Source organism: Mixophyes fleayi, chromosome 6 (genome assembly GCF_038048845.1).
Source record: "Mixophyes fleayi isolate aMixFle1 chromosome 6, aMixFle1.hap1, whole genome shotgun sequence".
Lineage (NCBI taxonomy): Eukaryota > Metazoa > Chordata > Amphibia > Anura > Limnodynastidae > Mixophyes > Mixophyes fleayi.
This window is the reverse complement of record NC_134407.1, coordinates 182,492,912-182,614,807: the sequence shown is the minus strand read 5'-3', so window position 1 is coordinate 182,614,807 and position 121,896 is coordinate 182,492,912. Positions and strand designations below refer to the sequence as shown.

Genomic DNA, 121,896 nt, shown 5'->3' with positions numbered 1-121,896 from the left:
CGTACATTGACTACAGCCAAACGCCTTCCTCTGCCCTGTTCCTTCCCTGAAATTGAAGGCTGTATTATGTGTCCTTTAAGTCTGAAGAGGAATTGAACGTGGCTGCGTTCTGTGGCGTAAGATCAGATTCTGGGCAGGCGCAGAGTAATTTGCACTGAACCACAAAGTTGTCTGTGTATTTTTAAATACTGGGGCCATTTGCTAAGAGCAAATAGAGCTCAACACAAAAGCCATATTGTATGTTTGTGATGTTGCTGTGCCTCTTTTTCACTTTGCATCTGGTTGGTGAAGGAAATCTCAGTAAGATGCTCAGAAGTAACTGTAAGGATTGGTAATGTGCAAAGCAGTAGTTATTCCCAGGAATATAGCCGGCAGTGGTAATATCCAGTAAATTGTCCAGCAGTAGTAGAAATGCTCATGACCATATCCTTTATTATAATGACCATCAGTGTGCCCCGCACATACTATGACTGTACCCAAATTATCTCATCCCTGTGCCCATTACTCCTCACGTGCCATCACTGTGATCCCAAGACAATCAGCGGCACTGGTGTCTGCTTGTTTGAATAAACCCGTTTTTGGGGGTCTGGGTGATTGCACTGTGCTTCGCTATTCACAGCTCCTGTTCTTCTTTGGTGTTGGCTTCCTGGCTTCTACCCGAAAGTAGAGGATGCTAACAAGTTAATAGGTCCCCAAGTATGTGCAGGGTTGCTGCTTGGGAAAATGAAATTAGAGGCAATATTAAAGTTGAGACACTGAGCCCCTGACACCTTGACCTGGGTGGGTCTACTACCATAGTGTATTATATTCTCATGCAGGGATACTAATTTACTCAGCGACTGTCAAAATAGAATTAAAATTCAAAAACTGTTTATCTTTACTATAAATAATATATTGTACCTGAAGCAAAATAATTTGATTTATGCTTTACTAAATCTATCCAGCCTGCTATCTGTTTCCATGCCTTTAATGAAAGACCACATGTCTAAAGCAATTGTAACCTCACAAATACAGTATGTTTGCTTAATTATGCATAGCATAGGGGCTATAAGTATGTGGTAGAAATAGTGTCATTCCTCTGTGTTGGCTATAAACTTAGAGAATTGATTCATCTCTGTTCCTGCTGTCTGTCATATTTTTTCTTTCCATTCCAGAGTCACAATGATGTCACCCCATCCCCCATGATGTCACACCTATCTCTTACTTTCAGGGGCGGATCTAGAAATCTATTGTACCCGGGGCGATTTAGGCCCCGTCCCCTTTCTAACATCCAAGGCTGCCGGCGGCTGCACACTATGTGCAGGTCTGCTTGCCAGTGACAGGCAGGGACAGTGTGCTGCCCGGCCGCTCTGATTGTGTTTAAAACACAATCAGAGCAGCCGGGCAGCACACTGTCCCTGCCTGTCACCGCCGATCGGACCTGCACATAGTGTGCAGCCGCCGGCGGCAAGTCTCTGCTAGGGGGGGCCCCGATCGCCCCCCCCCCCACCTGGATCCGCCACGGCTTACTTTTACATATTCCCTAAGCTATTGTACTGTGAGAGGTTTGTTACATCTCAAAATGATTGGCAGGAGAGCTCTTGAAGTAGATACAGGGGTTAAGACTTCCAGCACCATTCTAGAAACTAGGCATATGGTATAGCAAGAAAAAATGTAAATATTCACCCAGTCATATTTACATTGCACAAATAAAAAGGGAAAATACAAAGTATAGAATTAGAGGGCCTGATTCATTAAGGAAAGTAAAGCAAAAAACTGAGTTACTTTGCACCTTGGCAAAACCATGTTACACTGGAGGGGGAGATAAATGTAAAATGTGGGGACAGATTGGTAGTTGGGATAGAGCATGTCCTAGATTAACTTTAGATTTCAGTGTAAACATAAAGTTATCAAGTATTTGTGTGCTACATGAAAAAACAACCAGTATTTAACATATGTGCAAAATAATAAACTAATTTTCACCCCTTGCAGTGTAACATGATTTTGCCCAGGAAAAAACGTACTCATTTTTTTTACTTACTTTTTTAATGAATCAGGCCTAGAGTCTCATTAAATATGTGCTTAGAAACAGAATGGCAGTGCAGAGGCTGAAGTCTGAATAAAAGGCTTGCAGTTTTCTACATAACAGAACAATTGATTCACACACACCCTTTGATATGTGTCACAACGAGGTAACAAATAGCTTTCTGTCATATAATTACCCTTTTAGCCACGCTCACTGGTTAGTTGTGGCTATTGCTATTCGTGATAGATGGAGGGAATTCTCCATTAAGGTTTAATATTTAAGAAAGTCCTGTTAAGGCTGGGCAGTGTATTTTTCATCCATGTTTCATAACTCAAAATCTTAGTGTACTGGGTGATAATGAAATTTCACATGAATGCCTTGCTGATTTCATATCCACTCAACCCATTCAGTATCACGTAACCATCGCCACCTAACAATTAAGATACATTCACTCCGTGTAGAGAAACAAATAAAAACACGTCTACAAAATGTCTAGTCCTCTCGTTTAATCACTGTCATAAAAAGATGCAATTGTGGCCACTGTGTTTAAAAAATTCTGTATCCGTCATAAAATCCAATATATCTTTTAAGATAAAGACAGTTCACAGACATTGATTTCCCAGGAGGTATAAAAGATAGATGCCTTTGTTATTGGACCTACAAAAGCTTGCCTTTATTCCTGGTCAAGATTCTAAAGCATACACAGACAGGAACATTATAAAAAAAAGGAATAATGCTGTGATAAATAATGAAAGTTTAAGAGAAAAAACATGTATGTTTAATAATGTAATTAATGTAAATTCTTCCTTACACCTGGTAGTTAAATTACCATGAAAACAATGTATAATGCTTGGCAACCTACCCTGCCGGTCTTGCGCATGCGCAGAACCTCTGGATCCAATCTTATGGATTATACTGATATCATCAAGCTGCACCTGACAAGCACTATTAAAGGAACCCCTTTTTATTGCAAAGATTGTGGGCAGCACGGTGGTCTGCCTCACAGCACTGGGGTCATGAGTTCGATTCCCGACCATGGTCTTATCTGTTTGGTTTGTATGTTCTTCCCGTGTTCGCGTGGGTTTCCTCCGGTTTCATCCCACACTCCAAAAGCATACTAGTAGGCTGCTATCAAATTGACCTTAGTCTCTCTCAGTTTGTGTGTGTGTATGTTAAGGAATTTAGACTGTAAACTCTATTGGGGCAGGGACTCTGTACGGCGCTGCGGAATTAGTGGCGCTATGTAAATAACTGGTGATGATGAAGATTACCAGGTAATTATGTTTAACACTTCCTTGCTCCTTGAACCCGTTATATTTCTGGCTAAACTACTGTGTACTGACCTGGCTCTGACTTCTGGAATTCATGATTGCATTTTTCCCTTGGTAGTGTTACCCTGCTTGTACCACTAGTGTGCTGACCCGGCTTCACCATTGGATTCTGCTTCTGAAATACCCATTGGAACCCTGCTTTATATATGGCTTTCCTGTGTACTGACCCAGCTTGAACTTTTGGACTTAAGTGACTCTCTAAGATATGGAACTTTGTTATATTCCGACCCAGCTTGATTAAGTACTACGCCTCTGGATACCTAATCTACGCTCGATCCAGTGTTGAATCATTTTGAGACCTTTCCGACTGCCTGTTCCAGGTCCACTCAACTCCCAGGAGTGGGGATCCAACTACCAGAGACCCGGGTAAGTAAGCTCACTTTCTTGTTTCCTGTGCCAGTAATACCAAAAATGCCAAATTGGCCATACCATGTCTATCCCTTTATGCCTCCCAAGTCTACCAAAATTCCCATTTCTACAGGTCCTCCCTATTCTCCTTACCAACCTCAATTGCTAATTTGTGTTAGCTCTATGTTAGAGGTGTATAATGAAAATATTCCTTCTTTCACTTATGGTCCTACAAATAGTATCACACAATGTTAATTAGCTTAATAGTCCTCAGAAATAGTTTTAAAGTGGTGAAAAGTTTATTCTATCTAAAAGGGACCTAGGGGTAAATGTATCAAGCTCCGATTTTTTCAGCGTTTTAAAATTGCGGGTGATAACCCGCGATTTTAGTCCCCAAGTCGCCAGATGTATTAAACTGCGATTTTTACTTAGATCTTAAAAATCGCTGGTCATCTCTGGAGATTTGGGATGTCAAACACTCCCGTCCTTAGCTAACTCTCCTGTGTTGTTCTCATCTAGCTGCGTGATTAGTAAATACATCACTGTTACACTGACCCTGTCTATACAGCCAGAGGTCCGGCAGCTGTTAAAAGTGTAAAAATAGATAAAATGTAAGAGAAAAAAAAAAAAAGTGTGGAGCTGCTGGTTACATGAAAATCGGTTGGTATGAAAACATGGGATTCATAGTCAACCAAATGCAGCCTCTCATTCACTAACCTCACCATTACCAACCTCTGGAGCATCCCGGACTTTCTCCCTGGCCTTACAACTAACCATTTTTGCCCCTTGATCTGGGCGGTCTTTGCTGAAAATTGTATTGAAAAGAAGAGTTGGGTAGACCTCTCCACCATTCAACAAGATAACAATATATTCCCTGCAACCAAGGGTTTTTATATATCTTCAGGTCAAACACTTTCTTCTCTCACTACCTCCAGATACTCACTGTGACCTGTCTCCCTTCAAAATTACATGTCTGTGATCCCCCACATGTAAAGGTATGACTTCCTTATTATATAACATGTTACTCAATTTTTCCCACTTAGCTCTCAGGGACAACATGAAAGGGAATGGGAGAGAGATTTGGGACCCCCACAATAGGAGGATTACTGGAAGTAGGTGAGGGAAAGAAAAGTAAGTAGCTCCATTACCACCCTCATCAGAGGAGCAGCTTATAAACTCTACTACAGATTTTGTAGGAACTGTGGCCACAGGGAACCCCTATATCATACATAGACCTGCCCACAGATTTATCTGCTCTGGGAGAAAGTGCACAATCTCGTAAATTCAATGCTGGAGTCACCTATCCCCAGGTACTCTTGGATTTTTCTTCTGTGCTAGCATTAGGTGTGTGTGTTTATACTTTATATAGCATTTTTCTTTCTAATTTGGCTTTAATAAAAAGCTGCATACTGGGCTTTGAAGCTGGAATAAGTGTAAAATGGGTTCCTACTCTAATCATTATCTTGGTTTTATTCTGTTGGTCCAGTAGTTTTATATATGGAATACATCCCAAGTTTTACTTTCTGGTAGATCCCTTCACTTGGACCCAAATCTCACTGATAATCTTTCGATTTCAAATTGTCATTCTATTTGTAAATAAAATATGTGTAGATGAGGTCTTATGTTTATATATTTTGGAACGGACTATTTATGTCCTTGCATGTGGTGGTGGCCCAACATATTTCAGCTTCCTCTCTGCACATTATTTTTAGGTTACTGCACTTACTGAAAACCAAATCATCGTCATCATCATCATCATTTATTTATATAGCGCCACTAATTCTGCAGCGCTGTACAAAGAACTCACTCACATCAGTCCCTGCCCCATTGGGGCTTACAGTCTAAATTCCCTAACATACACACACACAGACAGACAGATAGAGACAGACTAGGGTCAATTTGTTAGCAGCCAATTTACCTACCAGTATGTTTTTGGAGTGTGGGAGGAAACCGGAGCACCCGGAGGAAACCCACGCAAACACAGGGAGAATATACAAACTCCACACAGATAAGGCCATGGTCGGGAATTGAACTCATGACCCCAGTGCTGTAAGGCAGATGTGCTAATCACTACGCCACCGTGATTTCAATCTTGACTTTCATGAGGCTAGGAAGAGAAATATTGGGGACTAGCACCATCATTGACGTTTTGATGTTACCATTATTATCTGTAACACATTAACGCACTTGTTTATGTTTGTTTTTAGCACTTCTGCCTTACAGCACTGGGGTCATGAGTTCAATTCCCGACCATGGCCTTATCTGTGAGGAGTTTGTATGTTCTCCCCGATTTGTGTGGTATTCCTCCCACACTCCAAAAACATACTGGTAGGTTGATTGGCTGCTAACAAACTGACCCTAGTCTGTGTGTCTGTCTCTGTGTATGTATGTGTGTTAGACTGTAAGTCCCAATGGAGCAGGGACTGATGTGAGTAAGTTCTCTGTACAGCGCTGCGGAATTAGTGGCGCTATATAAATAAATGGTGATGATGATGATAATTCCTCTTGTTGCTCCTTTTGGAGCAAGTGTTCATTGCTCAATGTGTTTTGGGTTTTTTTTACCAATGGATTGCCAATGCTAAGGTGTCCAAGCCTGTAATAGCCTGTGACTTTTTCGTCACCAAGATTTTGCCCTTACCACACTAGCCAATGAGTTCTAGTGCTGGTAGCATTTTTGGGGAGGGAAATTAAATATGCTTTTTTGATATTTATTCTTATATTTCTTTTTTTATAATAAGAAACCAATAACATGTCAGTCATCATCATCAAGTTCACTGCATGATACGCTTACAGCAAAAATGCGTATATTTTTCTAACACAATTTACATCTGTGTTTTATGTAAATTGCATTTAACTTAGCATCAGGCCTACACTTCACATTTTATAACTTAGGGTACTACTGCCATCTACTGTCCAAAATTACTATTGGTTTCTAAGATTTAAGAAGGAGGAATCAATTTTTTCTATTGAGACTAGAGGAATGTAAAGTGAGAAACTAATTTGGGATCTCTCTGGTGAATGAAGAAAAGTGGTTCCAGTCTCCTTATGAAGATTCTTGGATCCATGATTCAATCTGAGGGCAGCAGAGTTGATGGAATTCCTATGCTGGAAATCCTGGGAATAGTTTATTTGTGCCAACCTTATTTTTTGAAGTTAAGTAAATCATTTTCCTATACATCTTTAATTTCAATTGTCATTCTTTCTTTATTATAGTATTATAGGATTTAAGGTTTTTTTAACTTGTTATATAAGATAAATAATAGGACCCTACCTACAGGACCTGGGGCAGCACAGTGGCGTAGTGGGTAGCAATTCTGCCCCACACTCCAAAAACATACTGGTAGGTTAATTGGCTGGTAACAAATTGACCTTAATCTGTGTCTGTGTCTGTCCGTGTGTGTATGTTAGGAAATTTAGACTGTAAGCTCCAATGGGGCAGGGACTGATGTGAGTGAGATCTCTGTACAGCGCTGTGGAATTAGTGGCGCTACATAAATAAATGGTGATGATGATGATGATTATACTGCATTTATTTTGTCTACGTTGTATCTCCCTGTTTAATGTATGTTTTGTTTTGCAACTGTCTTTACAAATCAGCAGCAATAAAAATAGCTGCCAACAACTTTCACATACCTCTAAAACTATCCACATACAACTGTAAATAATGTGATCATCCATTAAGACTGTTATGGTGCTATCAGCATTAAAGAGGAGGTGCCAGATCATAAACCTGAAGCTTTTAACCACAAGCTAGCACAGTGTTGGCTAACCTGTGACACTTCAGGTGTTGTGAAACTACAAGTCCCAGCATACCCTTCCAGCAATAAACTGCTATATATTGGCAAAGCATGCTTGGACTTGTAGTTTCACAACACATTGAGTGTCACAGGTTAGCCAAAACTGAGCTAGCACAACATGACAGGGAGTAGGACAAATAATGCAGGCAATACCATGGATCTGGCCATGTTATGGCTAATTATCACTTTACTACTTAGCCAATAGGGGGTGCTCTAGCAATGCATTTATCATCATCATCATCATTTATTTATATAGCGCCAGCAAATTCCGTAGCGCTTTACAATTGGGAACAAAAATTAATAAAACAATACTGGATAATACATATCATTAATATGTAATATGTTTTACAACTCTTTTTACAGACTGATAAACAAATGTGTTCTATAAAGGTGAAAGGCTTTACTGTACATATTTTACTGGATTTTGGAAATTCAGTGACTTTTGTACATATCAGTTTGGTGAATACAGTTGAAACATTGCAACCAAAGATCTACTAAAGATTATGCCATTGCTGTGATTGCAATTCAAGCCTCACATATAATGGATTTTCATAAAGAAGATGGGATATAGTCCTTGGTGCATAGTGTGCTATTAGGAAAAGCTTTCACCCTGTTTGGGACCTGGTGATAGAAAACCACAAGGTGACATGGGGATAGTTTTGGTGAGAATGTATTAAAATGATTCTTAATTTTATTACATTTTATTGCAATATAAAATGGTTTTGTGTGGAGAATATTTCTTTAAAAGAAACATGTTTTCGATAAATGGATGATATACTGAATTGAATGGCTACTAGTCTGCAATGGAGGACACTCAATTGTGGCACTAAATGTTGTGCATGCAAGGAGTGCTATTTGCAGAACTATTACCTTTGTTATACACTCATATAATTGTTGCTCTGAAATGGTCACGTTATGAAATATTTTTTAATCAAACGGTCTCATTCAAACATCCTGAATACACATTCTGTGTACTGCACGAGTGGCCATTGATTTTTTTTATCTTTGTCTCTTTCTAGGTGTAATGAGCCTTGTATTCAATTGATTTTATTTACTTGCACACCACCAGACAGTTACATTTTCTTGTGTCCATTTATCACAGTCTCACTTCACATCTATTCATTATATTCCTGCTCACTCATACTATAAGGCTACTAGCCAATCTTCCTTTCTCCTAACAAGTATTACTTGCACAAACAATAATATCTAATCTGTGAGGAGTTTGTATGTTCTCCCCGTGTTTGCGTGGGTTTCCTCTGGGTGCTCCGGTTTCCTCCTACACTCCAAAAACATACTGGTAGGTTAATTGGCTGCTAACAAACTGACCCTAGTCTGTGTGTCTGTCTCTGTGTGTATGTGTGTTAGGGAATTTAGACTGTAAGCCCCAATGGGGGCAGTGACTGACATGAGTGAGTTCTCTGTACAGCGCTGCGAAATTAGTGGCGCTATATAAATAAATGGTGATGATGATGATAAAATCCAGCCTAAAACATTCCAGTACCAGGCAATTTAATTGTCTTATAATGATCACAAAAACATGTAATATCAGGTAACAATAATTACTTTATTGTCATCTTCCATATCTTCTTTCATTACTTTTTTCACCTGATATACTGTTACGTGCTCCTATGTTTCAGACTTATTTTTCATCCCATAAATTGTAAAGCTTGTGAGTAGTATCTTTAAACTGTTGATTTTTCCAGGGGCTCCTTCGGTTCTGTAATTTGGAATCGGCAAATGAATTCTGAGAAATCAGTTACCTCCCAGGGGTGATGTTTTCTGCCAGTGATTTCATAGCCAGAATGAATATCAAGGGAGATATCGGGCACCCCAGTCAGGTACCATTGGATATTTTAAATAAAGTTTAAAGAAAAAGGGGTTAGAGTATAATGCAAATATAAATGCTAAATTGCCTCAAGAAGTCAATATAAATAGATGATGATGATACTGAAGGGAAAATGTCTGTGGACTAAAGGTGAGGAACTGAATGCTATGGAGTGTTTCAGAGTGTCTTAAATGAGCCATTCAGCTAGACAACAAAGGCTCACTGGACACAGAAACTTTCAGATGCATAATGGAAGCACTTCTCCCAGGCAACTGAAACATGCGCATGTGCAGTAGCCATCTGCCAAAATAACGTTTTTTGTTTTGAATGTGACGCACTGTCATGGCTGTCAACTTCATCCGCCTCCATCATCCAGAACTGCAGAAAGCCCTCGCAGCACCTCTGGACTCCAGCTGTCAATGTGAGGTAAATAGCTAAATTGTCATTCCAATTCTGCAGAGTGCATACACACTGCGGAACTAGAACAACATTGTTCTTATTTTGAACAAGATTTTCAAGTCAGTTTGAAAATCTCGATCAACGATTTGATGTGCTTTTGAACAATGAACGGTCATCGTTCCAGGCTACACACTACTGTGATATCGGGCCAGTCAGTCGTTTATCGTCTGATTGACCCGATAATCAGCTGAAAATGCAGTAATGTGTACCCAGCCTTAGTCCAGTCATTTCAGAGGTTTAAAGGAGTTTGACTTGGCTCTAGTCTTGTATCACATCCTGAGTGGATTTATATTTGGCGATTGTTTATTCCAGTATTGTTCACCCTAATTGAAAATTAACATGTTGAATAATTTACATCTTTGTTGGACATACTGCCCCATATTTTGTTTTTCTGTTTATTTTTTATATTTGGTGAACAAAAGATTCCACCATTGAGCAGTAACAAAGTGGGTCATTAAGAAGTTGGTACTAAATACATTGTAGCTGCACACATATGGAAGATGGACATAAATTGGTGTTCATGAAAAAAATATTTGGACATTTATGAGTGCCTCTATTTTTGTGCATGTTTTACACCTATTATATGCATCACCATATCTATTGCTGATGTGTATTTAACGGTAGATAACAGGATTAATGTAAATTGTAATACAGTACTGCTTTGCAATAATACTTGACCTACTTCGGACAATAGAAATTAGTACTATAACCAGTGGTTGAAGTGGAGGTGTATATGGTGGTATGCCATTCCGCCACTTCGCCTTCTGCCTTCACTGTAAAACTATTGAATTCCATTCACTTACATTTCCAGTACATTTTTCATGCCACCACTTCTAAATTTACGCTTCGACTACTGACTATAACAGTGGGCATAAGTCAGCGCCTCTACTCTCATTTTTCTCATAGCTTTATATTACTATAAGATAGAATGTCTGAGGCAATATTTTTGTATGTGGTTAGTGTGTTGTTGTATAAGCTAAAGATCAGATACCACTAAAGTCATGGGGTCATTCAAAGAAAAATCAAGTGCCTGACCGACTTCCTATAATTTCCCGATGTAACAGAACATTGCTATAGAGCACTGAGATGATGCTCTGGCCAATACATGGAATCATCATCATCATTACCATTTATTTATATAGCACCACTAACTCTGCAGCACTGTACAGAGAACTCACATCAGTCCCTGCCGCATTGGGGCTTACAGTCTAAATTCCCTAACACCCACACACACAGACAGACACACAGACTAGGGTCAATTTGTTAGCAGCCAATTAAGCTACCGGTATGTTTTTGGAGTGTGGGAGGAAACCAGAGCACCCGGAGGAAACTTACGCCAACACAGGGAGAACATACAAACTCTACACAGATAAGAATGTTCACACTCTTCCTAATATTTATAAATATCACTCCAGGCCAACTTATCACTATAACCTAATTTCTAGTCCCAGTTACTGAACTCCCACTTCTGTCTACAAAACACAGGAATCATTTCTTCTTCAGGCTGACCCATTTAGTAGTGTAGCTTACATTGCAATTTTCTAGAAATGCAAGAACATGTTGCTATTTGCCTACCACTTAGTATACGTATATTGTATACGGAAAATATAAAGTAAAGAAAAACGTAAAACACTTTGTTTTTATAAAAATTGCATTTATTCACTATAGAGATATATACATACATTATACTTATCCACACTATTTTATGTTACTCTAAAATAAGATTCACGTCATTTTCATCACATTTACAAAAACAGAACTTTAATAAAATATGTAGCAACAGAAAAAAATGAAAGGAAATTCCACATCCCATATATTGTGTGTGTATAATATGGGGTGGGGTATGGCACATTGATGCCGAGAAACCCGACAAGACTTACACCGACCTGAGGATTCTGAAGGAGCTGCTTCCTGACCTTGACCAATAACGACTCCTCTTCACCACGACTTCAGCCAATGACGATGAAGCAAGAAGGCGGCTACAGTTGATGACGTCATTGAGCATGCCTACGCGATTATCGCTGTTGTTAAGGAGGTAATGTAAGTATGCACTCATGTACAATGTAGAATCCTTTGTAATCTACATTGTACATGGCTGCATACTTATATTACCCGCTTAACAACAGTGATAATCGCGTCACAATGCTCAATGCCATCATCAACTGCAGCCGCCTTCTTGCTTCATCGTCATTGGCTGAAGTCGGGGTGAAGAGGAGTCGTCATCGGTCAAAGTCAGAAAGCAACCTCTTCAGAATCCTGATTTCGGGGCAAGTCTTGTCAGGGTAGTCAGCATCAGCATTGATATGCTGACTACCACCGATAATATACATATGAAATAGTATATTTTCCTCCTTAAATTGATTTACTGGTGTCAATGACAAGATCCTTTGATAATATCTTAAAATTTTAAGTCACCTATTTGGCAGGTGTTCAGGGGTGTATCCAGTGGCAGAACTACCATGGGGCACATGGAGATAATTGGGCCCACTGCATGGCAGATACAGAGGGTTGGGGGCCCGGTTCCCTCCTCCCAGCCTTCCTGCACAGGGGCCCACAGCTCGCAAGTTCCGCCTCTGGGTGTAACTGTAAATTAATGGGCCCACAGCTAAATTCTGAGAGACAACCATCCCCACCCAAACAACTCCTGAGGTCCACTCCATCGCTAAAATAATGCCCACTCATTGAGGCCTTCTCCATCTAAAAATACCAAACACTGTCACATATTAATGGAAACCTTAGCAGCCAGTAGCAGAACTACCGTCACTGTAGGGGGTGAAAGCCCAATGCCCCAATAGCAAATGTGACTTGTGATACTAAATGCCATTGCTTTACACTTGACATGCAACAAGATGCAGGCTGAGGAAGACAGCGAGACGTTACTATGTCTGTGCACATTCATAAGTATTACTGCTATTGTCTTTATTATGTCAGCAATTATAAAGGTTGGTGGTTGTATTAGGGAATGGGGGGGCTGTAATTTCACAGTTCACCTCAGGTAGCAGAAAGACTAGAATTACTCATAACAATGGATCTATACTGTGGGGTCTGAGAATGTTATAACTACTTAAAAGGGATTCTTTAGTAAGATGCCTTCATATAAACTTAAAAAAATATAACAAATGAGTGTTCATAATGTCCAGTTTCAGAAAATAAAGTACAGAAAAGCAGCATTGTAAACACAAGTATGCTCAGATTACAGTAACTGCCAGGAGATAACATGTTACTGTGATAAACTGATCATACAGAATATGGCAGCAGGCAAAGTAAAATTTGAAAATACACCCAGCAAATGAAACGGAAATAAATAATTTTTATACTTTGGACAGCATAATTATGCATTGTATACCCATATACCTCCAATTATTTGTATATAACTATACTGTGCATAGTGACCATTGATTGCATTCATCTAAAAAAGCCCTGCACGTATCATTAAATTAAAAGGTATCACAACTGAAATGTATTTGTCTGTGGTGAAACACTTGATGATTGAAATGATAAATTAAATGAGTTCCACGTATTGTTCAAATAGCAGGTAGAGTGTAATTCCCTCTCACAGACAGCAGATGGTGCTGCATGCTGATATTCGATGGACTTGTGAACAGTTCTTTTTTTTTTTTATAGAGATGTATTATATTGCCCCATTAATTGTATTTCTTTACTTTCATGAATGTTTTAAAAGGAGAATTGGTTAAATAAAATATAAGGAGACAAACTTAATTCCCTTCATTGGGCCTGATTCATTAAGGAAAATAAGGCATTTGCACATAAGTTAAATACTGGCTGTTTTTTCATGTAGTACACAAATACTTGCTTTATTTTTACACTGAAATGTAAACTTGATCTAGGACATGCCCTACCCAAACTATAAATCTGTCCCCACATTTTAAATTTAGCTCCCCCTCCAATGCAACATGGGTTTGCCAAGGTTCCTTTTTCTGCTTTACTTTCTTTAATGAATCAGGCCCATTATGTTCAAAAACACTTAAACCATTCACTAGCAACTGAGCTACAAATTGTATCTGTAAATAAAACAACATTGTACTAAAACACATTTTAAATATAAATAAATATTTCAATATTGTGTATATGGTTTTAAAAGTATTTTGAGCAAGATTGTTTTACAGGGATGGTTTCAGAGATGAAGTGGCTTCCTCATAAACATTGTGCAATATCCCAATAAAAACTCAAAATAAAATATTGGACTTATTGAAAAACCTACATGAGAGGGAATCTGTAATTAGAAGATGAAAGCATTTTTGCATTTGAAAGTAGGTTACGGGGAACTACACAAATCCATGTTGCATATGTTAATATCTAGACCCTGCATAGACTGCGTTTTACTCCATTATATATACAGTCCATAGAATATCGAATGGCACGTCCAGGCCATACTGGTAACTGGCTCTTTGCAAAAGATACACAGTACTTGAGTACAAGTAGTACTAGTGACCTGGTTTGGGCTGCCATACTTTTTAGTCAGTCAGCCTCCCACCCTTACTTCATACTTGCCAACTTATGGCAAGTATGATTCGGGAGTTTGCCGGGGAAGGTGGGCGTGCAGGGGGCGGGGCTCTGAAAATCGTGTCATTTTGGCCCTGCCCCCATGACGTAATGACGCAAACCGCGACATTTTACAGCGGGGGCGGGGCCAACCACAGAGATTCCCAGAGAATCGCAGCGTTTTTAACCTAATTCTGCCCACTTCACTTGGAAGTATGCCCTACTTTTAATAAAATAGTCCTGAGCTGTAGCCATCCAGAGAATAACAGAGCCCTTCGGTGACCTGAGTATTGTTATTGCAGACTTGGATGAGAGCTCTGGCTTTGATCTGATATTTAGTCCCAGTCCCAATAGTCAAAAAAGTCAGGACGAAATAGGCCGCATCCTGATTAGCCCAAGTGACACCTATGATTCACTCGATCACACCCCATTTTGTCACGACCCCAATATGTTAAGCTATTCTGTGCAGTTTTTCCCAAGGGAAATCTAGACTGTGCTACAAAAATCGGGACTGTTGGAGTGTATGTACTACCAACAACCAAGTTAGAGCAGCCTGACCACGTAAACACAAATATCACATATCTCATTCAAATTAGAACTATTTAGTATAGTATATACAGTTTATGGTTAAATTATGTATACTGTCCATTAAACTGAAGGTTACTATCCATTAATAATCTTCTGACTGATGTATCCAGGCATAGTGTACAGTATGAGGACCAGGAAAACGGTCAGAATAGCAATGATGAGCAGAGCAATGATGTACTTCTTATAGCGCTTCCAGATGAAGAAAATAAATGTTTTCAGTGGGTTCACAAACCAATTAAAGGAAGTTTTGGGCCGGCTGTAAAATAAAAAATAGATAAATAAATTATATATATTAAATAAATAAATTAATATAGATAAATAAACTGTGATATATATATATATATATATATATATATATATATATATATATATATATATAAAGTTTTTAAAGAGCATTGTGGACGCTATTATAAGTTTAGGAGCCACACAGACATGTTGGGCTTATTTAATAACCTATGCCAGTGTTGGCTAACCTGTGACACTCCAGGTGTTGTGAAACTACAAGTCCCAGTGTTCCCTTCCAGCAATGAGCTGCTATATATTGGCAAAGCATGCTGGGACTTGCAGTTTTACAACACCTGGAGTGTCACAGGTTAGCCAACACTGACCTATGCCATCTGCACAAATGTGCTGTAACTGATCAGCAATCAGTTTCCAGCTATTTTTCTAGTACAGTTTAGAAAGTGAAATCAAAACATCTGACTACTTGCTATGGTTAGCAGCTTGTTGGTGCACACAGAAACAATTTTATTAAATATGCTCTTTCGTGAGCAGAGGGAACTTACAGTTATTTATAAGGGTAACCTATCAAATAATTGTGAGGAATAAGGCCTAAATCATAACTGCAGTGTAAATATTGATATATCAATAAATCCATTGATAAATTGAGCTACTAAAGTGTAAAATGTGAAGCCAGAGAGTCTGTTGTGTGTGTATTCGGTGGATCTGCACATCCCAGTGTTAGCAGACAGCAGTGTCAACTGTAGCGGGCCCCTGCTGTGAGCTATATCCTGGCCTAGGATGGAGTTTTGACACCTGAATAGACTTTTAGGAACCGCTCGGCATTTTGTCTGGCTCAAGGAGATCATGTGCTGTTTTGGCTATATTTTATATAGACAAAAATAATTCAGTTTTCAAATATGCCACTTAAAATCAATAAAAGTAGTGATCAACCACATATTCCTCAATAGTGTTTTGAAGAGCAGCTCATATGTCAAATTAAGAATTCTGCCACACAGAGAAGTTAAGGAAATGAGTATAAGCTCAACTGATACCCTGTTCCTTGGCCTGTTTGGTATCAATAGATGGGTAAATTCATAGGAGATATATTAATAATAAAATTGGGTATGTGACTGTGTGACACTCCAAAGAAAAGTTAGGTCACATAGTAGAATTGGGTAGCAAATCAGGCAACATGCAAATGGTGATTGTAAAAAGTGTCACAGGCCACAACCCCCCTGGAGGTGGGGAAAGGTGTAAAGGTGTCTTTAAAAAGCTGAGACTTGTTACAACAAATTGTCAGCTTCTTGGGGATTAATCTAATTGAAGGACTGTCCATCTTTTCTGCCTACCCCCAGGCATACAGATTATTATACGTAAGTTATGCTCTGTACTTTCATCCCATTTGTTTCTATAACTGTTTGCAATTTTTTATTTGTATTTCAAATCTTTAATTGTTTTATTATCTGTAAGCATTGTACCTTTTGTATATTAAATCTATCAATTTAATAGTTCTGTCCTTATTGCTCTAAACGAATCCATTGCCTGTTTAGAAGAGAGTGATTGCTTGGCTGGGGTTAACTCTTTAGAAGCCAGAGTGTGAAGGGTTAGCTGTTTAACCCTAAGAGCATTGAGTGTGCGCAATTGGATAATTGAGTCATGTTTGCTATTGGCCTTATTTGTAGCTGGTGGTAGTTGGCGGAGAGGTGTGGAAGCGGGGTTTCTGTGTTGGGAAAGGGACCAGTAAATCTGTAGCCTTGGAGAAAAAGGTGAGTGTGAGATTTGGGCTGGAATCCTGTGTGTTTCCTTACAGTAAGCTTCCAAGTCACGAGTGCACAGAGGGCGGTTTGTGACAGGTACAGTGTTAAAGAGCAGTTTCCTGACAAAATAGAGGCGATATATTGTATGACTGTTGGAATATATGATAAGATATTAAATCAGGAAGTAGCTAGAGAGGGGCTTATCCCTGACATGCCCCTTAAAAACAGCACTACCCCTTAAAGTGGTAAACATTATTGCTCACCACTTCGAAATGGCTGCAGAACGGGCGAGTGGGCGGGAGGACCAATGAAAAACCGCCATGTCTGTGATAGCGGCTTCTCATTGGTCCTCCTGCTGACAACATCCTCTACAATGTTACAGAGCCCCGTTTATAGGTGGAGCTGTGAGACTAACCATGGCTTCCGGCAAGGGGGCAGAGCTATAAAGCCCCACTTCCTCCCTAAAAATGTGTCATCTTCACCCATTTATCTCATTCTGCAAAAGTAAGTCTTGTTTTTGCACTGCGTTGCTAGAAAACATACATCTATGGTCTAATCTTTACTTTACTAGGAATGCTCTCACTCCACCCAATTCCCCCTCCTCTGGCTCAGCAAATTTCTGCTGCTCCCTAAACGCCTCCATCCTGCTCCATAAACTGATACACGGCTACAGGCAACTTCAAGCGTCATTGGATATATTACAATCCAGTATCATTATTTTAATTTAGGCTGTATCTGGCACATGAGCACTGACTTATGGCACAAACTACAACTACGTACTTTGGTTTATCCAGAGGTTCTGGTTCCTTGCGTGCCATCCCCACTGGGCTCTTCTCCGCCTCTTCCACCGTCAACAACTGGAATTCTGCTTCAACTTTTCCCTATAACATTAACATTAAAAGTCATGCATTAAAGAACTATGATATAAAACATAAATTATGATACATCTGCATAATCTCAATTCAGAAAAAAACGATTTATTCTTTGCATCACGCATGTCTAAAGTCACGACATTATATATGTTTTTCCTTTTCTTTATGTTTGCTAAGTTTTAGGTTGTACGAACAGGACAATAGGCTGCAATCTAACTTCATGAAGTAATGTTAAGCAAACTTTATTTATTATTTCACCAAAGGAAATTACTGTTATGGTTATTGACCTATTATGTTACAAAAAATCCATCTATAACATAGGACTTCAGGATCAGAAGGCATAGAGACTGTAGACCAATCCATAGGCAAACCGAGAGGGGTTTCCTAGGGCCTGGAAACCCCCCTCCAAGCCTGGTGCACTGTATAATTGAGGTGGCTGGACCCTGCTCCCGCTTCACACAGCTCTGCTTCAAAAGGGAGAGCTGCGTGCACCTAACAGTAGTGCACGCAGCATTGCCCATGTATATTATGGGGATAGGAAGAGTTGGAGAGCAGCCAAGCACGGTCTAAAATTATAGCCACGCCCCCATGCATGCTGGCCACGCCCATTGGCGGCGTGGTGTGGAAACCCCCCTCTACAAATCCTGCGTTTGCCCCTGCAATCTCTGACCTCAGAAGCAGTAGGGAGAACTAAACATAAAGAATGTTTGTTCTAAGCTTTCACTTCTCATTCGATAAAATAATAAAACATATTCCTCACTCCATTTTACAGCGTCATCTTTCTGAAATTTAACTTATTCTTGAAAATACTCTCCTCCTAAACTGATAAAACCCATTGTACAAACCTCTGGAGGTAAATTTTGGGATTGAAAGGGAGGTGTGTTCAGTGTTGAAGAGGTGGCATATGGTTGCTTGTAAAGCCCCTCTCTATACAGTCTCTCCTGGCCATTTGCTGTTATATCCAGGGACTGGTATTTGAGATAATAAAAGTTGGCAAAGATCAGCATTTACCACAAGAGGTATGGCTATCCCCTTTAAATATTTAATGTTTCATGCCATCCGTTCTCTTTCCCCTCTATGTTGCATATATTGGTAAGTCTGTCTTGGTAGACTTTCTGCTTAAGACCCTACAAGAGTATTGTGGTGCTCGTGAAAGAGATAGACTTCCTCCACTATTTCATCTGGCTTAGCTTACCGCTAGGATGTAGGTGTTTCCACTTGAATCGCTGAACTGCACATCCTCTATTTTTACACTCCTCCTCTTCTTCTTCTTCTTTTTCTTCTTATTATCCTCAGCCTCCCGTTCCTCCCTCTCTATGTCCTCCTCACTCCTGATTTTGATGAAGGGCCACCACCCTTTCATGCGTTTGTTTCTGAAGATAGAGAAGCGTGGCGTGGCTTTGTCTTTGGCCAATTTAATGGTGCACTGTTGGGAGGTTTTGGCTCCTCGTACCATGTCACTTAATTTCAGTTCAATAGATCCTTAAATACAAAAGTGGGTTATAAAGCCTTCACTACTTGTCTCTATCATTTTTATTTATGCTTGAAGATGCTTCGGGGAGAAGAGCTTCTTATCCAAGTTAATCATTTATTATTAAATTCACTATATACCGAGTTTCTCATTTAATTCTACAGATATTTACAGATCATGCACAAATAACAATACAGGTAGCAGAAGTAGTAGTAGTACCTGTGACACTTAATCTAAGTGACTATTTTGCCAATTTACTACATAGTGAAAAGCAGCTTCTTCAGAAATTTTGCAAGAAATGATGTCAAAAATATTTTGCCACCTCAGACTGGACAAGGCCAACTATCGCCAAAGCCCAATGTCTCAATATGGGTATTCTCATTAATAGAAAGACAACAATAGGAGAAGTGAGAAAAGCTCAAAGTGCTGACATAAACCAGATGATGTGGGGGTGGGGGCCGTGCATACATGTACACCTAGTCCCCTGCATATTAAAAAGCTGAAGCTAAAGATACATGTCCAATGCTCTCTGCTAAAATTGTCTATTTTGCACAGTTAACCCCAAAATAAAAATGTTCACAAAATTTGGATATTTCCTTTGGCTCTTTACCCATCAATTTGGCCTTAAGATATATTTATTCTATAACATTTACCACCAGCACCCCCCTGGTATGTATCTGTATGTTACAAAATAACAAAAACTGTAAATCAAGTCAAATAGTTGCAGATGCATACCCAAGAAGTCGTTGGCAGATATACGATCGTAGTCCCAGACTTGGAGGGCTAGCACAGCTGGCTCCCGGAATTCTGACTCTTCTAAGGAGAAGAAGGACTCTTTCTTCTTGTAAGTGACCTCTTTCTCTGTCGGCAGGTAGTCAAACCGGAACACAAACCTCCAGTTAAAATTTCCTTCCCCGGTGAGGGAGTTAAAATGTACATCGGTTTCCTGCTTGTCGCCATCTAAGCCTCTTATCCACCTACAAAAGTGATGTCTTTACTAGCAACAACTTATTAGAAACTGATAAATGAATAAATAATTAAATCTTTCAGTCCAATACATCCAATTTGCCCACTGCCAAGACATGTAAATATCAGAGGAATGGTAGGTGATCACTTGGCTCACACATCATAAAACTCTTAAAGACACTATAAAGAGTATGGAAAATGCTAAAACGGTCAATTCCGTACTGTAATAAAATGCTCATGGTGGAAATAGTGTAAACGTCACTTCAAAGTCCAACTTACTGATATGTAGGACCACCCCATTCATTAATTTCAACAATTACATTTAAAAAAAAATAAAAAATACTTCTTGGTTTAGCTTCATTTATGTCTGAAAATAATCAGAAATAAAAAGACATGGGGAAAGTCATTTTTGTGTTGGAAGGTTTTCATTATATTGATCAAAGTGTTCCTGGAAATGCAATTTTCCTCCAAAGTGCAACTGGATGGTCCAAAATGTGTTCCATTAAAAGTACAGAACGAGGCCTAGTTTACCCCAACACTAAGCTGAAAAATTCAGAACTGGGAGAGACAAATATCTCTGAATGTTATATACAACCTTATAGACATGATTGTACAAAATGATGTCTGTATTTATGTACCCTGCACTTAACCCCACCCCCCCCCCCCTTTTCTTTTCTGTACCTTACTCTGCAAAATTTGAAATTTCAATAACATTGGACTGGGAACGTCTTCCTAGATGCTTCTTCTTCATCCCACAAGCTCATTTATATAATCCAATCCCACAAAAATAAATGTTGTTTTTCCACTTGGGTGCAAACCTGGGCACATTCATGCGCCTAATCCGTTCTTAGCCAGGCATGCCCACATCCCATTTGTTTTTTTGCATGGTTGTAAATTAACCTTAATACATACGCTTTGACATAGATATCACTTGACGGTTCTCCAGTAAATGGGTTGACATCGTCTAGAATGACATCATCAGTATTCCAAATGATGACACGTAGCTCATAACTACAAAAAAGAAAAGCGGATAAATCACAAGCCTACTATATATTTTATGTGGATATCGCAGGCTCAAATAATACTCAATAAAATACTGGTGGTCTATCCACGCTCAGCATTAGCACTGTTGTGTCATAGTGCAAAAATGAAACTGCCAAGTTATATATCTCTTTCGTAGTATAAGAAATGACTTTGTGTTTTATAGAAGAGCTATTGTCTACTGTAAATATAGTTTAAACCAAACTAGGATGAAACTGTTAATTTTGGACGTGTTTTTTACAACAACGACATCCCTTGTGACTTTACTTTTTTGTAGCACAATGGAAATAGCCCTTTTCCAAAAGGTGAAGGAAACTCTGGATAAAGCCATTTACATAGCAGCCCTTTGAGTTGCATAATACTTATGTAGCTGACCATGTTGTGGTATATATATCTTCAGCACAGTTTAGACACTAAAGACATACTAATAACATGCACTTGTGTATTAGATTCAGTAATATCAATCTACAATATAATATCTGAAATAAACATGAAGTTCTTAGTGCACATTTTGATAAAATTGTGAATGCCCATCTACCGCGTCAAAGTGACCTCATTCAGATCCCTTCAGGTCCCTACACTGACAATTTCTATAACATTGGTACATAGATCTCGCTGTTGCATCTGCATACAGTTTATAGATAACGATGGTAGAACCCTAGCTGAAAGCTACACTAGTTATAAACAAACCTGGGCCGTCTCCTAAATATGGGACGGAAGCAAGGCCAAGAAGTTCACCTTGATAAGAAGATTGTCCAGGTACCTGATAACCATTACCACTATGGATCTGAGAAGGGTGGCCATCACTGACATCATCTTTGTGTTGCCAGGCTGAAGGGTAGGGCCAGAACCTGGTAATGTTGGCACCAATTTCCCTCCCAGACTGGAACACATAAGTAAGGGACCTTGACACCATGAACTTGTCCTGTTCCATGCTGTCGATAACCGGTCTCAAGGACTCAATCTAGGCTGCCCACAACTGAATGTTTAAGGATTTCAAGTTCAGAACAGTTCGAAAGGAGTCATCTTGCTTCTGGAAAGGTTTGAGCAAAAACCCAACTTTTTTATTTTCTGGCACTGGAATAACAACTTCCACTGAAATAAGGGGTTGAATGACATCTCTTAGGGCAAGGAGTTTTACCTTGTCTCTGGGAAGACCCTCAGAGAAAAAGCACATAGGCGAGGAAGTCAGGAGATCTATGTATAACCCTCTTATGATACCTCTCACCCAGACATATGTGGTAAAATTGAGCCACTGGTTCTGCGAGAATAGCAGATGGGCTCTCACTCACAGAAGTTTCCGGGTGGGCTAACTGCCTCTCTGCATCCCTCCCCGGGAGTGAAGGACTGACACTTAGTGGGATGACCTTTTGCCTACCTGTGGAGATGAAAGGAACAAAACCTAGGACACTTAGGCCAAGGTGCATTAAAAAGGAAAAAGAAACTCTCTCCTCCAGTGGCCAGGGCAGTGATTTTATGCAGTTTGGGAATAAACAGGAACTCTCCACATTAAGGAATAATTCCAGGGTCCATCTTCCAGGTCTGAAGCCAGAAGACAAGCCACGTGGAGGCTTAAAGTTTAGTCCCAATGAGCTCCCCAAAATACTTGGTGGCCTCCCGCATATGCTCCACCAGGGTAAGCAAATACAATTTAGATCTGTCAAATTGTACCCTACACCCTCACCCCCCCCCCCCATCAACTGTGTCATCCATCCCTCTACAGCCTTTTTGATTCAAAGTGTAATTAAGCTTGGTTTAAGTGAGGTCCCCACAGCCTTGTAAATGGTCTTAAGGGTGACCTCAATTTTCCTACCCATGCTATCCCCCAAGGTAGCAATGTTCTGAGTAGTGGTGTTTTGGAAAGGCTATGGGAGATAAAGAGGGCAAACAAGAAGGAGCTGCTGTTTCAGGAAGCTCCCAAAATGGTAGCTATGTTTTTAACAGTGAGCTTGCATATCTGAGAAGCTACACCAGGGAGGAGGTGCTGAAGGGATCTCACCTACCACCCGGGCCCAGCACCTAATGATGGCTGCCGTCCTTAGCCTCCCTGTGACCAGTGTGGGGCTACTATGAAGGGCAGCTCTCACCTGATTCCCCTCCCCCTTTGGACCCCTAAAATAGTAAAAAGGTGGCTCACCTACTCAGTCCTGGTACCAGGAAATGGACTGCAACTTCCATGTCCCTCTTTGCTCCAGAAGGAGCAAGAAGCCATATATAATTGTTGCTCCACCTCCGATACATGGCTCAGGTGCCGGCCCAATGGTGCAATAGGAAGCCATAGAAATTTAACCCAGCACTTAGGAATACTGAGCACCCAGAAGCAGCCCATGGAGGGGGAGCTTCAGTTTTGGCAGTAAATGAAAAATTGCCCAAGCACCAGTCACCACATAGTACACCCAGTGTCTCCAATGGATAATAGAGACATTTAGGTGTGACAAATTTCTCTATCAAATTCCATTTACCTACATTCCCATTACATTTTCCACCTTGGCTATGTTATCTTGCCAATGGAGTACTTATAAGTTAAGAGAAGAAATAATGAAGATAAGTGTAGTATGAGCACTGAGTAATGCACAGTGTCCAGAAGACTGAACTGAACATAATTTTGGAGTCATTTGTCTTATTTACCTAACTGGTGCACGTGGCTTGATGTTAACAGGAGGGGGGGCAGGGACATCATTTGGAAACATGTCAATCCACATGTGAAGGGATCCCTGAAAGACATCCAACAAAATCAGATTAAATCGTGTTAACATTAATGTCTTGACACACAAGTCTGCTCATTTAGAGACTTGGTTGATTGATTTAAATCATAGACATAGCTTTAGAGTGGATGAACCCTGAAATCCTAAGATAAAGATAAAAAGTCTTCTTTGAACATGATAAATTGTTAAACCAAATTAATCAATTGATTTACAAATTGAACTGGAGATGTATGTCAAGTTTCTGTGTTCCATTACCTGGCCCAGGCCTGGACTCTCAGGACTGTACAAGGTTCTCACTTCCACATGCTCTGCCACCAGTCTGGTTCCATACTCGGGCATCTCATCCCAATGGTGGAGAACGTGCAAAGCCTTGTGTTCATCGTAACCAGACAACAGCTCATCTTCCTCTTTGTTCTTGTCTCTCATGAAAGCCTCTAAAATGCATAAATTGTCAACATAACTATAACATAAAACACAAATGTAGTGACCATAGACTAAACACAAATGAAAAACAAAAAATTAAAAAGCAAATATTAATAATCACTGTGCAAAGCAGAGAAACAAAATTAGAAAGGAGAATAACATTGTCTTAAGTAGAAGTAAAAAGAAAATATTTGCAACAGTAATAAATGTCTTTATATGAGGTGTGCAGTGTTATCTGTAAAAGTCTCCATTTTCTCGGTGCTGCCATCTGTATACAAGACTCTATCCGGCTCCAAAGTTCAAATCCAAAACTTAATTATAATTGACCTTGTTGGGCTGCATTATTGAACTGATATCTGATTATTTTGAGCATGAAGGTTCAGATGAATAATTGAATCGTCACCATGTTTTTATGATTGTTTATCTTTTGGAGCTTTTCATATATGAACGGTGTTTGTATCTCAAGGAACAAACAAATTGTCCAGATGATTCTGTTTCACCATGAATGACTTTTTAATTTTATGTCTATGACTAATCTATAAATTGTAATTATTATTTGTGAACACTGAGCTTTTATTTGTTAGCACATTGGAATATACTGTATATATTTACTTTATGGGTATTAAATAGGAAAAAAAAGGCAAAATCACAAAAATACACCTTCCCGTAATTCTAGTCATAATTACTGATATGTACATAGAGCTGTAATACAAAATGACTCAAAATATATTAATTTAGTACCATCATTGACTTGATGTTTATAAATTTCAGTTTACCAACCTTTTACTTTGTCCTTCCGGGAAGTGTATTGCAGTTGATGGGGTTGAGGGGTGGCGTATCACATATTGCATTATTTTGGGTACACACCCGTGGTGAAATGATAAAATATTGTCATTTCATTGCTGGGGTCTGGACAAAATAGAGCAATTTGCTGTGACTCACGTCATTGAGCCCCCCTACCTGCAGGATGCGGGAGAATGGCCTGCTCTTGCAGGAGTCCGGGAGACCGATCCAGAATTCCGGAGTCTCCCGGACTGTCCAGGAGGGTGAGCAAGTATGAGTGGTATGCAAATTATGGTATTCATAAATGTCAAATTGCAGGAAAGTGATACAATTACAGTGAATAATGTATCTAGAAGTGTTACATTCCTGGGTAGTATCCTTAGGTCAAGTTTATATAGATCTTATAGTCAAATTGAGATACTTGGTTTCTTTTAAAATGTTTCCACAATATTGTTTAAAAAAAATGGCCCAGTTTCTCTTCTTCCATTTCAAGTGAAAGTTCTCATAATATGGATGTCATAAATTGATCTACAAATGTTGCTGCCCGTTTACATGTTTATAGTGCAGTATCCAATATGTAAGGAAGCACTCCCCAATCTTACAGGAGACATATTGGTAAGTGTCAAACTTTTCCAGCTCCTAGACATTATATTAAACAACATAATAGGAATATTTCTCTGTTCTGTTTTCCAAGTATTTGTAGAATCCCCACATTAGGTATGATGATGTAATGAGTAAGATTAACAATCTGAAGCAAGAATTATATGTCTGATCTTAACTTCATCTATGGATTGGGATTTTATTTTTTATTTTTATTTTTTCACATATATATTTAGTGTTGTAGTGAGTGTTGCTTTAGCACAGTTGCTTTTAATTTGTATTAATCAGACAGCTGTGTTATTTAAACACCTTGTTAGGAGGGCATCTCTACGGTATGGTTAAGGACAGCTCACCATCGCTACATGCTTGAGAGCTAATATGTTATCCTGTTTCTGCATCCTGGTGTGTTTGATTTTTTTTATTGATTGTTGAGCATTCAGTAAAGCTTCATAGATTATACCACATATCTATTTATAAAAAAAAAAAACATGGATTGGAATCTAAGATGGATTGGTTTGAGACATCCTTCCATAAATAAAAGGGTGCAAACTTTTTTTGAAATCTGGGAGAGTTTCATTGAAACTATGCTCACTTCTACAAAATGACAGATAAAGCAGTTTTGTGCTGTCGGCCATGCACCATTTTAGTTCCCCTTATTTGTACAGTCTCTAATGTATTTATATCCTTCTGGAGATATGGCCTCCAGAACTGAACACAGTATTCTAGATGAGGCCGTACCAATAACATATACAGTGGCATTATTACTTCTTTCTTTCTGCTACTGATTCCTCTCCCTATGCAACCAAGCATCTGACTTGCCTTCCTCATTGCTTTGTTACATTGCTTACCTGCCTTTGTCACCTGAAACAGTGACTCCAAGATCCCTTTCCTCCTCAGTAGTTTCCATTATAGCGCCATTAATACTCTATTTAGCCTTTGGGTTTTTGAGACCCAAGTGAATGATTTTTCATTTTTTAGGGAACAAGAATTGTAGATTACTATATAGCCATTTTACCAGATCGGTGAATGTCTTGCGGCTAGCGCGGTACGGAGACTTGGTTAACAGTTGTGACTGGCAACAACCTAGTCCTCGATCCATATCTTACAAAATTTTACTGGTTCACTGTCCTTGGTACAAGGACGCCAGTTCTTGGGACAAAATCATATTGAGAATACTCTTCCCTAGGGGCATCTTTGGAACATCCTCATGGTTAGCAGTGTTCTCCAAATGGGATGAATGAGTAAAGGGGATTTTTGTACTGACCATAAAATCCATTTCTCTCTTGAATCCAGTTGGGGGTCACTGCGGTCCCACCCCTTTAATTTACTCGGTTTTAAAATTGAGCGTTGTTCTTTGTTTGGTTATCTCAGTCATATCCTATTGGCTTTGTTAGTAAAACAACTGAGGAGATATGGCTGGAAGGGTAAAGAGGGGAGGAGCTAGGATACAAACAAATGTATAGTTTGAATAGTACTAAAAGTTCTATAGAAGAACATTTTCAAACTGTTCTACAGAATATTCACCTCCATCTGCATTTGGCTGCAAAATTTTTAATTTTTCCCTCGCGCAATTTGGTCTTAAATGTTCACCAAGGAAATTCCCCCAGTCATTTTTTTACTGCCCCGAATTCCACCTCTCATTTTTGTTCAGCCTGGTCCTCTCCAGTATTATACCCCAACCACACAGAAGAGCAGAATGAATTGATATCATTGTCGACCCAGCTCTATTCATATACCATGAATTCTGCAAAATGACAAATTTAAAAATAGAGTGTGGGAGCAAAACTAGATTATATCACGGGAACCGTGCACCTCTGCAAAATGACATGTTCCACCATCAAATTCAATCCACAAAGAATTGCATTATAACTCCACTGATTTCTAGTTTGCTTCTTCATTTTCGCTCTTGCCCCAAATTTGCCAATAAAGTTCAGTTGTCTCTTGGAACCAGTGCGAGACAAGTACCTATACTTTTGATCACAACAGTTTTACTCCGTGAATTTTATATTCTATATATGTTGATTATGTTGGTCGTGATTATATTTTTAGTATTAGAACATTAGACCTCCATGGTTACAATGGGTATAAATTAGCTGCATTCTGATAAAGCCCAGTGCACTTTGTGTATATTAATAAATTAGAGTTTATACAACAATCTTGGATTGGTGTAGCCCATCGGTTTCATGAGTGTAGAGCAGTTGCAGCCAAACCTTTGGATGTTGTGACACCACTGTGTATGTGGATGCTACACCAGGCTGTGCGTAGCTAACCTGCTAACTGAACCAGCGCCCTTCTCGTCTTATTTATACCACCATAAATGTTTGCCTATGAGCTGTGGGCACTTTAAAAAAAACCAAATATTTTGCTGTGTAAGCATTATTAGCTCTATCAACAAAGGTATATACCACTAATTAAGGCTTTTGCATCAAGCTAATTTTATTTTGCTGCCCCCTAAATCTTGAACATATGAGACAGATGCCTCAGGTTACATCATTAAAGGTCCATACGTCCATTATTTTTTTTTGGCATATCTTGAATGTAAATGATACGTCTCACAGTCTCCATGAATTCCTGTGTCACTTTCAACCAAATATACTTGACGTGCTGTTTGGGAATCACTGATGTAGTGTTGTTACTAATGCTAATTGCTACAGATTGACAAACCCTTCAATTGATTTTACATTTCCTTACCTTCAGGAAATGCCTCGTTGGGTATCTTAAAGATCTTGTTATTCACTTTAATTTCCTCTCTCCTGTACTCTGCGGCTGGTAGGCTGTGCTTCTTACATAATGAGCTCAGTATCTGTGATGGCTTGAACGCATCTCTCCATTCATTATAGCCCTCTCTGTAGGACAAGATATGTGATATTTTATGCAATGTGACACTATTTTGAACATATTAGATGGGATAGGACATTATATGGAAATAACATGCAGTCAGAGTGGGATGAAGGAAACATATATATTTATATTGTATTCGCGGACTTCTGAGTTTTTGTAGATTCTGTGCACATGGGCTATTTCAGCCATTGGAGCCCATGCATTGCCAACCGGTGGGATGGGAAATGGGTGAAGACAAAGCGCACAATCTTCAGTTATTCTAAATAAACATAGGTTAAAACAGCCTTAGCTTGGAGCATTAATTCAGTAGTCTACCTCCTGGACCTGTACATTATTATTATTATTATTATTAATTAATTTTTATTTATAGGGCGCCACAAAGTATCCGTAGCGCCGTACAAGGACAAACAATGGCACAGTACAAGGTGAAACAGCACAGTACAAGTAACAGTAAGCACTATAACTCTGGGGGCTCAGGCACAGCATGAAAGAGAGGGAGGGAGGGGGGGGAAAAGTGAGTACAGGCAGGTAACTATGGCCCAAGAGGGTGGGCACGGATGACAGGTTGAGAGTCACTGAGGGGAGCGGAGAGAAGCGAGAGGAGACAGAGGGCAGAGGGACTGAGAGGAGGTGAGCTGAGTAGCTGGAGAGCGCAGTTAAAAGTGATGGAAACAGAAGGTAGGAGAGCCCTGCTCAAAGGAGTGAACAATCTAAAGGGAGGGGAAGACAGACAGACACATGGATGAGACAGAGAGACGGGAGGAAGGGGGAGAAGGGAAGAAGAGATGAGAAAGAGAGGTAGCCGACCGGTGGGAGTTTAGGCATGAGGCTGGAAGGCTTTAAGGAAAAGGTGGGTTTTTAATGTTCGTTTGAAAGAGGACAGATTAGGGGAAGTTCTGATGGAGCGGGGGAGCTTGTTCCAATGGAGGGGAGCGGCACGGGAGAAGTCTTGGATACGTGCGTGATAGGAGGTAATCAGAGGGGAAGAGAGGCGACGATCGTTGGACGATCGCAGTGAGCGGGAGGGAGTGTGAATAGAGATAAGGTTAGAGATGCAGGGAGCAGTGGAGTTGGCGAGGGCCTTGTAAGTCAGAGTGAGGAGCTTGAAAAGTATTCTGTAGGGGAAGGGGAACCAGTGAAGGGCTTGGTAGAGTGGGGATACAGAGGTGGAACGTCGAGAGAGGAAAATAAGCTTAGCAGCGGCGTTAAGTACAGATCTAAGGGGAGCGAGATGAGAGAGGGGGAGGCCGATAAGGAGAAGGTTGCAGTAGTCCAAGCGGGAGATAATCAGAGAGTGGACGAGAGATTTGGTGGCATCCTGGGAGAGGAAGGGCCGAATGCGGGCAATGTTGCGAAGCTGGAAACGGCAGGATTTGGCGAGAGAGTGAATGTGAGGGGCAAAGGAGAGAGAGGAGTCGAGGATGACACCTAGGCAGCGGAGTTGGGGAACAGGGGAGATAGATGAGTTGTCAACAGTGATGGAGAGGTCAGAGGGGAAGGAGGTACGAGAGGGAGGAAAGACAATGAGTTCAGTTTTAGCAAGATTGAGTTTAAGAAATCTAGAGGACATCCATCCTGTACATGATCTATATGAATAAGCACGCTAACATCTGGGCAAGAATTGTTGGAATCAGAGATTCTGGTACATGCCCATGGTATGTGTGTTGCTATAGAGGAGTCCAGAGGAAATAAAGGAGACAGGAGAGCATGTAGAGGTTGGTACAGTGTCAATATACCAGTTACTCATAATCATTTTTACATACGTTACTTAACACTAGAGCTAGGTTTATTGTTATGACATACCCTGGATTAGGACTTGGGTTCATGCTAGCTTAGTGGTTTTTGTGAAGAAATTTAGATTAAGTTTGGGCCTTCTCTATGGACGTGTGTACACTTACACATCATACTGCAGTGCTAGACCACAGTTTGGCCGGTGAGTACTGTAGAAACGATTTTCCAGGTCCAGCTTAGTCTCGCCAATTAAGTCATCTGACCCGATAAGATCATGATCATACACTGAGATTAACAACTCTGATTCAAGAGGAAATGAGATGGTCATTTCAAACACCCTGCACAACACAAAAAGGAGAAAGAGGTTGTTTAGTGACCTAACATACTACATTAATTTGGAGAGATGAACATGATAGTACTCAGTGACATTTTACTTTGGAGGCACCTTTGATGTCCTTAACCACAGGCAAGAATAAAAGAATCAGCCTTGGTATTAACATCAATAGTGTCTCTATGCACACAATCTTTCGCATCCAGAGCACCGTCCATATAATAGCCACTTATTTACAAAGAGCATTCCATAGTGTCTCTGACCCTGTCACACAACAGAATGTAATGGTACTACCAGACCCAACCTTATTTGAAGTTACTCACTTATTATGTTTTTAAGTTTTATTTGCCCCCCAAAAAATAGTTTGACATAAATGCTGTGCAAGCAAAGAGCTGCCTCTCAACTTCCATCCCCCTCTCCCTGAATACAGTCCTACTGTACCAAATGATAATCCTAACCTGATTAATGCACCTAGTGTTATGGGAAATTCATGCATCTGCAGGCCAAAATATTGTCATCTGTGGGGTAGAAGTGCAAAGGTTAATGGGAGATGTTGGGGGGTGGAAAGGGATCCTTGTTAAATGCGGATTAGTTTGCACTGAAATGCAACAGAGAGATTTAATTTTGCTTGATTGGACTAGTGAAATGAGAACACAGGGTAGAGAGGATCTATAGGCAGTGACGTTCCCTGCTATGCAGGAGGGAGCGTAGTCTTTACCTCCCCTCACAGGCACTTGAGTTTTCTGCCATCTCTATTCTCTCAGGTGTAAACCTGGTCAGTATTTGTGTGCTATTTGCTAAATCAGACAGCATTTCCCTGCATGTAAAAACCAAAAACAGTATGTACACCCCTTGCATCACGTGATTTGTCCAGGTGAAAATTTCCACCCTTTAGCTGGATTTGCTCCTAACTTTAGATGAAGCCCTATGTCCGCAACATTGCTTAATGCAAAGTAACAACTGCTCCAATCCGCTAACTACAAAACCACTCTAATTTCTCAGAGTGTGAATTGCTCAGAGGAATTAGAAAGGAAATCAATACTAAAAATAACAAAATAAGAAGAATCAGTACTTGTTAATTATACAGGCACCACTTGGACTCTGTCCACCTGTTGTTTCAGGGTTTGGTTATCTTGAGCAAGCGGTTATCTCCTCGAGAGTACTTGTATGCTGTACTTGTCAGTTCTCCTCTCAGCGGTGAACCTGTGGGCCCCCGGCGCACTTTGTACTACACTCTCTCTTCCACAGTAGTGGTACAAAAGATTACTGAATTACTGAATGATAGCTGGGTGTAGTTTTTTCAAGTGGCGCTCATATAAATAATGAGTACTGAAGAATGAACGCATTTCTGAGTGATTTTGTGATCTGTGTATGTTCATGGTCACTGCAAATGTTGTATGATGGAATGTAACCGTCCCCATGCAAATCTGCCAATGTTTTCTCATCAAATAAATACCAACATTCTATTGTGTCTGTATTCTACTAGTACATATTTTAGTGATGATTTCTATTTGTTGGAAGAGTTACTTACTCTCCAAATACTGGGTTCAACTGCTTAGGAATATATCTCTCTTTGCTGTCCTTTGTCTGTTCTCCCACTTTCACAATTACATATGGATCTGCCTTGCCATTAGGATCAGCTGGAGCTAAATTAGTTGCCTATAATAATAAAAAAAAGCATAAGAACGCATTACACACCTAAAAATAGGTAAATAAAAAGGTAATTTTGTGATTTATTTTTTTTATAACATATGTTTTGTGCATAGTTTTTTAGCCTTTTTAGGAGTCGTTTACTAAAGGCAAAACAAGAGTACAGGAGTTTGTCAATGTAAAAGAGAATTTGTGAACCTTTTACATGGTTGATAATCACTGGCTACATAGAAATCCACTAGCATTGGCTATGTGAATGCATTGTGCTGGTACCTTGACCTCAGAATGACTAGGTAGATGACCCAACATGGCCATATGTTGCTGACCACCAGTGTACACTATCATTTAACCATCATCATCATTTAATTATATAGCGCCAACTTGTTCCGTAACCAAGCTGACTCATACAGGAATGTCCTGAAACCTGCAGTGATGGTGATCACTGAAGTGCAGTTCAGAACAGATATCATTCTTACAGGTGCTTTACTTGTAGTTGAAAATCAGACTATCATTCAAAAACTAAACCATGTCCAACCAACACATGCGAACCATACGTTTCCAAAATATCTGATAATGACTAAAATATATGATCTAATGAGATAAGCTGACAATGACAGCTACCTGGATACTATTTATATACAAGAATTTGGCTATATAGGGGTTTAAATATATTCAAATTATTCACAGTCATCTTGACTGTTAAATAAACTGGAGGATTGGGCGGCCAAATGGAATATGAGGTTTAACACAGATAAATGTAAGGTTATGCATTCAGGGATCAAAAACAAGAAAGCAATCTATAAATTAAATGGAATTAATTTAGGAGAATCTATAATGGAAAAGGATTTGGGAGTGCTCGTAGACAGTAGACTTAGCAATAGTGCTCAATGTCAAGCAGCAGCTGCAAGGGCAAACAAAGTATTGGCATGCATAAAAAGGGGCATAGATGCAAGGGAAGACAGTGTAATTTTGCCACTGTATAAATCGTTGGTAAGACCTCATCTTGAATATGCAGTACAGTTCTGGGCACCACTCTATAAAAAAGATAATTTGGAACTAGAAAGGGTTCAGAGAAGGGCGACAAAATTGATAAAGGGTATGGAGTCATTAAGTTATGAGGAAAGGTTAGCCAGTTTAGGCATGTTTACTTTAGAAAAGAGGCGTCTAAGGGGAGATATGATTACTATGTACAAATACATTAGGGGTCAATACGGAGAGCTTTCATGGGAACTTTTTACCCCAAGGACCATACACAGGACACGTGGTCATCCCCTAAGGTTAGAGGAGAGGAAATTTCACAACCAGCAAAGGAAGGGGTTCTTTACAGTAAGGGCAGTCAAGATATGGAATTCATTGCCAGGCAAGGTTGTGATGGCAGATTCAATAGATATGTTTAAGAAAGGGTTAGACAAATTTTTAGCGGAAAGGTGTATCCAGGGATACGACCGTTAATTTTAAATGAAGGATAGTAGTGAATATAGGGTAAAAATAGGACTGCAATATTGAGTCTGGGGGGATTTTCACAATTGAAACAGATTGGCGGTTGCTTACTCTGGATTAATTTCAAAAATAAGTGCAGGATCGCAGGAGATCCAAAATAGGTTGAACTTGATGGACTGGTGTCTTTTTTCAACCTCATCAACTATGTTACTATGTTACTATGTTACTATGTTACTATGTTTGTGGCTTGCTGCATAACATTAGCCAGGGTTTCGGATTACAACCACTAAATGTTCAATAGTCCTTTAAGGGGAAGTAGCTGCAGTAAGTCTTTGTCCAACCTCTACATATGCGGCATTAGTAATGGTCTGCGCACTATTGCTGCCACATTTGAGAGGAAGATGACAGAAGCCAATCTACTATATTCTTTGTTTCTTAAATGCCTGGTGCAATATTTCCAATACCTGCACCAGGTATCAGCAGTACTACAACGTACAGAAGGAAACACAATCCTGCAGGGATGCATCCGAGAATACTCACTTTGACAATGTAAATTCTCACAAGAACTTTTATTGGCCGGTTCCTCGGAACACCCCTCATTATCTGGAACTCATCGGTGGCCTCACTAGCTGGGTAGATATAGAAGGATCCCTAGGGGATACAATTAAAACATCAGAAAGAGCTTGGATTTAAGAACCAGGTATATAATGACTCACAGCAGAGAATGTACCTTGTATTTTCCCATGAAGTTATCTTCATCATTTCCATCCTCGTCATCCAACGCCTTGCCCCGATGCAGAGGAAATACATGTAGCCAGTCTTCAAACTTGTCAAACTCATTCTCAAGTTCTCCTTTATAAACCTGCACATGACAACTGCTGTTAGTCTAGGCCAGTTGACTATTATTCCATTTGAAGTGTCAGTTTTCATAGCAGAGTTTTGGTTTTTGTCATTAAAAAAATGTTTAACTTAGAATATATATTTCCTAGAAACCAGGCGTGCATTCCCCTTGGATAAATTATTTTACTATATTTAGCATAAAAATAAAAGTCAGCACAAAACGGAATTCTGACCTGTCGACTCCTGACATTATTATTATTATTATTATTATTATTATTATTATTATTATTAATAACGTAGATTTGTAAGGCGCCACAGTGTTGTACAGTAGGGAACACAGGACATACATAAAACAGGGACATACAAGGCAGACAAAATAAATGCAGACATGAAAACAAAGGGTATGGAGGACCCTGCTTATTAGAGATACTTTAAACACAAAACCCTCCTTTCCCAGTTGTAGTAACAGAGTTTTGAACCTGTTAAATTGGATGCTGTCACTATGCTATGTGCAGTTGCAGACACCTTTCTATATTATCCAGCAAGTGGTGCCTGGAGAACAGAGATTTTGTGGGTCCACATCTCCATGACAAAGAACATAGCAGGGAGGTTGTGTTAAACGTTTGTTGGTGATAGATATCCCCTTAAGGAAATATAATAATAATAATAATAATGACGCTATCTACACTATTGTTATGATTGATATATTATTGATATTGCTGTCTAACTATTGCCAATATGGCAACTCCCTTAAAAGCAAGACTGCAAACGTATAAATGTAAACATAACGAAAAGGGATATTCTTTGAACACAATAAATTGTGCTCAGATATATTAGGTGAAATGAAATTATATTTATGTTTTTAATTTTTGCTCTCTGTTTTTAATTTAATTAATTTCCATTTCATTCTTATGTATTCTCTTCTTTTGGTGACATATAGGCATTTGAAGTTTTAGATCTTTTTTTTTTTTTTATAACTTAAAGTTTATTAAATCCACATGGATGACAGCATACAATCCAAAAGATAGCAGGAAGGAGAATCAAGCACTGTCGCAAAGCATATTAGTAATTGCTATGCAAACCAAAACATAATACATGGATGAAAAATTGTATTGGCACGAGCAATATCCATATTATTAGAAAGGTAGTGGGAGAGTGGGAGGGAGGGGGAGGGGCTGGGGGGTGGGGTCGTCTGCCATAGTAAGACAAGGCCAGGAGGAATCTCAAATATCAGGGAGCATAACTTAGCCTATAGGGATATTAAAAACAGATGTATCCAGTATGGACTAGGCCATTTATGGGAGGGCGAGTGTTGGGGGTATTATTGGTGTAACCAAGGGTCCCAAATTTGGTAGAACTTATCATCTTTCTCTTGCAGATGGAGGGTGATTTTTTCCATACTAGCAATAAACCAGACATATGTTTTTAGAGAGGAGACACAGGGAGGCGCTGCGATTTCCATGATTTGGCTATCAGGCACCTGGCAGCCGCCAGAATATGAGAGGCCAGTTTTGCATATTGGACATCCGCATTTTGTATAGGGTAACAGAGGAGAAAGGACCAAAGGTCTTTTTGAACGGGGTATTGGAGAAGAGAGGAAAGGAGGGTAGTTACTCTATCCCAGAAGGAGGAAATAACAGGGCAAGACCACCAGATATGGAAGAGGGTGCCTCTATGGCCACATTCCCGCCAGCAAGCAGGGTAGGCAGTTGGGTACATTTTAGCCAGTCTATCAGGCGTAAGATACCACCTGTATTTTATATGCATTCTCCTTAATTAATGTAGAGCTGGAACTAGAGGCTACATTCGCTCTGATGGTCTCACAACAGCCCACCTCCGGGGGGGGGGGGGGAACCAAGTCGCTCTCCCATTCTCGTTCATGGACACTTCCATAGACCAATATTCTGTCGAGAATTAGACTATATATTGAAGAAATCATGTCTCTTCGACGAGGGGAGGAGAGGCAGAGGGTCTCAAATGGGGAGATCCGTGCAGGTGAAGGGCCCGACAGGAGAGAGAGGACAAAGTGCCTAATCTGTAGATAAAATGGTGGATTTAGTCTGGGGTATTTAGAGCGGAGAGCGTCGTAAGTCATAGGTCCAAAAGATCACCAGCAAATCGGATGCCCGAGGCGATCCATGGTAGAGAGAAAGACCAGAGCCCACCAGGTGGGAAGGCAGGGTTGCGCCATAAGGGCATAATATTCAGGGAAGTTGGGGGGACAGAGAGATGGCTTTTGCAGATCTCCCAGTTCCGAGCTGCAAATAGTAAGGTAGGAAATCGCTTAACCAGTGCAAGCCTAGCTTGTTTAGGAAGGCCCCAAACACCTGAAAGGACTGGCAGAGAGAGGTAGGCAGCTTCTATATCAGAAGTTTTAGATCTTAATGGGGAAGTCAACCTTCAGTCAACTTCGTCTTCCAAGCATAGTTGTTCATTTGCGTTGTCCTACATAAGACGACAGACCAAAATAAACTTCTGACCAGAAGATAAAATTGTCTGGAGGTTACATCTCTCCTTAGTCAAAAACTATATCAGTTACAAGACACAAACATACCGTTAGAGTGGAGATTGCTTTCCTTTTTGGTTTCACAATTTCTATCTCAACAATTTCTTCTTCACCGACAGCGTCTAAGGAGTTGATATTCCCCCCATCTAAATACAAGGCCTTATATTATTATAGATGATACTGGAGGGTTACACATGCACATCATATACAGATCATGCTAGTGCATTTAAATAATAAAACAATAAAAATGTTGATATGATAACATAGGGGGAAAATCCGAAGCCTGACCCTACCCAACTGGAAATTGATATTCTCGGCTTGACTCCAGCTGAACACATCTTCTTTACTTATGGCTGCAATTTAAAACCTTGGGGCCTATGCCAATGGAAAGACATGGCAACGTCCTAGCTGATTGCCCCTAAAAATAACAGCATTAAACTTGAGCTCCGTCTTTTACTTTATATTTAAACAATCCATTTAGTATTCCTGGTCTAGAAGGGTTTTTCCAGATCATACAATACTCCCTCCTAACAAGTTTTCCCCTGTAGTCTGTATTCTTATCTGTTTTCCCTATTTCCATTTCAATACATGTTACTGGATTTTATATGATTCTTTTGCATAATGTATGTTCTACCTCCCAACATTTCAAAAGACCACAAAGGGCACTAAATAATTGTTGTAATAAATAAATGCACTTTTTCTTATATTCACAGACACACACACTTCTTGCCAGAACTTTAAACACATATTTCAGGCACTAAAATATGTGATAATATATAGATGTGATGCCACTATGCATTTTGTAGACAGTTCAGAGAACCCATGGATGGTATATTATTGGCATTTAAGCCCACACCTCAGACCCAGAATCTTGAGCACTGTGCCCATGTTCTTCTCCTTGTGTCTCTCTCAGCCACACAGCCCGATCTCCATAATCCTGTGTCCGACTTTGCCCACTAATCTAATGACACTTAGTGGATTTCTTACCTCCAGCTTCTTCATTTTCACCTTCTTCATCCTCTTCAGCACCATCAATCTAACATGATTTAGATATTAAAGACAAAATAGTTATGTGAAGTACAATAGTTATATTAAGTCCTTCATCTCCAAACCGATCACCTACGAAGGAATATTTCCAGGAGCCAAGACCAGCTGTTGGGCATGTCAACCACAGCAATTACTGTGAACCTCTTGTTATAGACCTAACCTCTACAATATATTTGTGATAGACAATTTAACCCCTTAACCCCTTGACACAACCAGCAACTGGAGCAATTTATTTAGGTCATTATGGTTGTTTTTTCTCTACAGAACTCAATAGTCACCTGGGGGTATATTTACTAAGCTGCGGGTTTGAAAAAGTGGAGATGTTGCCTATAGCAACCAATCAGATTCTAGCTGACATTTTGTATAATGTACTAAATAAATGACAGCTAGAATCTGATTGGGTGCTAGAGGCAACATCTCCAATTTTTCAAACCACCAGTTTAGTAAATATACCGCTTAGAGTTCTCATACGGGATATATGACCTTGTTACAATGATACTGTATGCGGGGCATGGGTCTGTATTATGCGTTGGACACAGGGATAGATTGTTATCTCTTTGGCAATACAATAATAATTCCAATATTTTGTGAACAACACTTTACTACTGTTTTGCTAATAATACATCTTCCAGGGTAGGACACTTCCACATTCTATGCATAGTTTTAAATATTATTTTAAAGTATTATTTAAAAAAAAAGTTAATAAAAATGTATTAAAGATGATAACTGACTGTGAACTTAGATTAAGTTACGTGTGTACAAAGTTCAGGTTAAGTAAAGGAACCACTCAAAATATATCTTCTCAAAAGAGTCTTACTGTGAATTTGTTTAATACAGCAAAAGTCTTAAAGTAAAAGTATTGGAAAATGTGTTGGGTAACGTCCATGTCCTAATGTTCTAAATCTATTTTCAAAATAGATACAGTATGTCTCAGTAGTCTATATGGATGTCTGATCTTCATGGATTGTGTTCAGATCCACTTCAGTTTATAAGGAACTTGTATACTGAATGTAGCATTGGAAGAGGCTTCCTGCTTTTAAACAAATCCCTCTCTTTACACTGTGTTTCCTCTTTGCCAGGACCCCTCACTTTTGTCTGGGTTGATGAGTGAAAGCTGCCAGGGCAGGAGGTGTATAATTAATGCAGTGCCTGACTGGACTGCAGCTGTGTCAGTCCAATCAGTTACCTGCTTCAATACTCATTTTGGTAAAAAGAACAACTAATAAATAATAAAAACTTGGTTAGGATTATATTTATATGCATAAGTGTGTCCCAGAGAAATTTTTGTGCAGATATTTCTTAAAATGTGATAACTACCCCATCTTACACAAACATGCATCTACAATCAACCACAACATACATGATCTGATATATCTCTTAGAGATTCATAGTATTTTGACCACCAGTCCAGCTCCTCAGCATCTGGTCTTTCTTCCTCCAACTCTTCATCCTTAACTATAGTTTTGCCCAAATTCTTCAAAGGATCCTAAAATACACAGATACAATTAGATTAGGTGTAAGAATGTAATATGTAATACCTCGCGCAATAATAACACAGTAATAGCAAACTCGATCTTTGAACAACTTTCCTTACTCAAAATAATAGCACACAACCTCTCTTGAACAGTTTCCTCACTTATAATAATAGTAAATTACTTCTCTGGAGCACTTTCCTCACAAACATAGCACACTGCCTTTCTGGTGCAATTTCCTGACACAAAATAATGGCACATTGCCTCTCTCTGGTTTTTGCACATACATACAATAATAGCAAACCCTTCCTCTCTGGAACACTTTCCTCACACACAAAATGATAGCACACTACCACTCTGGAGCACGTTCCTGACATAAAATAATAGCACACTACCTCTCTGATGCCCTTCTTCACACACAATAATACTTTACCCTCTTTAGGAGCTCTTTCCTCACAAAGAATAATAATACACTACCTCTCTGGAGCACTTTCCTCAAACTGTCTAATAACACATTACCTCTCTGGAGCACTTTCCTCAAACTGTCTAATAACACATTACCTCTCTGGAGCACTTTCCTCAAACAGTCTAATAACACATTACCTCTCTGGAGCACTTTCATCACACACAATAACACACTACCTCTCTGGAGCACTTTCCTCACACAGAACAATAACACACTTCCTCTCTCTCGAGCACTTTCCTCACACACAATAACACACTACCTCTCTGGAGCACTTTCCTCACACACAATAACACACTACCTGTTTAGCTCACTACTTTTCTGAAGCACTTTCACTATACACAATATTGTCACACTCTATATCTCTGGAGCACTTTCCTCACTACCAGTAACAACACAAACTATATTTTCCATCTTCTGTTAATGTTGGTAAGTCCCACATACCTTTACAAGGTTAAGAGGGTTGAATTTGCTGTCCTTTTCATCATGTTCCACATTTACGGTGGCTGTTGGGGAAGTCATCCGCATAATGGATTTTCTTTCTATTTAAAAAAAACAAACATTTCTGTCATGTGTGTATGAATGCAGCTGTTTCCATAGATATCACCCAATTTATCTCTTTAATTTTTTTTTAAACTAAAACTATGAAGCCTTGCAGTATATTTATCACAGGTCGGCTTTTGTGCAATGAAACTGTCCAGATATGACACATCACGATGGGCCTATCTGACAGGGAGGCTACATGCAATAGGCACAGAATCAGGATGGCATAAGTGTAAAGACTGGAGGTGGCTGCCCTGTGTTACTTTATATAGTTACGTCATATTACCATACTTTTTCTTATGTCTGTTTTACAGCTTAATGACGTTTTAAGAATTTGTTTAATAGGTAGGACAGGTTGGGCAACGAAGACACAAAAATGCTCTAGGATGACATAAAGTTAAATTATTCTATGTCTTTGCCCAGTACTTATAAATATAGTAGATTTTACCCACTATCTATTGCTTACGTTTTTTAGCTTCTGCTTCATCAATCTTCTCTTCCAGATCCTTCGGAGAAAACTTCATGAGATGAGACACTACTGAAGACCCCACCATAACAGAGCGGCCAAACGCTCGCTGCTCCACTACAAAGATACTCAGAGGTGGGTGAAGGTACACTTGTTCTGGAAGCTCCTGCAATTACAATATTCAGTTAATCATTCCACTTAATGTGGACTGCTAACCATGTATGCATTATGCCAACCATTAGCCTAGAAATGTCATTACATTTTTCATTCATTCATTAGAAAGAGCCAGTTTAAGAGATCTGAAAAAATTCACATTATCTGTGTTATATCCTTTTATAGATATTAGTCAAACACAGGATGCTATGAGCTGGCTCGCACCTATTTGCAGTTCTGATGATAAGGAATCTTCTAAATGTTTATTGTCCCCTTTATCGAATCGTGATAGCGCTGTCTTTATTTATTAACACCTTAGCAGACTTTGAGGCCAGTATTTCTGGCTATAGCAGTGGTGAAAAAGAAAGAGCATCTCAAATTACAATTAAGTTCCAATGGCTATTTGTTGGATCCATGAAGCAGTAGTGCTCCTACTTTCCTTATTTTTGTATGCATTCTGTCCTGAAGTTCGGGAGTCTTCCGAACATTCCGGGAGAGTAAACAAGCATTGTAATATTTCGATGTATTATTCAAAGGGATGGTGAGGATGAACATATACTCTCATCCAACACTTAACAGTCGGCAGATGAGGATTAAAAATACCGCAAAGTGAATAGCCAAAATGTGGAATGATGGTAGGCCCACTGGTACCCATCTTTTTGGTATGGTTAAGCCTGTTGTTAACCTGTTATTGTCTGTATAAGTTCCATTTCCTGTTTTAAAATATGTACCACGTTCCCCTAAACTCCCCCCATACAACACTCACTTCCCCTTTCTCCATTTCTCTTTTCTTTTTGCTTTCTGTACCCCTTGCTTAAAAAACTTTAATAAAAATTATTGTTGGGGGGGGGGGATGAGTATAAAAAATGGCAAATAGGCTCAGAGAACATCACATTGCGAAGTACACTGCAGCAATGCTAGTGTCAGTGGTAATGAAGCAAAGGAAAGTGCTAATAATGCATCCTGATCCAATGTGTTTAGTATTCCCCATTACCCATTGTACACATGCAAAGCAATCTATTTTTGTAGACACTGATGAGTGACAACGTATTACAAATTGAAGTTACATTAGACAAGCAATTTTCAGAAAGTGCCTTTCATATTGTGTCAAGTGGTATTTTATCATACAATAAACTAAACAGATAATACAATGTCAGACAGTACAAGAAAGCTGAAAATCACCAGTTTTGACACTTCAAGTATAACATGGATAACATATTAATGAGCAAGTGCATAATATGTGGCAATAGGTTGGAACATCAGCCCTGATCCAACTTATATTAGTATCCTTTCGGAGAAAAAAGCAAGACATAACAATCCAGATGGAAGGTCAAACTATAAGAGTGGAAATTGTACATCTAGCGTTGTTGTCCTTGCTGATAGTGATGACCACCTGATGACAATTCTGTAGTACAAACTCTTAAGTTCTCAGTCACCTGCCGTTCATTTTTGTAATAATTCTAAATGACCCACATCTATAACCGCTGACCATCATTGGTAAAAGTAATAAACAGAGGGGAAAAGTACAGCACTAAGCATCCTAGAGCACTCTCCCTAAATGCACCCTTAGCTAAAATAATAGCTTTATAAATGTCTTTGAGTTTGCTGAATCAGTGTAATTTCATGAATTAATGGCTTGTGCAGAACCCAGTACCTAGCTGGTAATATTTTATAAGTAAAGCTATACCCACTATATACCCCATCATCCTCATTGGCTTTGGCTTCCATCATTACATTATTATTATTATTATTATTGTTTATTTGTTAGGCGCCACACGGTTTCCACAGCGCCGTACACAGTACAAACAGTAGATTATACAGGGTGAAACAGCACAGAACAATAAACACAAAGTACCAATACTTCAGAAACTCCGGGCAGGCAAATACAGTAGAGACGGAGTGGAAGAACAGGTATGGAGACAGGAGGGAAGAGGGGCCCTGCTCATACGAGCTTACATCCCAAGGGAGGGTAAACAAAATCAGGCACAAAAGGGAGCCAGTGAAGCAAAGGGGAGAGAAAAGAGGGGCCAGGGGAGAATGAGCAGAGGAGATGAGAGGTTAAGTGGATGGTTGGTAGGCCTTAAGGAACAGGTGAGTTTTAAGTGCCCGTTTGAAGGAGCACGGATGGAGCGAGGGAGGTCGTTCCAGTGAAGGGGGGCAGCACGGGAGAAGTATTGGATTCTAGAGTGGGAAGAGGTGATCAGAGTGGAGGAGAGGCGGCAATCATTGGCCGAGCGCAGGGAGCGGGCATTTCATGCCGTTCATCTTATTGGCATGAGGTGTGTTACATGTCAATTTAAAATTTGCTACATCTGTAAGGAGGAAATGTAGTGTTTGCATACACTCCTGACGGTTACACAGTTTGGACCAGAAATCACTTCTAGAAAATTAAATCCTGAATTGACTGTCTTCCATACAACTTGAGATTTGACAATGGTTTGCATGTGATGGCTTCCTTGCAGTCAGGGCAAGTACCACACATCCAATATTTTGCTTATGTGCTCAACCCAATAGCGGAGAGATTTATTGCACGTTTACCAAGATATTAAGTGTATTCTAGTACTGTCAGAGAATATTATTGCCCATTTATACAGATTATATTACACATGACACCTTACAAAGATGTAACCATTTGTCAAAACATTGTATGTGATTCTCCACCTAGATGAAATTCTACCTTGGCTATGATTGAGAGACAGCATAAATAACCAAATACAAGCCCTCAGTTACTATGTTATGTTACATCCCAACTTGGTGGGAAATATATTTTTTTCACCCAAAGCAATGACAAAGGATGTAGGACAAATGATGCCTGTAAGAGCAATTATTAAAAGATATATGTGGCAGGACAATGAGGTTGACTGGAGAGACGAGTTCTTGTCCTCTGCAACCCGAAAATCATATACATCAAAATCATGGGCAGCACAGTGACCTAGTGGTTAGCACTTCTGCCTCACAGCGCTGGGGTCATGAGTCTATTTATTTATATAAATAAAATGATGATGATGATGATATACACATACATCTCCAAGTTATATGTGTGCTCGTGGGGAACAGATAAGAGATGATGGTAGTGCTGGTCATTTAGTTCATGACGGGAGTCATAGATGAGAATGAAACACAGATAGGAAATAATGTTAGGTGATGTTGAATTAGCATTCTGGGATGCATACAAAATGCAGAGCATTGTGAAAATTTCAAGAAAAGAGACAATTCAGTCTGAATCCTGCTGGATCCCAACGCTGCAACTGGAAAGTCTGCACATTTTTGGCTTAATATGTATTTTCTTTAGTCATTCACACAGCAAGAATAGGAATAAGTCAAAGAAAAAAACTGTGTCAGTGTGTCACAACAAACTTATGTCCGTGCTAATGACTGTAGCAATCGCAGCAATCTGTCACCAAAACTACTTCTGAGGGACAGAAATAAATCTATTAACATCCCCCCAAAAATTATTTTCAAGAGAATGATGATCTTTTTTTTTATGTATGGAAAATGGTGGAAACATACCTGCCCTGTCCTACTGTACTTCTACCTGAATATGACCCACTGGAAAATGAATAGAAGCAGCTTAAACAGTGGCCAGAATTATCCAAATGTTCCATTCAAACACTTTTCTGCCCATGTTCTATTGTATTGTCTGAATGTGTGTTCAGTGGCTGCTGGTGCAATTGTAACCAAAAAGCGCAGTCAATTACCTCCAAAAATGTGGGATATAATAAACAATGGATAACCATTATACTTACACCCAACCCTGTACAAGATCCTCAAGCTCAGGGGCTGGCTGGCAAGTTAGAGACTCTGAACATTTTTAAGGAAAGAAAAATGCAGGTGGCCCAGTGATCCAGCCTAAGTTAGGCCACTATGGGACCGGCCATCTGCCCCTAGCCCAGCCCCTGCTCAAGATCAATAAGTGAGCTTTAAAACAATAATAGAATTCACATTCTTTGGACCTCTCTGCTCTTTACGTAATAGGTCTAATTTAGAGTTGAACATATGTTTGCATATGAGCAAAGGTATGTCTGCACATCTATATTGTGAGTTAGGTGCACCTTAAGATACTTGCAACCTTAAATCTAGCAAATAGATGTGCCCGGAGTACAGATGTCGTCATCAACTCTCAGACTTGCACCCAGTTAATCATTACATGATGTTTGCTTCTTGTAACTAACATATTTAAAGATATGTTCTACCGTCAATAAGATGCATCTAAAAGGGGTGCACTAGACTTGCATACTCACACCCTTCACTTACTGGACACACTTTACTGGAATTGTATGCTAGCACTTCTAATCCGCCTCTCCAAGCAAAGGGCCCCCAAGTGCAATATACATGCAACATACATACAATCAGCACAGTATTCTTATAACCGCTTTGTCACCCCTACCATAGAAAGGAAAGAAGAACTTTGCACAGACAATTTCTTGTTTAATTCATTTACATATCAGGCGTGCATGTATGCCACATAGTTTTCTTTTTTTACTTTTACACTGTGACAAGCACAAACATTTGCACAGGTAGAAAGGTGTTTTATCGCCATCACATTTACCTGAGTCATCACATTTAAGTATTTCACCCATACTTTCTTCTGAACTATTTAAGAAAATCATTCTCTTTAACTATGCACTTGTTGCCCCTGGTTTTAGTAGTGTTCTTAATTATAGCCCCAATGCCTGTTACATGCGTAGAGAATACAATATTTTGGTTCAGGTCTACTCACCACATCAATGCATTTCACCAACTCAGTGAAATTGGGAAATTCCTTGTAACTCAAGATCACTTCTGATTCCACCTTTTTCCCAGCACATTCGATCCGTACCTGAGGTTGATCCACTTCAAATAAGTTTAACCTCCTTAGATCTCGCAGCCCCCAGAAAAGAATCTAAAAAAATCCAGATGAAATCTCTGAACCTCTGTGCCTCTGAATATGGTGAGACTGCAAACACTATGAGGGTATTTACTAAATTAGGTTTATTCATTATACCCAGTGTTCAAAGTGGTATGCTATGTGCCACTTCTCCTACTGCCTTCATGGTAAAACTATCAAATTCCATTCACTTACATTCCTATTACATTTTTCATAGCGCCACTCCTAAATTTCCACGTTGACCACTGATTATAGCAGTGTGTAAATTAAATCCCACATTACTTTTTAATTTATTCCCATAAATAGATGGTCACCCTGTCAAACTAACTGTTCTTTCCCTCCTAACCTGGAAGGCAAGTGACACTTTCACATAGGTAACTCAATACCTGGTTCATTTGTTTAGGTTATATTTCTGAAATGCTAGTCAGATCAAGGATTAATCAGGAATTTTGAGGTACCTACCTCGAAAGTTAGGAGGGAAGGACCTTAGCTTAAACAGTAAATCATGTTTTGGGTCATCCTTTCTGGGACAATGAAGCTAGACTAAATAGTATTTTAGAAAAAGATGGAAGTTGGCCTTAAAGTGGGGGGATAAGGTTGTCTTAAAGTTAAAATGACTGAAGATATTGGTGTTAATGTGGGGGAATTAGGATGGACTGTTTTGACATTTTCACTCTTTCCACCATGCTCATTGTGAGTCATATCCGCAATGCTACAAACATTATTATTATTTCTGTCTTTGACACCACAGAGCTCCACAACGCGGGACTGTTGGCAAAACAGGGACATACAGGGTAGAAAAGATAAATACAAACATGAAAACAAAGGGTAGAGAGGGTCCTGTTCTTGAGGCTGCTTTCAATATATTGGGAAAATGACCCAGCTGAGACAAAAGAAGTGATTATGTGTCAGAGCGGAGATTAGTACATTTGTGATGGTGTACCAGTGTGAGTAGTACAGGTGGTAATAAAGTAATCTAATATTGAGATGGAAGAGTATGTAGGGAATTCCGTAAGTGGGCAGCAGCGGGAGAAGTCTTTTAGGCTGTTAAGTACCGATTGATCTTCTGGGGAAAGTTCACAAGACCAGGATTTGGGTGTGCTCCTATGAATGCTCTAGCTGTTTAGTAGGCACATTTGCACACATAGAAGAGCTCTGCACACCTTCATGTCTGCACCATCATAAATTACCTTTGAAATGACCTTGGCAAGGGTATGCTAAGCAACCAAACAGATATTTATTTTCATTGTAGGAATCAAATCTCATTAATGATTTGTTGCCAGAGGGCACTGTAAACTTGCAGTTATTCACTTTTTCAATAAATAATGTCTTAAGTCTATATTTATTCCAATAAGGATAAAATATTTACCTCAATTCTAAATTCCTTAAGGACTGGACGAATTCCATGTGGAATAATGTAACGATCAAATGTGTCATCCATGTACTCCGGCTCTTTTGGCTTAACATAATCCGGTATGGCTGGCTAAAGCAAAGTAATGTTTAAAAAGATAAAGCATGGCACTTCATTTCTGACCAAAAAATAAATATTTTTGTATTGCAGTGCAGAAAAACACAACAGTGCACAGCATAAAAAGTATGTGTGTATATATATATATATATATATATATATATATATATATATATATATACACGCACGATGGTATAAATATTTGATAAATATTTTTTATTTGATAAATAACAGAAGAACGAATACAGAGTTTAAAACAATATATAAACTATAACTTTATATTTACAGTGTGGGTCTACAGGAGAACAAGCGTATTATAAGACAAAATTTAATAAAACCCAGTGTTGAGTCTGTACTTCTGTAGAGATCCAAGGGGACCAGACTGGTATGAAAAGATGAAAAGATCAGGTTTGACATTTAGGTAGTATGTGTTTTTTTTTTCCAATGCAGGTGATGTATGAAAAGCGACTTTTAAATGACGATGGAATAGAAGAAATATCTGTTTGTTTCCATTGGACTGCTGTGGCTGATTTTATTTTAATACTACCAAAATGTGGGACATCAGCTTTATAGGATATTTATCTGACTATGTGGAGGCAGAGAGAAGAAAGATCTGAGGATCTTTAGCTATAGCAACCTAAGGGGCATATTCAATTTACGATTCCGGTCCGCAGGATCGCGTACTTAATCCACGGTACCGCAATAACGTGGATTTTCATTCGCAGCCCATAGGGTTGCGTACGAAAATCTGCGTTATTGCGGTACCTTAATACCGGCAATAACGCGCACTTTCCGTGGTAACGCGCGTTACTGCGGACCGGAATCCTAATTGAATATGCCCCTTATACCCCATTCATATTGCACCAAAATCCCGGGTTTTTCCCGGGGCGAGCTCAAACCCGGGTCTTGGTGCAGTATGAATGGTACAAGTGAAAAATCCCGGGTCTAAAAACCCGGGTCTTTAACCCGGGATTTATCGAGGGGTAATTCCCGGGTCGGACCCGGGGGAGGGGGGGAGAGAGAGAGAGAGAGAGAGAGATTTTTTTTTTTTCCTCCCATATTCCATTTTTCAGCCAATGAAAAGTGCTCTGGTGATGACTCCCACAAATTGCCAGGGCACAGACTTGTGCAGTATGAATGGGGTCAACCCGAGAAATTCCCGGGTCCGAGGTGCAGTTTTCTGAGCTAAGACGCTCCGAGCCCCTGCAAAAACCCGGCTTCAAAAACCCGGGATATCGCCGGGGCGGCAGTATGAAAGTGGTATTAGAGAGGTAAGGTGTTAAATAATACCTCAGAGAGCTAAGGACAGAATTCTCCTCAGCACCTATTTCCCGGGTGCTCCAACCGGCTGTTTTACTAGCCACTCAGCTCTTGGAGCCCAACAGAGTTCTATTATAATAGAATAAACCATTGTTTCTCCTATTAGAACAGGCACTATGTGAGCACTACAGGCAGCAGTGTGTGTTAGACCACTCAGGGCCATCTTTTCCATTGGGCTCGATGGGCAAGTGCCCGGGGGCCCCATAGGCAAGAGTAAACTGTCAGGGGTAAGGTGCCTCAGATAAAACATTTTTTATGCTGTGCCACTGATTGTGGTAAAATAGATGTTCGGCTGTTCTATCTTCTATCACCTCCCCATGATGCCTTTTTTAAATAAAAATGATTTCTAAGCCTTTTATAATTGTATGTAAATTGTCTTAACATTGCTTATTATAGACTTTTATTTGCATGACATACAGTAAGAAAAGTCACCCATACACATTTTTTATGGAATATTCACTTAAAAAAATGTTTTTTTACTCAATATGTTCCCAAGTGTATTATATAGATATGGTATTAAAATGTACAGTATATAATGGCGAACACCTTGGCATTGTGTGATCAGGGACTGTGGCAACTATTCTAAGCCAGATATTGTCTTGGCATCTTCCCCACTATGCTGGAAATGTGGGTGGATATTAAGGAGGAGGAAAGGAAATTTGCATATCTGTCCTGGCTCTCTAAAAATCTTAGAACAAACTCTAATACGCTAATAGAACCCTACCATAGATTGCACACTATTCCAATGGATTAATATCAACTCCAAATATAATTTATCTGTAACCCCCTCCTTGATAATGCCCTTGTGACACCATTCCTCCTCTAAAGTAGATTCCCAGAGACTTCCAAGGGTTATGAATCAGAGTTGGAATAACCAGCTTTTATCATATAATAGTAGTGCTTTCTTCTCCAACGTAAGCTGATTTGCAGGAGAAATACCAAATCCTGAAGTCTGACTTCTATCACTATTTTGAGATCCAACACTTCATTCAGACTACCTTGTGGGAGGCCTACTCTATGTACATGATCCTGACTTGAAAAGCACTGTATGCTCTCTGCAAACATGTAAGGTATGATATCCTACTGTTCTTATCCTACATTTACCGATTTATTTTGATCTTTAACATGGTAACTTTGGAAAAACATGGGTTGCTTGGAGGGAGGCCCTGGAATACACATGGAAATCCTGAACTTGGACACTATGCACAGCCGAACGGCCAAGTGATCAATAAATGTAGTGATAAAGAGAATACCTACAAATGATGTTGCCTATAGCAACTAATCAGATTCTAGCTATCATTTTGTAGAATGTACTAAATAAATGATAACTAGAATCTGATTGGTTTTTCAAACCCGCCGGAAAACTCTCAGCTTGATACATTTACCCTCAAGTGGTACCTGATGCCTAAGATGCTTCATGCTATTCACTCATACAACTGCACCTCAGATTGTTGATGGAGAAGTTGTGGCAAATTTGGATCCCATTTACCCATATAGTGGTCCTGCCCCAAAGTTAAACAAATCTGTGGCCAAAAGGTACAGCTGATCAAAAACATTATTAGACTAAATGCAACCATGGAACCTTATATTTTCCAATCAAATCTACACTTTATTAATGCAGCTTATTATCATTTAGCTAATTGAAAAAATCCTGAGTGCCTCTCAATGAGGGCAGTTATCAATAGAATGTGTTATGTATCCTCTATTGAATATGTAAGAAGTCTACCAAAATCATAGGCTTTGGGAACCTTGGTATGAGAATCATATGGTTCACATACTGGGCACACTCTGACGTACTTTGAGGCCAAGTGTGATCCCCCGCAAAAAATTATGCTAAGAGTGAACATTCCAAAGTGCACTCAGCATGTACATAGTAAATATTCATGTACACACAAATGCACCTGACTCTCACACATAGTGGACACCGACATTTGTGACTGCAGCCTATTAGCTCACTAGAAGTCTTTGACATCACTGAAGCATGCTGGTCCTAGTGAATTGATAGGCTGCATTTTCACCAATAATGGTTCAGTCCACAAAATGGCTGCACCCACTGTATGTAAGCTACATACTTGCACACCAGCACACTTCTGCCCCCAATCCTGCCCCACTCACCTCTCTCATGTATGTAGTGTTCTCAAGTTCTATAAGCTCAAATGCAGCGATGAGCTCCCCAGCTGACGTGTTGCCTTTGAAGATGTCAAAGAACTGCAGGGCTGGCTGGACATATTTAGGAATTTCCTCATCATTCTCATTGTCATCCAACAATGTCACAATAGGGGTGGCGTATGCACGTCCCAGAAAGTCAGGCGGCCCCTACAATGTGTTGGAGAATAAATGATTGCATTATAAAGATGTGATGAAAGTCGTGGCATGTAAGTATTTTGTAATTCTTGCCTAGAAAATAAAATGTGAAATCAGATTAATGGAAATATTATAACTGCATGATATGCAAAAAGCAGCAGCAAGTATCTACTGATCCAATAAACTCAGGGGCAAACGCAGGATTTGTAGAGGGGGGTTTCCACACCACGCCGCCAGTGGGCGTGACCAGCATGCATGGGGGCTTGGCTGCTCTCCAACTCTTCCAATCCCCATAATATACATGGGCAATGCTGCGTGTACTACTGTTAGGTGCACGCAGCTCTCCCCTTTCAAGCAGAGCCGTGTGAAGCGGGGGCAGGGTCCAGCCACCTCAATTATACAGTGCCCCAGGCTTGGAGGGGGTTTTACAGGCACTAGGAAACCCTCCCCTCGGTTTGCCTATGAAACTTTCATATCACTAACCTCTATGGGATCTTGCACACTAAGGTTCTGATTCATCTTCAGATGTAAGTCCTCTTGTGTGCCGTATCTTGCGTGAAATTGCTCTGCGCATGCTCAGAAATGGACCTTACGCCAGTAAACGCTGTTGCATGTAATTTATGTCTAAACGCAAATTCCAGTTCTGACTGCCTCCAACTTAAAGGGCGGAACGAGGGGGGTAAGTGCCGATAGTGATGACTGACACGTATGCATGCCAGAACATGTGTATGCAAGTATGAGAAACCATAAAAATGCATTTTATTTACAGTACACATTAATAACATTTTGACTTACGTATTTCATGTAAAAAATGTACAAAATAAAAAAATGTAAATGTATTTTTATATATAATTATAATATTAAGTGTTGCAATTTATTTAATAGATTTTTTTTGCCATGCGTTTTGATGGGACTTTATAATGCACAAATGGATGTGCATATCCTGCAGTGTGTTCTCTCTGTCTGCATATGGCAAGTTAAGTATAACCAGAGCCTACTTATACCCATATTCAAATGGAAATGTTTCTTGAGATCCACTAGTCTGATTTTTTTAAATGTAAATTCTTTTCACATTGCGTTCCAAGATGAATAAGGCCCTAACTGTTTTCAAAGTTAATGCTCACAAATGGTTCATGTAGTGGTTCCAAATCAGCAGAGAAACAAAGCTACTGAAATCCAGGTCCTTTGAAATTAATGCAAAATGCTCTAGCCCAGGGGTGTCCAACCTTTTAGCTTCCCTGGGCCACATTGGAAGACGACGAGTTGGTTTGGGCCGCACATAAGATACACTAACAATAACGATAGCTGATCATCCAAAAAACCATAGAAAACATAGTTAACATATATATATGAGAAAAAAAGTTCATATAAATATATATATATATATATATATATCACTTTTTTTTCAAATCCCCCTATACTTACCTTTCAATATCTTCACTAGTTATTATACTATAATCACTTTTTGTATTGTTTCGATGCAATATCAATAAAGTGCATTTAAGCCAGGCATTGTATATCAGGGTGCCCTGACCAGGCCTGCGGTACCTGACATATACATCACTGTGACCCCAAATTGTGACCTGTTTTGCTAATTACACCACTATGTTAGCTAAGGGATAACAACTTATAATGGGCCAAAGAGAATAATATATAATGCCCCATTAGTATTACAAGTAGAAGTATGTAGCAGGGAGATAAGTTCCATGATGCTCCCTTGCCACAACCAAAACTCCTTCTGGGCCACATTTACAGGCGGGCTGGGCCGCATGCGGCCCATGGGCCGCGGGTTGGACAACCATGCTCTAGCCGATCACATACAAGCTGTAAAAAAGCTATTAAAAAGCTATTAAAGTATAAACGCAGTGTTTTCCTTAGCAGATAAAGCGCAGTGTGAAACACTGGCATAGAGTAGAAGCAGCCGGTAGTTGTGAAGCTGTCGGCTGCTGCTCCTCACTCTCAGCGATGAGATGTAAGAGGGGCTTTGCGCTCTGATGTCACGGCCCAGTGCCACTCTTACCTACTGTAGTGTGCAGGAGATATTGCTTCCACTCTGTCTTGTCTGCTAGGGTACGAATCTGGCTGTTGTCACTTTCTGATGGAGGGGTACACCGCCTAGGGTGTCCACATTGCTTCCACCGGCCCCACAAATGGAACACTGATTTGTATATTTACAACAGGCAAGCTGTTGCTAACTACTAGTCCTAGCATGCCCTTGTAGGATCGACAGGCAGACTGCTTTGTGTGCAGAGTAATAGAGGAAAGTAATCAAAGCATTTATAGTAATCAATGTAAGATAAATACTAGCTTATCTTTTAATGATTCTAGTGATAGGATAAGGGAATGCTAATCCTATAGGCAACGTGTGATATAACAGACACTATCACCATTAAGGAACATCACCAGCTCTTAACGTGGCAGAAATGCCAGGGCGGTAGACTGCCTCTTAAGTTACCGCAGGTGTAAATATCTTTTTTCAAATTCTCATTCTTAACTGTTTACGTAGTAAGACATGGATACAATAACAACACGTTCAGAAACAATATATAATGTACAAAATCCGCAACAGTTGATTATGAACGATTGCTGATGACATTTCAAAAGGCATTGTTACTTTACATGAGAGAGGTAAATATAAATTTAAAGTAAAGGAGGAATGAAGAAAAAGAGGTGAGAGATGGGGAATGGGTAGAAAGGGGATGGGAGGGCAGATGTAGGGAGGTGCGACATAGGTTGTCAATCTGCAGCTTAATTAATACATTTCCATTGATCATGTATACCTTTTCATCATCATGTCTATAGGGACCGTTATGCAAAGGTCTATGGACACTAAGCTAGCGCCAAATAATTTTCTTTGTCCCATAGGTGGTAAGTACTCTTTTCCATGTGTGCTATGATCCACAGAAAGGGAGGAAAGAGAGGAAATGGAGGACATGTTTGACTGTTTACACTTAGCCACTATTAGTATATGTGGGATTAATTTAGCCAAGTGCTTGTCGCCATTTTGGGGGAGGGAGAGGGATAGAAAAGATAGATCTAGGGATCATTAAACACAGGGAATCTCAATACTGAGTTTTTTCAGACTTCTAAGTACACTGAGGAAGAGATTTTAAATAGTCTTTAATTTGGAGAAATTAAAAAAGCTTACTTTGTAATGTGGGAAAATCTCTTTGAACTCTTTCTATTTTTATACACTTCTCCTCGTTGTAGGAAAGCTGCTATATGTACTAGAGATGCTCAGGCTCGGTTCCCCGAGAACCGAACACATCCGAACTTAGCAGATCCGAGTACGGAGCCAAGACGGCTCGGTACTGTCCTCATGGAATTTGTAGTTCATTTTACAGAAGAGCTGTCATGATTTTTGGGCAATTCGCTGTGGAGCACTGTGGTGCCTTACAAATGTACGATAATAATAATAATAATAATAATAATAATAATAATAATATGCCTCTTAGTGAAGCAGATGATACACAGAGTAGCCTCTGAAAAATGTTACATTCTTGGGTACATGCTGCTGCTGTCCCTGCTGGTGAAGGCGAATCACCAACCCAGTGGGCTGTCACAATCATATAATCTTTAGTTTGCCCAGTTCTGCTTGTCCACATATCTGTGGTTAAGTGTCTAGTGGGTAGAATGGCATTTTGGAGCCCAATATTTATATTTTGACAAACCTTCTGGTAGAGGTGAGGAATAGCTTTTCTAGTAAAATTGTGTTGTAATGGAACTTGGTAACGGGGACAGAAGACCTCAAGTAACTGTCTAAAACCAGCTGCATTCATAGTGGATATTGGACGCAGATCTAATACTAGCATAGTCGCCGTGGCGTCTGTGATCCGCTTTGCGACTGGGTGACAGCTTTCATACTTGCTTCCTCTTGCAAAGGATTAACAGTCAATTGTTGTAAACTATTAGTAGTTTTCTTCATGGTCTGCTTCTGGGTTGAAGATCCACCCCCAGCAGCAGGCGCAGCAGCAGTGGGCCTAACGCTCAAGGATTCTTCTGAGGAGTCCTGGATAGGGGAGAAGTCATCTCGCCTTAGAAACTTGGATGCAGGACTAACTCCGATCGCTTGTGAGGATATTGATGATGAAGGTGTTGGGGGTGTAGATTGCAGGTGCTGGTATCTAGCTGAGAGAAGGGAGGTAGCTGATGCTGGACTGCTTGTTGTTATTTTTTAGCATAAGTTTCTGATTTTCACAAAAGCTTCAAATGGCGTACCGTGGATGAGATTCCTAGATGGTTAAGGTACCTACCTCTACTGACTGTGGCTTTACACTGTGGCTAGACAACTGTCAGGATTTGGGTAAAAATAATTCCACACATTAGAGGTGGATTTTTTGGTCTTATGCCCAGGCATGACAATGGCCTTCTTCTTATCACTGGCAAGAACTGCTGCAGTCTTTGTTTGAAAGTGTATGAAAATAATATTGGGACCTGTGAGGTTGTCAAAATTGACTGCAAATGACTTGAAATTAGTGTTATTGAGGTTAATAATAATAATGTAGGAACAAAAAAAGAGCAAAATGATGTGATTTAAGCGTATTTTAGTTTTTTTTTCGAAAAAAAAATACAGATCCAAAATCAAAATACACGAGGGCGGTTTTGCCCAAACAAAAAACAAAACACAAAGCTAATCCAGATCCAAAACCAAAACCAGTTCACGGGGTCAGTGAGCATCTCTAGACCTGTGAGGTGGTCAAAATTTACTGCAAATGACTTGAAATTAGTGTTATTGAGGTTAATAATAATGTAGGGGGGGGAAGCATAATTATGTGATTTTAGCAACAAAAAAAAAATAGGGATTTTAGAAAAATAGGGATCCAAACCCAAAACCAAAACACGCAAAGGCGGTTTTGCCAAAACCAAAACATGAAGTTAATGCAGATACAAAACCAGAACACGGGGGTCAGTGAACATCTCTAGTATGTACTAATGTATGCAAGCCTAATAAAATGACCATTTGACAATCAGCTATTTATATAGTGCCACTAATTCTGCCCCATAGGAGCTTACAGTCTAAACTCCCTAACATACACACAAGGACGGAAAGAGACTAAGGTCAATTTTGATAGCAGTCAATTAGCCTACAGCATGTTTTTTGGAGTGTGGGAGGAAACCGGAGCACCCGGCGGAAACCCACGCAGACACAGGGAGAACATACAAACTCCACACAGATAAGGCCATAGATCTGGCAAAGTTTAGAGGCTATTGAGCTTCCTAATGATGGAAAAAGGAGGCACAGCAAAACAGTAGAGGGCAAAAGACAACATGAAGTATAAAAGTTATACTTACAAATTTATCCTGATCGAAAACATTGATAATGATAAGTGGTGGGTCATTCTTCAAGTCTTCCTTATTCCCATCCATGAGGAGATTGTCATAGACCAGCAGTTCATTCCACATGGGAGCCAGAGTCTCATTAATGACCTGAAGATAAAATAATGCTCAGAAGAATATAGGACTGTAAATATACAGAATATTATATTTTATATTGTGAAGTAAAGAGCAGCCACGATCACCTGTGTTATTCCTTGATGTGGTTATAACCTTATCTCTCACCTGGGTATTCTGACAAGAGTTCCCAAATATGATTCTAACAAATGGATCAGACAAGCCGTTATCATCAGCGGGTAGGATGCCCCGGGCCTGGTATATATGAGCTCTTAGCTGGAAGTAGCGGTAATCTACAGAATCAAGTGAGAAATGATTAGTTGGTGTTGTGGTGTGTATTGTTTTCTTGGCACATGAACACCAATAGTTGATTATCATGTACAGACAAAAAGATACTTCTCATCAAGGCAGGGATAAGCAAAAACTGTGAATGTTACTGAATGGACAAACGTGACTAAAGACTGATATCAGGATCAATTTATGACTTTCAATATAGATGCATTTGTTTTAATTCTTCTTTCCATATACATTTTTGTATCAACCACAATAAATTAATTCACATTATGTCCATGCTGATATTACAATGTTATACAACTATCACGGAATACCACCTGTTGTAGTATTGACTTATTTATAAACGTGTTGTTAGTAACTGTGGCATAACTATAGCCCAACAGAGTAACCTACTTGGCAAAGGAGGAAACGTTATACCTCCAAGGAGCCACTTAATACTGCAGATTCATTCACGCAGCCTCTAAAGGTGAAATGAATGTACATATATTTCTTATTTGAACCATGGTGTTACTTTATTGCTGTGTTGGGTATTATTTGCATAGAGCAGTGTACTGTATGGTTAAAGGACAAAGGGGTATATTTAGTAAACTGCGGGTTTGAAAAAGTGGAGATGTTGCCTATAGCAACCAATCAAATTCTAGTTATGATTTATTTAGTACATTCTACAAAATGACAGGTACAATCTGATTGGTTGCTATAGGCAACATCTCCACTTTTTCAAACTCGTAGTTTAGTAAATATACCCCCAAGAGTGAGGGGTAGGATGGCCTTTCAAAATTCTGCCAGTTTTATTTTCAGTTATACCCCTGATTGCTATAATCATTAGTATCTGATTCTATGTCAATCAAGAAATAGTGGTGAGAATGATAAATTATACCCTGCTTTAGTCTCTTGCTATGAAAGGAATTTGCCTCTAAATTCAATGCTGTACATGCCAGATGAGAAGCAAGGGCTCTGTGACACAACCCAGCAGCTATGTAACAGAATGCAAAACTTGCTATTATATAGAATTTAGTGTCTCACCATCCCTCTGGAGCTTGATTGGTGGGTCGAGCGTAGGAGAGTCCACCAGTTGTCCATTTCTCTCGTACATGAGTTTGTAATCCACTGGCAGATCCGCTGTGCTGTTCTTGGCATACTTAATTACTCCAAGCCACATATACATTTCAGCTTTTGCAAAGATTTCTCCATTGTATGATCCTGGGATCTAAACATAGAGGAGGTAGATATAAGGTTACCTTTGATAAAAAAAAACACTAAAAAAAATAACTGTCCCTCAGTTCACCAGTATCAATACTATCCAATGCTTAACAGTATACTAAGATGTCCATTTACTAAGCTTTGTGATGCAACTCGAAACTGTTTGCAAAATTGCTGTGAAGGATTTGCAATAAGCCATGGCTAGTTCTCGCTTTACCTTTGCCTATTGGCCTCCTTGTGGCTAATCTGATTGGCTGAACTATTTCTGCCAATCAGAGAAATCCCAACCTGACAATACTAGTTTTGTTTTGGATCATTGGGTAAACAAGTTTCCCCTTTTTGACCTAAATAGGGCTTATTATTTTTATATTTATGGCTTATTTTGTGGCTAATGTGAACAGCTCTTTTGAGCTACACCGGGACAAGTAAGGGTAAGGTTTCAGCGTTGGGAGCTTTCTATTTTTATGTGGAGATGTTAGATCCACAAAATGTCCTGTTCCATAGGAATACTTTCACCTGGAAATACACAGTGGAGATCTTTCCGCAATCCTTCCCCTTCTCCTCCTCTACCACAGAGTAGAGAACATTCTGGGCTGGAATGCGAGCATACGCCACTCTCTTATTATTACTGAACATCCATACGATAACATCTGGAAGAGTGCTCTGCGGCTGTAAGACAGACAAAACATTGTCCGATGATTGTACATGCTATATGGTTGCTGTAAAGGGTATCTGAGAAATGCAGATACATATAGATTCCCAAATACATTGGTTGGATATTGGAAGGAAACAAATATAAATATGGCTGTATTCACTAACACTATATACGTCAGAGGGCTGTCAGTAAGTCATAGGTAGTGCAGGGGGGGAGGGGGGGTTACAAGCTTTTGCAAATTTATCTGCTCCCTTGTCACTTGGGCACACTGGATTGCCTTGGGCTGAGGCAGTGGTGTACCCAGGGCCGGATTTACCACTATGCAACCTAGGCACTTGCCTAGGGCCCAGCGGTCCCTAGAGGGCCCTCCCAGGGCTGGCGGTGAGACCAACCTTTAAAAATGGGCCACTACTTATGGGCCAGTGCTATGTGCTTGCCCCCCTGGGCTAAAGTCTGTCAGCCAGGCCCTGAAAAAGGCTATATGTTATGCTAAAAACTATAGTGCTATGGATTTTTTCAGTGAGGGGGCCCCAAACCAGTATATTGTCTAGGGCCCCATGAGGTCTAAATCCGGCTCTGGGTGTACCTGCTGTTTTTTCAATGTTACTAATAGGCAGCTAGGTCAGTCCACCTTCTGTACAGCCCGGTGCAGAAATGACATGGCCACCCCGTCTCCCCAGCACTCAGGGAGCCCTTTTATCACCAGGTAGCTCTTGTACTTGATCGTCAGGGTCTTACAAGAAGAGCCTGAGACCACGTGATTGATCACAGCACCAACTCTGAATCCACTATAGCTGGAGAGCCGCATACGTTATTCTAGATTTTATGCATAGGGACAGCAACAAGATTTATAAAATATATAGTTATACTTTAATTTTTCCCATTCTTCCCATGTTTTTAATTACTATTTTTAGTCTCACATTAAACCCCCCACTTTCAGCAGGTTACCCTTGGTCACATAACGTAGACACTTTACTTCTATAAGAGGGCAAGCTGGGACATGTAGTTCCAAAGAATCTGGAAAACCATATGTTACACCGACATATAGCCAGCCATGTAATACACTTAAAGTGGAACTTTCCCCAGGAGGTGATATTGGGTTCTATTTATTTATTTTTTATTTTTAAAAAAATGCTTTTTATTAAAAAATGTAAACTAAAAGTTCTCTACCCACTCATTTTACCAAAGAGAGGGTCCTCTTGTAGCCACCAGATTATAAAAGGTACAAATGGGGCAATTACTTCCAACACCTAGGGGTAAATGTATGAAGCTCCGATTTTTTCAACTCGCCGGAAATCTGCGACTTTGCATGTAAAATTTATAGCTGGATGACTCGTAAAGGCAAACTTGCCTTTACAAGCCATCGCCACTTTTTTTCGGAACTTGTTAGATTACGGTTGAGAGCAGTCACCATACTGTAGAATGGTGACTGCTCTCAAAAACGAAAAGGAATGCAAAGCAGCAGATATCTGAGATGCACCCTCCTTAAATATGCGGGACACACAGACAGTGGCGCATGCAGGGGGGGTTTCTGAGTCTCCAGAACCCCCCCCTGCGCTAACTAAGTGGCCGCTATAGCTGCACTGTCCTATACAGCAGCCGCGGCGCTGTCAAAGAAGCGTCCGCGGCGGTGCTGTAGTGTATACAGCACCGCCGCGGACGCTTCTTAGACAGCGCCGTGGCTGCTGTATAGGACAGCGCTGAAGAAACAGAGCTGCTGCGCGCATACGCAGCAGCTCTCGCGGGGGGTGGGGTTCGCCCTTGACAGAGGGACCTGGATTTCACGGTAAGTGCACGATAGTGCACCATCACTATTTGTTAAATATGCCCCAAAAACATTTACATTTAAAGTGAATTCAAATGTAATATATAAAACACCACGCCCATTTAAATTGTGTATGCCTGTAATAGCAAACAGACTAGCAGGGTCAGGGCCAATACTGCTATCTACCCAAACAAGCAGACCACTACATATGTTTGTATTTAAATAGTATTATAAAAAAATGTAAACATTTCCCTAAGCAGGTGTCTTTACTTGCTTCACTTTCCATCAATCCAAAGGGATTTACAACCAATGGAAAGTAAGAGTCAATTGGCATTTAATAACTAGCTGTTTTTTGATTTTGTGAGCCAGATCTACATATGTTCCCTCCCATGCTCATACCCTCTAAGACAGAGGGCTTTAAAGTGCACCTGTCAGTTATACACAGTGGATTTTGTGTATTTAAGAAACTTTAATGAGAACACACCTATTATTACACCTATTAGTTTAATAGTGACCTGTGACATCATGCGCTACATGAATGCAGCCAATCATTTCACTAGGAACTCTTAACATCACTGAGACACTCAGTGGTGGCACTGGTTCCGAGTGAATTGATAGGATGTATTCCCAAGTATGTTGGTTCACTGCACAGAATGACTGCCCGCAAGATGAGCTCCTTAACTCATTTTTGATATTAGTTCCACCATCTTATTTGGAATTTGAAATGAAAAAAGTTCATTATACACAGCAACAGCGATACCTGCATACTGTAAAGGAGCACAACACTAAACAAATGTTTTTTTCGGTAATGAACGAATAAGAAGGGAAAGCACTACAAGATAGTAAGTTTATCTCCTTTCATCACCATGCCTTTAACCTCTGGAAAACTTGGAGCTGTCCAATAAGACGCCCAATCCTAACTAATAGCTATAATGCTATACAAACAGTCCTCTGTTGTGTAAAATCAACATTAGGTTTAATGTTGTAAATCTCTGGGTAAACTCTTATGTACAACACCAAAAGCTCACACGCTATGCATATGCTTTCTTCCCATGTACACTCAAAATAAAATATGATAAATAGATGTAGAGAGGGCATTTTCCCCCTTAGAAGGTGCATAGTGGCTATACTTTTTGACAATGCCTCCAACGTTTTTTCTCTACCTGTTTAATAAGGACTCGAACTTTTGTTAGAATTTTCTTGGCATCGTTAATCTTTTCCTTGACGTTCTGCTTGGTCAGTCTCCGGCTGGCTCTCAGAGCTTGTTTGGCATAAAGGATCTAGAGTGATAAAGTGCATCTACTTATGTAGGAATGTTACCACATATGGGTTTAAACATAACACAATATTGTTGTGATAACATAAAATACAAGATAAGGGGGTATATTTACTAAACTGCGGGTTTGGAGAAGTAGAGATGTTGCCTATAGCAACCAATCAGATTCTAGCTGTCATTTTGTAGAATGTACTAAATAAATGACAGCTAGAATCTGATTGGTTGCTATAGGCAACATCTCCACTTTTTCAAACCCGCAGTTTAGTAAATCTAGCCCAAGGTGTGAAAAAAGAAATATCAGGATATAATTAATTATATAAATATTGCAAATATTATGAAAATAGCAAAATATCAAAGAAGAAACACAAGCAGCAAAATCATTATACACTAAGGGCCTCAATTATAGTTGGATGTACGTCAAATATTGCAGTGTAAATATACTGTTTTCCATACTGTGCGTATGCACCAAAATGTGTCCGTATCCACATATGTCTGTATCTTAGACTTGCAGCCTCTTACACCTGGAGAGATAGGTAGTCATAAGTTGAGTACCGTAAGGGCATGCTCATGTAAGTGTAGCACACCGCCTAGTGATGCAAATAATTACATTTGGACAGATCCCCAGATATGCCTCTTAGGAGACATATCTTTTGCAGGTACTGACACTTGGTATAAAAATAGGGCAAGGATGATGGCACCTGCAGCATTATCTAGCCACTGCTGATTGGCTGATACTGACCCCTCCAACGGATAGCATTTAGCTCATTAGTGTCACATCTAGATTAGGACAAGTCGCAATTGTCTATTCGTATTTTTTATTTGTCATTTGCATTTGGACTATTGCAGGAAAGAAAGATTCCCTTTGTTATTTTACAGGGGTAAACAATGGATGTTGGAGTGTTTGCATTTAATTGCATTTACATCAGGAAAATGCGACTTTCATGTTTATTAATAACACTGCTAAGACACTTTCCTCTCTTGTATACTATATATGACACTTTATTATATTATACTGTGTATGAATAAGGTGATGTGACTTTTGCACCTACTACTAACAGTGTCAAACTGCATTTCTACACAATAGGTATATGTATTTGTAACACAGAAATGCTGCAGTTTTGGAGTATTGTGAGATTGAAAAAAAAGATTTTATACACACACAAAATTACCGTATTAACGGTAATTACGCGCACTATTTCAGTAACGTTGGTAATAGTATGCAGGCCGCGTTACTTTGTACAGTAACGTGGCCAATTGAATTCCCCCCTAAAAGGCAGGACTTCATTTATGAAGTGTACTGGATAAGAGAAGACATTTCAAGCAGGGACATTTGAATACAAATTTATTTTGGACTTTTATAAGTCGGACTTTGGATACAAATTTAATTGGGACTTGGTTGACAGCCATTTTAGGATTAAAAGCTGCTGACAACAGATAAAAACATCAGTGGTGAGTATATGGGCATTTATTATTTTTAATAAAAATATATGGTATAAATGAGGGTGTTTACTGTCTTTATTGTGGGTTTATTATTTTTATTAAATGTATGTGGTTTTAACAAGGGTGTGGTGGTTTATTTAACATTTTCTTTTGTGGAACTACAGGTACCAGCCAACCGTGGGTGTCAGGGCATGTTGGCACTTGTGGTTCTCCAAGTGAAAACATGCCCTGGCTGCCGTGGGTATGCTGGTGCTTGTAGTTATGCAAGTATCAGCATGCCCTCACTATTTATGGCACCCTGGCTGGCTGGGACTTGTAGTTCCACAAAACAAAATGGCGTCAGTTTATTTTTTTCTACTTTTATCGCCATTTATTACCCTACACCCATCGGTGTAGGAAGAGCCCTAGTGCTTTCAGCACTGGGCTGGTTGTCCCTAGAGGAGGGGCCTGCTCGTTTTTTTCAGGGAACCCCACTCCCTAGGGATTCCAGCCCAGCACTGAACAGCCTGAGGTTGGTTTGTCATTATGCTGCGTGTCCCCCTGCTATAGTGCCTCCAACCCCGGCTGGTTTGCCTAGTGCTGGGTCAGTGAAAATCGGGGGGACCCCACGCAAATTTTTTCCCCGATTTTCACGGAACCAGCAGTAGTCTGGCAGCACTAGGGTTAATAGTGAATAGAGAGGTGACCACACGTTTTTGTTTTTTTTTTGTGCTTTTTTTTTTTTTGAACTTTCATCTATTTTTTACAGTTTTTATTGCTGCCGGAGCTCCGGCTCTATTGCAGAACAGTGTAACAGTGGTGTGTTTACAAAATGCGCTGCTAGCAAGCAGCGTGTTGTATCTAGCCTGTTTGAAAGCAAACTCTCCTGAGTTTGCTTAATCGCAGCGTCATACATTTAAGACTTGTATAGCCAGAGTGGCAAACAGTCGGGAGTTTGATCTCTATCGATTTTGGAAATAGCGATTTTGACAGCAGCACAACTCTGGCGATTTTACATGAAATCTCAGCTTCATACATCTGCGAGTTTCAACTCTCCCGAGAAAATCGTTGGATTTGCAAAATTAAACCTTGATACATTTACCCACTAATCTTCAATAGCTCAGGGTTGGTGCAAAAATCTAAATGGCTGCGTTCCTCTGCGCACAGCAGGGAAAGCCCTCCCACCCCTTTAGCTTATTTAAATAATATCGTTTTTACCCCTCCCAACTCTTCCCACAGTGGCAAGTGCAAACTTCTGCTCTTTTACAAACTCCATCGTGCAATACAAAGCCATGCACCTTGGCGGAAATATAAATTTACCTGCGCAAATCATGGAGCCATTTTGCTCTTTGTAAATGAGGCCCATTGCTCACTAAATATTATGAAAACATTTACTATGCTGCCATAAAATGTAAGTTCCATAGTCTTATTCATATGTTGACTATATGTAAAGGACCCCAATTTTTCTCAGCCTTGGGCCTTCAATTTCTTACCTCGCCCTGGTATGCTTTCCATAGGCAACTGAGACCTAAGAAAAATATATTTTGACGCTCCTCAACAGACTGAAAACTGAATATATGCTGCACTACTTTGTCTATACCTCTCATTTATTGAAATAAATTTAAGACATAAAAGTATATTCAGTGCTTCATGAACAGACTTACAATGTTGTATGGAAGAGACTTCATTCTGCAGCGGTCCAGGTTGTTGGGACGAGCCATGGTTCTCTTTCCTGCAGCCTGGGAATACTGCCTGCAAGCAGCAAGCGGTGATCAAATTAGATTTATGGCAACTGCTGCATAAACTGGATTAAATTCTATGTTTGCATGCGGCAATGCCCATTTCAATCAGCTTCATTGTGTTTGCAACTTTCAGGTTATCATGTAGAAAGTGGAATCAACATTGCTAAATGTCATAAAATTATTGGTATAAAATACAGACAAAAGTATTGCACAGGCTGGCCAAGTGTGCAAACCAGAGCCGTTTTAACGCATGGGCACCCTGGGCAGTTTCCCGGGGGTCCCACGGATATAGGGGCCCATAGGCTTGCCAGCTTTCAGTATGTTATTCCTGGAGATTTATTCTGAACCTTCAAACCCTCTTTGTTAAAACGTTTAGGTGAACTAATCACCTCAGAAATTTCGCAAATGTTTGTGTTGAACACTTGATTATAATAAATAATTCATAGTCATTTCGTACTGTGCCATCTCTGTCTGTATGATTTACCAACTGAGTACCATTTTGATGTTAAATTTCTTGCTTTTCAACTTCAAGGCTCATGTTACGTTGTCCAAATGTTTGTTTGGATTAATCTCTACTGTACAGCATGTTTTTTTTAATGTTTAACCACTGATTTCGTTGGAAGTATCAATAAATATAAGATTAATTGTATTGATAATTTACATTTTTATTCCTGTGTGCGGTTGTGTAGACAGGGCCCCAGAGCACTGCCTATAATGCTGTTAAGATGATCCTGATGCAAACCAGTACTGGCATATTCTGGTCCGTTACATAATGACAGGGTATTTAGGACCAAGAAAGTAGGGCAACAGTTTGAGGCAACGTTCATTAGGTCAACCAGGGTGTGCTGTCATCTGCAAACAGATTTTTCCATCAGAAGGGTGAACTAAGCAGGAGATGTAAATGTAACAAGTTGGGAATAGCGGTACATTGGCGGGATAAATTGAAATGGCTTCTATAATTGCAGTCGTGTCCAGTATGTCAGTGGGGTCAGTTTTTGTCATATATTGTAATGCATTTTTATTATGGATCATTCCAATAGAATATAGTGTCAATGTCAGCTTCGTGAGGACTAGTCCATAGAATAAAAAAATAATGCTTTTGCTTTAATTCCCATTTAAGGATTATTTACAGAAAAGTAATATACCTGCAACCAGCTACAAATTCCTCAAGAACTTGCTTGAGACGTATTTGTGGGTTGGATTTGGGTCTTCTTGTCAGTTTATCTACCTCATCAAGTCCACGGTCCTAAAAATTAAATTTATAGTTACCTGACATCCTCACACCACTAACATTTTAATAGCTCCAAGACTGACAATAGAGGGATGGTAGAAAAACAACAAACTGAGACTCAAATATTCCTCTTATGCCTGTTCCAAAGACAGGTGTCATGAACAAACTACTTTATCAATATTATTGCTGGCAACAAGCTAGCTTTGAAGACAGGGCTTTATAAAGAAGCTGAAGTTTTTTTTATATATCTTTACTTATAAAAGAAATTCTACTTTCATAGGCAAAACTAGGTTAGCCACCAGCCTGTGAGACATATGCTGCTTAAGAAGAGAAACAAGATCAATTTAAACATGCTGTTTAATAAGTAGACCCTGGGCCTGATTCATTAAGGATCTTAAAATGAAGAGGTATCTTATTTCAGTCTCCTGGACAAAACCATGTTACATTGCAAGGGGTGCAAACTAGTTTTCTGTTTTGCACATAAGTTAAATACTGACTGTTTTTTCATGTAGCACACAAATACTTGATAGCTTATTTGTACACTGAAATTTAAAGTTGATATTTGTGTGCTACATGAAAAAACAGTCAGTATTTAACTTATGTGCAAAACAGAAAACTAGTTTGCACCCCTTGCAATGTAGCATGGTTTTGTCCAGGAGACTGAAATAAGATACCTCTTCATTTTAAGATCCTTAATGAATCAGGCCCCCTTTTCTGAAGCATGTCATCTATGTGGAGTTAGTATGTTTGTGTTATGTTTGTGTGGTCTGGTTTTCTCCACTGGGACATGGACTGATGTTTATGAATAAACATTGTTCGACTAAGCACTGCATAGTATGGTGATGCTATATAAATATGTGATGAAAATAATGATAATTAGTCTTTATTTTTAAACAATCCTAGTATTTTAGCAGTAAAAGCTTCTGTTCTAGAACACCCTTCCTTCTTGAACATCACACTGCTCTTCACATTAGACAGGTGTGTTTGTAATAGATAAAGGATGTAAACCATGACCATTTTCTGAGCAGTCTTTACCTGGTTTGATGACTACAGTTTATGTTTAGAGACGAAACCTGTCCATTCTTAACCTCTCTCCTCAGAGACAGAATCTGTCCATTCTTAACCTCTCTCCTCAAAGACGAAACCTGTCCATTCTTATCCTCTCTCCTCAGAGACGGAACCTGTCTATTCAAACCTCTCTCCTCGGAGGCGAAACCTGTCCATTCTTAACCTCTCTCCTCAGAGATGAAACTTGTCCATTCTTAACCTCTCTCCTCAGAGACAAAATCTGTCCATTCTTAACCTCTCTACTCAGATACGTAACCTGTCCATTCTTAACCTCTCTACTCAGATACGTAACCTGTCCATTCTTAACCTTTCTCCTCAGAGACGAAACCTGTCCATTCTTAACCTCTCTCCTCAGAGACGAAACCTGTCCATTCTTAACCTCTCTCCTCAGAGACGAAACCTGTCCATTCTTAACCTCCCTCCTCAAAGATGAAACCTGTCCATTCTTAACCTCTCTCCTCAAAGATGAAATCTGTCCATTCTTAACCTCTCTCCTCAGAGATGAAACTTGTCCATTCTTAACCTCTCTCCTCAGAGATGAAACTTGTCCATTCTTAACCTCTCTCCTCAGAGACAAAATCTGTCCATTCTTAACCTCTCTCCTCAGAGACAAAATCTGTCCATTCTTAACCTCTCTCCTCAGATACGTAACCTGTCCATTCTTAACCTTTCTCCTCAGAGACGAAACCTGTCCATTCTAAACCTCTCTCCTCAGAGACGAAACCTGTCCATTCTTAACCTCCCTCCTCAAAGATGAAACCTGTCCATTCTTAACCTCTCCTCAAAGATGAAACCTGTCCATTCTTAACCTCTCTCCTCAGAGATGAAACCTGTCCATTTGTAACCTCTCTCCTCAGAGATGAAACTTGTCCATTCTTAACCTCTCTCCTCAGAGACAAAATCTGTCCATTCTTAACCTCTCTCCTCAGAGACAGAATCTGTCTATTCTTATCCTCTCTCCTCAGAGACGGAACCCGTCTATTCAAACCTCTCTCCTCGGAGGCGAAACCTGTCCATTCTTAACCTCTCTCCTCAGAGGCGAAACCTGTCCATTCTTAACCTCTCTCCTCAAAGACGAAACCTGTCCATTCTTAACCTCTCTCCTCAGAGACAGAACCTGTCTATTCATAATCTCTCTCCTCGGAGGCAAAATCTGTCCATTCTTAACCTCTCTCCTCAGAGATGAAACTTGTCCATTCTTAACCTTTCTCCTCAGAGACGAAACCTTTCCATTCTTAACCTCTCTCCTCAGAGACAAAACCTGTCCATTCTTAACCTCCCTCCTCAAAGATGAAACCTGTCCATTCTTAACCTCTCCTCAAAGATGAAACCTGTCCATTCTTAACCTCTCTCCTCAGAGATGAAACCTGTCCATTCTTAACCTCTCTCCTCAGAGATGAAACTTGTCCATTCTTAACCTCTCTCCTCAGAGACAAAATCTGTCCATTCTTAACCTCTCTCCTCAGATACGTAACCTGTCCATTCTTAACCTTTCTCCTCAGAGACGAAACATGTCCATTCTTAACCTCTCTCCTCAGAGACAAAATCTGTCCATTCTTAACCTCTCTCCTCAGAGACAAAATCTGTCCATTCTTAACCTCTCTCCTCAGATACGTAACCTGTCCATTCTTAACCTTTCTCCTCAGAGACGAAACCTGTCCATTCTAAACCTCTCTCCTCAGAGACGAAACCTGTCCATTCTTAACCTCCCTCCTCAAAGATGAAACCTGTCCATTCTTAACCTCTCCTCAAAGATGAAACCTGTCCATTCTTAACCTCTCTCCTCAGAGATGAAACCTGTCCATTTGTAACCTCTCTCCTCAGAGATGAAACTTGTCCATTCTTAACCTCTCTCCTCAGAGACAAAATCTGTCCATTCTTAACCTCTCTCCTCAGAGACAGAATCTGTCTATTCTTATCCTCTCTCCTCAGAGACGGAACCCGTCTATTCAAACCTCTCTCCTCGGAGGCGAAACCTGTCCATTCTTAACCTCTCTCCTCAGAGGCGAAACCTGTCCATTCTTAACCTCTCTCCTCAAAGACGAAACCTGTCCATTCTTAACCTCTCTCCTCAGAGACAGAACCTGTCTATTCATAATCTCTCTCCTCGGAGGCAAAATCTGTCCATTCTTAACCTCTCTCCTCAGAGATGAAACTTGTCCATTCTTAACCTTTCTCCTCAGAGACGAAACCTTTCCATTCTTAACCTCTCTCCTCAGAGACAAAACCTGTCCATTCTTAACCTCCCTCCTCAAAGATGAAACCTGTCCATTCTTAACCTCTCCTCAAAGATGAAACCTGTCCATTCTTAACCTCTCTCCTCAGAGATGAAACCTGTCCATTCTTAACCTCTCTCCTCAGAGATGAAACTTGTCCATTCTTAACCTCTCTCCTCAGAGACAAAATCTGTCCATTCTTAACCTCTCTCCTCAGATACGTAACCTGTCCATTCTTAACCTTTCTCCTCAGAGACGAAACATGTCCATTCTTAACCTCTCTCCTCAGAGACAAAATCTGTCCATTCTTAACCTCTCTCCTCAGAGACAAAATCTGTCCATTCTTAACCTCTCTCCTCAGATACGTAACCTGTCCATTCTTAACCTTTCTCCTCAGAGACGAAACCTGTCCATTCTTAACCTCTCTCCTCAGAGATGAAACCTGTCCATTCTTAACCTCCCTCCTCAAAGATGAAACCTGTCCATTCTTAACTTCTCCTCAAAGATGAAACCTGTCCATTCTTAACCTCTATCCACAGAGATGAAACCTGTCCATTCTTAACCTCTCTCCTCAGAGATGAAACTTGTCCATTCTTAACCTCTCTCCTCAGAGACAAAATCTGTCCATTCTTAACCTCTCTCCTCAGAGACAAAATCTGTCCATTCTTAACCTTTCTCCTCAGATACGTAACCTGTCCATTCTTAACCTTTCTCCTCAGAGACGAAACCTGTCCATTCTTAACCTCTCTCCTCAGAGACGAAACCTGTCCATTCTTAACCTCCCTCCTCAAAGATGAAACCTGTCCATTCTTAACCTCTCCTCAAAGATGAAACCTGTCCATTCTTAACCTCTCTCCTCAGAGATGAAACCTGTCCATTCGTAACCTCTCTCCTCAGAGATGAAACTTGTCCATTCTTAACCTCTCTCCTCAGAGACAAAATCTGTCCATTCTTAACCTCTCTCCTCAGAGACAAAATCTGTCCATTCTTAACCTCTCTCCTCAGAGACAGAATCTGTCTATTCTTATCCTCTCTCCTCAGAGACGGAACCCGTCTATTCAAACCTCTCTCCTCGGAGGCGAAACCTGTCCATTCTTAACCTCTCTCCTCAGAGGCGAAACCTGTCCATTCTTAACCTCTCTCCTCAAAGACGAAACCTGTCCATTCTTAACCTCTCTCCTCAGAGACAGAACCTGTCTATTCATAATCTCTCTCCTCGGAGGCAAAATCTGTCCATTCTTAACCTCTCTCCTCAGAGATGAAACTTGTCCATTCTTAACCTTTCTCCTCAGAGACGAAACCTTTCCATTCTTAACCTCTCTCCTCAGAGACAAAACCTGTCCATTCTTAACCTCCCTCCTCAAAGATGAAACCTGTCCATTCTTAACCTCTCCTCAAAGATGAAACCTGTCCATTCTTAACCTCTCTCCTCAGAGATGAAACCTGTCCATTCTTAACCTCTCTCCTCAGAGATGAAACTTGTCCATTCTTAACCTCTCTCCTCAGAGACAAAATCTGTCCATTCTTAACCTCTCTCCTCAGATACGTAACCTGTCCATTCTTAACCTTTCTCCTCAGAGACGAAACATGTCCATTCTTAACCTCTCTCCTCAGAGACAAAATCTGTCCATTCTTAACCTCTCTCCTCAGAGACAAAATCTGTCCATTCTTAACCTCTCTCCTCAGATACGTAACCTGTCCATTCTTAACCTTTCTCCTCAGAGACGAAACCTGTCCATTCTTAACCTCTCTCCTCAGAGATGAAACCTGTCCATTCTTAACCTCCCTCCTCAAAGATGAAACCTGTCCATTCTTAACTTCTCCTCAAAGATGAAACCTGTCCATTCTTAACCTCTATCCACAGAGATGAAACCTGTCCATTCTTAACCTCTCTCCTCAGAGATGAAACTTGTCCATTCTTAACCTCTCTCCTCAGAGACAAAATCTGTCCATTCTTAACCTCTCTCCTCAGAGACAAAATCTGTCCATTCTTAACCTTTCTCCTCAGATACGTAACCTGTCCATTCTTAACCTTTCTCCTCAGAGACGAAACCTGTCCATTCTTAACCTCTCTCCTCAGAGACGAAACCTGTCCATTCTTAACCTCCCTCCTCAAAGATGAAACCTGTCCATTCTTAACCTCTCCTCAAAGATGAAACCTGTCCATTCTTAACCTCTCTCCTCAGAGATGAAACCTGTCCATTCGTAACCTCTCTCCTCAGAGATGAAACTTGTCCATTCTTAACCTCTCTCCTCAGAGACAAAATCTGTCCATTCTTAACCTCTCTCCTCAGAGACAAAATCTGTCCATTCTTAACCTCTCTTCTCAGAGACGAAACCTGTCCATTCTTAACCTTTTTCCTCAGGCTCTCTAATCGGATGCCTGTCTCGGGCAACAGCTAATGTGTCTGGGACACAAATTAAATGAGTGAGATAAATACATATTGACAGAGAAACAAACTGATGTCGTAGAGACTATCCTGCCTGCAGGAACATTCAGTGTGTTGCATGCTTGAGTAGTCTAGTAAACACTGCTACTATAAAGAACAGTTAAGACAGAACAATAAAGTGTCTGATTAATTCACAGGCTGTGTTCTAAAGCATGTGTAGGTTATAGAGGAGGGTCTGATACAAGGTTTTATAACTTACCAGGCGTTCCGCTATCTTGACTATCCAGTTGGAATTGTACACTCTCCAGCTGTGATCCTCCCAGTAACTCCACACATACACACATGGTCTGTCATTGGCCATTGGTAAACAGTTGTATGAACTACGGACAGAGAGTAAGCAGGACAATAGAGTGAAATAGAGTGAAATCTGCTCCTTCGGCCATATCTGCAGTAATAAGTAATAATAATAAATGTGTTGCCGTCATATCTGTCCTTATTTGCTTTCTTAATACAAACCTTAAAAATATTACAGCCATGCCACTTATTGAAAAACGTGCTGCTATTAGCTACAAAACACAATCTCCACCACATGTCACCCCAAAATATCAGGCACAAAACAGCAACGCAATAAGGAGAAAATGTTGCTGTTGTAATAAATCACATATAGCATGCAACATTTTTTGGGGCTCATTAACCAATGATTTTCTGGGACAAAAGTCTTCATAAATAGCTTACAGTGATGCTTGATGTGCAAATCCTATGGGAAAATAATGTTCTACAATAGAGGCCATGGATGTTTTCCCAAGAGGCCGTACTGCATTATATTATACAAACAGTTCCTGTATCAGACTTTATTAAGTGTCTTTTTGTGTACTAATATTATGGCTGAACAACTAGATTCCGCACATCATTTCCTTTCCAGTTGGGCATACTGGCTTATTACTTTTATGACCATGCATATTTTTACACAAACCTTGCTGTCCCTTAATTAACAAACCTACAATGTAGCTATGATTACTGCCAAGTACTAGATCTGTCTGTCCAGTATTGTAAGCTTTGTTCTACATTACTTGTCTGGTTCTGTATGCACCGGCTTCATTGAAGGTGTCACGGATTTGCCAATTGGTTCGTTATTTAACGGCAGGTTTTCCACATGATCCACACTTAGTTCATCTTCAGAACCTGCGTCCAGCAGACCCTGACGTTCCTCAGGTATCGCCTCCCCTTTCGGTTTCTTTTTAGATGATTTTGTGATTATTTCTGCAATTTTCCCATAGTTGCCTACACAATTAGTGTTAAATAAGTAGAAAGAGAGAGGATACGTTGTGGGGTTATTTTGTGTGTTATGTGAAAACCCAAAATTGTCTGTTAAATGCAACACTACTACATTTAGTAATTAAAATTAATACACTTGGGCGTCATTATTATTCTTATTTCTCCATATATAGCCTTGTTGTATTTATTAACATGAAACATTGCCAAGATCAATTGAAACAACTGTCACAAACTGCGAATGAACATAGCCATAGTGGTCATTATAATAGAAGAAGCGGCTAGCCTTGTTTAGATCAACTGTTGTCTAAACTCATCATGAAAGAGATGAACAGATGAGAAAATGCTCTTAACTTGAGTAACCAGTATGATGCCTCTCTAAAATTCCGCATACAGAATATTTAACATTTTTGTACAGTACAGATCTCTTTCTACATACTTGGAAGGGCAGTAGGTTTGAGATCTCTAATAGTGTCATGGCAGTTTGATAAATTACCTAGTACAAAAGACAATGTAATGCAACCATTACAAATATGCCATTTTCTTGTGGATTATTGAAAACACAAAAAAGGAAATGATCAAGCTCATTCAAAATGCAATATAAATATTAATGTCATCTCACATACCTATAGAGAACTCGAATTTGACCGGCTTATGCCCAATACTTGGATCAATCATTGTGACTTCAAATACTACTCCAAACAGAAGGAACTTTTCCGGGACCCCCAAGGCATTCTAAAACAAATATAAACATCAGACGTGAGTGGGGTGAATACTGCAGCTATTTTGACTTCTAATCAGTAATGGTTTCCCAATATAATTTATAAATGATCCTCTCATGTTAATACAGGACTTATATAGTTACCAGTGATACTAATATCCACAAACAGCTCCAGGTTTTAAAGATTGTCCATGGAAATGTCCAACTTCTTTCAACAGGATTAAATTCTAATTATCTAACCTTATTTCTTGGGTTTTATAAATTATTTTCTATTAAACATGAATTATTTCAAGCATAAAATATGACATTATAGTCATGTTCAGAGGGTATGTCATACCAAGTACTCCTACATGCCAATGTTTGAGTGCAAAGGGTTGCACAGATTTGGTACCCTGTATTTGATTTTTTTGGGGGGGAAAAAATTCCAGGATCGTATTTTTTTTAAAACCTGGGACTGTCCCAGTCGGGGACAGCGAGTACCTATGATGTTCCTGCAAGTGTCGCTGAGCAACTGCTGCAGCTCCAAACCATAATCTGTGCTGAGCCGTATCACAAATAATCTAATAATTATTCTGCTTACCTGAGTTGTTCAAATGCCACAATGTAACAATGGTCTACATATATCAGACTGCTAGCTGATCCAGTATTAATAATATTGTATATTTCTGTTAGAGCACTGACAGGTAAATAAGTGCTCCATGATGAAGCCTGGACAATTTATAAGAACATCTTATGGTAGTCATTATGGAAAATGTTAAGGCCAGATACAGAAACATATTATGGTTTAGAGTAGAGTACTAAATGAATCTTGAGAAGGAGAACACGACTTTCCCTGGAACTTGATAACAATTACTGGTAGCAAAGAGTAGAGTCTTCTCTTAGAAGTAAATGTTCCTTGATGGGGCCCCAGACATTCTAAGGTTACTCTTGAGTCATGAATCTGGGGAAATCTAGAACTAGAACGTATGTCCTCATGTATACCTCTGGCAAGGGGAGAATATCGTCCACTTCTACGGTGACGGCATTAGGCTGCTCCTTGTCCTCTTCCTCTTCTTCTCCTTCGGCGCCCTCTGCTGCGTTTCCTTTCTCTTTTTCCTGTGACTTTTTGCTTTTCTTCTTCATTTTCAGCTTGCCAAATGCATTTTTCAGGGCCTGCAATGGTTTCTTTTCCTGAACACTGTTGTTGCTAAAGATTTCAAGTGTCACAGCCACCAAAATGCGGCCTCGATAGAATATTCCCTGACCCAGACCTTCGTTTAGATCCCGATGTACATCTCTCAGTGTGTAGTTTTGGGGAGACCCATATAGGTTGATCCAGGCTGGTCCAAAAGTTGGATTAAAACCAGCTGAAGACAAAAGGATAGAATAGTCGGCTTACTGTACAATTTGTGCAACTACAAATGTTATCTAATGTTCTAGCATTACCGTTTGTAGCCTAGCTACAAAGCTCTTGTGTGAAACATCAGTGCTATACTTAACATGCTTGACAAGGAACACAGGGTATTATCCAACATTCCAACCATGGCCTTATCTGTGTGGAATTTGTATGTTCTCCCCGTGTTTGTTTGTGTCACCTCCAGGAGCTCTGGTTTTCTCCCACAATGCAAAGTCATACTAGCTGGTGACTAAAATAGACCCTAATGTGTGTGAGTCTTCGTGTGGTAACTAATATAGACTGTAAGGTCCAATGTGGCAAGGACTGATGCGAATGATTAAATATTCCCTGTACAGCACTGCAGAAGATAGCGTTGCTATATAAAGAAACAAAGGGGGAAATTCAACCGTTACTACGGTAATTGCTGCGCATTTTTACCATGACTACGGTAATTTCAATCCTGTTTTTGTTCGCAGCTTCCAGAGCCGCAAGCAAAAATCTGTGTCAAAATTACCGTAGTAACATTAATAATGCGAAGCCTCTATTTATCTCGTGATGCAGTAAATAAATGGAATTTGCTGCAGCTGCCACTCAACCCTACTATATGTCTCCACAATTTTTCTATCCTTTTTTAAAGTTGCCAATAACTGCTGGTGACTACTAGCCCTGGCTGATGCAAAAGCCATGGTCCCTTTCACCACATATCATGACTACTACCCATCCTTATAATCCACAACCACCCTCATTAATAGGTTGGAGAACTGAACAATATATTTTGGTGTACATTTCACTTGTAGGTCAACCCTCTTCTTTATAATGACTTAAATGCATTATTATGATTAAACTTGTGTTGCGTCTTTACCATTTTTGCTTGGGTCTGATATTTGCTGCAGGTCAATAAAATGAGTGGCCAGAGCAACATCTCCCATATGAGCATCATCTAGAACCTGAATTTTAATTTTTCGAGCAAGGGGTGGGAATAGCTCAATGAAACTGATCTGCTCATTCCATTCCGGAACATTGGTGTCACTCTCCACAGATGTTTCTCCCTAAAAGGAAAAAAAAGTAGAGGACATGGAAGCTACAAGGTATACAATTAGAAGTAAGCCTTAAACAAGAATTAATGGATTCCAAAAAACATTTACGTTCGTCTGTAATGAGAGTGACATCACAAGGCCACCTGGACTGGAGGCATAAAAATTTGACTCTTTACATTTAAAGGAAGAAAACCTTCAGGCACAAATAAAAGTACCACGTAACCTAAAACACTAATTATGTCATATACAATAGAGAATTATAACATTCAGAGACATAGGGGCAGATTCAATTAGCCGTGAGGTGCAGCCGGACTTCGCCTTGAAGCGTGCGTCGCTGGCTAAAGCAGTACAGAAATCTCTGCTCAATTTCCCTTGCATGTGACACGAGGGAACATGAGCAGAGATTTTAGTAAAAACTCTGGCGCGATGTGTCTCAGCAGACTGTTCAGAGACACATCATCATCATCATCAGTTATTTATATAGCGCCACTAATTCCGCAGCGCTGTACAGAGAACTCATTCACATCAGTCCCTGCCCCATTGGCGCTTACTGTCTAAATTCCCTAACATACACACACACACACAGACAGAGAGAGACTAAGGTCAATTTTGATAGCAGCCAATTAACCTACTAGTATGTTTTTGGAGTGTGGGAGGAAACCGGAGCACCCGGAGGAAACACACGCAAGCACAGGGAGAACATACAAACTCCACACAGATAAGGCCATGGTCGGGAATCAAACTCATGACTCCAGTGCTGTGAGGCAGAAGTGCTAACCACTAGGCCACTGTGCTGCCCTACACATGGAGTCAACTTGCGCCGAATTGAATCTGCCGCATAGGTCAAGTTTCAAGAGGTCATCAGATCAGCTGCCAATTGTACATAAATCATTTTTTTCTCCTATGCACAACACAATTTCCTATGCGCACAGCCTCATAAGCTATGTCACACAGTTTTAGACACATTTGGACTGTAAGGGGCATATTCAATTCCGATCCGATCCGCGGTAACGCGCGTTACTGCGGAAAATGCGCACTACTGCCGGTAATACGGTATCGCAATAACGCAGATTTACAGGGCTGCGTACGAAAATCCACGTTATTGCGGTACCGCGGATTACGTTCGCGGCCGTTCCGGCGCGATCCCGTGAATCGGGATCGGAATTGAATATGCCCCTAAGTCTGTTATATATTTAGTATGCAGCTAGACAGATAGACAACTGAAGGTGATACATGATAATGCTGTACCTGCTGCCCAGCAAATGTAACCTGAACATAGGGATCGATGAACACCTTCTTTTCTCCCAGCATTTTAGAGAAACTTCCCATAATCCCATCGTTCATGCTGGGCAGTCCTTCTGCCTTGTAGATTTTAACACTGACCCTCGACCATGGCCTCTCTGCCGGAATCCTTTTAGGGAGCAGTAAATTCCTACAGGAAGCAAAAACAATGCATAAATGACACAAACTAAAACAATATGGACCATGTTATGAGTATAGGATGCAAATGATCTAACCTGTATTTTCATCTTACTGACAAGTACAAAGATAAAACAACTTATAAAAGTTGTATTAGAACATGTACCATCCAACAAATTAAATTAATCTGAATATATGGGAGATCTATTTCATTTTTGCTTTGAATAGTTAGGTTATCTTGTGGTTTTGAAAAAAACTCAATCAAGGCTGCATAAAACAGTCCTTATTTGTCTCTTAGAGCCAACACTACCTCAGTCTGGTTTTAGTTAATATGAAGTGATAATGGACATGACAATGCCCTGGGAACAGCTTTCCTCACATTACAAAAAACGCACTGTCAGTCACAGATAGACTTGGGATCCTCAACGATAGAACAAACCCAGAGATGTTTCTGTGGGTGAATTACATTGATATCTATAAATGCCAAACTCACTTTTCAATATCATCATTTTGGCTGCTCGTAGACGACGGAGGCGCGTTCATCGAATCGCCCCTTGTTACTATAGACAAGTTGCATTTTACAAAGCCTTTTATTCCCGCTTTGGTGTCTTTTGGGTCAGTGATAACTGCCCATTTCTGGAGAAACCTGTGATCTGGAGAATCAGAAAACATGTAAGATTTGAGTATTAATCTCTAGAAGCCACTAGAAGCGTATATAGACCTTAGGATAAAGCTTTATCAGATCTTTTAGTGTCAATGTTTTATACCACATATAATGCATTTGTTTTGCTAGAACACAGTCAACTCTTCGTTTTATAATTTATTTATTTTTTCATTTGAAATTTTTTAAAGAACTAACCAAAATTGGTGTAAAATAACACCATGGGGTAAATGTATCAAGCTGAGAGTTTTCTGGTGGGTTTCAAAAGTGGAGATGTTGCCTATAGCAACCAATCAGATTCTAGATATCATTTTGTAGAATGTTCTAAATAAATGATAGCTAGAATCTGATTGGTTTTTCAAACCCGCCGGAAAACTCTCAGCTTGATACATTTACCCCCATGTGTAGAAAGTAGTATCCACACATGCTGGATTTGCTCATAAAAAAACATTTGCAACACACATGGGGTCTAAACTGAATGCGATAGGGCAGTTCAGCATTTGGGTAAAGTGTCTGGATAATTTCCAGCATCAATGCTAGTGTAGCAGACGATGATAGCACACACACAGGCATACAGTGGGCACCATCCAACCACATTTACTGACATGGCTGACAATGATTCAATTGATTTTACTTAATATATTATGGCCTTTCACTGGGGCCACATACACTTTAATATCGGGCCATTGCCCCAAATCACTGGAATGTAAATGGTAGTTTTACAGTATTTCAGTATACAGGGATTGACTGTGTGGATGGTATTATTTTTTCTTGTTAAATGGTCATCCTGTTCTGTACCTGTTTGGTCATACACAGATCCTGCATCGATTTTAAATGTCCCAAGGCGAGTCCCCAGAAATGCAATTTTCTTGGCATGGACAACCTGTAAAGTAAAAAACATTATTATAGTGTTAATCCATGTAATGCCATTACTAACCAACCAGATAATCCTACCAGTCATCCAAATGGTGTCAGTGAAATATAGAAATAAAATTAATTGCCCATGGAAATTAAGGATAGCTGGCAGCTGTGATACAGGAGCTGGATGAAAATCAACATTAAGCCAATAGAGCCCTATTCACATGCCAGTAAGATGTGCGAATGTATAAACAGAGCCGTATGCATACCTGTCATTACCTGCCAAAAATTAAAGGGCTGGTAAAAAATAAAGCTTCCCAAAAATCATAAAAGAGTGAGGTAATAATTTGTGACTCTGCTGAGGGTCGGAAAGGCTTAGGGGTATATTTACTAAACTGTGGATTTGAAAAAAGTGGAGATGTTGCCTATAGCAACCAATCAGATTCTAGCTGTGATTTTGTAGATTGTACTAAATAAACGATAACTAGAATCTGATTGGTTGCTATAGACAACATCTCCACTTTATCAAACCCGCAGTTTAGTAAATATACCCCTTAATGTTTTCCTTTAATATATGACAGGCGAATGAAAATAAATGCCAGAGGCAACTTATTATAACCCATTGAAAATTAAATAAAGGTTTTTCTACACTACTCAGAATACTAGATTGATCATAAGTCATCAGGAAAAGCCAAGTGAGTGATTTGCTGGAGACATGGCTATATTAACTATATAGACAAAGTATAGGCACACAGAGCAGAAGTGCTCAAAGAACAGCAGGTAAATAGATTCATGTAATATTTTTTTCTCTCAATTCTATTTACTCCAGCTTGATCTTTATCAATGACATTGTACAATAATGGGGGTGGAGTTAGGCTCAGGAGTATATGGGCTGTACAAGTATGAATTTAGAGAATAACCACAGGGTTAGCTATATGGCCAGAAGTAGGAAAAAGAAATGACATGAAACCGATTCTTCCATTACAATCCACTGCCCAATGCATAAACAACCTTCAGATACGAAAGACTTACTGATATCTCTATTAGCTTGTTGAAGACTACCTCCCGTGGCTCTAGGAATTCAAAAAGAAAATACTAAAGGGAAAAAAGAAATATTTAGAATTACAAAACTCATCCAGTACAAGGTATTACAACCTCAATGACTTTTATACATAATAGGTTGCCTAATCGGTACAAATTACCTTTAGCCTCGTTGCTGCTTTAATTTAGCTTTTTATCTACTTGTTTGGTGGATACATACAACACTCATGAGCACAAAGGGGAATATTCAATTAGGATTCGCGGCTGCGCGTGTAAAGTGTCATTACGGTACCGCAACATCGCAGATTTCTGTGCGCACCCCATGATATTGCGGTACCGGGACCCGTGCAGCCGCAAATTCTAATTGAATATGCCCCTTATATGTGCATAACACATGTACACCGTCTGCCTTCTCTATGATGTCACACTTACCTGATTATAATAGGGGCAATTTGTTGATTTCTGGGTTACAGTGCGTCTTTTCTCATCTCCAACCTTCACATGAACTACTGGATCAATGTTAACCCCCACAAGTTTCTGAGCTTGTATGATAGTAACCGCAATCTGCAAAAAGATGTTCCACAGTAAGCAAAGCTATACACAAATTCTCTTTATGTAGAATGAATGAACGGTATTTTCTGCAGAGAGCTGGAACTTAATATGTGGTCTTGAATATAACCGAATGCCAAGATAACTAATGAGATTGGGAAACATTTATAAAATATGCACATGGTGAAACTGCCCGTCAACTAAGATAATGTATTCATAAGTGAAAAATGCTGCTCTTTTTCCCCCACAGTGCCCGGACACGCAATTTTTTAGGATCCCAGCAGTAAAAGGTGCAAATAGAAAGCTGGAATGCCTGAATGGCAGGGACACATTTTTTTTAAACTGGCAAATACAATATTTTTTAAGTACAACACAGGCGAACTACTCGTATGTTAGAAGCAGGCATAAGCAGTTAAGGGGCTTTGGCCTTCTTGTGCTGGTATAAAAGAAGGTCCAAAACTACAGGTTGAGAATTCCAATCAGTACGAGCCAAAGAAAATGGTGCCAATAATTTTGAAGCTGTGTCTGTGTCTTTGATTGGTTGAACCTTCCATTCAATAGCACGGAATTTGATTCTAAACGTTTCCTCCTTTTCTTCTACTTCTCGATAACACAGGAATATCTTGGACACAAACTATTTTAACTTTTTACTTATTAATGGAGGATCCTGACAAGCAACAACCTGTAATTATTGTTAGCAGTATGCAATGCAATTATTATACCTGGAAGTTTCTTGGTTTTGGGTTGATCGTATAATCTCTCACTGGAACGCTGAATCGACTACAAATGATTAGAAGAATGAGAGGCTTGTGATTGCTTATTTTCATGGTAGGATTTCAATGTTTCTTGGAAACATTACTGTGATAGTTTGGACACAGAAGTTCCATACCTGTTATTTAGCAAAAATGTATCTTTTCTACGGTAGGCAAAAAAGATGGCTGAATCTGGTTTACCAAGAAGACACTCACAATGGCTTATTTAATAACATGGTATGAACTACATTAATGTGCTAGCAACCAATCACATGTTGGCTTTAAACACTTGAGTTATATCCACCCAGGGAGCAGTACCGGGCAACCCACTATGGGTGATTTTTAAAAGGCCTTGCAGTATGTACCCTTAATCAAAACTATCATCTGATTGGTTGCTTAGCCCATTCCGAGGCGGATTTGCTTTCTCACAATGACCCGTGAGTGTTGTCTCTTATTTGGAGCACATATTCAGTGGAGAATGGCAGCATGGAGTTGCCAACATTAACAGGATCATGTCTTTTTACTTGTTCACTATGGATCAGTGAACCCAAAATAAAAGAAAATATGAACCAAACAGAAAATGACACATTGTCTATCGTTTAATCTGGCACACATCAAAAAGATTTCCATGAATGGATTTATTGCTTAGCACGTTAAGAGACATCAAATAATACCATTTCATCAGTTAGTATAGACTTACTCACATTGACCACTAAGGATTTTATTATTGACCATTAATGATTTGATGATTGACCACTAATTGAGCTCTAATCATTTTATGATTACAACACAATTAAACATTGTAATTATTGAATACAGTTGTATACGAGAAACTTTATTTAGCAATGTTATGTTACTTGTGTCACTTGTCAAGAGAAGTAATTGCTTTACCAAGAAAAAATGACAAAAAAATAAAACATATCTCTTTTAGATATTGTCTTTCAAGTCTCTAAGTTTACAATCTCAATCAGACCAAAGCAGGTTTTGTATGGTAAAAATGTTAGTATACACTTCTTTTCCTTATGTAACAGAAAGGTATTTATCCTATCACCGCAAAGTATGCAGTGATTTTAGTAGTGTTTTTGTCTTCTCCACACATATGATAGGGCGTTATCCTTGTTCTGGTCTTTGAATGACAGGGTAATTTTTTTTTTTTAGCCAACTCTTGGCTGCAAAAATCCGCTTTGTTTTACTGCGCAGTGCAAGGGGAATTTTAGGTTAAATGTATGTATCTATGCCTGGAGAAGCAGATTGGAGTGTGCAATTATTTACACTTAGGGGGTAAATGTATCAAGCTGAGAGTTTTCCAGCGGGTTTGAAAAACCAATCAGAATCTAGCTATCATTTATTTAGTACATTCTACAAAATCATAGCTAGAATCTGATTGGTTGCTATAGGCAACATCTCCACTTTTCAAACCCGCCGGCAAACTCTCAGCTTGATACATTTACCCCTAGAGGTCTACACAGCCATATGTGGCCTATTTAGAGTAGGCTGTGCTTTCAAAATATGTTTGTTTACAGGGACAACTTCCTTAGGCATGGTGTAAAAATATGTGCTGAAGATCATCTACTGTTGTAAAAATAAAAATTATATTAAATAAATAAAAAGCAGCAATCAGTACTAACCAGAGTGGGCAGTATTGCCTGGCCTGCAAACCACCCACAAGGAATAGCAGCACCATGATAAAGAACATCACCCGGGCTCAAGTGTTTAAAAAATTAAGTCTGTTTGTAGAACAAGTCCTAGCCAAGTTTGGCAGCTATCAACTACTTGGGCAAGCAAGGTTAAGCTTGTGGAATTACACGCGCTGGCATTCCCTGGTGGCTACAGTCCACTGGAAAATGTAGTTCCACAAATGTACCTAAATGTAATCAAACCCAAAAAACGTAGTGAACGATTCAATTAGCCAGAAGATTCTGTAGTGAGCAATCTTAGTTGCGGTCTCCACGGGATGTTTATGGTTAAAATGTTCACTAAATTATGCTTTTATACAAAAATAAGTGAAGATTTGTGTACAGTAATTGCCCGTATTATGCGCAGAAACACTTCACAGCTGATTAAATCTGCCCCTTTGATTTTTGGGTTTGTCATAATGTTATAATAGGTTTTTTTTCTGAAAACGCACCCAAATACCTCATTTTAAAATGTATTAATCACCTAAAGCCATATGGAATCGGTTTTTGTTGTGTTCTGAGGTAATCCATTTGGAATTTAAAAAAAACAAAAACTAAATGAGTAACGTAAACTCTCTCGGCACAAAAGAATGAAAAGGGACCTGTACACAATACCCAAGCTGAGCAGCTAGGCTCTGATTGGCTGTTTGTGTATAGACCCCCTCCTGATCGGGAATTAACTTAATTGACCACAAGGGCTTTTTTATCCCCAAACTATTTTTTCCTAGGGAATTCCACCTTGTGCTGACTGGACTGGAGCTGGCATTACACTATGACAGTGGGCATCCCACTGTGGATCTCTCTATTATAGTGTGACAAGACTCTTTGTCCACCTGCGTTAGCAGTGATCAGCCTAGGCACTGGTGCTGGTTACTTATTTTATAGGGTGGGGGTACCCATATTTATAATGATGGTGATGACTGCCCTATCTTTATTCCGGACACACCATACTTATACAGAATTTTGAGTACTGCATAACTTAAGATAGGCATATTGGGCATGTTTGCATCCATAATGTTACTCATATATTCGAGAAACCAAATTGCAACCAACTCTAAATCATCATATGGCCAGAAGTTCCTTTAACTACTTTACTGTATTTGATATCCACAGGGTGTTTGGTAATTACCATGATGTAGTGTCCTTGTTTCCTGTTGTAAAATGGGAGCCATAGACACATATTGAGGAGAGAGATTTTCTCTCATGTAATCTTATATATTCTGCTCTTATGTAAGTGATATGTTTTAACGTCATATATCATCCCTTTAAAATCCACTCCTGTCTTTATACTAATTAATACCTCAAAACAGGAGTAAAATTTATCCCAGAAATGTCAATATCAGCCTCATCGTAGGAATCATCTTCCTCATCGTCATCATCGGTGCCTTTCACCAGCTTCCTTCCTATGCGAACGGCATCAATATCCTTCTTGCGAGTTGCTTCAGCTTCAGCCCTGAAGACAGCAGAGTAAGATCATTATCCCATACAAACCTTTACCTTTAAAGAGAGATCGATGAGTGAGCAATTTCATTGATTACTGACAAAGAATGAAAACGAATTCAATTAAATGACAATTTATGTTGGGTTTATTTTTTTTTTAAAAAGGGGGAGATAATGTAAAAAAGAACCTTTGTACAGAAAAACATAGAGGTTACGGTTGCGACTCCTACATTAAAAACATTCTAGAATGCATAGGGCAAACATGTACTTATTGTTAAAACTTAGATATGAAACGTTTAAAAATGTAAAAAGAGGATTTTTGTACTTATGTTAAATCCGTTTATCTGATTCCATCTGGGGGACACTGCTACCATGGGGTTGTGGAGGGGAGCACGGGAGTTGGCACCTAGCTAGTTAACTTTAGGAACTGCTGACAGACCCCTCCCCTCTACAATCCCCCTGTCAACTCCCAGTTAATTAAAAATCCCAAAGTAGAAAGGCCAATCAACCAAGAGCACACAAATGAAAAGCAGAAAGGAGGGATTCAAGTGTTCCCCAGACGGAATCAGAGAAACTGATTTAACGTAAGTACAAAAATCCTCTTTTCTCTTTCATCCAGTCTGGGGGACACTGCTACCATGGGGATGTTCTAAAGCAGCCCTCTAAGGGTGGGACCGCTCTGAAAGCCTGGCCCATAGGGCAAAACTTGCATCCGCAGATACAAATACATTAAACTGATAGAATTTAGTAAAGGTGTGGACAGAGGACCAGGTGGCTGCTCTGCAAAGTTGGTCTGCAGAGGCCCCATTTCTCGCTGCTCAAGACGCCCTGACCGACTTTTTAGAATGGGCCGTAGGTCTCTCTGGCACAGGACGTTTAGCCCTGATGTAAGCCTGTTTAATGGTTGCCTTAATCCATCTTGCAATGGACTGTTTTGAGGCTGGCCAGCCTCTTTTCTTAGAATCAAAAAGGACAAACAGAGAATCAGAACGACGAATCTTGGAAGTTCTCTTAACATAAATATGGAGATCCCTAACCACATCTAATTTCTCCATATACTGCTGACCAGACTGAGAAGCTGTCCTAAAGACCGGAACCACAATTTCCTGGTTCAAATGGAAAGCCGAAATAACCTTCGGAACAAAGGAAGGGAGAGTTCTTAATACCGCTCTGTCCTCGTGGATAACCAAATATGGTTCTCGACAAGACAGAGCTCCTAACTCTGAAATTCTGCGTGCAAATGCAATAGCTAACAGAAAAACGATTTTCCAGGTCAGAGACCTAAAATCTGGTGCAAGTATTGGATCAAAAGGGGCCCTGTAAGCATGTCCAGTACCAGGCTAAGATCCCATGGAACGTAGGGAGGCTGAATATGTAAGACTCCCTGAAGAAAAGTCCTGATGTTTGGTAAATCTGCTAACTTCAGGTGAAAGAAAACTGAAAGCGCTGATACCTGAACCCTTAAGGAACCTAAACGGAGAACTGCTTCCAGGCCATCCTACGGAAAAGCCAATATTCGAGGAAGACAAAAAGAGGACGTGTGACAAGACCTTTTTTCACACCATCTGATATAGGCTCGCCAAATGCGATGATAGATGCGAGCCGAAACAGGCTTATGAGCTCGTAGCAGAGCATTCACTACACTGGGGGAGAAACCCCTAGCCCACCAGAGCCTGGCTTCAACAGCCATGCCGTTAAATTCAGCCGAGGTAAATCCTGGTGACGAAAAGGACCTTGAAGAAGAAGATCGTCTCGCAACGGAAGACGATGTTCTCGCCCTACCGCCATAGAGATTATGTTCGCGTACCACACTCGCGGCGGCCATGCAGGAGCTATCAGAATTACCGGTAGACCATCCTGCCTCACTCGTCTGAGTACTCGAGGAATCATGGGAATTAGGGAGAACAGATATCCCAACCTGAAGTCCCATGACATGGTTATTACGTCTGCTGCTACTGCCAAGGGGTCTCTTGCCCTTGCGCAAAACCTGGGAACCTTTCTGTTGTGTCTTGAGGCCATGAGATCTACATCCGGTAGACCCCACCTTTGAACCACAGACTGAAAGACTTCCGGATGGAGGCACCACTCTCCTGCCATCATCGCATTGCTACTGAGATAGTCGGCCTCCCAGTTCTTTATTCCTGGAATGAACACTGCTGAGATTGCTGGAACATAATGTTCCGCCCAAGCGAATATCTGAGCTGATACCCGCATTGCAGCTCTGCTTCTTGTTCCTCCCTGCCTGTTGATATATGCCACAGCCGTGGCATTGTCAGACTGAACTCTGACTGGATGACCCTGAAGAAGGGTTTGGGCCCCCCGAAGAGCCAAAAGGATTGCCTTCAACTCTAACGTGTTGATCGATAGGGAGGACTCCTGGGCTGACCAAAGACCCTGGAACCGGAGCAGTAAAGCTACAGCCCCCCAACCTTTCAGGCTGGCGTCTGTGGTGACTATGATCCATGACCATGGAGCAAAAGACCTGCCCACTGACATGTGATCCGGAATCAGCCATCACTGAAGCGAATTTCTCGCATCCGGAGATAGAGAGATCTTCTGGCGATCCAAATGTAGGTGGGATCCCGACCATTTTGTCAAGAGGTCCCACTGAAAGCACCAGGAATGAGCACGACCGAAGGGCATTGTCTCGAAGGAGGCCACCATCTTCCCTAGGAGACGCATGCACAAGTGAATTGAAGGACTGGGAGAGGACAAGAACTGAGATGTTATCCTCTGAACCAACCTGATTTTCTCTTCTGGCAGAAACACCTTCTGTTGTTTGGTGTCCATGATGAGTCCCAGGAAGATCATGCGTTGGCTCGGAACCACCTGGGATTTCTTTAAGTTTATTAACCACCCATGGCTCTCGAGGAAAGCTATGGTGAGGAACAAATGCTATTGCAAGCAAACCTCTGAGGCGGATTTTATGAGAAGATCGTCTAAGTAAGGCACGACCTGAACTCCCCTTGAGTGAAGACAAGCTACCATTACCGACATGATCTTTGTGAAAACCCTTGGAGCTGTGGAGAGGCCAAAGGGAAGAGCCCGAAACTGATAGTGGGATGCCCCCACCGTGAATCTCAGGAGAGACTGGTGACTGCTCCAGATAGGAACGTGGAGGTATGCGTCCTTTATGTCTATGGAAGCAATAAACTGATTCCTTTCCAATCCGTTTATTACTGACCTCAGGGACTCCATTCGAAATTTGTCCACTCTTAAGTGCACATTTAGGTTCTTTAGATTTAGGATGGGTCGAAAGGAACCATCCAGCTTCCTGACAAGAAAAAGATTGGAATAAAATCCTTTCCCTTTCTGGTTTTCTGGGACCCTGCAAATAACTCTTGCTGAAAGAAGAGAGGCGACACAACTCTGTATCGCCTGTCTTCTCTGTGGATCTCAGGGTAGCGAGGTTACAAAGTAACGATGTCGAACAGGACCCAAAATATTTATCATGTACCCCCTTGTTATAATGCCCCGAAACTAAGGATCCTGAGAGGACGCTGTCCACTGTTCTAAAAAAAAAGACAGGCGCCCTCCCCACTCTCGCCACCTCCTGATGGGTATAATTGCAGTCAGGATGCAAGCTTCTCCTGAACCTTGGAAGCCTGATGTCTAGCTGAGAAAGAGGACCTACCTCTAACTGAGAAGCCTATAGAATTTGGTTGTCTGCCTCTGGATGACTGGCCCCTAGGAAAGGAGGCACCCCGAAAGGACTGCCTAAAAGAGCTGAAACGCGGGGGGCAGGCTCTGGCTACGTTCACTGGCAAAAAGGTGCATTTTCCACCCATTGCATGAGGAATGATACTGTCTAATTTCGGCCCGAACAAACCTGATGCTGAAAAAGGAATGGTTTCTAGGGATTTCTTAGATTCCGAATCCTCTTCCCAGGTTTTCAGCTATAAGGTTCTCCTTGCTGAGATTGCCGAAGCCTGAATAGAGGAATACACAGACGCTGTGTTCTGCGCTGCCTCATAAAGATAACCAGATGCCTCTTTCAAATGTAAAGCATGGGGAAGCAATTCTGAATTCTGCATGGCCTCAGCCAGCTGCTCTGCCCATGCTTCCATGGCTCTAGCGACCCAAGCCGAAGCAAATGTGGGTCTAAAGGAAAAACCCGCTGCTACAAATATAGACTTTAGTTGAGATTCAATTCTGCCGTCACTGCGGTCCTGCAAACATGCAGTGCCTGGAACCGGCAAGGTAGTGTGGCGGGTTAAACGGGCTACAGGAGTATCCACCTTAGGGATTCCTTCCCAGCGCGCCAGATCCTATTCCTGTAATGGACATAAGGAGGAGAATCTCTTTGGAATAGAAAACTTCTTATCAGGTTGTTTCCAAGACCCTCAGCAATATCTCTCAATTCCATCAATTCCACCAAAGGAGGAGAATGAATAACTTTTCTTCTGGCTTTCTTAAAGAGACTTCTGTCTATAGGACTAGGATCCTCTGCCTCTGGGAGGTCCAAGGCCTGCCTCACCGCTAATACTAAATCATCAATGCCCTGATATCTGGAGGTTTCTTCCTGAACAGATACCTGAACCTGGTCAGGATCAAAATTTGTTTCTCCTTCTTCTTCAGAAAAACCCTCCATATCCGAGGGGGACAGTAAAGGATTAGAGGATCTAAACCGCTTTCTTTTAGTAGGGCCCAAATCTGGTGATTCAAGTAACTGGTTTAGCCTGTCTAAACCCTTTATTAATGATGAGGACCATGCTGGTTCTGCCGAGACAGGGCCCTGATCCAGTATCAAAGAAGAAGGCCCTGCTATAGCCGTTCCAGTAGAAGCAGCCGCAGCAGGACCCCCCACAGTCGTGACGGCATTATCCAATACAGAAGGAAGAACTGCTGAGCTTGTCAGTAACTGAGTAGATTTAGTGAGAAGCTGGGCTAAAGAGGAAAATGACTGTGTCAGAGAAGCTACCCAGGCCGGATCCTCCAACAGAGGGGCTAGAGTCTGCTGGGTTTGCGCAGAGGGGGGTCCCCCTTCGTAATTAGAGCAAAGCGTTCTTCTGTCCACAGGGTAATTTAACCTTACATCTAGAACAGGTAAAATATTTTGCCATAGGACCTTTTCCTTTATCTGACATTTTACAAAGGAAAGAATCACCAAGCACACCAGACTTGAGAGAGACAGAGAAAAGAACAAGTAATCAAATAATTACAATAAAAGTTGCACTTGTACCTTTAAATAAACAATGTGATTTTGGCAAGTAAAGAGTACAATAATATTACCCCTACTAGCCCCACTCTGTCAGCAACCAAATACAGATTTAGAAATGCTTAATAAAAAACGGCAATGCTTAGCCAAAAGGCCAAACACAGGAGAGAAGTCCAGCAGCAGTGTCCTGATGCCTGCTCCCACAAAGCTGTCTCTCTTCCCGGGCTTCTTCTTGGCGCCAGGAGACCGGAATGTTCCAAGTGAATTGAAGAGCAGGGGAGCTCTATCTAGCTTTAGCTCCCCCTCTTCTGATATTCTTGTCTCCTCTTTTTTTTTTTTAAAAGGAAAATAAATAATCAGCAGAGTAATGGAGACCTCGAAAAGATTGAGGTCTCCTGCAGCGGTTGGACCCCGATGCCCCCCTCCTATTTCTGAGGGGGGATTTTGGTCTGCCCCCTTCTTACTGTCTCGTACCTGCCCGGGTCCGACTCCAAAATGGCCGCCGGTTGATGATCCGATAACCGGCGCTCTATGCCTGCAGTGGCAGTGCCGGTTATCAGGGAGGCTATGAGAGTGACAGCGGTCCATAGAGACTGCTTGACACTGATTCGGACAGCTTAAAAACTCTGCCAGTGAGAGCCCTCGACTCTCATCTGACAGAGCAGTGTCCGTGCTGCGGTTCTGGGAGTGTGCTCTCTATGGTAGAACACACTCCCAGGTCTGCTTCAAAATAAAAGTACCTAAAAGAATTAAAAAATGAAAAGTTTAAACAAAGAAAAATAAATTAATATTAAATAAATTACAGTAACTGAAAAAAAAAAGCAGCCCAACTCCTTGGGCACCTAGAAAAAACTGGGAGGTGACAGGGGGATTGTAGAGGGGAGGGGTCTGTCAGCAGTTCCTAAAGTTAACTAGCTAGGTGCCAACTCCCGTGCTCCCCTCCCCAACCCATGGTAGCAGTGTCCCCCAGACTGGATGAAAGAGAAATAAATAACAAAATGGAAAAAAAAGTAAATAAATAAAAATAAACAAAAAAAAAAAACAACAACAAAGGCAGACTTGTAGGTACTTTTCTGCATTAAATTCTATGTGACAAACTATATTCAGTTTCACTAATTTGGTGACAGTAAAATTGTAATGGGACAACTCTATGTACTCATCCATCATAAAGCCAGACCCACCACAGTGTGCTCCATTCCCTGTCATTATCCAATACAACTGCTAACTGCTTTAGGTGCAATCATTAGTCTGGATTATATATAGTAATTTTATCTGCATTATTTTCCGAATCATATAGCTACCTGGATAAATTTGTTATCAACTACCGCTACTACAGGGCGTATGGCAGCGATGGGGCCCGGAGGAGAAGGGTGGGGGTACGTCAGCCCCTGTGCATGCTCAGAAGACCAAAGTGGGATCCTCGTGCGGGTGAACGGCCATTGCATAGGTTCATACCACAAGGAATAATTTGGTGCTTCGTCTCTGCTCAGTCTGTTTAGTAATGCACTTGCATGGTTTGCAGAAGTTACCCAAGAGTACTGCTTACTCTGATATTTCAACTTCATTTCCTTTTTTTCTTCCTATGCACTGCTTAATTGACCATAAAATACTCCACCCCTTGTTTTTAGCACTCTACGGCGCATGAGCAGAAGTGGCTTCACTGTGAATGAACCGCTCCCCTGTGCACCGGCGCCTCTTCAGATAGCTGCTCAGTCATCCACAGAGCAGGGGTTTGGAAATTCAGTGCCCTTTTATCAAGCCTTAGGCCATGCGGAAATAGTCATTTAGGCAAATTTATTCATCAGTGGTATTTAACAAAAGTCTAAAGCAGGAGATATCAAAGATATCTGTGTAAGATTGAACATTGCACATTACCTATATGCTTGCCCATGTGAAATTATTCACTTTTTAGGTTCAGTTATCCTTAGCCCGAGAACTGGGATTTTATGTTCTTCAGTAGAATTACAACATGTTACATGTTATTTTTCAGTAGTTGGACATGTTTTCCTTTCAGTCCCAGATAATAGCTTTCAATCTATCTGTAGTATGTGTTCTGCTTGGAAAACAATATACATTACAAATAACTTTGACTGATTCTCCAAATAACTCTCTCTATTCAGCCATACAATACCATATGATAGCGCTGAGGATAGCACCATACTCACTCATCTTCTTCAAAGCCAACATTCCGAATAATGATTGCTGAGCTGTAAAAGAAAGGAGATGTCAGTATAAGAAACTAACAATCCTGACTGAACCATTTATGCAAATTGTTATAAACAATATAATGTGTCACTTAATTATCATATTACAAAACAGCACTACTGTGTAGGGTAACACCAGAATGGACCATTGCAGTTAAAAAGAAATAAAAAAAAAATTATTTACAAATGGTGCTTTTTTTTTGGGCTCATAGCCTGAACTGGCAGCTGCAATTGCAGGGGGACGGGAGAACAGTATGGGGTTTGCCCACAAATGCTGCTACTAGGCTATGACAAGTTTGTGTCCCTATGAGACTGGTGACACTACCAGGGAAACCTGCAGCAGGTGGTCGTCCTGAGTTCCGTAAGGGATTCGGGCCTGCAAAAAAAAATGCAGCCACACCCCCTAGAAAAACAGTGCCGTATTGGACGCTATAGGGCTCCTCCCAACTCCCGTGCCCAGTGGGTGTTGGGGTAATAAATTGATAAAAGAGTTCAGCATTTTTTCCTAGTGCACCATTGGTCGCAGCAAGCAATCCTAAAATGTTTGGGTATGCTGGTAATTGCAGAACTACAAGTGCCAGCTTACCCATGGGGCACATCATTTTTTAATTTATTTACAATTATTTCAAAAGAAGTAAAACAAAGTTACAGATATATACAAGGTAGACAAAGGAGGAGCAGATATGAGACAGAGGGCATAAAGTCTAGAGGGAAGGGGAAAGGAGAGGCAATTGGTGCTACTGGGATAAGAGTGACACAGAGTGGATGAGGCAGGGAATAGTCTCAGGTAGGGCAGGATGGGCTCTAGTGAAGGTGAGTTTAGAGGAAGAAGTTTTGGAGGTGGGACCACCTTTACCAGGTGGTTATCAGGTAATATTAACTACGAGCAATATTAACTACGAAAATGCTCCCTCCACTGAAAGGACCTCCCTCCCTCCATTTGCCGGTTCCCTAATCTCAGCAACTTCAACAGGGCTCTCAAAACCCATCTGTTCATCAAGGCCTACCAGCCATTTACCTAACCATCTCCATCCTTGTTCTCCTCACCTCCCGCTTCCCTGTCTCCTCTTGCGCTTGATCCCCTCTACTGACTCCTCTCGTGCCTGCTGTCTGTTTCCCCTCCCTTTAGTGTGTAAGCTCTTACGAGCAGGGCCCTACTCCCTCCTGTCTCAATACCATTTCTTTTTCTCCAATGTCACTGTACTTGCTATGCTTGGAGCTATTGAAGTCTTGGTTATACTCGTATTACTATGTACTGTTGCACTCTGTTTGGTCTACTGTTTGTACTGTATTTATTTTGTACGTTGCTGCGGAAACCTTGTGGCACCACATAAATAAATAATAATAGTAATATCAGAGCGGAGGAGAAGTGTAAATCAGAGGCAGAACAGAGAGGTCAAGCTGGAATGTATCTCCTGACAAGATGAGAGATGTTTGCAAGGGAGGAGCAGCACGGTGGCTAAGTGGTTAGCACTTCTGCCTCACATCACTGGGGTCATGAGTTCAATTCCCGACCATGGCCTTATCTGTGAGGAGTGTGTATGTTCTCCCCGTGTTTGCGTGGGTTTCCTCCGGGTGCTCTGGTTTCCTCCCACACTCCAAAAACATACTAGTAGGTTAATTGGCTGCTATCAAAAATTGATCCTAGTGTGTGTGTGTGTGTGTGTTAGGGAATTTAGACTGCAAGCTCCAATGGGGCAGGGACTGATGTGCATGAGTTCTCTGTACAGGGCTGCGGAATCAGTGGCGCTATATAAATAAATGGTGATGATGATAATGATGAGGAGCAGGTGTAGGTTTTGTAGATGAGGGTGAATTGGAATCTGGAGGGAATAGGGAGCCAGTGTATGGATTTACAGATTGGTGCTGCGGATGAGGAGCGGCAGGAGAGAAAGATCAATATTTATGGCAGACTGTAGAGGGAAATATGGAGGATTGCAGTAGTCACAACATGACGATCAGAGAATGGACAAGGGATTTGGTAACGTCTGGAGTGAGGAAGAGTCTGATTCTGGCAATGTTACCAATGAGGGGGTGACAAGAACGCGTGAGGAACTGGATGTGTGGAGTGAATCTGAGGGCCTGATGATATGCTTAATGAGTATCTTAATACACTTTAAATGAATCTTCATGCAGATGCATTTACAGGTTTATTTTGAATTACACATACCGTAAGATATGTGCTGCAAATAAACATGTAAATGTGTTTTTTATGCATAACATAAGTCAGTCAACTAAGTGAAATTGTGTCTATAGCCCATCTATTGAGTGCAGAAACCAGATCCATTATCCACGGAACTCCCACCCCCCACCCCACTCACAACCAGAGCCCCTCCTACTCGGAGGCTGCCCCCTCCCCACTCTCGCTGCTCCTTAAGATGAGACGCATCCTTGTCTCCTGAGACTGGGAATGTGGTGTTTGGCTGTGACAGTATAGCCCAGCATCACACTAGCAGTGTAACACTGACATTTAGGAGTAGGAGTAACGTGTAAGAAGCAGCTGGCTGCGTCTCCTTCATGTTAGGGACATTATGTATATAAAATGCATCACTTTGGTATATATAGGTGATCTGACAAGCTAATCCCACTTATTTTACCTGTCCTCCACTGATGCAAAAAAGTCATCTCCAACCCAAGCCCCAGCCGCACCATCCGCAGGTTGATAACGAATATCCAACTCCACATAAATCTGTGACGAGGAAGAAGAGAATACAGAGAGTAGAATTACAATAACATATATATCTATATTAACTGACAATAATAATTAAAATCAGCATCATACTAAAACCCACCGAAAACATAAACTTCTGGCTGTAGACATAATGTAATATACAATAATTATGGAATGGAGAAGTGAGATATTAGACAAACAAGTTAACTGGATAATAAATCTGTGATTTATGATATTAATGTTTATTCCACAAAATCTAATAAAACTAATGAAGGGACTGCAGATTAATAGTTTTATGTAAATGTCCTCAATGTTTTCCTTGTTCAGTTGAGAGAAGTTAGAATTAGCAGGTAGGGTGTACAACTAGTAAATTATGGTATGTTTTTTTTAATGTTTCTTGGGCAGCAGGGATTAAATACAGTACATGGCCCTGGGTCCGGTGGTTTTTCAGAGAGATGATATGTTACACATACAATGCACACGAAATAACAGCGTAATTACCTCTTTAGGGAACAGTCAGACCAGACCAACAAGTAAATAAGAATTTTGAACATCATCCAGACATCTTCAGGTCACATGATATGATATATTTGTACACAGCTATACTGAACTATTGTGTTATTGACTATATGTTGTTCAAACACTATTAAATAAACATGGGAAGAATAACCACAAACAACCACAAAGCCACTCCATGGACAGACTCATAAAAATGCTGGTTAGCAGCATTACAGTCTAATTCCTGGAGCGTGAGGCAGAGGTGCGTGAGGAGTGATTGTGATCTAACAGAGAAAGGTGTCTACAATGAGTCATGGGGACGTTGTTATTAGTCATCAGAGAAAGAGAGACAGTCACTAGGAGCTTGTCTGTAAAAGAGTAAGTTGTATGTAAGTTGGCTACTGCTGCTTTCACTTGCTCAAAGAGAACAACAACAAGGAAACATGCTACCAACACACTCCAATCCAATTGTTCAGCCCGAACACTGTATGATCAGATGTGTGAGCTATTGGCAATCAGTCCAAATCACATGGGCCTGAGTCATTAAGGAGAGTAAAGCATAAAAAGGGAGTAACTCTGCACCTGGGCAAAACCATGTTGCATAGGAGGGGGAGATTAACTTAAAATATGGGGACAGATTGATAGTTGGGATAGGGCATGTCCTAGATCAACTTTAAATTTTAGTGTAAAAATGAAGTTATCAAGTATTTGTGTGCTAGATGAAAAAACATCCAGTATTTCACTTAAGAGCAAAATATTGAACTAATTTGCGCCCCTTGCATTGTAAAATGGTTTATCCTGGAGAACATTTACTCCCTTTTTTTGCCTTACTTTCCTTAATGACTCAGGCTCCAAATCACATGGGCCTGTTCCACCTGTTGACTGAATACATAAGCATATTGTTGTCAGAAACTGACCAGATCCATTGGGACTGTGTCCAATTTTGATCAGGTATCCAGGTTAATTTGGGTCCGCACAAGAAGCGATATTTGCACAATTCAGTTGAAAAATATCAAATTGCTTTATATGCTCAATCTTTGTATTGTCAACTTAAAAGCATGAAGTGTACCAACATTGTTTCAACAAAGTGAAAAATTGAACTGTACTAAATGGCAAAGGAATAGACCGTGTGAAATGATGGTTAAGTATATTTTCAAACTTATTCCGTCAATGTTCAGTGTCCTGTTACAGGGAACTACATATATAGTGCTACACAATACCATATTCTAGATGAAGTGGGGAATGACAAAACAACTTGCATGTGAGTTGTAGATGTTCTAGATCTGTTATTGTGGATACGTTTATAGGTTTAGAAATTGAATGCAGTGAAGCTACAATCCACTATAGTACGACTGCAGAATTAAAAAACAGGATATTAAAAAAGCTTAATGAAAGCGAAACCCCTACTGTTAATGGAATGCAACCACTTTCTGCCAGAGCTGAAACCCAAAATAGGAGAACGCTGCCAATAAAATCTGGGCAAAGAATTTAAATTCCAGCTTAGTATGCAATTACTTAGGGTGGCTTCTGAATGGACAGGAGCTTCTGTAAATTCATTCATGAATAATGTTTACTATATACCTCCATTCTAGCTGCTTAATTATGGGTTTTGTGCTCTCTCTCCTATCACAGTTGTCAACAATGCTGGGTCCAAGGCTTATCGACACCTAGGATAGGACGTACATCCCAACATTTCAGTATCTGGCATCAGGTCAGGCCACATTATGGTGGGGGCACAGTCACTCCCACAGCGGGTTACCTAGCGCTGTAAAACATAAGGCTGCCCCTTAGTGATCTCCTTTCCAGTCCAAACACAGCAGCACATGCCAGTTTGAGGTGCTGTGAATAGAAGATAAGGCCCAATGTTCTGACCCCCAGGACAAACATTTCCCTGGGTGGGTCAGCGGGACAGAGCCAAAATTGGGACAATTGGATAGGAAGATAGAGTTTTAAGGAGGAAACCCCTCCATAAGGGTAAATGGGAGGGAGGTGTTTACAGAGCAGTACAATCCCTCTAAGAACCAATGGCTGCATCTGATCTGTACATGCAGGTACAGAGTGGACAGGGTGAGATGTGCACTTATCTATAAGCCTCAGTCCTAAATCTTTCTACCTGTCTATCGCAGTATGCACGAGAGAGAAGAGACATTGTGTAAGAAATAATCCTCTATTAAGCCATAACTGGTTATCATGCTATGTTGTAGAGTTTTAAACCCCAGTCTAGTATTGCCAACTCATCCCTTCGATACTGACACATGTAAAATATATGTATCTATTTAACCTCAAGGTAATACCAAGATTATTCAAATGTAAAATTATTAAATTGGAAACCAGTAAAACTATGCCTGAGCTTTAGGGCATGACCTTTTATTTTATTTATTTTTTCTGACACATTTTAACCTTCTATATTTAATTTAAACTATTTAATTGTTGCTGTATGTCCTCTAAAGCTGAAGCCATAGGCTGTCATCTGTCTTGATAATGGGAATCGTACAGACCAAGTCTTACCCCAGTGATGCTGTAGTTTTTATCCACTAGAGCTTCTGTGAGGATGAGCCGGCCGCTCTTTGGGAGGTGCTGAAGACTGATTATTAATTTCCCCAGTAGCCTAAAATAGAAGAACAATTGATAGTGTCAGTCTAGGAACCAATTATTAGAGATATCCTGGAGCACATACTGTGGACAACAGCAGCCTATTATGAACATTTTAAAAGGAAATAAGATGCAGGTAACCCAGTGACCCAGCCCAAGGTAGCCCACTATGGGACCAGCTCGGGGGACAAAAGCCCCTGCCCCCATCCAGCCCCTTTCTCTAGGACAGTGTTTCCCAAACTCAGTCCTCAGGGACCCCTAACAGTGCATGTTTTCCATATCTCCTTGCTGGAGCACAGGTGTATCCAGTACCGACTGACACATTGTAATTATACCACCTGTGGATCTGTTACAATGTGTCAGTCAGTAATGATTGCACCTGTGCTCCAGCAAGGAGATATGTAAAACATGCACTGCTAGGGGGTCCCTGAGGACTGAGTTTGGGAGATACTGCTCTAGGACAATAATTGGGAATCTTGTAATTGTTTTAGTTTTATACATTAAATTTCGTAATATGAAGTACATATATCATTTATAGAATAAGAATTGGTATAAAATAACATTATTTATATTTTAAAAAGAACAGCGCGCAAAAAATTATGAATATTCATTTTATATTCATCATTGTTTATTTGTAAGGCGCCACAAAATTCTGCAGCGCCGGACAGTGACAATTACAAATCATACACAATACAAATCACTCATAAAAACAGAACACGTGCATCAGGTTGGTGAAGGAGGTGCAGACATGAGACTATGCGCATAAATGGACCTGCTCTGTAAAAGCGCCATATACCAATTTCCTTTGTATTTTACATAATGGTGTTCTGGTCTGTGGAGATTGCTCCTAGCAATGCCCTTGTGGCCACAACACATTGCACCATTGACATTATTTCATTTATACAGCAAATTACACTTTGTAAGTTTTGTGCATCTATTTTCTTTCTGTTTTGTAAGTAGAGTGAGCAAAAAACAAATGTTTATCGGTTTACCTTGTAAGAGCAGATGTATAAGAGAATGTGAATTTACCTGTTGGTGAAAACCTTGCTGCAATTGTAAACTTTAATAGTCAGCACCTCTTCGGACACCACTTTCCCGTAGTGCGGCCATCGGAAATGCTGTATACAAAAACAACCAGAATACATTAGCGCCACAGTTCTTGAACTTTTTTTTCATATAAAGTCGCCTTACAGGAAACATATCACTTTCATGGATCATAACCACTATGCAATGAGTTCATATAAAGTCGCCTTACAGGAAACATATCACTTTCATGGATCATAACCACTATGCAATGAGTTCATATAAAGTCGCCTTACAGGAAACATATCACTTTCATGGATCATAACCACTATGCAATGAGTGCTGTACATGACGTCACTTTTGGGTTTAGGTTCATTGACTCATTCAATAATACCAACTCTATCTAGTTCAAGCTGAACAAAGGTTGTTTTTTTTAATAATCATTTTTATTTTATTTATAGAAAATCTAATAAGCAGATACTGTATGGAAAACAAGGGGGGGTACATTAATAAAAAAGGATGGGGTATAAGGGGGGGAAATGTATGCGAGGGCTGATCAAAGTTGTTTTAATTTGTAATTTCATATTCCGCAGGTGATAATATGATGATCTGCCAGTACTGTTTTCCATTTTTCTGCTACTTCTGGCTGAAAATTATAATAATACAGCCGCTTTGCATATTAGTACATTTCCCATTAGAAAAGCACTAGAAGTCAAATTAGACTGTGCTGACACATTGAAGTAAAGTGGGAATGTCCTCCATAGTTACATGGGAGGGATTAAGCTCTGGAGATGCTAAATGCAACAATTTTCGCACAGAGCAACTTGAACTCTATGAATACTAGCCGGAAAAGTGCACGTCTGACTCAAGCTTAAGGCTTCTTATCCGTACTTGCCTAGGAGAAGTCACTGCAGAAGGGGGGGCATGGTAAAGCCATTGCGCCACCAAAAAAACAACTTTGTGAAGCCATTGCGTCACCATGGCCCTGCCCCTTGCTATGAAACACATCTGGGATGATGCCTACTCTTCCAGGAGTGCGGAAGGACTCCAAAAAATTCGGGAGCCATGCGGAAATTCTGTGAGAGCTGGCAAGTATGTTGTTACCCTCTGGCATTGCAATGGTAACGAGCACTTTCGGTCATGGTTGTCAATGGAGGACACAACACTGAACCCAGTTCATTCACTTGCAGTGAACACAAGTAAATGGAGCATGCAGCATCTAATAAACAGTGTCTTAACAGTCCCTACCACACGTGGAAATGGTAGCAAGTATAGTGTTCCATTACCATACATTACAGGATTTTTCCAGTATTATAAAAAAAAGCATGTACTTGATGCCTGTGGTTAAGAGGCCTTCAGGTAACGTTTTCCAGAGAAACAAGCGCAAATAGATCCTATCTAATAAATACCACCATAGATTTAAAATATGTAATAACATTTATTTGTACAACCATTAATACATATATAAAGCAAATAATTAATAAGAAAAGAAATTATCAAAACATACTCCACCAAACCATTAATCTCATCTCTGAGGAAACCACATATCAAAAGTGGAGAAGTGAGTTGAAAAGAAGGCTAACCAAACAAATAGCCATCTCTGAGGAAACCACACATCAATAGTGGAGAAACGCGTCAGGTGGAACTTCTTTGAACCGTAATCACGGGACTTGATTATAACTCTACTGATGGGATCAACTGACTTAAGGAGAGAGAGATCACAATCGCAGTTGGATTTCACCATCAATATTGCACATTTCCCCTTTTTATGAAGCCTGGAGTGGGGTAAGATCGAATTGTGATCCACATAATAGTGTTGTGTATATCATACAACGAATGTGCGGAATTTAATAGATACAATTGTGTCTTGTACTGTGGGCTAATCCAGTGATCTCTTATTATCCAAATATTTCGGATTATACAATGACACCTTTTTTTTCCCTATATGTACACTATAGGCAAATTAAACAAAATTGAAGATCAAAAATTAGTCCGGATTAATGGATTGGTGTAGTATGTTTTGATATTTTTTTTTCTTTTTATTGTTTTGCTTTGAATATGTATTAATGGTTCCACAAATAAATGTTATTATATATTTTAAATCTTCGGTGATATTTATTAGATAGGATCTATTTGCGCTTGTTTTTGTGTTTTTTTTGTTTTATAATTGAAGTTGATGCACAACAACTTCTGTAAATAAGCAGCAATTTTTTTCCCTATCTAAGTATATTAATTGTTATTTGAATCGGCTTTGTATCTATACTACACAAGGTATAGACTGCTATAGTCAGCACCAGGTTTTAGAATTGGGTTTAGAATTGTAGAAACCTTTTCCAAAGAGCTACAATATTGTTGCAACATTGTAAAAACATATATGAGATATACATAGAATAGAAACAATTTTAATATATTTTTATTTTTACACCAGAAAGCAACAGAAAATTTAATAAATTGTGAGGACAAATTGGGGGATGTAACTTAAAAGAACATTGCGTGAACTTCACCTTTAATTACGTGCACAAAAAAGATTAAGGGGCTGAAGTAGCGTCAGCTTCTATTGCGCCCCAAATTGCAGACAAAATTTAAATTCATTAAAAAAGTTGCAAAAGCGACCTTATACTAAGCGGCAACTATCTTAAGATGCGTACCGGTCGGCAACAGTAGTATATGCGTCTGGTATACACCAGGCATACATCACATACACTTATGTCCCATTGGTAGCTAAGATTTTTGTTTGGCATAAGCACACACACAAAAGCGTAAAATATTCCTGAGCGATGAAGAAATCACTAACCAGCGTAAGTAGAGCATTCTCAAATACAAATGGTTTGCTAGTGCTGGGGTACGTCGTCATCATCAATATCCACTATTTGCACCTGCCCCTAACCACCCACAAATAATACGGTTTTCTTAGGCACAATATGTGTCTTTGTCCTGGTCTGCATCTGTTTGCAATTGCCCTTTTCTATACTTGACCTATGTCACAACGCTCCTCTCTATCCTGGCACAAGCAGGAGTAATTTGCCGAATCCCACAAATTGTATGAATTCAGAGCGATTTCACACACAATACACTACACAAACTGGCATAGCGATTTCACACACGCTACACTACACAAACTGGCATAGCAATTTCACACACCATACACTACACAAACTGGCATAGCGATTTCATACACCATACACTACACAAACTGGCATAGCGATTTCACACACGCTACACTACACAAACTGGCATAGCGATTTCACACACCATACACTACACAAACTGGCATAGCGATTTCACACACGATACACTACACAAACTGGCATAGCGATTTCACACACCATACACTACACAAACTGGCATAGCAATTTCACACACCATACACTACACAAACTGGCATAGCAATTTCACACACCATACACTACACAAACTGGCATAGCAATTTCACACACCATACACTACACAAACTGGCATAGCGATTTCACACACCATACACTACACAAACTGGCATAGCGATTTCACACACCATACACTACACAAACTGGCATAGCGATTTCACACACCATACACTACACAAACTGGCATAGCAATTTCACACACCATACACTACACAAACTGGCATAGCGATTTCACACACCATACACTACACAAACTGGCATAGCGATTTCACACACCATACACTACACAAACTGGCATAGCGATTTCACACACCATACACTACACAAACTGGCATAGCGATTTCACACACCATACACTACACAAACTGGCATAGCGATTTCACACACCATACACTACACAAACTGGCATAGCGATTTCACACACCATACACTACACAAACTGGCATAGCGATTACACACACCATACACTACACAAACTGGCATAGCGATTTCACACACCATACACTACACAAACTGGCATAGTACTCACCCGGCATCAGCCCAGAATGTTTAAATTATGTTATCTCATAAATCAGGCAATTGCTGTATATTGATTTCAGTGAACAACTATTACATGCCACTTGCACTCTAGAAACACTAGGATATAATATTATTATTATTTTTATTATTTAGTGTGGGAAATATAAGGTTATGTACATTGGTAAGAAATTAGGCTACATTATATAGGGTGTATTTTACCTTTAACTAGCTTCGCTTTAGCAGTACACAGTGAAATTATACAACTTCCTTGACAGTGGAAGGAATGTCACTGGAGGCTATTTTAGTTTAAGTAGCTATCCTCCTGACCTACCCAGTAGACAAATAAACCAATATAACATGAATAAGACATCACAATGCAGAGTTTGTAGGCAAATCTAGTTGTAAAAATGATTCACTTGGCACAAAACCAGCTTTTTACATTATACATATTACTGTCCTGTGACCATAGCTGGGCCTGAAATAAAATGTATTAGCTTAAAGTACATAAATACGAAATGATTAATAAAAAAAATACTAGGAAAAATAAATTTATCAGAACTCTGGTTCATGTCTCATAGGGATCAGTGATTCACCACCAGCACATGAAGTGCCTATAGCCTAAAGCAAGTTTGGTTACGTTGATTTTCTATTAGCTCTATTTCCTGATACAAAGTTCCAGCACTCTCGTATCTTTACACAAATAAAACCAAGGGCAGTAACAAAACACTCACCTCACTGAAATCAGCTATGTGTCCAGTATTGAGCTTTTTGGTCTTATGAGTAAACCCTTCAAGAGAAAACAAAATAGAGAACAATTATCTACCAACAGATAAATGCAAACAATCAATAAATAGCTAATATATCATAAAATAAGGAAATTACCTGCAAGCAAATATTATATTATATTATTTTTGATCTTACTATTAAACAAGGTCCACCAAAACAATTTTTTTTATCAAAATGGCAAGTGTCCCATCCCCAGGACCCCTGTCTGTTGGAACACATTCAACCCCAACACTCAAAACCCAATTCCATGGTGCTTCTCTAGCTGCCGATGGCAGGAGAAGTCACTGCTTCTAACCAACAGAGCTCATAACAATCTGCTTTGAGTGGCAAACACTGAAATTCATCTGCTATTGGCGGCATTAAAATTAGCTCAGCAGTGGAGCAACAAGTCATTATTTTATTGCCGCTATAATCTCCCTTATTGATGTGGCCGACTACATGTGACATTATTAGACAATACTACAACAGGTGCTCACTACTACTGGTGACAATATTACTACTAGTGACATTATTAGACAATACTACAACAGGTGCTCACTACTACTGGTGACAATATTACTACTAGTGACATTATTAGGAATTACTGCTATTACCCTGCTTTTGCTGGGCAATATTACTGATGACATTAGGAATTACTGCTATTACCCTGCTTTTGCTGGGCAATATTACTGATGACATTAGGAATTACTGCTAATAATGACAATATTGGGCATTGATGTTACTAGGAATAATATTGAGGTTTTAGTTTTACCGGTGGCTTATTACTACGCCATACATTCATACATTTACTGCTCACATATTTCTGGATTTTACTGGTACTGTTTGCATATTACTAGATAATACTCTTACTGCTGTACAGGTAACTTTTATTCCTAATTATAGTATTATTAATTACTGCTACCATATTACTGGGCAGCTACAACTACTGGGCATATTCCTACTGTTGGAGGAAGTCAGTGAACTAATCACTTAGAATACATATTTGTGATGATTGTTTGTTTGGGTGCTAAATGTAGTAACAGACCTGTGCCACAGAGTTCTTTGGAATCTGGCATTACCCCTGGACAAGGGAACTGTCAGTCCACTTGTGCAGGCACTGTGATACCTGCTGTTTGACAGATCATGGAGCTGGGCACCCAGGGCGGGTTGTCTGTGCTGCTGGTAGCAGGTCACATGTTCCCTAGTGAAGAGACTCAGGGCTAGATTTACTAAACTGCGGCTTTCAAAAAGTGGAGATGTTGCCTATAGCAACCAATCAGATTCTAGTTATCATTTATTTAGTACATTCTGCAAAATGACAGCTAGAATCTCATTGGTTGCTATAGGCAACATCTCCACTTTTTCTAACCTGCAGTTTAGTAAATATAGCCCTCAGTCTTGCATGCATGCACTTCCCAAAAGTGCTATTAAGCGCATATTTTGTGATTAGTAAATAACCTTTTAACATCACAAGTTAAAATGTTTTTTTTTTTATCTAAACACATGTTAAATAAATCTACAACTGAAGAATGATCACACACTGTGCCAATAATTATAGGCACGTTACATCTCTGGACCCCAGGCTACTGCCCCAGGCTCCCTTCCTATAGTAATGATAATGATATTTCTATCCTAATACTAGATGTGCTGCCATTATATTAAACTATTTAAAAAAAAACTTGAAAATACTATGAAAAAAAGATTGTTCACTAAATTAAACATACAAACAAAAGCAGATGGTGTCAGGTATGCGTACAGAGCACGGAGCGTGTCCTATGTAGGCTAGATACACTCCGCAGTAGAAGGTATCTAAGAAACAGGCAGGTGGTATAGAAATAATAATAATAATAATAATAATAATGTCCATATAAATTAATTTAATGTTTAATATATTATGTTTCAAAAGATTAAGTAATTAAATGCTAATTAGTATTTATTCCTAAATAATAACATTGTAAAAATCATGGTGCTTATATATAAGTGTGTTTTGCCTTTGATGACTTTGTACATTACACTATGGACACTTTCTCAGTGAGGCCTGTGACACAAGTAAGACTGGGTACAGACTATACAAAATTTGTCCCAATGCAATATCCTTAACGATTTTACCAACAATTACAATAAAAATTAAAAAAAAAGCCTGATCAGCATGCCGATTCATGTCTACACATGTCTAACAAGATTTACCCTCAGATCTGTGCTCTTCATCTGTCATAACCACTGGATGAAAAGATTGTGACTCTGTAATCTCTATGGACACTGCCGGTCGTGAGTGCATACACACTGCAGGATTGGAAGGACGTCGTTCCTTCCTTTACCGAGATTTTTAGTCCGTTTATAAAATCAAGCGATACGATGTGCTTTGGAATGATAATCGTTCATGTTGCAGCGTACGTGTTAATGCGATATCGGGCCGAACGGTTATTTAACATTTGATTGGCCCAATAATCACCTGAAAACATTGTAGTGTGCACTCAGCCTAAGTGGAGTCCATTTACTGATTACATATGGACTTGCCGATGGATCATAAAGATGCAAAAGGTGATTCTTTGATAAAACAATTAAATATAGTTACTTCGGTGCCATTTCATTGCCATGCTGTGATACAATGGCTCTGATTCATTAAGGAAAGTAAAGCAAACAGAATGAGTAACTTTGCACCTTAGCAAAACCATGTTGCATTGGATGGGGAGGTAAATTTATAATGTGGGGACAGATTTATAGTTGGGGTAGGAAATGCCCAAGATCAACCTTAAATTTCAATGTCAAAATATTTGAGTGCTACATGAATAAGCTGCCAGTATTTTTCTTCCGTGCAAAATGATAAATTGATTTGCACCCCTTGCATTGTAGCATGGTTTTGTCCAGGAACAAACATACACATTTTTCTTGCTTTCCTTTCCTTATTGAATCAGACTCAATATGTTTAAGAAAGTCTGATATCCTCATCTTTATCATGACGATCAGTGGAGTACTTTAAGAAAATATACAACATCAGTGTGTTTGCAGTCTGGTGGAAAGTACATTATTCACAGTAAACATAGTGCATACCTTTTTCACAGATAAATGTGCTTGTCATAACTCTCTATTTTACTAATAAAACAATGGGAGGTGCCACATGTTTAACGTATTATTAAAAAACAATGCAGAAAAACAGTGAATTTTTTTCCAATGCTTCTTTTGATTTCCTGGGTGTTTCTTTTATGTTTGACTACACCTGTCATCTACACTTAAAATAACATTCAATATGTGTGTAAAAACATTTTTACAGTTTTCGTTGTATTTTCTGGTAAACCACATAGAAAAGGATATAATTACTCTTTCATTTTCTTCCTAAACGGACAGTGGCAGAGTCCACAGTTTTCTTACAAGCTGAAATGTGTGTTTACTTCTTAAACTTAAAAATGTAGCTGAGAAAAATAACAACACTTAGTAAAAAAATAAATAAAAAAAAAATAGTTAATAATTTTAAAAAAAAGTTATATGTATGGGTGGTGCCATAGTGACTGCCTCTCCAAAGACAAACATGATATTTCTCTGCCTATATGTGTCTTAATCATAAAAAGGTCTTCTGTTTCCAACAAAGATAGGTTGCACAACAAAAACATTCCACTTTGGAATGCAGAAACTTTATGTGAGAAAAGGCAACGTCATGACATTGAGCTATTTGGATCTCACTGCTTCTATAACAGTACTGACAACGTTTACTTTTCTTGCATGTCAGTGTCACCACTGGTGGAAAGGTTGTGCAACTCTGACATTATACAGTCACAATTTCCTGTTGTACAGCATAGAAATCCCAGTTCATCATAGAACTGAACAATTATAAACCAGGTTCTATGTCCTGCCGTCGTGGCACCTGCAGAATAGGTGCTCGTTTGGGTACATTACAACCCTCGTAATTAGTATGATCTTACTGCATACTTTACTGTGCTGTCTGTGTCGGCTTTGCATTTAAGCCAATTGTAAGCTATAGATGAGTTGTATTTTCCTGCTGAAAAAAAAATTTCAAAACATTTCAATAAAGTGGGCCACATATTCACACTGCCATATAGTGGGCTCATGTCATATTTATGAAAATATTACCTATCAAATTACTATTACCGGTCAGATTCACACCAAGAATACAGAGGTGACACGTGTGCAGGTTGTTAATTCAACTCTATGGGCAAAACCTAAATATATCTATAAGAAAAGGACAGTTACAAGTGGTCACACATAAAACCTGTGCTAGGGGAACGGACATTGCTTTGCACACAATCCCCTTTCCCCTTTTCTCTGTCCTGCCTAATTCCCAATCTTTCAGTCTTTGTATGTTTTATGTTGATTAGCTCCTCTACTGGTTCCCTACAGTTTCTGTTTCACGCCTACATTTATATCCCTCCCACAATTCCAAATTGGAAAATCAGGACTCCTGTACACAACCACGCCCTGAGCAGGCATAGCTCCACCCACAAACTGATTAACCCACTAGGAAGCAGTGACATCACTCAGGCACTCCCATAGCTTGAACCTAGAATGCATTCTGCAACAAAAAGTATTTATTTCCACATAGTCTAAATCTCTAACTATTTATAAGCTATGAATAGGGGCCATATGTGCAATATTAAAGCTACTGGGTCCTAAAATGCTATTGGTGTTTAAACTAATCATAGTTAAGTGTGCTATTAAAGAAAAGTCAAATTATCGTAGGGCAGCATGGTGGCTTAGTGGTTAGCACTTCTGCCTCACAGTGCTGGGGTCATGAGATCAATTGCTGACCATGGCCTTATCTGTGTGGAGTTTGTATGTTCTCCCCGTGTTTGCGTGGGTTTCCTCCAGGTGCTCCGGTTTCTTCCCACACTCCAAAAAAACATACTAGTAGGTTAATTGGCTGCTAACAAATTGGTGTGTGTGTGTGTGTGTGTGTGTGTGTGTGTGTGTGTGTGTGTGTGTGTGTGTGTGTGTGTGTGTGTGTCAGTGTCAATTTAGGGGTAGATTTATCAAACCTTCTAAAAAGCAAAGATGGAGGCGTTATCCATAACAATCAAATCAGATTATAGCTATAATTTATCTAGTACATTCTAGAAATGATGGCTTTTATCTAATCAGTTGCTATGGGCAACACCTCCACTTTTAGAAGGTTTGATCTATCTACTCCTTGACCCATTAACATGATTGATAAATGGCCAAAATATTAAAAAAACTTTAACTCTGATTTTGTAAAATGAATATTGTTTATTACTTACTTTTGAAAATTAATTTTAAAAATAAGAACATTAAAAACATACACTATATGAATACTTTCCTGTTACCTGTCAAAATGCAACATTTTAATAGAAAATAATATATTCAAGAAAAGCACTGCACTTTATTTGGGTATTTTCCGCTCACTTAAATACAAGTAGTCGCCAACCTAATCATTGTTGTATTTCTTCATCTATTATCCTATGAACATGACCATAAAGGGATTTTAAGGAAACAGATTCTGAGATATTCTGGTAATTTAATGTATTATTCATAAAATGTGATGGGCCTGTAATTATCACTGGAAGAATTATGTTTTTAATCTATATTTTTCACTTAATTACTTTATCTACTTTCATCATTATTTTTTGTAATATTTTGCAAGAACTTAAACATTAGTAAGGAGTAAACATACAATTTTTAAACATAAATAAGGATGTTAACATTTAATATAAATAGTAAATGTTAATATAAAAACACCCATTTATAATGTCACAGACAATTTATGTCCAGTTCTTATTAAACCAGAAATGTTTATATAAAATGTTTATTTATACAGGAAAGTTCTGTGTTTGTGTTTTTTTACACTTTTTTTTTATTATAAAGCATTTCCATAGATTCTAACTATTCCTAACTTTCAAAGACAGTCCCGGGTCTTAAAAATTCATCCCTTGAAATGTCAAACTTTTTCAATACTAAACTGTTCAATACAGTAATTCTTTTGTATTTAAAGCATTCACAATATTATTTTTTGTCCTCTTAGCTTTTTAAGTTGATATTCATAGAAGAGACATGTACAATGTAAAAAAATTACATTATTTAAAAGGCTCAGTGAATATATTGTGATTGTTGTTGCTGTGCTTTATATTATTATTCCTACTTTATTATCATTATCTTTTATTTATAAGGCGCCAAAAGGTTTCCACAGCCTCGTACACAGGCATTTTAAAATAATATGTTTCAAAACTCTTTTAAGGCGTGTGGCTATGAATGCAAGACAATTTTTTTATTGCATACTTTACTGTCCTTTCTTGGCTGTATAAAATTTTGATTGAAACTTGTAACATTTGGAGAAACTTGAATTTAGTTCCCTCTTGATTTTGAAAACATTTTGCAAGTAATTCAGAAAAATGTTGCCAACAAAGCTTTTTTATTCATGTATATTTAGGAAACACAATGCAAGCAGAAAGCATACCAATGCTGCTTATTAATCTAGGCACACAGGATAAATAATTGTGTTTAATACACTAAAGCCAACAGGCATCACAGCACTTATTCCTAGACTGTTATGTAAAACAACTGGATTACAGGATCATTATCTTTTGCTGCATCTCATCTTAATTACAGTTGCAAAAGTGACTAATTCCATAGGCTGTGTAACTTGTGCACATTACACAGCCTTACACAGCCACAGATATTATACAGCAGTGATAGACAACCTGATGGCTGGCACTTTACCCTTAATCACAGTAATAAATGAATTCAGCAGACATGTTAATGTAAGATAAACAGGTGTTACAAACAGAGCAAATCTGACGTCTGGGTGACCAGATCATCATCATCATTTATTTATATAGCGCCACTAATTCTGCAGCGCTGTACAGAGAACTCACTCACATCAGTCCCTGCCCCATTGGAGCTTACAATCTAAATTCCCTAACATACAGCAACACACACACATAGAGACAAAGACTAGGGTCAGTTTGAGAGCAGCCAATTAACCTACTAGTATGTTTTTGGATTGTGGGAGGAAAGTGGAGCACCCGGGGAAAATCCAGATCTTCCACCAGCTTTTGGAAGTTGGGTATAAGGCAGGGGGGACAGGCAAAGTGTAATTCTGCAGAGAGGTTTCTACCTGTCAGACTGTTGCTCTTGTTTTTTTAATGATAGAAAGTGTCTGTTCACATGTAAAGCTGATAAAAGGTACAACAGGGCGTAAAGAAGGAAAGAGCTGAGGGCCATAGATAAAGGCTCGGAGGGGCCCTAGGGCCGCCTGTTGCCATAACTGTTAGTGTTAGCCAGATTGATAGATTATACAGCACAGTGGCCTAGTGGTTAGCACTTCTGCCTCACAGCACTGGGGTCATGAGTTCGAATCCCGACCATGGCCTTATCTGTGTGGAGTTTGTATGTTCTCCCTGTGTTTGCGTGGGTTTCCTCCGGGTGCTCCGGGTTCCTCCCACACTCCAAAAACATACTGGTAGGTTAATTGGCTGCTATCAAAAATTGACCCTAGTCTCTCACTGTCTGTCTCCCTCCCTGTCTGTGTGAGTGTGTGTGTGTCTATATTAGGGAATTTAGACTGTAAGCTCCAATGGGGCAGGGACTGATGTGAATGAGTTCTCTGTACAGCGCTTCGGAATTAGTGGCGCTATATAAATAAATGATGATGATGATGATGATGATGATGATACAATGTTGGTTTATGATGTTCTCATTGCTGTAAAGTTTCAGCAAGTTTTGTTACCTGTTTTATGCCCTGCAAGCTTTGGTAATTCTAGTGATATATACTGTGGTTGAAGAGGACTGGTATAGGTGTATAGATGATATTCTACACCGACACTTCTCCTACTGCCTTCATTTTAAAACTATCAAATTCCATTCACTTCCATTTTCCATACCGACACTTCTAAATTTCCACTTCGACCACTGGATATATATGTCACTGGTGGAAATTTACATCTGACTTGCTGGTTAAAATATGAGGAAACTGGCTGCAATATCTCTAACATTGCACAAAACATTTCTCCAGTCCTTTGTTCAGATTGCTGTACTTTGAAGCTTTTCCAGAGCAGGAAACATCTATAACAGTGATAAGCCACCTGATACTCTTCAGGGGCCACAAGAGCGGCTCTCGAACCAGCAGATTGGCCTTAATATTAGCAATAAATTAAAACAAAGAAAGAAAACAAAGACCTAACTTTAATAACATATCATGAGGCATTTTAAACAAGTGCTACAAGCTATAGCAAACAAGTCTGACAACAAAGCAGAAATCTGGGTTTCGCAAATGATGGCTCGGAAGGCTGCATGAAGCCCTAGGGTTGTCTGTTGCCCATCAATGATCTATATTGTTTGCTATCTTTGCTGTATGCAGTATTTGTAAACTGTGCATATGAATATATATATGAAATCCTGCTCCTTACTGCTCTATGTACATTTTACTGTGTTGGGAACCTTACACTAAGAGTGAAAATGGCGACAAGAGAAAGCGCAACATCATAACAGCGATACTGTGCTTACCGACACACTGTTAATGGTGACTGCTTGAAAAACAGACTTCAAAGAATTGCGACAAATGAACATCCTGTCCGGCCAAAATGATGTCAGTTTACAGGACGACATTATGATTGCTGCTATTAAGGTGCTGATTTAAGGAGGCGTTGGCTGTAGACTGTAGAATGCTTTGTAAAAAACATTCTACATCCGGCGCCTCCTTAAATCAGCAGCTTGATAGCAGCAATCATATTGTCGCCCTGCAAACTGACATCATTTTGGCCGGGCAAGATCATTCGTCGCAATTCTTTCAAGTACGTTTTTAAATTTTTTGCCATTAACAGTGTGTCAGTAAGCACACTGTTAATGTTCACTGTTATGATGTCGGGATATTTGTTGTCAGTGTTTTGGTAGTTGGTGTAGTGTCTACCACCGTATTTTACCAAGTCTGTAAATGTTTAATAAATCCCTTCTGTAGGATATAATCTTTACTACAGAAAAGCGTTATCCTGATTTAAATTAAATTGCCCTCAATGTGCATTGTTAGGCAGTATGTTATGTTTTTGCTGCTCTGTTGTCTCGGAATCCATTCCAAAGTCTGCTGTATGTCAGCATTGTTGTGTCTCTGTGTGCTGGAGGTTGTTAAGCAACCATACTCGCCTTGCTTTCTAAGCTACTAATGGGGATTTCACATTGCAGCTGATGTATCAGCTCTTGCGAGACTCATTACTGCTCTCTACCCAGCAGCTGATCAGCCAACACTTCCTGCTCACATGATTTCTATCCAGCAGCTGATTGGCCAGCACCTATATAAATACACTAATTGCCTTGTTGCTGTACCTTTGTTCTATATTGATTGATATTTCTTCTGCTGCTGGATTCAGTGTGTTTGACATTGGCTGTATTTACTGGACCTTATTGTTGGATCTCTACCTGCCCTTGAACTCTCTGCCTGTTTACTGACCTTGTGTACCTCTCCTGTCCTCTGACCTGGCATATCTATTGACCATTCTCTTTTGTGACCGTTCTGTCATGTTTTGTCTACGTCTGACTCCATAACTGCAATTTTCCCTGACTCTATCTCACTCACGGCTGATATCAACCATACACTACTGGGACCAAGTACAGGGAGCATCCTCGTACCAGCGAACAGTGTGGTTCTGGGAAAGGCGGCTACTAATGGTGAAAAACATCCCGCGTCATAGGTTCTGTATAGAGGTTATCAGTCGCTGATTGTGGGGTTCATAACAGAGTAATATTCAGCAGGCAAAAGATTGTCCGAGTGGTGAGGCAGATGCTTTTGCTTCCAACAAGGCATAATGTGACAGGACCAGTGGTGAACAGGTTTTCTTTCACTCCTACTTCAGAGAACTCTGATTTCAGTTTTGACTGTGCAGTAGGGACCACTGCCAGTGGGACACATACTTCTCGATGACTTGTTAAATTAATCGAAATATTTTAAAGCAATGTGTTTTAGCCCTCTCACTCCACTCATTGACCCACTCCCTTCCTTGACTCATATGTGTAGATGAAATAAATGTACTCTAACAATAATTAAAAATATTTTTTTTTTTATGCTGCTAGGCATGTGTGCGTCAACACACTCACTCCCAACTCCTACACCCAGCAGAAATATATATTTGTTAAAGAAAGAAAATAAAAAAAGAGATGCTGAATTACAAAGTTAGCCAATCACACCTACTGGTGCTCTACTAATTATGTTTGTGTAGTGGGCTAGAGGCAGTGACCGTATAATTACACTAAGTGCAGGCAGGAGTATGCCAAGCACAGACACATATTTGAACCTGGATTTTGAATCTGGTGAAAACATAACCCACTTGTGACGGTTCCCTATAAACCTATTCTGGTCTAACAGAATATGGGCACCAAGGCTAGCAAGCAGTGTAAACTCCTCTAGGCTGCAAGTTACTACAGGGTTGACATAACCTTTAGTAAGTATACTATTTCTGACAGTGCTCTATAGTGTTAAACACTATTCTCACAGTGCTCTATAGTGTTAAATAACATTATGTTCCGTGGTGTTATGTGGTTATATAAAAAGATAGAGACAACTTTATTTGTGTGTGTTTAATACTTTATACATGACTAGATAACATGTCTGGACAAAGGGAATTTTGTACAAATGAGATTTATCACATAAAGGAGTAGACTTATGCTGGGTACCTATGCAATCTTACTTCAGATCTGTGACCTCTCCTTACCATCTTCTGAAAAGATTGTGGGATATATTTACTAAACTGCGGGTTTGAAAAAGTGGAGATGTTGCCTATAGCAACTAATCAGATTCTAGCTGTCATTTTGTAGAATGTACAAAATAAAAAAATAGAATCTGATTGGTTGCTATAGGCAACATCTCCACTTTTTCTAACCCGCAGTTTAGTAAATATACCCCCTGGAGTCTGTACACTCTATAGAGATCTGCCTACACTGCTGGTCATAAGTGTGCCCACACTTACACAATTGTTCGACATCATTCCATCGCTGATCATGATTTTTAGAAAGTTTAGAAAACCAAATCAACAGATGCAATGTGCTTTGGGTAAGTTAAAACATGATTGTGGGAGCGCACACACTCTTGCACTATCTGAACAAACTGTCATAAGTCGGGTGATCTGCATGATAATTGAATCAGTATTTACCCAGCTTTACTCTATGGGGGGAATTCAATTAGCTATGAGGTGCACACAATGCCAACCAATACGGTATCTCTATGGGATGCAAAGGAAAATGAGCGATTTAGTAAAAACTCTGTATACACATATTGCACCTCGTGCCGAACTGAATTCCCCCCTACATATGGTATGTATATTAGGCTCAAAGGGAAAACTATAACCCCTAAAACAAGCAGTATGTTATGATGGTTGGTACTGACAGTGGAATAAGTTGAATGTTTGCACTCCAATAGAAAGGTTGAAATGGATCCTCTTTAAACACATGTATAATATATATTACACAGAGCATTGTAAAACTTTACTCAATGCACAAACATGTCCACGACCCACAATGACGTCTATCTATGCTGTATACATAGACCTGGATGAGTGCTATCTCCAACATTCACGCAGACCTATAATCCCATCATTACCCAGCCCTGCAGGTAAACCGGCATACATACATTCTCTTTTCAGGGAGTGCTGTCTGAGAGTTTATGTACAGGTGTATGTCTCAAATAGAGGGAACACATTAGTATTCACAATATTTATCACTAGTAGTAACAACAATCTAATTGTGTTTGGGATGGTCAGAACAGCCCTGTTCCTGTAATTGTAATGCCCATATATCTATACGCAGATTAAGTTGGAAGGCACTCAGGTCATACAACCGGATCCTATAGGTTCCAATTACTGTGATTAAACAATAAATGAACACACTAGAGTGAGGTGTTGGCAGCGATTTGTAGTCATTTGGTGTAAAATGGCAAAACTGTTTTACCAAATTGCTGCGTGTACAAGAAGCTTAAGTAAATCACTGACTGTCCTAAAATATAATAATAGCATACATAATATACTAAAACCATACCAAGTACTATAGAAATATGTGATACAACTAAGATTTTCACTTTGAGGCTGATATAATAGTATATAGCAATATTGTAGTACTTATTTTCCAAATGTCCTTATACATTGAGATTGGATACATTTGGTTGTCAGTGCAGAGTATTGTTCTTCAGTTGGTTCCTGTGGAATCCCCTAACCGGATTGGACGGTTAGTAGCGAACATGGATCTGACAAGCCAGTGACAACTCATAAATCACCCCGTTACTGTTTGTGCTCCTGACAATTGTTTATGTGCGCTAAAAATTATACATTAGATATATCAAGACCAGTTGTTAACTACAACATACCATATTTGAGGACTATAAAATACATCGAACTTTGTAAAATAATGCATTAAAAATTACATAAATGGTAGCTACTAGTTCCAAGGAGTAAACACGTTTATAAAACAAAACTTGTCCTGCTTTATCCTGGATATGCCTTTGAATAATCAAAACAACCTGTTAGGTTTAGTTCACAACTTTCCAAGTAATCCAGGAATCTAGTTAAAAAAACAGGTATTGAGAGAATATGGATTTGTTTTTGCTTTTAACTATTTTGCTTATGCTTAAAAATCTTCCTCTCAAAGTGTAAAATACCAAACAAAATACTAAGAAATAACCAGCATCTGTCTTACCTCTAAAGGTCAGGGATGCCTGTCTCTCGTGCAGCTTGCCTGGGAGATTGGTCACCCTCTTCAGACTGACGCTAAGAGCCATTGTATCCTGGTTAAGGGTCTATCCTACCGTGGTCCAGTGCACCATTCATGTGGCTATCATTCCAATGTAGACGAGAACACTATGTCTCTGCTATCAGCTCTGTTTTCCCACCCCAAGCAGCAATGTCTTGACCGTATACTGGCTCTGCAAGTTCCTCATAACACTGCATACCTGCAAAGCAGGTTCCACACACCTCACGCATTCACACCTCCTCGAATTGTTTCCTTAAACACACAAGGAGACTTATCATATTGGTGCAGGCTATTTATACCTCGGTATGCAGGTCCCCTACTATTAGCCTTTATTTTGTTTAAAGAAACTACTCACCATTGACCTTCATTGCAGACCTCAACTGTACATAAAGGTATTAGTAAGAAATTATGATACAAAAATCATCCATTGGTACCATGAAAGATATCCCCCTTGAAAGCATGTTGTTGTGTGCGCCTCTTCCCACACTAACCCCTGGACTGGTGTAACTCAGAGCAAGCAGTCGGTTATTGCAGCCTAGGGTAGAGAAACTAATGAGAGCTAACAATTGACTGGTTGCTATGGGTTACAGCACCTCATTGTTCTTTGCAGTATGTTATACCTACTAAAGTGGCTACAATGTATCTTTGTTCTTTATTGGCATTTGAAATGCGTATATTTGATAAATATAACCATATATAGTAGATTCCAGTTTTTTAAACCTTTCATTTCAAGATGCGAAGTGTGTGATAGCTTAATTCTGGGTACAATCTTTGATACTTTCTATTCAAGTAGTTAAACATAAAAGTTGGCGCATAACCTCTATGGAAAAATGACTAACCCATTTCATGATAAAGAGGACAAATATGACCAGATTTTGGAACATGGCTTATACTGAAACAGCCAGATCTACTCCCTAAAGCCTTCTTGTCAATATAGACATTTACATAGAGACAAATTGGGAAGTTGGGTTATGAGTTTGATTCCCGAACAGGGCCTTATCTGTGTGGAGTTTATATATTATCCCCATGTTTCCTCTGGGTGCTCCAGTTTCCTTTCATACTCCAAAAACATACTAGTAAGTTAATTGACTGCTGACAAAATTAAAGTGTGTATGTGTATGTGTATATATATATATATATATATATATATATATATAATATATAATATATATATATATATATAGATTAGGGGATTTAAACTGTAAGCTCAAATGGGGCACAGACTGATGTGAGTGAGTTCTCTGTACAGCGCTGCAGAATTAGTGGTGCTATATAAATATATGATGATGATGATACCTCTCCACCTCCACTAATTAGATGTGGTTAATGTTGTTTGAAGGATATACATTGTGACAACCAGAAGATACATAGATGACATTTTTAAATAGATTATATTTACAAATATAGCTAACATCGGAAATATAAAAGAAACCTTAAAAAATGATTAAAAGAAAAACACCTTCCTGCACATCTCTTTTAGACTAATTAAACTGGGTACACACTACAGAAAATTGCTGCAGAGGCGATTTCTGTAATGATTTTACCAATGACTGAAAGTTCCAATGATCACGCAGATTTATGTGTACACAACTACACAATTTATCTTCAGATCTGTGCTCTTCAGCTGTCTTAACCATCTGCTGAAAAGACTGTGACTCTGTACGCGTGAGTGCATACACACTTCCTTATTTGCCTGACAATGTTCCATCATTGATCGAGATTCTTAAGAAGTTTATAAAATCACATCAAATGATACAATGTACTTTAGTATAATAAAACATGATCGTGGGAGTGTACACACTAAAGCTATATCAGACCTAACAGTTGTTTATTGTGATTGACACGATACTTGGATGAAAAACCTGTAGTGTGTACCCAGCTTAAGACAGGTACTTTTATAATGAGAGATACTTTAATTAACTTTTAATTTAGTTGTAGAGCTAAATAATCCAAAAATCTAGGTAATTTAACAGGTATAAAGAGAATATAGATCCTGTTTTGTTTTTTTTCTTTTACTTAGCAGAAGTACGTGGGTGATAATTAGTTTGATCCTGATGGAAAAAGTAGTATATCAGCTTTATAGGCCACCACTAATATGGGCTCATCCAGGCCCAGAAAGTATGTTCCGGTAGTGCAGTGGGGGCCGTGTGCCGCCCCCCTCTGAACTGTCCAGAGGTACACACTCAGTGGTAGAGTCACGTGATTTGAGCATGGGGAGGGGGTGGTGGCGTTAGGGGTAAACGTGGATTCTCTTTGCAGGGAATCTTGTGCCCATGTATTTAGCTAATAATTTGTAGTTAAATAAAGTGAAAGTAAACGTGGTCGTAATTAATGTCTTAAGACCGTGGCACTTTATTTTATTACGAGATCTGAAGAAATAATCACCATTTACTCTCTACTTCCTGCTTTCTTCTACAAATCAGCTTCTTCACCAGTAAGAAATTCACCTTCATATATTTAAGCCAATTAGGATATACATTAAAGCTACCTACTGTAGACTTGCTACCTCCATGCTACCCTGGACACACATCATTGTCAGCACTAGGTTTCCAATGAACAGGGATGTGATAAAGCCATTTGTGTAGTAATTCACATGAATGCAGTGGCATGTGCTTCAGTTATTCTTAGGGGTATATTTACTAAACTGCGGGAGATAGTACCTACAGCAACCAATCAGAATCTAGGGCCTGATTCATTAAGGATCTTAAATGAAGAGGATTCTTATTTCAGCCTCCTGGACAAAACCATGTTACAATGCAAGGGGTGCAAATTAGTATTCTGTTTTGCACATAAGTTAAATACTGACTGTTTTTTCATGTAACACACAAATACTTGATAGCTTATTTGTACACTAAAATTTTAAGTTGATATGTGTGTGCTACATGAAAAAACAGTCAGTATTTAACTTATGTGCAAAACAAAATACTAATTTGCACCCCTTGCAATGTAACATGGTTTTTGTCCAGGAGACTGAAATAAGAATCCTCTTCATTTAAGATCCTTAATGAATCAGGCCCCTAGTTATCATTTATTTAGTACATTCTACAAAATAACTAAAATCAGATTGGTTCTATAGGCAACATCTCCACTTTTTCAATCCCACAGTTTAGTAAATATACCCCAGAGTCTTGTTCATTATTTGTATTGCAGGATTTCTGATGTTGGCTAGAAAACATATGTGGATATTTAAGAAATTTGTACTACAGCTAACTACGCAAAAAATGTGGTGCTGTTTATAAAGTAGAAACTAATCTCAATTGTACTCTCATTTTCTAATTAAACTTAACTTGAATCCAATTGGTTGTTATCAGCAACGTTATCTTTTTGTACAGCTACTTGTGAAAAACTTTTCAGAAACGTCCCCCATTAATTCTTGTGACTACATCATATTATCTCAATATTCAGATTATCTATCACATCTATCTATTTTGTCAGCATGGAATTTGTTTTCCTGCCACCTGTAAGCTTAGGACATGTGTGCATAAAGGCCGGTGTACCTGGGACTTTGTGGATGGTGTTTTTCCCTGTATAATGTTCTCACATTTCCCCTATTTAAGTGACAGTGTGACTCATTCTTTGCAGTCATGTCTTTTATGAGCAACACAGGGTTCACATCACCTCAGCAGTAAAGTGGTTGAAATATAACTTGACTTATAATTTGAGTGTGCTTTTAAGTACATGGACGCAGCTGTCGTCAGCAGTGGGTTTTGGTGGCAGCAAAATGAAGGGAATTACATGACTATAATTGTATTAGTCAATGGGCTTTGCTGGGTCATGCACAGTTGAGTCCAAAAAATAAAAATAAAGCCGACCCATGCTTAGTGGCCCGTTGCAATTGTTATCAGTTAGTTTTAATTGACGCTGGAGCTTTAGTGCCTCTCTACAGGGTCTTATTATAATTGTATAGATGGGAAGTCTGCTTTGCATGGGAATATGCTTCGAAAAACATTGCTGTCTTATTTAAAATAAATGTAGTTCAAAGATTTAAATGTTTGCCTATATACATAAAGGTAAATGTTAGAGCAGGTATTTCATATACACTTACCAATCAATGGTGCCCATAATAGGGATGTTCAAGGAGCTGAGCCCAACCTCCCAGAGGCCATGTCAGTCAGATGTAACCATATAGGTACATACACAAGTGTGCGGTTAATATCACACAAAATGTAGCAGCCGTCCCAATAGGCATCTGAACATTCCTGTTCACTTAATGATTAAGAAAGTTAATCATCTGGGGCCATGTTATCTGCAATTAGGGATCAGTTAGGTCTAAAATGATCTAATTGATCAGGAAAATTCCAGTGTGTACGATCATCTTTAGAGTCCAGATGTTTGGTAGCCCAAAGGGCTGTGGATTTTTGGGTGTGTCTGTCAGATCAAGGGCTATTCCAGATGGAGAGTTTTTTTAAGGCAGTTCTGGGGGTATATTTACTAAACTGCAGGTTTGAAAAAGTAGAGATGTTGCCTATAGCAACCAATCAGATTCTAGCTGTCATTTTGCAGAATGTACTAAACTAATGATAACTAAAATCTGATTGGTTGCTATAGGCAACAACTCCGCTCTTTCAAACCTGCAGTTTAGTAAATATACCCCTTGGAAAGGATTTGTACATGTTATGGAAATGTGAACTTCCGTACTGTTCCTGACTGGTTCCAGTTCTTACCTCTGTACACATTTTCTCTTCTACTTCTAAGTGCACTCTAACGTAACACACACAACACCGATTGTCAACAAACAGATCTTAAAAATTGCACAACTGTGTTTGGATCACAATATACTGCTGACAGCTCCTAATTAAAGGGAACAGCAGACAAGTGCATTGCTGGCAGGTTACAAGAGAAATACCACGGAAGTGATTATAATAGACCCTGGCAGCGAACAGACAGTAGTCCCATAGAGCTGGTGGGAATGTAATACATAAAAGTTCTATCATATTTAAACAGAAAATCTGAACATTGGCTCAGTCCATAAAAGTCATGTTATGCTTTGTGACAGGTTCTTTAAAGTTCCAAATGGGCATGACCTGGGTGGACTGTGGTATAGTCTATTTTTGTTCTGCAGTGTTGGGAGGTATGGAGCTGTATGCATTTAGGATTCTTTGTTAGCTGAAATAATATGTTACTATATCACACAGTAGGTCATATGCAGTAATTACGCATAAAGGAACAAAAGTTTAGGTGTTGAATCTTTACTTTGCATTGAAAAAAGGACCATAGCTTCCACACCCTCTTTTACTTATTAACTTCATTCAGTATAAAAATGTACAGATAATATTCAAATTATACATACCTCCCAACAATTCAAAATCCTAAATCAGGACACTGACAGGGTGCGTGACTGTACCACATTAGGGACTTGGGTGTGTCACAGTGAATGTGGTCACACTCCTGGGGCATGTCTAGTGTTTTTAGGAACTGTTAGGCTACCCCTAACCCCTTGCAACACCCTTGAATCAACGTATTCACCAAAGGCCCCTGCCTCACTATCATACAGGCGCGTGCTGGCAAATTTCAGCCCGGGGGCGCACAGGCGGCCGCATCACATGACACGCGATGACGCGGTCGCATCGCGTGTCATGTGATGCGGCCGCCAGTAATATTCACTTAATATTGCATCCACAGGGGGTGGGGGTGGGGGCGGGCGGCCACCCCAAACAGCGGTCAGACTGATGCCCCCCTGCCCCAGCCATCATATGTGTGAACACACCTCCCAACTTGTAAATCGTATCCACAGGGGGTCAACGTATTCACCAAATAATGGGGCCTGTCCCACCGAAATCAGGACAGTTGAAAAGTATGAAATATAG

General features: G+C 39.7%; 1 protein-coding gene across 1 annotated transcript; it reads right to left on the bottom strand.

The window, feature by feature from the left end:
- Positions 1 to 11,423: 11,423 nt before the first annotated feature.
- Positions 11,424 to 116,268, bottom strand: LOC142094898 (fer-1-like protein 4). Its single transcript, XM_075177504.1, has 45 exons — positions 116,036 to 116,268; positions 103,366 to 103,421; positions 98,739 to 98,827; positions 97,626 to 97,725; positions 94,546 to 94,637; positions 91,910 to 91,951; positions 84,447 to 84,599; positions 81,441 to 81,498; positions 80,602 to 80,733; positions 80,161 to 80,223; positions 79,069 to 79,153; positions 78,103 to 78,262; positions 77,439 to 77,622; positions 76,016 to 76,202; positions 74,760 to 75,124; positions 73,684 to 73,792; positions 72,856 to 73,066; positions 72,045 to 72,165; positions 66,026 to 66,126; positions 64,803 to 64,890; positions 61,607 to 61,723; positions 58,540 to 58,692; positions 57,847 to 58,030; positions 56,698 to 56,822; positions 56,431 to 56,565; positions 50,950 to 51,150; positions 47,416 to 47,529; positions 45,900 to 46,061; positions 41,027 to 41,192; positions 40,462 to 40,559; positions 39,443 to 39,568; positions 38,023 to 38,071; positions 37,084 to 37,181; positions 34,420 to 34,551; positions 34,230 to 34,340; positions 32,131 to 32,258; positions 30,436 to 30,606; positions 28,388 to 28,542; positions 24,146 to 24,324; positions 23,814 to 23,899; positions 21,057 to 21,155; positions 19,914 to 20,155; positions 18,903 to 19,189; positions 17,616 to 17,716; positions 11,424 to 15,112 (listed from the first exon to the last, which is right to left on the bottom strand). Exons 1-45 carry the CDS (start codon positions 116,115 to 116,117, stop codon positions 14,932 to 14,934), a joined length of 6,078 nt encoding a protein of 2,025 aa, XP_075033605.1. The 5' UTR covers positions 116,118 to 116,268; the 3' UTR covers positions 11,424 to 14,931.
- Positions 116,269 to 121,896: the final 5,628 nt, after the last annotated feature.

Excerpts from the sequence above, each read along its gene's own strand:
- LOC142094898 (XM_075177504.1), bottom strand. The coding sequence starts at position 116,117 with ATGGCTCTTAGCGTCAGTCTGAAGAGGGTGACCAATCTCCCAGGCAAG. Across the intron at positions 84,600-91,909 it reads GTTGGCTTTGAAGAAGATGA|GGCTGAAGCTGAAGCAACTC; the intron begins GTGAGTATGGTG and ends TGCTGTCTTCAG. Across the intron at positions 19,190-19,913 it reads ATCTGCCAACGACTTCTTGG|GATCTATTGAACTGAAATTA; the intron begins GTATGCATCTGC and ends TTTGTATTTAAG.